This window comes from Columba livia, chromosome W, assembly GCF_036013475.1.
Source record: "Columba livia isolate bColLiv1 breed racing homer chromosome W, bColLiv1.pat.W.v2, whole genome shotgun sequence".
Classification (NCBI taxonomy): Eukaryota; Metazoa; Chordata; class Aves; order Columbiformes; family Columbidae; genus Columba; species Columba livia.
The window spans coordinates 19281187-19425365 of record NC_088641.1 but is presented as its reverse complement, the minus strand read 5'-3'; the positions used below and the strand labels follow the sequence as shown (position 1 = coordinate 19425365).

General features: G+C 43.6%; 2 protein-coding genes across 4 annotated transcripts; one reads left to right on the top strand and one right to left on the bottom strand.

Moving 5' to 3' along the window:
- Positions 1 to 40908: 40908 nt before the first annotated feature.
- LOC135577177 (protein ARK2N-like) lies at positions 40909 to 120413 on the bottom strand. Of its 3 annotated transcripts, none has more exons than XM_065045014.1 (5): positions 120248 to 120413; positions 86237 to 87050; positions 63657 to 63839; positions 60837 to 60963; positions 40909 to 43967 (listed from the first exon to the last, which is right to left on the bottom strand). In XM_065045014.1, exons 2-5 carry the CDS (start codon positions 86955 to 86957, stop codon positions 43778 to 43780), a joined length of 1221 nt encoding a protein of 406 aa, XP_064901086.1. In that variant the 5' UTR covers positions 86958 to 87050; positions 120248 to 120413; the 3' UTR covers positions 40909 to 43777. The 3 variants fall into 3 exon arrangements, with proteins under 3 accessions (XP_064901086.1, XP_064901084.1, XP_064901085.1); XM_065045012.1 differs by lacking the exon at positions 120248 to 120413 and adding an exon at positions 93479 to 93543; XM_065045013.1 differs by lacking the exon at positions 40909 to 43967 and adding an exon at positions 47369 to 47423 and having other exon boundaries at positions 120248 to 120412.
- Positions 120414 to 123699: 3286 nt separating this feature from the next.
- Positions 123700 to 130817, top strand: LOC135577176 (protein NYNRIN-like). Its single transcript, XM_065045011.1, has one exon. It carries the CDS (start codon positions 125432 to 125434, stop codon positions 128654 to 128656), a length of 3225 nt encoding a protein of 1074 aa, XP_064901083.1. The 5' UTR covers positions 123700 to 125431; the 3' UTR covers positions 128657 to 130817.
- Positions 130818 to 144179: the final 13362 nt, after the last annotated feature.

Genomic DNA, 144179 nt, shown 5'->3' with positions numbered 1-144179 from the left:
TAAGGACCCAAAAGGGTATAGGTGGGCATTTGGTATAGCAGCTGTGGACACTGAGAATATTGAACAGCTGTCTGCTCTGCCTGGTCTCTCAGACGACCCTTCTGTTGCAAGACTGCTGATGGTTGACGATCAGCAGGTGCCAGTTGCTACCACGACGGTGCATCGTCAATAATATCGCACCAATCGAGACTCTTTGATTCCTATCCAGAAGTTGATCCGTCAATGGGAAAGCCAGGGTGTGATCAGTAAGACTCGCTCACCTTTTAACAGCCCATTTGGCCAGTGCCTAAGTCTAGTGACGAGTGGAGACTAACTGTAGACTATGGTGGCCTGAATGAAGTTACGCCACCACTGAGTGCTGCTGTGCCTGACATGCTAGAACTGCAATTTGATCTGGTGTCAAAGGCAGCCAAGTGGTATGCTACAATTGACATTGCTAATGCGTTTTTCTCTATTCCTTTAGCAGCAGAGTGTAGACCACGGTTTGCTTTCACCTGGAGGGGCATCCAGTACACGTGGAATCGCTTGCCCCAGGGGTGGAAACACAGTCCTACCATCTGCCATGGACTGATCCAGACCACGCTGGAACAAGGTAAAGCTCCAGAACACTTGCAATACATTGATGACATCATCGTATGGGACGACACAGCGAAAGAAGTCTTCGAGAAAGGTGAGAGAATAATTCAGATTCTTTTGGATGCTGGTGTTGCCATAAAACGAAGCAAGGTCAAGGGACCTGCATGAGAGATCCGGTTTTTAGGAATAAAATGGCAAGATGGCCGTCGTCAGTTCCCAATGGACGTGATCAACAAAATTGCAGCAATATCTCCACCTACTAATAAAAAGGAGGCACAGACTTTCTTGGGTGTTGTAGGTTTTTGGAGAATGCATATTCCTGACTACAGCCCGATCGTGAGCCCTCTCTATCGAGTGACTCGTAAAAAGAACCAATTTGAGTGGGGCCCAGAACAACAACAAGCCTTTGAACAAATTAAGTGTGAGATAGCTCATGCAGTGGCCCTTGGGCCGGTTCGGACTGGACTAGATGTTAAAAAATGTGCTCTACGCTGCAGCCAGAGATAATGGCCCTACCTGGAGCCTCTGGAAGAAAGCATCAGGAGAAACTCGAGGTCATCCCTTAGGTTTATGGTCTGTTAAAAACTACACTAAAGGCAATGGGTGGTGGAACCTTCAAAAACTGGGATTCACATTTAGCAAAAGCCACTTGGTTGGTCAACACTAGAGGATCAACCAATCGAGCCGGGCCTGCCCAATCAGAAATTCTACGGACTGTAGGAGGAGATAAAGTCCCTGTAGTACACATGAAAAATATGTTAGGAAAGGCAGTCTGGGTTACTCCTGCCTCAGGCAAAGGCAAGCCCATTCGTGGGCTTGTTTTTGCCCAAGGACCTGGCAGCACTTGGTGGGTTATGCTGAAGGATGGAGAAGTTCGGTGTGTACCTCACAGGGATTTGATTTTAGGTGAGAATATTCAATACTTAACTGCATGATGTCAATTGCTACATGATGCTATATGCCATACAACAGTGTTCAGTAAGTGTCTTTCAGATCAAGACAGTGATGATGAAACCCGAGCTAGCTTCTTCGAGTGGCACCTGACAACTTCTTCAATGTCTTTAACCCACAAACTGTGGGCATGAGATGCACTAGATATAACATTTTTCCTGCCCTGGGAAACTGTTGTGATAAATGAAGCTTAAAGTCATTAACTAAATGAACTTAATGAACTTTTCAAAAGGATGGCACATGGACTAAGAGAATGATGAATTACATCTGTGTGTGTATATATATGGTAGTAGTAATTAACTAGAATGTATTGATAAGGCCTAAGCATTTTGTGAATGGTATGGAATAAGGGGTGGAATGTCCTGGTTTTGTTTAAAACAAGACCAATTTCTCTTTTAGTGAATTTTCCTTTCAGCTAAGTTCTTCTTAGTAACTGCACTTTTCTGAATTTGGCTGCATGTTTTTGCAGACAGGACCTGATAATGGAAGCAATGGTATACAGAAGAGACCCAGGTTTAGACTAATTGCTATGACAGTCAAGGTTGCTGATAAAAATGCATGTCCCATAAGTGAGAGGGATGTACTTGCAAGGAGGGGCGAACAGAACAGGTGACCAAAATTGACCAACTAAGTATTCCATCCCATCCACGTCATCGTCAGCTATGGCCGGCATCTGAAGAGGATGCTGCCTGTCATCCCTGCGATCCGAGGCCTGGTTCCAGACCCTGCATCCAGTTCCGGTTTGCTGTAGAGTCCAGCCCAGGACTTCCGGGTGCCTGCCCTGCAGCCGCTAGAGCAGTGCCGGCTCCCCTGCTGAGCTGTGCCAGGAAATTCAAGATTGATTTTGTATGTTTTGTATTATTTTCTCTGTTTTATTAGTAGCATTTTCTAATTGAGCATTTTTAACTTTTTCCAAATTGCAAGTTTCTCTCTCTTTTCCTCCTATTGCCTTTTCTTGGTGGGGAAGGGGTTGACTGAGAGCATCTGCCATGGTTTATTGTCACCCTGTAGTGACAGATTTGTATATTTTGCATTATTTTCTCTCATTACTAGTATGTAAATAATGTAAAGCTTTTTTAACTTTCCTCCTTTTCCCTTTCTCTAGTTAGTGGTGGGGGGGGAGTGGGGGGATGCGTGTGTGGTTAATAGATAGTATCTGCCACACTTTATTGCTGTCTTGCAATAAATGGTGACATGCCCACACTATCTGTACAGTTTCCTGCCTGGGAAACTGGGTCCTGCACACCTTCCTTCTTCCTTTCCTCAAAAAAGATACGGTGAAGGGACAACGCAGCTCTGTTCCTTGTCCCTTCATACCCCTTTTCTGCCTCCAAACATGCACCAGGTGGCAGACTAGTTTTGGAAAGAGCTTGTCTGTGTAATAATGTTTTAACTTGCTTTTATTCCACCAAATTATCCCTCCACACTATATGAAAATGCCAGTCTTGGTCAACTTCGTCATAATAACTTAAGGCAAGGAGAGATCATAGACTAAAGATGAAGAGTAACAAAAAAAATTCCCATTGAGAACAACAGCTGAAGCACAGCTGGACAGCTTTCTATCTGAGCTTGAGAGAAACCTCTGTCTTCCTTACCCTCATCTACTTCGGGGGTTTGAACTCTCATCTTGAAATAAAGACAATATTCATAAAGATCCAATTTTTAATCTAATGGGCCTGTCAAATGAGATTAGCCATTGAAAAGGTGACAATATTTTTTCAGCTACTGATTCATTAAATAAACTGGAAGTTAATTAAATGGTTAATATAAGTGAATATTTAGAATGGAAACAAGAACCCACATAATTATTTTGTTTATGTATTAGCATAGCCACACTATGCCCTTAAAATCTGAATTCCTAACAATAGTTCCTGATGTATATAAATTTGCTATCATCTCAATATTTGCTATTTTAATACTACATATGTTTAGCCTGTTAATGATTGATATCAAATCACAAGCTTAATCTTAATACCTATCGAGTTGGTAATGTTCTAAAGAAAAACACATTCTGATATCACTGTGACCAGCAGAACAGAAAAAACTAGTGCAATGTTTGCTACATTTTGGACATCAGTCATGGATGGATAATTACAGAAGTGGAAGTCAGCAGGTTTTTTTCTTTATTAATTTTGGAAATACAGATATTCTTTCAGTCAGCTGATCGGAGCCAGCCCAGCGAGAGCCAGAGCCGGCGGGGTTCAGCCGACCACGAGGTTCAGCCGAGATGAGGAAGCTCAGAGGGAAACGTACAGGGATAGCATGATTCCCGACCGGTCCCAATCCCCGCAGCCCCGGCAGCCCATTGCGAGAGAGCGGCTGACGTGGCGGGGGGCGTTCCCACGGTGACGGTGACCACACCCCCTCCCCTTGCCTTGAAAAAGCCTTTGGGACTAGTTGCTGCCCACCAGGTGCAGGGAGGAGCAACCAGCTTGTGTAGCGGGTGAGTCCCACCCACACTGTGCTGCAGCAGCGGGTGTGGTAGCTTGTGCAGCAGGGTGCAGAGAGCACTTGCTGCTTGTCAGCCCCTCTAACTTATTGCCAGCATCCCAGAGTGCTGACGACCATGGTCGCCTCCAGGAGGAGAGCTTGTCTCAAACAGACTGTGGCAATGCAGACTGAGGTTCTGTCCCGAACGGTGGCTGTTCAGGTCTCCGGCTGCAGGGAGTGCCAGAGCCTGCTGCTGCCAGGGGAGGGAGGCCAGCTCTCCACCTGTGTGAGGTGTGAGCAGGTGCAAGACCTGCTCGACATGGTTGTGAAACTTAAGGAGGAGGTTGAGATGCTGAGGACCATCAGGGAGTGTGAAAGGGAGATCGACTGGTGGAGTAACACCCTGACGTGCCAGTCGGAAAGGTCCCAGGGAGGTACCCCCCAAAAGGAGATGGACCTCCTGCCCTCTCGGACAGAGGCGGAAGTCCTGAGACGGCCCCACCCTTGTTGCTGTCGGGCAGAGGTAGGGGACCTAAAAGACGACGAGGGTTGGAAGCGTATTCCGGTTCGGCGTCACAGGCAGCACCCCTCCCTGCCTCCTATGTCTCCCCACGTGCCCCTCCGTAATAGATTTGAGGCCCTGGATCTTGAAGAAGAGGTAGTTGAGGAGGTGGTGCCAAGCCTGCCTACAAGATCACATAGGAAGAGGCGGTTGACTTTGCAACTCAAGACTGCCTCTGATAAGAAAGAAAGAAGGGTGATTGTGTCACGGAGGCACCCTGTAGGTTAATTTAAGGGACAACAGGGTCCAAAACAACTTTTATTAGACCGGTGAGGAACAGGGTTTTAACACTCCAAAAGTGACTTAAATAAAGGTTCGGATATCAGCTGAGGAAAAATATTTAAGGGACAGCAACTAATACAACAGGCGGTCCACAGTGTGCATGCACGTGGCTTCACTCAAAACAATGCTGGAGCCGTCCCCGAGTCCCGGAGAAGTACACACTTGCCTAAACACAGTGCGGGATTATTTTTAAAGGGATACACGTACTCGTAGTGAGTACGGAAAGTGTACACTCGCGATTCCGCGAGGGTAAATTTATAATACACTCGCAATCCTGCGAGGGTTAATTTACTTACACGTGCAAGTGTGCACGGAATCCTACACGTGCTTATGTGGAAGCACGGGAGGAAAATACACTCGCGATTGTGCGAGGGGCTCTAGGCGGCCACTCGCGATTGTGCGAGGAAATAATTTATACAAGTGCTCGTATTGGGCACGGAAAGTTACGCGTGCAAGTGTGCACGGAAGGAAAATACACTCGCGACTGTGCGAGGAAATAATTTAAAGTACACGTGCATATGTGCACGGAAGGAAAATACACTTGCGACTGTGCGAGGAAATAATTTAAAGTACGCGTACAAATGTGCACGGAAGGAAAATACACCCGCGATTCTGCGAGGGTAAATTTACACGTGCTCATATGGAGCGCGGAAAGTTATACATGCATATGTGCAAGAAAAGTATAAATATACTCGCAATCCTGCGAGAAGTTTTACTCACATCCGTGGCGGCGAGGCAAGCGGAGTCCCCATCCCCAGGAGGGGGGCTCTAGGTGGCAGCATCTTGCTCGTGCTCCGAGAGACCCGCGACAATGGGCGGAGTCTCGATGAGAGTCCCGTTTTTATACTGGCTGATCAGATCTGACTGTAGGCATTCTAGAAGCTTCTCTGCACCCCCACACTGTCTGTGGGTGCCCCTGAAGACTCCAAACATCCCCCACACTGGTTGCAGGCGCCCAGCGGCTCAGTGTGCCTTGGCACTCCCTTCTCCTAATGGCCCTGGCCAGGGTGCTCTGGGGCCAAACAAAAGAAGCTGTTAGCCGCAAGTAGCAGAGAAAGAGAGGACATGTGCCCACTCCTCCATACTGAAGGAGGGAGGGGGAGAGAGGGGGGGTTTGCATTCTGCCACAGATTGTAATAGGAAATTCCCTTCTGAAAGGAACAGAGGGCCCAATATGCAGAGCTGACCCTCATCTTAAGGAAGTTTGCAGTCTACCTGGAGCCCGGATCAAGGATATCGCTAGAGAGCTCCCCAAACTGGTGCACCCAACAGACTGCTACCCGCTGCTGGTCTTCCAGACAGATGGGGAGGAAGCTGCTTCCCGTAGTCTGAGGGGAATGAAGAACGATTTCAAGGTCTTGGGAAGGATGGTGAAAGACTCAGGGGCTCAAGTGATCTTCTCTTCACTCCTTCCATCTTCAAGTGACAATGTGGGACGGAATAGGAAAATTCAGTCTCTAAATGGTTGGCTCCAAGACTGGTGCTACAGGCAGGGCTTTGGATTTTTTGATAATGGTTGGTTTTATAAGACACCAGTCCGGACAGTGTCACGCGGGAAAGGTTTATCTCGCAGGGGCAAAAGGATGCTGGGGCAGGAATTAGCTGGGCTCATTTGGAGAGCTTTAAACTAGGCTCAAAGGGGGATGGGGTTGTAGCTGGATTTGTCCCAGTGGGGCAGCATTCTAAAACTGATGAGGACCGGGTGGCCTCCTATGCCCCTAGGGAGAAATTGGTGTGCTCTGCTTGCTCCCTGAAATGCCTGTACACCAATGCGCGCAGCATGGGGAATAAGCAGGAGGAGTTAAAATCCTATGTTCGGTCGGGAGATTATGATCTGGTGGCAATTGCGGAAACATGGTGGGACAGTTCACATGACTGGAATGTGGTCATGGATGGCTATGCCCTTATCAGGAAAGACAGGCCAGCCAGGTGTGGTGGTGGAGTTGCTCTCTATGTGAGAGAGCAACTGCAGTGTACTAAATTCTGCCCAGGAGCGGATGACGAGCGAGATGAGAATGTATGGGTCAGGATCAAGGGGCAGGCTGGCAGGGGTGACACTGTTGTGGGTGTCTATTACAGGCCACCAGATCAGGGTGAGGAAGTTGATGAGGCCTTCTATGGGCAGCTGAGAGTTGCCTCACATTCACAGACCCTGGTTGTTGTGGGTGATTTTAACTTCCCTGATGTTTGCTGGAAGGACCATTCAGCCAGCCAGCCACAGTCCAGGAGGTTCCTCCAGTGCATTGATGATAACTTCCTCATGCAGATGGTGGAGGAGCTGACTAGGAGAGGTGCACTGCTGGATCTCATCCTCACTAACAAGGAGGGTCTGGTCAAAGCAGTAAAGGTTGAGGGCTGCCTGGGTTGCAGTGACCACGAGATGGTGGAGTTCAGCATCTTGTGTGGCAGGAACAGAATAGCAAGCAGAATTGCAACCCTGGACTTTAGCAGGGCTAACTTGGGCTTTTTCAAGCAATTGCTGGGGGAAAACCCATGGGCAAGACTGCTTGAAGGAAAAGGGGCCCAAGATAGCTGGATTGCATTCAGAGATTGTTTCTTCCATGCTCAGGATCAGAGCATCCCCACACGTAGGAAGTCAAGGAAGGGAGCCAGGAGGCCTGTGTGGTTGAATAAGGATCTGTTGGGTATGCTCAAGCAGAAGAGGAGAGTTTACAGTTCACGGAAGCAGGGGCTTGCCACTTGGGAAGAATATAAGGCTGCTGTTAGAGGATATAGGAAGGCAGCTAGGATAGCCAAGGCCTCCTTAGAATTACAGCTGGCGAGAGGGGTCAAGGACAGCAAAAAGAACTTTTTCAAATACATTGCAGATAAAACTAATACCAGAGGCAATGTAGGCCCACTGATGAACGGGGTGGGTGCCCTGGTGGCAGAAGATACAGAGAAGGCAGAATTACTGAATGCCTTCTTTGTCTCTGTCTACTCTGCCGGAGGCTGTCCTGGGGAGCCCTGTACCCCTGAGACCCCGGATAAAGCCAGGTCAATGGAGGAGTTTACTTTAGTCAATGAGGACTGGGTTAGGGAGCAAATAAATAGTCTTGACATCCATAAATCCATGGGTCCAGATGGGATGCATCCGCGGGTGCTGAGGGAGCTGGCTGAAGTCATTGCTGGACCGCTCTCCATCATCTTTGCCAAGTCTTGGGAAACGGGAGAGGTGCCCGAGGATTGGAGGAAAGCAAATGTCACTCCAGTCTTCAAAAAGGGCAAGAAGGAGGACCCAGGTAATTATAGACCAGTCAGCCTCACCTCTGTCCCTGGGAAAGTAATGGAACAGCTTATCCTTGGTGCCATCTCAAGGCATATCAAGGATAAGAGGGTTATTAGGGGCAGTCAGCATGGCTTTACCAAGGGTAAGTCATGCTTGACCAACCTCATAGCCTTTTATGAGAATGTAACAAGGTGGATGGATGATGGCAGAGCGGTGGATGTGGTCTACCTTGACTGCAGTAAAGCCTTTGACACAGTCTCCCACAGCATCCTCACAGCTAAGTTGAGGAGGTATGGTCTAGACAACAGAGCAGAGAGGTGGGTTGCACACTGGCTTAAGGAGAGAAGCCAGAGAGTGGTAGTGAATGGTGCCGAGTCTAGTTGAAGGCCAGTATCTAGTGGAGTGCCTCAGGGGTCAGTACTAGGGCCAATATTATTCAATATATTCATTAACAATTTGGAAAAGGGTATTGAGTGTACTATCAGCAAGTTTGGTGATGACACTAAGCTGGGAGGAGTGCTGACACACCAGAAGGCTGTGCTGCCATCCAGCGGGACCTGGACAGGCTGGAGAGTTGGGCGGGGAATAACCTGATGAAATTTAACAAGGGAAAGTGTAGAGTCCTGCATCTGGGCAGGAACAACCCCAGGTTCCAGAATAGGTTGGGAAATTACATATTAGAGAGCAGTGTAGGGGAAAGGGACCTGGGGGTCCTGGTGGACAACAGGATGACCATGAGCCAGCACTGTGCCCTTGTGGCCAGGAAGGCCAATGGCATCCTGGGGTGTATTACAAGGGGAGTGGTTAGTAGATCGAGAGAGGTCTCCTTCCCCTCTACTCTGCCCTGGTGAGACCACATCTGGAATATTGTGTCCAGTTCTGGGCCCCTCAGTTCAAGAAGGACAGGGAACTGCTGGAGAGGGTCCAGCGTAGGGCAACGAAGATGATTAAGGGAGTGGAGCACCTCCCTTATGAAGAAAGGCTGAGGGAGCTGGGTCTCTTTAGTCTGGAGAAGAGGAGACTGAGGGGTGACCTTATTAATGTTTATAAATATATAAAGGGTGAGTGCCATGAGGATGGAGCCAGGCTCTTCTCGGTGGCAAACAATGATAGGACAAGGGGTAATGGGATCAAGCTGGAACACAAGAGGTTCCACTTAAATTTGAGAAGAAACTTCTTCTCAGTAAGGGTGACAGAGCACTGGAACAGGCTGCCCAGGGAGGTTGTGGAGTCTCCTTCTCTAGAGACATTCAAAACCCGCCTGGACATGTTCCTGTGCGACCTCACCTAGGCGTTCCTGCTCCAGCAGGGGGATTGGACTAGATGATCTTTTGAGGTCCCTTCCAATCCCAAACATACTGTGATACTGTGTTACTGTGATAAAAAATATTACAAGTGGGAAAAGCAAGAAAAAGGAATTGATACCTGTTTTGTTCCTGAACTCCAACAATCTCTACTTCACTATCAGAAGAGGCAATATTGATTTCTTCATTGGTCTGGGCATTAATAGAAGAGGTTTTGTCACTTGCAAGGAAGCCTGGATCCAAATGACCTATAGATGGGGAAAATGTAAATACAGTCAATGTTTAACAGCTTACACAACTCAGAAATCAGCTGAAAAAGGAATTTCCCAAGCTAACAAAAAAAGACTGAAACACTGAGATTGGAAAATCTCATTAGATCGAGTTATTCAACTTTCAGGTTCATCATCTGATACAGGACAATCACTGGGTTTATCCAATCTCGATAGCTCTAGTGATGGTGTTATCACACAAATGTGAATGAAGTCTCACTATTGCATCATGAACACTTGATGTAATTAGGCTTTCCAGTTGTTATTTTACAACAATGCTAAGAGTTAGACTGTGCCTAAACCTCTGAAAAAAAGAAACAAGACAATCTATTGTCAACAAATCAAACTCAGTGATACTGTGGCAATCAAAGCCTATAGGCTGGACAGAAACATCGCACACACCAAAGAAAAATAATTTATTCTCTTTAAAAAAAAATAGGGGAAGGTGGTCAGTGACAAAAAAAAAAAACAACAACAACAACAAACCCATCAGTTTCTGGTCACACATCTGCTCTAACATTATTACAAATACTTGAAAAAAAAATCTGTTCTCCATAAGTTCCATCTACAGCAGTGTTGTTTTATTACAGTACCTCAATGCTATCTACTTCATCAGTCTGTCAAACAACAAGTCCTCTCTAAATACTCATGAATATAGCAGGTTTTGTCTTTTCTGCCAAGTACTGCTAAGAAGGTTCTTCACCACAATGAGTGAAGCTGTATTGTGACATGGTATATAATACTTGCATGGAAAACACAAGCCAGTCAGAATTATTATTTGTTTTACAGAAAATAAATAACTTTTTAAAATCAATTTAAGTAACATTTTTCAATAAAGAGGTAATTTCTACTTTTTTCTTTAAAAAATTAATACTTCTACTATCTCTCTTTAGCAGTAACCTGGGGGATGCTAGGCAGCCCTGAAGCAGATGAAACTACCTAATTCTTGGAAACTGCTTACTCAGCTGTATTACACAGGGGAAGAATCATTTATCAAGCAGGAAATTTGAGATTAGTTCAACATATTATGTATATCTAGTTTGACTGGACACCTCTTCAAAGATGAGAGGAGGAGGATGCAATAATGATCCACAGAATTTCAAAGGTGTGCAAAAAAGCAGAACTGATTATATCCCCAGATAGATCAAGAGAATGCAGAGAGAAATTAAACTTAAAAGGTCTAGGGAAACCCTCTAATGACTGCTTAAAGTACTTGGAAAAGATGCAAGCAAATTGAGGGGCAATATCTGATCAGGGTTAGCAAGGGAAGGAAACCTGTGTGCTGCTATGTACCCAAAGGAGGAGTTTCCTCCTCACAAGACAAAAAAAGATTTGTCTTCTGAACTTAAATTAATAGCCCAGGTAGAGTTTTCCTAATGTTACAGTTCAGCCGAACATTTCTTGGCAAATATCACTGACTGCCAGAAAGTCCCAAAATGGGTCACGGATATTTCTTTAATAGAAGTGGCTGGGCACATTGTGAAACATGAAATGGAAGTGCTCAGAGGCTTTGATTCATGTGCTGGTGATGCAAACCAGAAGCTTTAAGTGATCGCCACCTCAGTGATTCGCATTGTCCCGTTCCTGAACGTCACTGCTGCTACAGCACAGGTAGCAGAACAGCAACATGATCCTTGGGCATTGATTCACACAAGCTGGTATGGATATCAACTTGCCTTAATATGACATAATAATGCATTAATGACATACCACCATTCTGCACCCTTTGCTAGACAGGCTAATGTCTGGCAGAGGGGCAAAGCAAACCACCTCTTAAATAGCCCCCAAATGAATCCCCAGAAGTATAAATGAGAGCCCCAAAAGAGCTTTCCTATGTTACTATAGCTTTAAGTTGAGACAACAAAAAGGTAATTAACAGTAGAGAAACCATGATTAACAGAGTAAATATTGCAACAATAGCTGAGTATAAATCAGGATGACAGCATTCAGCCTCTGGCCATACAAATTTAATGCCTAATAATATGCCTATGTTGTTAATTTATTTGCACAAACATTAGGATGACACCCAAAGGAGATGTTTTGCTTGCCCTACAGCATCAGGGCTTGCAAAACAGCCCCAAATATTTGCCTGTGCACAAAGATGTGATAGTGTGTGCTAATAAGATTTTTCACTTAGGTAAAGCTTATGTTGTTATTTTCCCATGGGAGCACATCATTTAATGTCCGTTAAACTAGATACTGGCCTGAAAATTAAATTTGGGAATGAGACGAAATATTTGAAAATTCTGCTTTGCAAATATGCAATCCTAGACATGGTAAGAAAAGGCCAGTATTGACAAAGTTGCCATCAGAAGTGTACCAAGGCTGCAGGGCACTGGTGTATGCAGGAAGAAAAAGAAAATTAGTGAAAAAAAGACATTGCTTTGTCAATTTTTATCAGTTGTAGTTGGAATACATGTCAGACCTTTTTAATAAACACCTATACTGTTTTATTGCCAGAATCCACACAAGGAGCTTTAAAAAAATAAATATAATAAATATGGTCAGATCCCAATGGATGTGATCAACAAAACTGCAGCAATGTCTCCACCTACTAATAAAAAGGAGGCACAGACTTTCTTGGGTGTTTTAGGTTTTTGGAGAATGCATATTCCTGACTACAGCCAGATTGAGAGCCCTCTCTATCAAGTGACTCGTAAAAGAACCAGTTTGTTTGGGGCCCGGAACAACAACAAGCCTTTGAACAAATTAAGCGTGAGATAACTCACGCGGTGGCCCTTGGACCAGTTCGGACTGGACTGGATGTTAAAAATGTGCTCTACACCGCAGCCAGAGACAATGGCCCTACCTGGAGCCTTTGGTAGAAAGCACCAGGAGAAACCCGAGGTCGACCCTCAGGTTTTTGGAGTCGAGGATGCAAAGGATCTGAGGCCAACTATACTCCAACTGAAAAAGAGATACTAGCAGCATATGAAGGTTCCATTTGTGAAACTGAGTTTTGATTTTTATTTTCAATCTACGTCTTTGTAAATTGCACTAGCTGGTTTTCTTAACAGCACAGCTTTTGACATGCCTAAATGTAAATTGATGCAGAACCTGCAAGTCTTTAACATCAGGTCACAGACCATACTTGTATTTGGTCTAATCCTACATTCTTGCAAAGTTTTTGTTGATGGTTCTGGGAAGTCTCATAAAGCTGTAGTGGTCTGGCATGAAGATAACAATTGGCATCATTCTGTAAGAATTATTGAAGGTTCAACCCAATTAGCAGAACTTGGCGCAGCTTTACATTACTTAGAGCTTTTTAAGGAGGAACCTCTAAATTTGATTTGTGATTCTCAGTACATAGTCAAAGTCCAATGCATGCATCTGATTCTGAACTGTTTTTTTTTTTTTTTTTAAAACAAAAAGGGTGGACAAGTAGGGAAAACACCACAAACCCAATTGTCGATAGCATTGTATGTGATGAATCACTTATATCTAAGTGGTGCAGCCCAAATTTGCCCTGTGATGAAACACTTTCCAAGTATGACCCAAAAGCATGCTAAATCAGAAAGAACCTACATTAGTTATGGTCAAATCACTAGTCAATGGTCAATGGAAAAGGCCACATCAATTGATAACCTGGGGAAAAGGTTATGCTTGTGTCATTACAGGCTGAGCATTCAAGTGGATTCAATAAAGATTCAACGGATGCAGATGGACAGGAGGGAGATAAGTTGTGAGGACTGTTTCAGATGTAAACCATGGATCCTAATTCAGTGTTATAGATGCTCACAGACCTGGTGGTCTAGAAGCCTATTAGCAAGCAGGTGGTGTACCTTCTGTGGAGAATGGCAATTTCAGCAAACAGCAGGAGAGTCAAAAGCGTGATATTACACTTAGATAGTCAATACAAAAATGAGGTAAAATTATGAGACATTCCTACCATAGTATCTACTGCACTCCTTCTCCCTAGTCTAGCAGCTGGTAAAGCTTTAGGAGACATATCAAAGTGAAGCTATTGGTCTTTTAAACAGGCTAATCTAACTTCTGAGGTACTGTCCTGGTTTTGTTAAAAACAAGTTTCTCTTTTAGTGATTTTGCCTGACAGCTAAAGGTTTCATATTAGCTGCATTTTCCTGGAGAACCAGATACATGTTTTGGTAAACCTAGCAATGGAATGCAAACTTATTGATAAGCACGGATGGACATCTCATGAGAGGGGCAACGAGAAACCGGTGACCAAGAAACTGGCCAACTGTGTATAACATTCCATTCACGTGAATACTTCATACAGAAGTAGGAGATCATGAGGATCTCGTCCCTTTTTCCCTTTCCTTTTTCCTTTCTGCTTATGGCCGACATTAGGAGAGGACCTTGCTAGTCGTCCCTGTGAACTGAGGCCTAGTGAGAGACTGAATCCAGCTCTGGTTGGCTGCAGAGTCCAATCCAGGACTTCAGGTGCCGGCTCTGCAGTTGCTGAGACTTTCAAGATTGGTTTTGTATATTTTGTATTATTTTCTCTATTCTTATTAGTAGCATTAGTAAAACATTGTTAATTTTTCCAACTCTCTTCTCTCTGTCCTTTTTTCCCTCCCAATCGCCTGTCCTTAGTGGGAAGGGGGGAGAGGGAGGGGCAAAAGGGGGAAGTGGTGGGGAGAGGGGATTAACAATACATCTGCCAGGGTTTTATTGTCACCCCTCAATCTAAACCCTCAACAGATACTAACTCAATTAATAGTAGATGTTGGTGGTATTAGGCATATTACACTTCAAAATCATGTTGCTACAGATTTTTGTTGTTATCGTAAGGACATGGTTGTGATGAATGTTGTATTAACTTGTTTAATCATTCTGGATCTATTCATAGTACTTTAGAGAAACTAAAACAGCACATTAATAAGATTGTCATAGTAGAATTAAGGTTTGACAAATGGTTTAAAAGCTTGGAAATAGGTGGGGAGTTGTTTGACCTTATTATGTAAGGCTTAGCTACATTATATGTAACTGTAATCATTGTTGTTAATCATATGTTGTATGCTGCAGTGTATTTCAAAGATGATTCTGCACGTTGTAAACAAGGCCTGGCTTGTTCAAAAACAAAAAGGGGGAATTGTGGGAGATTTGAGGGATTTTCTTGAGATTGTTGTGTGGATGGGTTTCTATTAGATGAAGATTTATTATTGAACTAGCCAGGCCCAAAGGAATTTCAAGGCCACCTCGAAAACTGAAAACAGGACCTGCTGTGGGAGTGAGGCAGTTCTACAATAACAGGGCCTCAACATGACGTCAATCAACAGACCTATTAGCAGTGAGACTCGGGCGCGTGGACAGCTCGTGAACATAGACAATATCCAATCCGCTAATGCATGCTCGGAGCATGGATGTGTGATCAGGAAATAACTGCATATATAAGGAGGCTTGTTTCTGTAATAAATGGCACCACTTGAATTCATATTGGATTGTGTGGAGTCCATGAGATTTTGCCCTCGCATATTGTGTATACTCTTTCCCAGACAAGGGAATCGACGAATTTGAGTCACATCTCCCCCCACCCGTACCTCTGGTTTAGATGTGAAAAACGCCTACTCCTAATATCTGAAATATTGGTTCATACAGGTGGTGAATGGAACCTGTCCTCTCTGAGTGCTTTGATTTCCAGTAACAGTTTTTCCAACTGGTCATTGGATTTTTCGGACAGGTTTTCCACAGCCAAGACACAGGCCCATAGAGAGGTTGTGAGGCTGTCCTCAAAGTCCCAAAGTTGGTTAGCCACATCATTCACATTTGTACACCTTTACTTGTCCACCTCGTTCCTGCCAACAACCTAGCATATGCCAGTGGTGCGCTTTGTATGAACTTCTGCCATGTGGGTCATTTACAATTGATTTTATCTACATCTGTCCCCTCTTGACTGTTTGGGCCAAAAGAAATTACCTCCCACACAGCTAATTCTCTCAGGTACTGGATGCCTGTCTCCATAGTGTTCCACTTCCCTGGATGACATACAACATCTTCCTTGAAGGGATTCCTTGCCTTCATGGCTGTCAGGATTTGACTGCAGAGGCTGCAGGATTCTCTATGTCTTGCAATTGCCCTATCAATGGCCACATGCCTCCACAAAGATCCCACCTGCCTGACTTCCTCACCCTCTGCTTCCAGACCACTGACCCAATTATTCCAGCATCGGAGCAGCCAGGTTACTGAAATTAAGAAGTAAACTTAACAGCAGAGTCAATTATATAGTTAAGCAGACATTCTTTGTTTGATCAGTGCTGGGGAACACTGAGGATCATCCTCCATAAGTGCTCCAAAGACTAGATGCTCTTGCATTGGTTATATTCACACAAGTATTACATATTAATTACAATTTTTGGAAACTGTTAACATTCAATACATTTATACTAAGAAATAATTGATGAAGTTAGTTATAATTGATTCATTTCTTACTTACGATACATCTGTTAATTATTAGTTAAATATAATCTGAGCACTCTACTTCTCAACAATGTATTACTTAATCTTCTGTTCCTCTTGTCATGCAGAAGGATCAAAAACTTGAAAAATATCCCCTTGTTTTGCAGGTGGTTAGAAAGCATTTATCATGTCAATTGGTTAATGATGGATACATCTTTTATAACTTAATCACAGGATACATTAATTTAGCAGCTTTTTCTCTTCCTCAATGAGGAACTGTCATGGTTTTGTTAAAAACAAGACAAGTTTATCTTTTAGTGATTTTTTTCTTACAGCTAAGCCCTTCTTAGTAACTTCACTTTTCTGAAGTTGGATACATGTTTTGGTAGACATAGCAATGGAATGCAAGGTCTCTGATAAGGATGTGCGTCCCGTAAGTGAGAGGGGCAAGGAGAAGCGAACTGAACAGGTGACTAAAAGTTACCAACTAAGTATTCCATCTCATTCACGTGATACTTCATATAAAAGTGGGAGATCATGAGGGTCTCCTTCCTTTTTCTCTTCTTCGACTATGGCCAACATCTGGGAAGGACCCTGCCTGCCATCCCTGCAAATCTGAGGCCTAGTGACAGACCTTGCATCCTTGAATCCAGTTCTGGTTTGCTGCAGAGTCCAACCCAGCACTTCCGGGTGCCTGATCTGCTGCTGCCAGAGCAGCTGGTGCTGAGTTGCTGGGAATTCAAGATTGGTTTTGTATATTTTGTATTATTTTCTCTCTTTTATTAGTAGCATTAGTAAAACATTTTTAATTCTTTCCAACTTGCAAGTCCTCTCTCTTTTTGCCTCTCTTTGCTCTCCTATCACCTTTCCTTAGTGGGGAGAGGGGGGGCTGAGGGGGGGGGAAAGGGGAGGGGATTAAAAAAGCATCTGCCACGGTTTATTGTTGCCCTGCAATCAAACCTTGACAGGAATATAATTATTTATACAAAGTGAAGCTATGCCATCTAACATTCCTAGAAGATGAGATAGGGGTGTTTAATTTATGACTTCTTTGTGTCAAAGGAGAGAGTTAAATTTTTTTAAATCCCAAAGTGTGAGATCAATGCTTGCGTCACAACCCCTTTTAGAATGTCTAATTGCACTGAAGCTGTAAAACTGGAGGCAGAAATGCAAATGGAACTCAAACATTACAAAACCAACTATGTCACCTTTAAAACTCGAATCTACCAGGACTTGGTTTCCAGGCCATTGCTAGGCAAATTTTGCCCTGCTATACTTCGATTTATATTTAAACAGTGAACAGAAAGCATTTGAAATGATTATATAGACAATGTAAGATTAGAAGTGTTCCACAAAACTTTTAACATTTGTAGGGAAAAGATCTTTTCTGAGCCAAGATGGCTCTCAGGAAGAAACAAATTATAGCTCTGCACTTGACTTGCTTTCTGTGGATTACCATTCAAGTACACACACTTAGGTATAATAATCTGCAATGTAATATACTAATTTATTTAGCAGAAAACAAAATGTGACCTCTTCAATTTAATGAAGACAGGTCTGGAAAACTTCCCATAAATGCATATTTTCTTGTAGACAAATATGAGGATAATACAGTACCTAGCTAATCAAGTACCTTAATAACACAAAGCTCTTGGCTTTTAAATCATTCCTACTGCTTTTCTAGCAGTAGCTGCCAACACCACTCTTTAGCAGATAATAAAAAATTGTTAGCCACGGAAAATTTTGGACATGATGCATGCAATCAACATCTCCTAAAGCAGGTAGTTTCTGAACACATGTACCTGTCGCATTCATGGAAATTACTCTCACCAGAAGGTTAGGAGATGCTTCTGGTTTTGACAGCCTTTGGAAAGCTGTCTAGCAGAAGGCTGTTAGAGTGGGCAAGAAGAAATTAAAGGATTCCAGATGTTTGAGAAATGCTTGGTTTGGTGGAGCAGATTGACTATAATATTGTTCACAGTTCTAACACAAGGAAAGTCTAAACAAGGCAACCATGTCAAGTACTCGCATTTTGTGCAGTCAGCTTCAGATTGACTTTCAAAGAATAATTATCAGAAAGTAGCTGACAATAGGAAAGAGAGTTAAATGAACAGGAAAAGTTTGATTTAGAGCAATATTAGGGTGTGAGAATTTTTTTTCCAGTTCTTAGAAAAAATCTAACAGCTGTGTCATGATAACATTGGATTTTGTGCAATATTTTAATAAGATTCACACAGCATAGGGAATAGTATTTCATGGATGTTGATAAGTACCAGGCATCTTTCCAAAAGTTTGAAACAGTATTTCAGATAATCATCACAAAGTGCATATGCTTGCCCAAATGTATGTGAAATTTTACCAACCCTTTCCTTCTCGCCCTGCTAGATTAGTTAGAGATACTCCTTTCCTTCTTTCTCTTTGAAATCTTGTAGGAGAAAGGCTCTTCTCCCCAGACAGAGCTTTGAATTCAAACTGGTTTTGGAAGAAAATTCACTTAGAAAACCATAACAAAAGTAAACTCAACCTGCTTGGTAGCCAAAACTCCAAATCAAAACATCTTTCCCTATTAGAAAACATTCAAATGATCTGAACCTTAAATGTTATGGTGAGCTTCTTACTCCTGTAAACCTAGAAATCTAGAAACCTATAAACTCCCAAAAACTAGAGCCAAACATCCTGACTGAGCTTCATAGTTCAAATCTGCATAAATATCTTGTTTTGAGATTTATAGCCTGTTCTTCTCTGATTAAAAAAAATATGTATCTTAAGTGTTCTGAATTTTCTGCAATGTATTGGGAGAAGTTTCGGATCAATTTCTGACTCTACACAAATCACTCTTTTGCCTCTTCACAATTATTAAAATCCCAATAGAGCATGACAAATTGGATCAGCTGTTTGACAGGTAATCATCTCATTGCTGATCACCCACTGGTGTTTGAAAAGCATCTGTCTGAAATTCAGCCATTTCTTTTATCATATGTAGCACACCAGAATATTATGAGAGACAAACTGCTGCCAAAAAGGTGGGAGATGCCAGAGTTTTAATGAGAAACATATCAAGTGTCAGTTCCTCATGAAAAAGCCTGAAGGACAAAGGAATCCAGGAAGGCTGGTCTCTTTTCAAGAAGGTAATCGTAGAGATGCAGGAGAAGGCTGTCCCTGTGTGCCGGAAGGTGAGCCAGCAGGGAAGAAGGCCGGCCTGGATGAACAGAGAGCTTTGGCTAGCGAGGCACAGAAATTACATAACCTTGTGAGGTTATAAAGAAGGTATATTTTACTCAGCACTGGACACACGGGGGATAACTCCGCCTAAGACGTGTGTAAATTTCTAGTAGCTGTGAGCTTGGTTAAATACTGTAAAGTATTACATATTGATGAAAGTTCCAGGAACGCCGATACACATTCATAACCTGCCCCCGAGAAGGCAGTTCTTATTACAATGAGTTCCAGGAGATCATTTCCATGGTCTCCACCTCCGGCCCCTCCTGGTTGCGCCTGCACAATGATCATGGGCCGGGACCTTCTTTGCTGTACACTTTTATCTGGCCTGGTGTGCTGACTTGGCTAGGACTCAAACTGATGAGCTGATTAGAACTGGCATATCTCCCTCCTGTCCTGTGCCCAAGATTCTGTTATCTAGTCCACCCAAGGATGCAGCTAGGGTTTTTTTACCTTTGCAAGGCCTGTGAAGTCATCAGCGAACTCCTGTTTCTCATACAATAAGTTACACAAAACTCTAAGCTAGGCAATTCTATGTGGATTAAGGGTTAGCTCTCTACGTGTTAGCTCCTTAGTTCTTTAAGTGTTAGTTCTTAAATGTTAGTTAGTTAGTTTCCTGTATCACTGGAATTTCACAGAATCACAGAATGTTAGGGATTGGAAGGGACCTCAAAAGATCATCTAGCCCAATCCCCCTCCCAGAGCATGAATACCTAGATGAGGTTACACAGGAAGGCGTCCAGGGGGGTTTTGAATGTCTCCAGAGAAGGAGACTCCACAACCCCCCTGGGCAGCCTGTTCCAGTGTTCTGTTACCCTTACTGAGAAGAAGTTTCTTGTCAAATCTAAATGGAACCTCCTGTGTTCCATTTTGTATCCATTGCCCCTTGTCTTATCATTGGTTGTCACCGAGAAGAACCTGGCTCCATCCTCGTGACACTCACCCTTTACACATTTGTAAACATTAATGAGGTCACCCCTCAGTCTCCTCTTCTCCAAGCTAAAGAGACCCAGCTCCCTCAGCCTTTCCTTGTAAGGGAGATGCTCCACTCCCTTAATCATCTTTGTGGCTCTGCGCTGGACTCTCTCCAGCAGTTCCCTGTCCTTCTTGAACTGAGAGGCCCAGAACTGGACACAATATTCCAGATGCGGTCTCATCAGGGCAGAGTAGAGGAGGAGGAGAACTTCTCTTGACCTACTAACCACACCCCTTCTAATACACCCCAGGATGCCATTGGCCTTCCTGGGCACAAGGGCACAGTGCTGGCTCATGGTCATCCTGTTGTCCACCAGGACCCCCAGGTCTCTTCCCCCTACACTGCTTTCTAATAGGTCGTTCCCCAACTTATACTAGAACCTGGAGGTGTTCCTGCCCAAATGTAAGAATTTAGGAATAAAAAGAGAATTTAGAACCTTTGGAAGGAGGGGGGGGCTACTCAAGAGGAAGACAAGAATGCCGTGTAGTTATGCAGGGAGAAAATCAGAAGGGCCAAAGCCCAACTAGAGATGAGCCTAGCTACTGCTGTAAAAGGGAACAAAAAATGCTTCTATAAATACATCAACATTAGGAGGGCTAAGGAGAATCTCCATCCTCTCGTAGATACGGGGTAAAACATAGTGACAGAGGATGAGGGAAAGGCTGAGGTACTAAATGCCTTCTTCACCTCACTCTTTAATGGTCAGAACAGAAGTACTTAAGGTACCCATCCCCCTGAGCCAGAAGACATCGATGGGGAGCAGTACGAAGCCCAAATAATCCAAGGGGAAATGGTTAGTGACTTGCTATACCACTTGGACACCCACAAGTCTATGGGCCCAGATGGGATCCACTCGAGGGTGCTGAGTGAGCTGGCGGAGGTGATCACTGAGCCACTTTCCATTATCTATCAGCAATCTTGGCTGACTGGGGAGGTCCCAGTTTACTGGAATTTGGCTACTGTGACACCCATCTACAAGAAGGGCTGGGAGGACGATCCTGGGAACTACAGACCTGTCAGTCTAACCTTGATGCTGGAGAAGATCATGGAGCAGATAATCTTGAGTAACATCACACAGCACATACAAGAGAATCATATCATCAGGCCCAGTGAACATGGGTTTATGAAAGGCAGATCCTGTTTGAGCAACCTGATCTCCTTCTATGATAAGGTGACCCAACTAGTAGATGAGGGAAAGGCTGTGGATGTTGTGTACTTAGACTTTAGTAAGGCCTTTGACAGTGTATCCCACACTGTATCCTGGAGAAGCTGGCAGTTCATGGTCTGGATGGGTGCACTCTGCGATGGAAAACGAACTGGCTGGAGGGCCTGGCCCAAAGAGTTGTGGTGAATGGAGCCAAATCCAGTTGGCAGCCGGTCAAGAGTGGTGTTCCCCAGGGCTCAGTACTGGGGCCAGTTCTGTTTAATATCTTTATCAATGATGTGGATGAGGGGATTGAGTGCACCCTTAGTAACTTTGCAGATAACACCAAATTGGGTGGGAGTGTTGATCTGCTGGAGGGTAGGATGGCCATACAGAGGGATCTGGACTGGCTGGATCATTGGGCTGAGGCCAATTGTATGAGGTTCAATGAGGCCAAGTGCTGAGTCCTGCACTTGGGTCATAACAACTCCAGGCAGTGCTACAGGCTCAGGGAAGAGTGGCTGCAAAGCTGCCTGACAGAAAAAGATCTGGGGAGTGTTGATTGGCAGCCGGCTGAATACGAGCCAGAAGTGTGCCCAGGTGGCCGAAAAGGCCAAGAGCATCCTGGCTTATTTCAGGAATAGTGTGGCCAGAAGGACTTGGGAAATTATTGTGCCACTGTGCTCAGCACTGGTGAGGCCGCACCTTGAATACTGTGTTCACTTTTGGGCCTCTCATCATAAGAAGGACATTGAGGTACTAGAGAGAGTGCAGAAGAAGTCATGAAGCTGGTGAGGGGCCTGGAGCACAAGTCTTATGAGGAGTGGTTGAGGGTATTGGGGCTGTTTAGACTGAAGAAAAGGAGGCTGAGGGGAGACCTTATTGCTGTCTACAGCTACCTGAAAGGAGGTTGTAGCATGGAGGGTGTTGGTCTCTTCTCCCAAGTAGCAAGTGATAGGACAAGAGGAAATGGCCTCAAGTTGCACCAGAGGAAGTTTAGGTTGGCAATTAGGAAAAAATTCTTCATGGAAAGGGTTGTCAGGCATTGGAACAGGCTGCCCAGGGCAGTGTTAGAGTCATCATCCCTGGAGGTGTTTAAAAGGTGTTCAGATGAGGGGGAGTGAGCAAGGGGCTATCATGGTTTTGATTCCTAATTGGCGTTAAACCATGTCAGTCTTTTTTGGTGCCCAGTGTGTGGCACTAGAGGCTAAATTCAGCACTAGAGAATGGCTAAAATTTGGAGATTTTGCTGTTTTTAGTGCAGCGACTAGAATTCAATTTTTTTGAAAATATGTCAACTCATAAGGTTGAGATAATCACAGCTCAGTGTGCTTTGGGTGTCATCTGGCAGTGTTAAAGAAGATTGCATTTATTATATTGGTTTAAAAATGCTGTAGCAAATGTTGCATCATCTGCTTTCTAAGTCATGTTCTGTGGGATGTTATTTGTTCTGGGCATATTTTACCAATATTTTTGTGTCATCTATCACCTCTGGAAATTGGTCTATAGTGATGGTTTTTCTGTGTGTTTTAGTACTGGTCTACTTCATCATACTTCAGCTGATGGTGAATTTATATTCATTATTGTTGCACCTTGAGAGCCCTCCAGTAGAAATTAAAGAGAAATGTGCCTATGTTTTTTTTTCAGTTGGATAAGCCAATTTATAGAAAAGCTAAGTAACAATACCTTTCCTTTTTCGTTAGGACAGATTATGGATTTTTTTGAGAATTTTGAAAATCGTACCCTGTTGGTATTGTCAGGTTTGCTGAATGTGTGTCAGCTCTTGCTAGTGATAGGATTACTGAGGGAGATAAGGCTAATTAGGAGGACCTCAGCTACTCCAACTCCTGAGAAAGATCCTGCATCCATTGGAGCCTCAGCAACACACACTGCAGCTGCTGTAGCTCCCAAGGCAGTTGCTGCAGTTACTCTACTCCCCACACTGGGCAAGGCAGCCACTGCAGCCACGGCAATGGGCAAGGAAGCTACTCCGCCCCCAATAACAGTCACCCGACAACGGGGACTGCAAATACCCCAATTCCGGTGACAGCCACTCAAATCCCTGTGACATGCACTGTGACTAACCAGACTCTGGCAATAAGTCAAGTAGATGATGAGCCTGCGTCAGCATCACTTGCCCCTATAAAGAGAGTCACAAAAAAGACTACTTGCTCAATGGACGTTATCATCATTCCAAAGGGGAGAGCAAGAGATAAGTATTTGAATATTTTCTCAAAGTCAAGACAAGGACATTGTAACATGGCTGCTCCAATGCTTGGATAATGGAACCAGTGGTCTGGAAGTAGAGGGTAAGAAAGCCAGGCAGCTAGGATCTCTGTTGAGGGATGGAGCTATTGACAAGGCAATTGCAAGAGATAAAGAATCCTGCAGCATCTACAGTCAAATCCTGACAGCCATGAAGGCAAGGAATCCCTTCAAGGAAGATGTTGTATGTCATCCAGGGAAGTGGAACACTATGGAGACAGGCATCCAGTACCTGAGAGAATTAGCTGTGTGGGAGGTAATTTCTTTTGGCCCAAACAGTCAAGAGGGGACAGATGTAGATAAAATCAATTGTAAACGACCCACATGGCAGAAGTTCATACAAAGCGCACCACTGGCATATGCTAGGTTGTTGGCAGGAACGAGGTGGACAAGTAAAGGTATACAAAACGTGAATGATGTGGCTAACCAACTTTGGGACTGTGTCTGTGTCTTGGCTGTGGAAAAACTGAAAAATCCAATGACCAGTTGGTTGTCGCAGTTGAGAGGGACAAACAACATAGACCAAGTTCTTCCAGGATGAAAGTAGTAGATGCCATTTATTGCCACAAGTGCATTTTTATACAGTTTTACCAATTCATGTGTCTCTTTGCTATTGGTTACAAGTTACAGCAGTAACATCTCATTGGCTATTTTTGCTATCGTCGATGGTACTCTTCTACTCCCTTCTCTCTCACGGGTACACCTTAATATCTTCGGATACTCCTTTACTCCCATCTTTCTCACGGGTAGGCCTTCATATCTTCAAGGCTAATTTCTGTTCCCATGCCCTCTGTCAGGGAATCCACGGACCCACCGTAGTCCCCCACAATTCACCCTTTTAGGTTTTGTGCTAAAAAAATTGCCTTCATTGTCCGCTGCAGGGCCCTTTGCAGCAGAGAAATCATGCATGGCAACATTAGTAACACAACCACAACAATCACCAAAACAATCAGTCCCGTTTTCACTACTAATAACAAACACCCTGAAAGCCCCCAACCACTAAACAATTTATTTAACGAATCCCATCCATCACCAACTTGCAACTTTTGTACTCCCTCTTTCAGTAATTGTATACTTTTATGAATTGATTCAGAATGATCTGACAAGTTCATACAGCACATACCATCAAAATCTTCACATCCATGTCCTTGAGCTAATAACAAAAAGTCTGTTGTGGCTCTATTCTGCAGTGTAGCAATTCTTATAGAATCTACATCTAACAAAAGCCCACTTAAAGCCTTAGAAGTTCTGTTAGTTTGCTTATCTAGCCAGCATCCTAATTTTTCTAACGTATTTAAAGCTTTAGCTGTGCCAACACCAGGTACAAGACATCCTAAAACTCCTAACCCTGATCCCAAAGATGTACATTATCATCACATTTTGACTCATATATATGCAAAAAGTGTTTTTCCCGTCTTGCCCTTCTATGATTATTGTCATAGATACATTGAGTGTTATGAGAGCTAATCATCCCAAACTACATGGTCCTCCAACAGCATTAGATGGAATTCCTGGTCAGGATCTATTACCACAGATCAAGAATACACAAGTCCTGCATCTGGGCAGGAACAACCCCAGGTTCCAGTATAGGTTGGGAAATTACATATTAGAGAGCAGTGTAGGGGAAAGGGACCTGGGGGTCCTGGTGGACAACAGGATGACCATGAGCCAGCACTGTGCCCTTGTGGCCAGGAAGGCCAATGGCATCCTGGGGTGTATTACAAGGGGGATGGCTAGTAGATCGAGAGAGGTCCTCCTTCCCCTCTACTCCGCCCTGGTGAGACCACATCTGGAATATTGTGTCCAGTTCTGGGCCCCTCAGTTCAAGAAGGACAGGGAACTGCTAGAGAGGGTCCAGCGTAGGGCAACGAAGATGATTAAGGGAGTGGAGCACCTCCCTTATGAAGAAAGGCTGAGGGAGCTGGGTCTCTAGTTTGGAGAAGAGGAGACTAAGTGGGGACCTCATTAATGTTTATAAATATATAAAGGGTGAGTGCCCTGAGGATGGAGCCAGGCTCTTCTCGGTGGCGAACAATGATAGGACAAGGGGTAATGGGATCAAGCTGGAACACAAGAGGTTCCGCTTAAATTTGAGAAAAAACTTCTTCTCAGTAAGGGTGACAGAGCACTGGAACAGGTTGCCCAGGGAGGTTGTGGAGTCTCCTTCTCTGGAGACATTCAAAACCTGCCTGGACATGTTCCTGTGCGACCTCACCTAGGTGTTCCTGCTCCAGCAGGGGGATTGGACTAGATGATCTTTTGAGGTCACTTCCAATCCCAAACATACTGTGATACTGTGATACTGTTATATTTATACAATTTGGTCACATATATATTCATTACAATTCTTGACAATCATTAGCATATTCCACACCTATTCTAACATAAACTGTCTATCTAAGCAATGCTAAGTAACATTCACATGTTTATCAGTTATTCCTAAGTTACCTGTTTTAAAAAAATATGTCATAAATCTTTGTCAATTTTAAGAATAGAGTTTGGTTACTAAGTACAAGGATTTTATGGTTACAAGGTTGGTTGCTACCTTAATGTTCTCCTAAACTTGGTAAGAACCCTGGATACAGCATCCCAGATACAGCATCCTAGATACAGCATCCTAGATACAGCTAACAAAAATTAATTCAACTATAACAGTGACGTGTTGCGTTTCTCTCGGGCTGATGTTGCAGAAGGGTGTCTTCTCCTAATAGCTGTGGCTCAGGCCCATGTATGTGACAAGTAGGATCTGCCCTCCCTCTTGGACAGTTTGTCACACAGTTTCTCCACAGCTGCAACGCAGGCTTGTAAGGGAGAAGAAAGAGTGTCTTCATACTGCTGCAATGTCTGCTACTTCATCCACAGTTGATCGATTGTCTTTTGAAAGGGTGAGTAATCCTAAAGTGCGGGCATAAGACAGTGGTGTGCTCTGCACAAACTTCCACATTATACCTCAGGTACGTGGCACTTCATCAGGATCTATAATTGTCTGTGGGTCACTGTAAATTATCTCTTGCACAGCCAGTTCTCTCAGATACCTAATACCCCTCTCCATAGTAGTCCATTTGGTTGGATGGCATATATCATCTTTTAAAGGGTACCTGATTTTTACTGCTGACAAAATTGTCCTCCAGAGTTTGACTTTGTTTCTTCTTTGCAATTGCCTTATCAATGCCACCATCTCTGGCCAGGGATCCCAATTGACTGGCTTCACTGCCATGTAAATCTAAACTATTAGCCCCATTATCCCAGCATCAAATGAGCCAAGTGACAATTGGCTCACCTTTGACGGCTAGTCTTGTTTCACAGTCCTCAGCTCCTTCAGAGATAAGGAGCATTCTATTAGGCTCATCCTTTAATGGTCGCTTTGTTTTAGAAGGGCCCTCTGGTTGCTTTGCTGTAGAAGGGCCCTCTTCTTCCTCCTCTGATTCTTCTTCATCGTCGCCTTGTTCTATTACAGAAACAACCTCTCCTTGCTCTTTTGTAGAAGGACCCTCTGCTTCCTCTCCCTGCTCTTCTTCATCTTCCTTCACAATGGATTCCAATTGTGCTTTCTTTTGCTTCCTCGTTTTTGGGGCAACTAATACTGCTGAAGTCTGAATGGCCACATTACATGTTGTGGAGGTTTGAGTGGATGCAGAAAATGACGTTGCAGTTGTAGTGACTGCTGTATCCAAGTTAGGAACTGGAGTTGCTGCAGAGTCTGTCGAGGCGGGTGCAGTAGCTCTCACAGATGTTTCAGTGACTGCAGTGCTTGTAGCTTTAAGAGCGGCAACTCCTACTGCAGAAGTTAGAATCACTACTATCCTCCTAAACAGTTTTATCACCAGCAAAGACTGACACACATTCCAGAGACCAAATAATACCAACAAGCTTCGCTCAAAGGTCCAGGGATATTCAAAATTCGCAAAAGCATCTGTAATTTGCTCTAATGACACAGGCAGAGAATAGTTAAATAGCTCTCCTAAAATCTCACTCCTGAAACTGAGAAAACAAAAGTCACAGGTCTCCTTAATTTCTTTTGCTTTTACCGAAGAATTAAAAAAATGCATACTCCCGAAGTATGATCACAATGAGTAGAAATGCATCATTGACTTCACTAAAATCACATAAATCAGTGATACACAACCCAGGACCAAAGCTATTATAACAAGTTTATCCCTATTTCCAAAAGTAATGTTCTGCACAAAAACATTAACAAGAAGAATCAACCCCAAAAAAGGCATTATTAAATCCAAATAGATTTGCAACAACATTCTTTAAAATTAAAATTGTTTTTGCCACACTCCCCCCACACTGCCAGCTGCTGTCCTGCTGGGGAACTCCCTTAATACCCACTTAGCTTTGTCCATCCTGTGCATCTGGCAGGTTTAAGTGTTTGGCAGCCTCCTAATGTATATGTGCAATGTATTTGTTCACCTGGATTATTACATTGGGTTTGTAGTAGGATTTATTTTGTGGTTTTCTTCCTGATCTGAATTAAAACAGGGCAACCTGGATCTGTTTAACTCTTTCCCTCCCAGCCCCACAGCCTGAGGGAAGATACCAGGGCTGGAAGTGTGGGATGCAGGCAGTGGGGCTATGTCATCCTCTGATGTCAGAGCTGTGACATCCATCCAAAAGGGCTCTTTTGTGTGAGATTTCACACTGCTACTGTGCAGAACTCCCCTCAAATGGGAGCAGGAAAAGGCCCAGGTGCCCACTTCTTTTGAGTGCTCATTCAATTCCATCCCAGTTTGGAGTTTTCCCTCCTGTTTGCCTCCATCATTGTCTCCCACTGTGCCAACTCCAGGAGGGCTTTTGGCAGATAAAGGCTGGTCCTTGTCTTCTACTGTCACCGTGCTGCTCTGAGCAATGCCCACACCACAGCTCGGCCAGACCTGGATCTGCATCACTCAGTATTTGCTGATAGGACACGTTGTCCCACCAGCACAAATATTTCCAAGGAAGGCGTAAACTTGGGGTTTTTTTTCCATGTGTATGTTGTAATTAAATGCTTCCCATGCCCCATTTGTGGTGTAGCGTGGAAAAATTACTGCTTTCTGCTATCTACTTCTACCAGTGGCAAGACATTGTTTCCAGCAGCAAGGTGCAGTGTGCTTGAGCTCACTGTATTAAACACATCCTACAAAAGGACACTTCTTTAAGTGCTAAAAAAAGCCTGGAAGGTGTAATGTAGCCAAACCCACACATGAATCAACCAAGGAGAGATTTCTACCTTGCTTCCACTTGCCCATCCCCACTGTGATGGCTGCAGGACAGGCTCCAGGGGACTCGTAGGACATGCATGGACTCTGCAAAGCACCCTGATATTCCCTCAGACTGCCACTGGCCCCGGGCCAGGCACTGCAGCCCTGCTTCCAGATCCAGTTGCCTTCAGCAGCTGCTTTTGTGGCTCCCAGCCCCTTCACAGCAGTTGTCACAAGTATTTCACGGGTGTATGGGGATATAGCGGAAGATTTGGCAAGGAGATTAGTTAGGTGACTTGCACCTGTCTGTAGAAAAAACACATACATCACACTAATTGTTTTACTGACCTTGTGTGCTTGATGAGTAGAACCTCTGTGTTAGATAACATAGGCCTGTGAGAAACTCTAGAGACCTTATCACTATGTCTTAGATTCCTGCTTTGTTGTGAGAAAGAACAGGAGGCTGTGCCTGCCTAAAGCCTTGAAATACAGGCGAGCTCAGCAGGCCCAGTGATCTTCCAGCAGGGCTGAACTGACCAGTGCCTGCGTGCCCGCTGGTGTCACCTCTGCCTGGGAGCTTAGGTGTGGCTTCGGAGATTCCCCAGTAGAGAGGTAACTAAAATAAAACTTGCTCTTTGCAATGCATCTGGCTCTTCTTGCGACATGCCTGCGTATGTGAACACAACAGGGCTTAGTCCTTGCTGCTGTTGCTTTTCATCTGTGCATGCTCCTTCCCCTAGAACACCAAATCCATTGCTGGGGTTTTGCATGTCACACAGATACCATGAGCACAGGCTGATGTTAAAATTAGACCTTGGCTTCCTCCTGCCCACATGGCTGGTTCCTGTTGGTGTCCCCCCATGCAGTTTTTGGGGTCCCAGCACCCCCAGTTTGGGGTATCCTCCTGCTTTTGTCCTCCTGAGTTCATTTAAGAGGGACTGTAATTTATTGTGGCAAATGGGGACAGGGTGTTGTGATGCCCCCATTTATGTCTCATCATTTTGCTAAAACTGAATTATTTTGCTTCAAGTAATTTAATTCTTCATTTGCATGGGTATGGCAGTCTACAAAATAAAGTAATTTTTCTGGCACATGATAGTTGCAAAATGGGAGCTGGCAATGTTTCACTCCTAAGAATTTGGACTGATTAAATGCTTTCTTTGAATTAAACATTTAAGCGCACATCCTCAACGTCAACCCTGTGCCTCCCTATGGAGAGGGCAGAGATTGGGCTTTATGATATTTCACATCAAACTATTTCAAGAAGAATAGCCCCAAATTCATCATTTATCCTCCATCCTGCCCATATTTTTGAGGAGCAGACATTTTGGTGTGTTTTCCTTGGCGGTCCCTCGATGCTCACCCCATCCCAGCATCCCCCCAGCTCCCTACAGCATTTGCTTTGGGATGCAAAGGCAGCCGGTGTGAGAGTTGGGTACAAAAGGAAAGCCCTCTCCTGGCAACATTCCCAGCAGCAGCCATGCTGCAAAACCCCACAGTTTCTGTCACTAATCAAGGATGTTGCAATATTTTATGAAATCCGCTCCTTGCTCTCAAGGTGGCTTTGCACTAACCAAAAATAAGGCAAGGTCGATGACTCCTCTCTGCATTTCCAGGTCCCAGGCTTGATATACAGAGAAATGACCCTCCATCGGACTCATCGGTGGTTAATTACCTCAAAATCACAGCTCGGTAATTTAATTTCAACATTATGTCCAGATGATTTGATTTCTTTTGCTCTTCCCTGGGCCTGTTTCCCTGCTGTGAGACAGATACTGGCTGCGTGGGCAGGGTCTGGCCAAGGCAACAGAGTCCAGCATGGTCAGGAAAAAATTTGGTGTTTTCACACCCACAAACCTTTTTGCCTGTTTTAGGGGGAACTTCCCCCATTCTGAGGGATGAAGAGGAGGTTGCAATGGCAGCCAAGAGCCCATATCCTCTGACTTTGGTGCCATCTAGTCCCTTCCCACAGGCTGCTTCCAGCCCAGGCTTTCTGAGCTAAAATGTTGGTGGTCAAATTGCATTAAAAATCATTACTATTACCTCCTTTGCAAACTGGGTGTTGCTAAGAGCCCTCACCTTCACACACATGCCTCTCCAGCCTTTCCGTAGGGCTGGCAGAGGGTCAGGCTGAGCCTGGAGCACCCGGAATTAAAGGGATTCCTCCCTTGGTGTTCCGACCTGAGATATCATTTTCACTGGCCTGCGCTATCACTCCTTACACTCATAAAAAACATACTTTTGTATAACCTGTCCAAGGCCCTTTATGTTTGACTAATTGCTGTGATTTAATCATGTTAATATTATTTGTCCAGATGGTCATGTTAGCATTGATCTTCCTTTATCATCCAGGTGGCTGGAGCCGTACGTCCTGCCATTCCCACACCTGGGGCATGGGGAAGGAGAGGATGTGGGTATAAAGCTAATTTTGAAGCATTTTTGAGAACTTTTCTGAGCATTTTAGAGTTTTGCTGTACTCCTGCACAAGCTGGAAGTACTGGTCCAGGGCAAGATCTTACACTGGCCATTGAAGGATGGGAGAGCTCAGCATCACCCCTCCAAAAACTTGGCCCATAGCTTGCAGTGGTGCTGCTTACCAGGGTATAAGGCATTATAAGAACCCTTTTTTGGCTGGCAGGGAGCTCAGACCATCCTGGAAAGCATTCTCCCTGCTTTGTGCCATGCCCAGGTGGGACTGCTTCAGAATTTGCCCTAATTCTTCCTTTAACAAGTACCTGGAAGAAGGAGAGATTGTGCGAGGAGCCAGTGGTTCTGCAGCTCCAACTGGGATGGGGTTTTTAGTGTACTGAGACTATGTTTTAGCAGCTTCCCAGCCACAGAAAAGGTACTTGCATACTCTCAGGAGGTGTGGAGGACAGTCAGGTGTGCACCAGGGGCTCATCCTCCTTTTGCAATGGAGATGAACTAAACAGTATTTTCAACTCGCCAAGTCTTGTCCAAGACATGTGTCACGGAGGCAACCCACAGGTCAATTTAAGGGACAACAAGGTCCAAAACCAACTTTTATTAGACCGGCGAGGAACAGGGTTTAGCACTCCAAAAGTAACTTAAATACAGGTTCGGATATCAGTTGAGGAAGATTATTTGAGGGGCAGCCACTGATATAACCAACAGGCGGTCCACAATGTGCATGCACGTGGCTTCACCCAAAACAATGCCGGAGCCATCCCCGAGTCCCGGAGGAGTACACACTTGCCTAAACACGGTGCGGGATTATGTTTAAAGAGATACACGTACTCGTAGTGAGTACGGAAAGTGTGCACTCGCGATTCCGCAAGAGTAAATTTATAATACGCTCGCAGTCCTGCGAGAGTTATTTTACACGTGCAAATGTGCACGGAATCCTACACGTGCTTATGTGGAAGCACGGGAGGAAAATACACTCGCGATTGTGCGAGGGGCTCTCGGCGGCCACTCACGATTGTGCGAGGGGCTCTCGGCGGCCACTCGCAATTGTGCGAGGAAATAAAGTACTTGTGCAAATGTGCACGGAAAGAAAATACACCCGCGATTCTGCGAGGATTAATTTTACACGCGCTCATATGGAGCACGGAAAGTTATACGTGCATATGTGCACGAAAGTATAAATATACTCGCAATCCTGCGAGAAGTTTTACTTACACACGTGGCGGCAAGGCACTCGGAGTCCCCATCCCGGGGAGGGGGGCTCTCGGCGGCAGCATCTTGCTCGTGCTCCGAGAGACCCGCGGCAAATCGGCGGAGTCTCGACGAGAGTCCCGTTTTTATACTGGCTGATCAGATCTGACTGTAGGCACTCTAGAAGCTTTTCTGCACCCCCACACTGTCTGTGGGTGCCCCTGAAGCCTCCAAACATCCCCCACACTGGGCGCGGCTCAGTGTGCCTTGGCACTCCCTTCTTCTAATGTCCCAGGAGCCAGGGTGCTCTGGGCCAAACAAAAGAAGCTGTTAGCCTCAAGCAGCAGAGGAAGAGGGAGATGTGCCATACTGAAGGAGGGAGGGGGGTTGCAATCTGCCACACATGCTGTGAGCTGCCTTTTGAAGTTATCCCTCTTTTCATTAGGATTTACTCACTGTGTTTTGTCTTTTGCTTTGGGTGTCTTAAACCTCCAACCTGCTCTTCACCTTCCCACTGTTGATTTCTAATAGCGTGAGTATGCCCTGGGTTACCCCAAAAGCCACTTGCCTCCCACCTCTGCATGGGACAGTGGTCTTCAAACCTGGGGGGAAGCCATGGGGGAAACCCATCCTGACTGATGACAATAAGATGGAAAAAATAAAACCCAACTGAATGAAGAACAATATTGAGACCAGTTTTATATCTCCCTGCAGCATCAGGGAGATGGACCCTTAATCACGTCCAATGCACCATATGTCAGGGTCTGAAGTGGTGGTATGGGCTTGGTTGCACAAGAGGAGTCCAAGGGCTGTATTGGGGTTGTCTGATGCTCGTCATCAAGAATACATCTACAACACATCCACGGCAAATGAGTACATCAGCACAGGTAAACACCCAGTCTTCAGTTATTCAAGGGAACACATCTGCTTACTCACTCCAGCCTAAGTAATGCATGATCATTTCAGCAGCTTCACGCCTCCCCTGGAGCCAACAGACATCAAAAAGCCACAAGACTGTGTTAGGTGTTAAGGGATGGGTTGAATGTCTGGTTATTTAGTACATTCTGAGGTTGTCAAAGCAAACCTTTGCCTGGCCCTGAGTACCTGGGGAAGGTTGTACCGTATATACACTGCTTCCCCTACATGCTCCTGGCTCCCATGTCTGGCTTTTTCCAGGCAAGATATGGTTTGTGGACACATAGAGACTCGATTTTTTGGGCCACTCAATAGTGACTAGATTTTTCATTGTTTCAAGGTTTGTTTGTTTTTGTTTTTTTTTTAATGAGAAGTATTTGGGAGGCTTGTCAGCCAAAGCACGGAAATGGGGGCATTTCTACAAGCTGGTGCTCCCATGTCTGATTGACCGCCAGGATTTTGTCCAGATTATTTCCATCTCTTACCTGTTCAGAGCTGAAAATGGTTCTCTGAAGAGCTCTGGTCCTTCCACAGACCAAGGGTGAGCTCCTGTCACTGCCTGTCCAACCTAATGTTCAGCATGGGATTGGAAACATGACACTAACAATCCAAGAAAAGACCCTGGTACACATAAAGAACAATCAAAACCAAAAATGATTTGACAAAATACCCAAACCAGCAGGTTTTCCTCCTTGGGATGCATCTCATAGGCAGGGCAGTCTCCCACCTTCGCTGAGAAAAATCAGAGACCATCCTCACCAGGGATATGTTTACAAGCTGAGGTTTTGGCTGCATTGCTCCACCATGCTGGATATGACCCTTCTGTCCAGGACTTGGGGGCCTTCTCCAAAAGCAAGAAGCAAAGCTGGAGGAGTAGTCACCCACCAGCTGCCATCGATGATGTCCCATTCCCATGGGTCCCATCCTTGTTAGTACTCCGCACTGTGAGGATGCCTCCATCGTTCCCCAATCTCATGCAACAGATATGGGAATCTGTGCTGGGTCGGCTGAGATAGGGTTAATTTCTACAGGTAGCTGGGGGGATGACACAGCCAGGACAGTTGACCCAAAACTAACCAAAGGGGCATTCAATATCATATGAGGTCATGCTCAGTTATAAAGGGGGCTGGCCAAATCTCTCTCTCTCTCTCCTGGCCAGGAGCAGGGCAGTCCAGGATGCTCTCAGTTCTCTCTGGACCATGTGGTTTGGTGATTTTTTGTTTCAGGCATGAGCTGCTGTCCGGGATGGAGGGGAAGTTTTGGTATGGGCTGTGGTCGGGAGTCCACTTGTTGCTTCAGAGGAGGCAAGCTTCAGCAGCTGGATTGCCATGTGGTGAGGTTGCACTGTGTATCTATCACTTTGTATATTCTTTCATTGTTGTTGTTGTTACTGTTTGTTTTTTCTTTGCTGTTCCGTTAAACTGTTCTTATTCCAACCCATGAGTTTTGCCTTCTGTTTCCCGATTCTCCTCCCCATCCCACCAGAGGTGGGGTGAGCGAGCAGCATGTGGTTTTAGCTGCCGCCTGGGGGGGACAGGGGCTAAACTATGACAGTCCTTTTTGGCAAGCTAGGCAGGAGAAACAAAGGGTTGGCATAACAACAGAGCTGACCAGAGCATGTTAAAATACATATTTACTATATTAGTTAAGTAGTCACTGGTCACAATGTTGCTTTGTTCGTCTACATGACCTATGTATTTCCTGCAGGGGAAGGATGAGCAAGTGGCCCAGCACATCTGGGAAAAGGATTAGGTTTGACATATTGCTGTCCTGTGTAGTATCAACTTATGAGATGGTTATTTCTTGTTTTGCATGTTTATGTTGGTACTTTTATAGAATATTGTTGTCATTTCCATACGTCGGGCGCCATCTTTCAGAATTGATTAGTAATCACACCCAGTCTATGGGGAATATGGAGGAGTGGGGAATTTTTCCCTGCTTTTCCACCTCTCTTTTCTCCTCTGGCCTAGGTACAACAGTTTTTGAGAATTTTGAACATCCTGGGGAAATTCAAGCTAGCATGCTCTTATTGCTGTGTCTCCTTTATGTGTCTCAGGTCATATACAGGGTTACAAAAGGATTTGTTAAGAATATCACCCATAGATTTGCCCTGAGGTTGGATGATCATGGGTGGCATGGCATGTGGGAGAACATGGGCAGGTATCTAGAGAATTTTTCACCTCTAATTGTTTGGAGTTTCACTCATGAACAACTAAAGGATCGTGATTAAGTGACAGAATATTTTAAAGGAAAATGCTGTGACTATTCCAAAGAAGCACAACTTACTGGACTGTGCTGGGCCCTGGCCAGCATCTACCAAACACTGCACAATACCATGCAGCACCTCCAGGGGGAAGAGAGGGATAACAGACTGACAGGCACTGTGGCTACTCCCACCCTCGTGCCAAACACTGCAGCTGCTCAAATCCCAGCGATAGGCACTGTGACTACTCACACCAAGGCAACAGGTGCTGCATCTGAATCAGAGAAACAACCCATGTCTGTATCAGTTGCTCCCATACAGAAAAAGAAATAAGCAAAAAAAATTGGTTTGCTTAGAGAAGGAGGATGATGACTCAGTGTCATCACAAGAACAGGAGGAGGAGGCGGAACCAGAGATAATCACCCATTCCCTATCCCCAGGTGAGCTGTGAGATATGCAAAAAGATTTCAGCCACCTGTGGCAATGAGGAACAATGCACACCAGGACGCAGAGAAAGATGCACATAGAGGCAGAGATCATGTTCAGGAAGAAGTACAGAGCCGGGCAGAGCAGAGAGCTGAGCCAAGCTGAGACCCTCTTTATTGGCCATTGACAATTTATGGGTTTTACAGATATGGGCCTGGACTAAGAGGTTAAAGAAGATTTTTTTTCAATAATTGTTATGGCAAACACACCACGCTCATGTTGTGTTTGTTTCAATCACATTCCCACTCATTCACAGACCAGGCTCAATGATATTCACACACCACATGTGCTTGGGGGCGGTTATCCGGCCCAAGATACCATTCTCACGAGTCTGGGCTATCACTCTTTACGGGTTTCGATTTCAAGACCCGGAAGCCCCCGGCAGCCCTTGCGAGAGCAGCTGACGTGGCGTGGGCATTACCACGGTGATGGTGGGAGATTTAAAAGCAGTTGTAACTCAACACTGGCACTCAGTTCCTGAGATCAGCTGATTGGAGCCAGCTCAGTTGGTGCCGACTGAGCGAAATCTCGAGGTACAGAGAAGCCTTTTTTTTTTTTTTCCTCTGATTCCGGCAGTTTTGATCTCGAGACCTGGAAGCCCCCGGCAGCCCTTGTGAGAACAGCTGACGTGGTGTGGGCGTTACCACAGTGACGGCAATCACACCCCCGCCCCTCGCCTTGAAAAAGCCTCCGAGAGGGCAGTGATACATCGCTGTTCACCAGGTACTGGGAGGGGCAGCCAGTTTGTGTTGCGGGTAGAGTACCAGCCACACTGTGCTGCAGCAGCAGGTTGTGGTAGCTCGTGTAGTAGGGCGCAGAGGTTGTCACTTTTTGCTTGTTAGACCCTCTCACCTATTGCCATTGTCCCAGACTGCTGCTGACCATGGTCTTCTCCAGAAAGAGAGCTTGTCTCAAAAAGACTGTAGCAACTCAGACCGATGGCCTGCCCCGAACCGTGGCTGTTCAGGTTTCCAGCTGCAGGGAGTGCCAGAACCTGCTGCTGCTGGGAGAGGACGGCCAGCATTCCACCTGTGTGAGGTGTGAGCAGGTGCAAGATCTGCTCATCACAAAACTTAAGGAGGAGGTTGAGACACTGAGGGCCATCAGGGAGTGTGAAAAGGAGATAGACTGGTGGAGTAACTCCCTGGCGTGCCACACAGAGAGGCCCCAGGGGGATACGCCCCAAAAGACGATGAACCCCCTGCCCTGTCGGGCAGAGGGGGAAGACCTGAGACAGCTCCTGCCCTGTCGCTGTCGGGCAGAGGTAGGGGACCAAAAAGATGATGAGGGTTGGAAGCGAGTTCCAGTTCAGTTTGAGGCCCTGGATAGTGAAGAGGAGGTAGGTGAGGATGTGGTGCAAGGCCTGCCTACAAGGTCACATAGAAAGGGGCAGTTGACTCCATACCTCAAGACTGTCTCTGATAAGAAAGAAAGAAGGGTAATTGTAGTAGGCAATTCCCTTCTGAGAGGGACAAAGGGCCCAATATGCAGAGTTGACCCTCATCGTAGAGAAGTTTGTAGTCTACCCAAAGCCTGGATCAGGGATATCACCAGGGCCCTCCCCAACCTGGTGCACCCAACAGGCTACTACCTGCTACTGATCTTCCAGACAGGTGGGGAGGAAGCTGCATCCCATAGTCTGAGGGGAATGAAGAAAGACTTGAAGGCCTTGGGACGGTTGGTGAAAGCGTCTGGGTTGCAAGTAATTTTCTCTTCCCTGCTTCCATTTTTGGGTGATGACGTGGGATGGAATAGAAGGATCCAGTCTATAAATGCTTGGCTATGAGACTGGTGCTACAGGCAGGGCTTTGGGTTCTTTGATAACGGCTGGTTTTATAAGACACCAGTCCAGACAGTGATACATGGGAAAGGTATATCTCACGGGGCAAAAGGATGCTGGGACAGGAATTAGCAGGGCTCATTTGGAGAGCTTTAAACTAGATTTGGAAGGGGATGAGGTTTTAGCCGGGTTTGCACCAGTGGGCCAGCACTCTAGAACTGATGAAGACCGGTAGGCCTCCCATACCCCTAGGATGAAATCTGTGTACTCAGCTCGCTCCCTGAAATGCCTGTACACCAATGCGTGCAGCATGGGGAATAAGCAGGAGGAGTTAGAAACCTGTGTTTGGTCAGGAGATTATGATCTGGTGGCAGTTATAGAGACATGGTGGGACAGCTCACATGACTGGAATGTGGTCATGGATGACTATGTCCTTCTCAGGAAAGACAGGCCAGCCAGGCGTGGTGGTGGAGTTTCTCTTTACGTGAGAGAGCAACTACAATGTACTAAATTCTGCCCAGGAGTGGATGAGGAGCGAGTTGAGAGTCTGTGGGTGAGAATTAATGGGTAGGCTGGCATGGGTGACACGGTTGTGGGTGTCTATTACAGGCCACCAGATCAGGGTGAGGAAGTTGATGTGGCCTTCTACAGGCAGCTGAGAGCAGCCTCACAGTCACAGGCCCTGGTTATCGTAGGGGATTTTAATTACCCTGATGTTTGCTGGAAGGACTACTCAGCCAGCCAGCCACAGTCTAGGAGGTTCCTCCAGTGGCTTGACGATAACTTTCTGATGCAAAGGGTGGAGGAGACGACTACAAGAGGTGCACTGGTGGACCTCATCCTCACTAACAAGGAGAGTCTGGTTGAAGCGGTAAAGGTTGAGGGCTGCCTTGGTTGCAGAGGCCATGAAATGGTGGAGTTCAGGATCTCATGTGACAGGAACAGAATAGCAAGCAGAATTGTAACCCTAGACTTCAGCAGGGCAAACTTCGGCCTTTTCAGGCAATTGCTAGGGGAAATCCCATGGGCAAGGCTGCTTGAAGGTAAAGGGGCCCAAGATAGTTGGTTAGTGTTCAGGGGCTGCTTCTACCAGGCACAAGATCAGAGCATCCTGAAACGTAGGAAGTCAAGGAAGGGAGCCAGGAGACCTGCGTGGTTAAACAGGGAACTGCTGGGCAAGCTCAAGTGGAAGAGGAGAGTTTACAGATCATGGAAGGAGGGCCTCTTTAGAATTAAACCTGGTGAGGGGGGTCAAGGGTGACCTCATTAATGTTTATAAATATGAAAGGGTGAGTGTCAGGAGGATGGAGCCAGGCTCTTCTCGGTGACAACCAATGGTAGGACAAGGGGTAATGGGTTCAAACTGGAACATAAGAGGTTCCACTTAAATTTGAGAAGAAACTTCTTCTCAGTGAGGGTAGCAGAACATTGGAACAGGCTGCCCAGGAGGGTTGTGGAGTCTCCTGCTCTGGAGACATTCAAACCCGCCTGGATGCCTTCCTGTGTAACCTCATCTGGGTGTTCCTGCTCTGGCAGGGGGATTGGACTAGATAATCTTTCGAGGTCCCTTCCAATCCCTAACATTCTGTGATTCTGTGATTGTTTGAAACTGCATCCCTGTGATGCTCTGGAGAGAAAGCACAGCAACTGACATTCACAGACAATGACCCTAAAAAGGATAGGGAAAAACAAGTAGTTTCTCAGCAAATGGAGGTGTTGCACTCAACTAAGGACAGCATTTACAGATTCTCCTGAGAACTGGGGAACTAATTTGCTTAGTAAAACCCTTTCAGTTCCCATTTTAAGGTAGACAAACTACAATTTCAGTCACAAAATTAATCTGCATTGCAATGATTTCACCAGGGAAAGCAACAGAAAATCTAACCTGTTTGGTAGCTTTTGTCAGTTCTTATATTGCCCCAGAAATGACAATTCCCGCAAAGCCAAGTGGCTCCTACATAAAAGCAAAGCAGCCCGAGCCACAAGGGATGTGCTGAGTGCCACAAGAAAAAATTTAAGCTTTCCATTCAGTGTATCCTGCAGTCAAAAGACTCTGGGTATCTCTTGTTGATAGAGATACATCAGCTCTCCTGTTCCCACATCTGCATCAAACTCCAAAGCACTGTAATCCCTCAGCTGGTAACATACTTGAAATAAAATCAGTCTCTGGTGTCCACCTCCACAACCACCACCAGACCCAGTATTTGTATTTTCAAGTTTCACAAAAGCCAAGAACTCAGTGGAGCTGAAAAGCCAACTCACTTCACTCTTGTTATCCATCTTGACATTTAAAATACATGGATAAATGGCTCTCCTTATTTGCACCACTGAGAGCCTTCTCACATGATAAGAACATCAGAATTAAAGCAAAATCTCTTATTTAGCTGGAAACATAATGGATTTTATTATTATTATTATTCCTATTTCCATATTGGCTATGAGAAGACTGGCAGGCAGTGAGACCTTAAGTTTAGCACAATGCAGTTATACTTACCATCCTTCTCTTTATTTGCGGCTGTAAATTACCCCTTATAATTTGGAGGTTCTCCACCATTCAGCCTGGCACCACCTCTCATGGTCTGTGAGGACCTCCCCAGTGCTTCATAGCTGGTCTACACATCCATTTCAAATGGCAGTAGATCTGAGCTTGACAGCACTACCTGGTTCCATGTGAAAATCCAAGTGCAATATTGGTCTCTTAGTCAAACAGTCTCACTGACTAGCAGAAGACAGCTGTGAGGATGGGACAAGGGGATGCAAAGAAATACCAGTATGAAGGTTACTCAGGCACCTGAAGGACTGCAATGTGTAGGGAGATGGAGGCTGCACAGAAACCACATCCCTCAAAGGGATTCTGCAGAGCACGATGGACAGCGGCCACTCATTACTGCTACCTGTGCATCCCCTACATCCCCCACTTGTGGTACAGGGAGAAGTGGTGGTCCTGCCCTGGTCTGGGAGATAAAAGCAAGCTTTTGCAGTCAGGAAATCACATTTACATTCTGGATGTTCAAAATTAAATGCATTACAACAGTGCTGAAATTGGGCAGTTGTAACACATTCCCAGAGCTTAAGGATTTGTTTTGGAGATGTAACAAAGAGCAGCGTATTGAATGGAAGTGGGGAAAAAAAAAAATCCCAAACAAGTTGTTATTGTTTAAATAATACACTCTATTTTATTTTGTCTTAAAATAGTTTAACCTTTATGCTACAGACTTGTTTCAAAAAACAGAAGGTCTCATCTTGCACCAAAAATATATATATTTATATTCCACTCTGGTTTATTATTATTTTTTCTCCAAAGACCATTAAATACTAGATGGAAAATGAGAACTAAATAACAAGGGTTGAGAAGAATCAAATTTTTTAACTAGTCACGTTTTAAACATTTTTATTCTAAGCAATGATTTGTCTTCACTAAAAAAGATTCGAATTTGATGCTTCAGCAATTCAGGAACTGCTAAACCATGAAGGGCTTGAGCTAATGCACACTGAAGTCAATGGAAAGCCCCACATCAACTCCAGTGGGTTCTGGATCAGGCCCCAAGTCCATTGGTTCTTAGCTATACAACAGCTAGCATTTCTCTTTCCTGCTGAAAAGAGCAAAACTGTCCAGGTACATTTTGCTCTCTTAAAAACCAAACCAAACCAACCAAACAAAAAAACACACAAACAAACCACACACAAACCACCACAATAACAACAAAACAAAACAAACAAACCCCAAACAAACAAAAACAAACAACAAAAAAACCCCCAACAAACCAAATAACAAACCAAAACCACACTTTCTAGCTATCCAGTGATTGCAGTTTTCAGATCACTACCCTTTCAAATTTGTTAGAAATAAGAGAAAATATGTAGTGTTTTAAATAAAACCTGCATCAGACTACAATACATGAATTGTTTAAACAAACACAGTGCATAACTAAAGGAAGTTTGGTTGAGACACAGTAATTTTTATATATACATGGATGTCACATCATATACAAACTGAAAAACAAGAATTAGTTTGCATTTTTCATGGAAGGACTACAAATGGGTCCCTGCAGCTTTCTTCAAAACTGATCTTTAAAAGAGTTTGTGAAACAGGAAAAAGCAGCCACACTAAATCACTGTTCCAAAGTTACCTTTACAGCATATGTGGTAGCCCACTAAAATGACAGCTGAGTTGCATGATTAAAATACGAGGAGAAAAGACTGACAGCCACTACTGATATAGTGCCCCAATAGGACAGGGCTTTTCCCTACTGCAATGCAAATCGGTTCCATCCACATGCCGCTTCCTCCCTCTCACCCCCCAGAGAAAGTAATCAGTCACTAGAAGCACCCCATACATTTTTCTGGCCATGCAATACACTTATGTTCAATGTTTTAGAAAGCTTGAAATTGGAATATCAATACCTTACCAAGTTGTTCTTTAAACTGTAGTCATAACCGTTCTGCTTATTAAAGAAAAAGCTGTTTGTTACTAACTTTACCACCACTACTGTTTTTTTTTCCTTTAAATTATGTGACAACATTGTTCATTTTATATTTTCTTTTTCCCCATAGATAAAATTATTGGAAGCCAAATAAATTTAGAAACCAGCCAACGCAAAAAGAAAATAGAACTTCCCATGGCCTGACTGCTCCCTGTTCAGCCTTAAATAGCAAAAAATCTGATGATAGAGCTATACAAAATTCCCACTAGAAACATTTTGAATACGAAGGAAATTTTAATTGCACAATACACATTTAAAGTTAATATCATCTTGTGAAGGACTGATCTTTGGTTTTTGCCTTGAGAAAAGCTCAAAATGACAGATTTTTCTATACACAGATTTTCCATATGCACTACAGAAACTACAGCCTGCTAAAGTACATAGATCCACTGATTTCGGTAAATATTCTGGTAGAAAGTGTTTCCCAGATCATACCTTAAAAAGCAATTGCAGAAATAGGATAAGAAACATGACCTAAAGCCAGGAAAGTTGTGCAGATCTAGTTAAAAAAAACAAACATCAACCAACCAAACAAAAAAAAACCAAAAAAAACCCCACAAACAAACACAAAACCACCAACAAAACAAAACACAATCTTAGGCCGTGATCCTGCAACATCTTTTAGGACAGAGTTTTAAGCACTTGAATGGCCTCGCAAATTTCAGCAAACTGTCTGAGCTTTTGTTATTGTTGTTGCTGGTTGTTTTTTGAAATGGTCAATGAAGCAAATAAGCAACAGTAGAAATTAGGACTATGAGCAAAATGTTTTGCTTCTCTCCTGCTCCAAGAAAGACTTGGAAGACTTTAAAAAGGAGAGGGATGCTGGGCCTTTTTATTATTTTTCATTTTCTTGTGCTTTTGCAATAATCGATTGCTAGTAAGTCAGTCACTCATATTACTATTTCAAGCTGTAACAAGCTGTGGGAAACGATCAGTGAAACACAGTAATCAAGTAGACAGAAGACTCAGCACTGAAAAGAGTGTAAACTATAAATTCTATGGAAAATAAAAATCCTTTAATTAAAAGCTGTTCAGTGCATATGTTATGGGCCATTTGTATTTAAGACAGTCCCTCCTGCTGGTAACATAACCACATCAGCTTGGCTATAAATACTCTTGGCCCAAGTTCCACTGAAATCAGTGAGGACACAGCATTTCTCAAAATCACTGATGCTCACACAGCAAAACAGTAGTTTCTACTAACAAAATCAATATATTGATAAATTAAAAATGTTCTGAAGTCAGAGGTCGGAAAGGGTTTGCACACAGTTATTTCTTCAGATTAACACAGACACAAGTTAGTAACTGTAGATGTGTTTTAAGTTTGGTGCTTTTGGGTTTTAATTCTGGGAGGAATCCTCCTTTGAGAGGGCAAAACCACTTTAAATGATATCGAAATTATACCACATTCTTATGGAAATGAAAAACTTAATGAGTTTGAATTTTGTAATGCCGAGAACAGGGCTTCTGAAGCTGAAGCTTTAACAATGCGCCACAAAGGGGAGCAGGGGTGGAGACAGAAACACAGTGACGCTGCATTACAGTAGATATTTACGTCTGGTATCCTCATCCAAAGTGAGGTCTACTACTTCTGGGGGTGAAGACCAATTCTGCTGCGGAGTCACAGTTGTCCACGATTGTGTTTGCTGAGTGTTAATGTACTGTGAGCCTGAGCCATGCTTCCAAGAAGACACACTTTGAATCACACCTCCCCTGGGATGCACACACCTGTAGCAAGGGAAAAAATACAAGGGATTAAAGCTACTGTTGGATTCAGGCACAAGGTTCTTAGCTGCAGTGGTTTATCACTTAAGCATCTTGTTAACATGTCCCTCACCAAAATGTCTTAATGGATTTTCCATTTGTAGAGTCCATGACATCTTAAATACTCAGTAACATAGCTAAGACTAAACTTAAATTTAAACTTGGGGGTGGTGGTGGGGTTTAAATTATTTTTAAGAACTGAATTCTGCCACTGGGTGTAAAATGTGTGCATTTTTATGCACATATACATATATGCATGGATCCCAAGGATCTTGAAGAAGTCTGCCCCATCATGTGTAATAAATACCATGTATTATTCAGAAGCACAGTTTCCTGCTAGCAGTTTTACCCACTGGAATTTTAAAAAGAGAAAAAAAATAAGTGAGGCTTGATGAGACAAAGATAAAAGCTTTCTTTCTATATGAAATCAAAACCATGTTAAAATAAGGACATAATGATACTTTCATTACAATCATTACAAGAGATCTTGTAATTACATTATTACAGCCATTACCCTTGAATTCTCTTTGGTCTTCTTAACTAAAAATTACAAACATGCTGGGAATGGAGAAGAGGAGACTGAGGGGTGACCTCATTAATGTTTACAGATATGTAAAGGGTGAGTGTCACGAGGATGGAGCCAGGCTCTTCTCAGTGACAACCAATGATAGGACAAGGGGTAATGGGTACAAACTGGAACACAAAAGGTTCCACTTAAATTTGAGAAGAAACTTCTTCTCAGTGAGGGTGACAGACACTGGAACTGGCTGCCCAGGGAGGTTGTGGAGTCTCCTTCTCTGGAGACATTCAAAACCCGCCTGGATACCTTCCTGTGTAACCTCATCTGGGTGTTCCTGCTCCGGCAGGGGGATTGGACTAGATGATCTTTCGAGGTCCCTTCCAACCCCTGACATTCTGTGATTCTGTGAAATGCTCACTGACAACAGTATAGCCCCACTTCAGCAAAACATTTAAGCTTCCAGTGATTGTAGTCAATGAGACTAAATCATGTATTTAAAGACAAGCACACACTCAAGTGCCTTGCTGAAGTGAGGTACATATCTACTTATTTGCACAGTATTTTTACCTATTATATTCATGATAGATAGGTGCTGATTTAAGTACAAGCTAAAAATAATTCGAAAAAAACAAAAAACAAAAAAAAAAACAACCAGCCAAACAAACAAAACAAAACCAAAACCAAACCAAACCAAACCAAACCAAAACAAAAAAAAAACAAAAAAACAAAATGAAAGACTAATTTTGTTACATGATGAAGTGATGACAGGAATTTACTGGAGTCTTTAGGATGGTCACTCCATTACTAGTTGTAAATTTTAAACAAGTGCTAGGAAAACTTTTCACCTAGAGCTGCAAAAAAATATTTTGCTCTTGTAAGCACTGGTAGTGGTTGCAGCTGTTCCTGGCTGCATACATATGCAGGAGATATTTAGCTGCTGGGGTAACCTTTTCCTGTTTCTTTATAAAGGCACATGTACTGTATTTCAGGAACCCAGGCTTTCTGCACTGGTCAAATATCCCTGGCATTTACATTTTATTTGTTTTAATTTAAGGTAGTGCCATTTATTTTCTCCAGAACTAAGGTTATGCTCATCTCTCTTGGTTCTGGTTAGAGACAGAGTTTCATGAAATAGAATGAAAAACCTCATTCTCTGAGCTCTAACTTTGCTGAATATAAATGTCTCATTTCCTTCTTAGATATGCTATTTAGTTTTAGATGTGATGTTCAGAATGACTTTTTAATTACTTCTTCAGGATTAAAAATACATACTTAAAGTAGGTATCTACAAATAATTAGTAATAAGAGACTGGAACTCTAACAGATGTAGGGTGTGTTGTTTGGGGTTTTTTTTGGTGTTTTGTTATTTTGTTTTTTTTTTTTTTAAAGCTTCCTTTTAAAAGAAATATTTTTAAGCATAACTGACAAGAAAAGCTCGTAGCTAAAGCTAACTAAATACAACGTTTGGTCTCAGGTACTATGGTCCATTGTTCTGATACAGAACAATCCTCAATGCCTAGGCAAAGATAATACTAAATTTTCTGCCTGAAGATGACAAAAAGCAAGACATAAATTATCTCATAGAAATGACACCTTGCAAAAATATAAGTGTTTATCCTCAAACAAGTCACACAAGCAGCCAACAGCAAGACGTTCAATCAAACATTAGTTTAGGGAACACGCTTTCCAATCTGTAGCTAAGATATCAAGTAAAGGCAATCAAAAAAGGAGGGACAAAAAATAAAAATAGGAAAAAACAGAGGAAGACTGTTTTATACACATGCATGATAAAAAAAAATAATCTGACAAAAATTAAACAAACTGAAAAACTGTCACAGTTTAACACTAGCTAGCAATCAAAACCATGATAGCTGCTCACCCACTCCCCACCCCCAAGTAGGGGAGAGAGTCGAAAGGGAAGGGAGAAACTCATGGACTGAGATAAACACAGTTTAATAAAATAACAAAATAATACTAATACTACTATTAGTACTATATATATATAAAATAAAAATAAAATATAAAATAAGCTATACTCAATGCAATTCCTCATGAACTCCATCTGCACCGAGCAGCCAGTCCTGGGAAGAGAGCACCCTGGTCTTAAACAGCCGATCCCAAAGAGAGAGAGTGAAAAGGCCAAAAAGGCAGAAAGCCCCAGAGGTTCACTGTAAAACGTTGAACTAAAAGAACTCCTGAATGGAACTCAACTGGAATGGAACAGAACCAGAACAAGTCTCATGAGACAGAAAACCTAACTCCCATTAAACACGAAGCATGATGCTAATTCTCATTGATCAGCCTGGATGTCAGTCAAGGTCTGTCCCATCCATGCCTCCATTCCCAGCTGCCTCACACCTGCAGATAGAAAGCCCAGAAAGACCTTGGTCTCTCAGACAACAGCTAAGATAACAGTACATTTTTACATTCTCTTCATTCCAACTCAAAATCACTGGAAAGTTACTTGAAGAAAAACATTAATTTTATTGCAGGGTGCTATCTTTTTATTCTCAAACTAAATCTAAACAATGACTGTGCTAGCTACAAAAAAAGAAGAGTTTCTAACTTAACAGAGAAAATTATTTCAGTCAAACCAGGACAAAAATGTGACTTGGTGTCCTAAGTAGATACCAAGTAATATTCCAGTGATGAGAAACAACACCAATTCACTAGCAATCTGAAAAACTACAGATGATAGACAAACTTAGGGTATCACAACTCACACCAGTCCAACAACAACAAGGAATATGGAACACAATAAAAATCCATGCGAGCAAAAGAACTGAATCCAAACACCATGCTAACTAAGCATGCAAAAAATACTGATCAAAAACCTGAACCTTTTCCAAATGACAACCCTCTCAGAAGCCCATCAGTACTTCATAACTGCAAGCCTAGACCTGCAAAAGAAATAAAATTCTAAATAGGATTTGAACAATTGAAATGTGTGAGTATTCAATGGAGCCAGTAAGAACTAGTCTTTGGGAGATGGTATGTGGGAGATTTGAGGGATTTTCTTGAGGTTGTTGTGTGGATGGGTTTCTATTAGATGGAGATTATTGAACTAGCCAGGCCCAAAGGAATTTCAAGGCTGCTTCAAAAAGCTGAAAACAGGACCTCCTCTGGGAGTGAGGAAGTTCTAGAATAACAGGGCCTCAACATGACGTCAAACAACAGACCTATTAGCAGTGAGACTCGGGCGTGTGGACAACTCGTGAACATGGACAATATCCAATTAGCTAATGCATGCTTGGAGCATGGACGCATGATCAGGAAATAACTGCATATATAAGGAGGCTTGTTTCTGTAATAAATGGCTTCGCTTGAATTCATATTGAATTGTGTGGAGTCCATGAGTTTTCGCCCTTGCAATGGTAGATGGTCACATGAACGAAGGAAAGCACAAAAGTGTGCTTTATTTCTCTCTTCTCTGAAATTATATCGGTCCGCATCTACTAAAACTGATTTTAAACAGCAACTCTGCATTTACTGAACGTATTCATTCTTGTACATGGTAAATACCACTGAGGTAAGCAACAAGGAAAGCTTTTGAACAGGGGATCTCAAGCAGAAGAGTTGTGTGTACATAGTGCTAGACAGCTTTACATGAACTAGTACTGGAGAACAAGTCCACACTGCTTATCATTAGGACAAAGATCCTCCAAGCCCTTGGTCTGCTGGATAAACAGCCTGGAGAGCTACTTCCTAAGGAATTAGTATCTTCCAAAAGAGTTAGCCATGCAAGGACTTTCAGTATTCTAAAAGTGAAAACTAAAACTCTCTTCCTTAAGCACCTTAAAATTTCCTTTTTTTTCCTCATTTAGTAACACTGGATTGTGCCCTATACTGGTTTTGGTTAAAACAAGACCAATTCTCTGTTAGTTAATTTTCCTTTCAGCTAGATTCTTCTAAGTAACTGCATTTTTCTGAAGTTTGCTACATGTTTTTTGGACAGCATTTGCTCCAGAGCTGATAATGCCCAATGTTTACAGTTTTACTGAGCTAATGATAAGCAGAAAAGGCCCAGGTTTACATTTTACTGCTATATAAGCCAAGGCCACTGATAAACTTAATGTGTCCCATAAGTGAGGGGGTCATACTTGCAGGGAGGGGCAGACAGAACAGGTGACCCAAACTGACCAATGAGGTATCCCATGCCATCCATGTCATACACAGTTTAAAGCTGGGAGATCACAAGGGTCTCGTGCTCTTCATTCATGGCCAGTGTCTGAAGAGGACCCTGCCTGTTCTCCTACCTGCAATCCTGATCCCAGTTACAGTCCATGCATCCCTGAATCCAGTTCCTGTCTACTGCTGAGTCCAGTCCAGGACTTCCTGGTGCCCCCTGCGGCAGGCAGCTTGCAACAGCTGCTGTGCTACTCCCAGAAATTCAATACTGGTTTTTGTCCTGGAGAGCATCTGCCACAGTGTATTGTCACCCTGCAGTAAATGGTGACAGACTGATTGGCGCCCAACGTGGGGTTCAAAAGTGTTAAAATTTGGCACTAAAAAGGGGTAAAATTTGGAGATTTAGGTGTTCTTACAGCTGTGATGTACTTTCAATTTTCTTGGCACAGTGTCAACTCATAGGGTTGGGATATTCACAGGTCTGTGTGCTTTGGACATTATCTAGTAGTATTAAAGTAGATTGAATTACATTGGTTTAAAGATGCTGTGGCATAAGTCGTATCAGTTACTCTCTACAGTGTGTTCTGCCGTACCTTACTTGTGCTGGGCGTATTTCACTAATAGGTTCATGCATTTTATTACATCTGGAAACTGGATGATGGTGATGATTTTACTGTGTGGTTTGGCACTGGTTTATTTTATTATACTCCAGCTGATAATGAATTTACACTCATTACTGTTGTATCTAGAGAAACCTCTAGTAGAGATTAAAGATAAATACATCTGTGTGTTTTCCAATTGGACGAGCCAATCTATAAAAAAGCTAACTAACGATACATTTCCTTTCACGTTAGGACAGATTACAGATGTTTGAATATCCTTGGAGCTTTGACCGTACTTTGTTGGTATTGTTAGGTTTGCTGAATGTGTGTCAGTTCGTGCTAGTGATAAGAGAGATGAGGTTAAATAGAATTGCGTCTTTTTTGACTCCTGAGACTTGCGTTGCATCTGCTCCAGTCTTGGCAACAAGCATGGTTGGCCGCTCCAAACGGAGCAAGGCAGCAAAGGCTATGGCTACAGCCCCCATAGCTACCGCTACCACCCCTCCCCCCGATGGCTGCTTCTTCAGCCTCAGTAACTGCCAAGGCAGCTCCAGCTCCCACACAGAGCGAAGCTGCCAAGGTCGCTCCCTCCCCGACTGCAGACACTGTTGCCTCAAAGACTCCGTCTCCAAAGACTGACAGGGCAGCTACTGTACTCCCCCACACTGGGCACTACTGCTGCTGCTACATGCACAACAGTCACTGTATTATGCCAATGCCAGTGACAGTCATTTAGACTCTGGAAATAAATCCAGAGATGGTGAGCTCATATCAGCATCAATTGCCAGTTGTAAGAATCACAAGAAGGACTGCTTGTGCTGCAGATGATAGCCAAGGGGCATCATCATCAACACAAGGAGGAGAGGAAGTGACCACCCGATCCTTTTATCCAAGTGAGCTGAGAGATATGCGACTTTAGTCTTCCTGAAGGCAAGAATGTTGTAGCCTGGCTGCTCCTGGGATAACGGAGCTGAAAGTATGGAACTAGAAGGTGGGGAAGCCAGGCAGTTGAGGTCTCTGTCAAGGGATTCCACCATTGACAGGGCAATTCAAGAGAGAACAACTCCACCACTCTATGGAGTCGACTCCTGACAGCTATGAAGGCAAGGTTTCCCTTCAAGGAAGATGTTATATGTAATCCAGGGAAATGAAATACTATGGAGAGGTGTCTAGTTCCTGAGAGAATTAGCTGTGTGGGAGATCATCTATTTGGACCAAACAGCCAATAGGGGACAGACCCAGATAAAATCCTTTGTACATGACCTATGAGGCACAGGTTTGTATAAAGCGCACCACGTGCATATGCTAAGTCATTGGCATCAATGATCTGGACAGCTTCAGGTGAACAAAACATTTCTGATGTGTTTAAGCAGTTTCAGGACTTTGAGGACAGCCTTGCTGGCTCTCTACGGGCTTGTGTCTCGACTGTGGAGAAACTGTGTGAAAAATCTGACAATCGGTTCAAAAAGCTGTTGCAAGAAATCAAAGCACCCTGAGAAGAAAGGTTCCATTCACGACCTGTACAAACCTATGTTTCAGCTATTAGGAGAAGGCGTTTCCAATCTCAAGAGAGAGGACAGAGGCAGCCCACAAAAAGAGGCACATTGTGGTTCTTCCTAAGTGAGCAGGGAGAAAACATGAAAAAGTGGCATGGAAGACCTACCTCAGAACTTCAGGAACGAGTACGTGAGATAAAAGGAAAAACTCCTAGGAAGGTGGCTGCTCCAGTTTACAAAAGGAGCAGAAGAGATTCTGATGCTCTTGAAGGAACCTCTAATTCACACCCAGAGACTGTGCAAAACAGAAATTAGAGGTGCCCTGCCTCCAACCAGGAGGAGGAAAGGGATAACAGAGTTTATTGGACTGTACAAATACGATGGCCTGGTACAACACACCCCCAGGAGTACAAAGCTTTAGTGGACACTGGTGCTCAGTGCACAATAATTCCTTCTAATTATAAAGGAACGCAATCCATCAATTTAGTTGGAGTGACTGGGGGATCCCAGGAACTGACTGTTGTAGAGGCTGAAATGAGCCTAACTGGAAAAAACTGGCAAAAGCAACCCATTGTGACTGGCCCAGATGCTCCGTGCATCCTTGGCATAGACTACCTCAAGAGAGGGTATTTTAAGGACCCAAAAGGGTATAGGTGGGCATTTGGTATAGCAGCTGTGGACACTGAGAATATTGAACAGCTGTCTGCTCTGCCTGGTCTCTCAGACGACCCTTCTGTTGCAAGACTGCTGATGGTTGACGATCAGCAGGTGCCAGTTGCTACCACGACGGTGCATCGTCAATAATATCGCACCAATCGAGACTCTTTGATTCCTATCCAGAAGTTGATCCGTCAATGGGAAAGCCAGGGTGTGATCAGTAAGACTCGCTCACCTTTTAACAGCCCATTTGGCCAGTGCCTAAGTCTAGTGACGAGTGGAGACTAACTGTAGACTATGGTGGCCTGAATGAAGTTACGCCACCACTGAGTGCTGCTGTGCCTGACATGCTAGAACTGCAATTTGATCTGGTGTCAAAGGCAGCCAAGTGGTATGCTACAATTGACATTGCTAATGCGTTTTTCTCTATTCCTTTAGCAGCAGAGTGTAGACCACGGTTTGCTTTCACCTGGAGGGGCATCCAGTACACGTGGAATCGCTTGCCCCAGGGGTGGAAACACAGTCCTACCATCTGCCATGGACTGATCCAGACCACGCTGGAACAAGGTAAAGCTCCAGAACACTTGCAATACATTGATGACATCATCGTATGGGACGACACAGCGAAAGAAGTCTTCGAGAAAGGTGAGAGAATAATTCAGATTCTTTTGGATGCTGGTGTTGCCATAAAACGAAGCAAGGTCAAGGGACCTGCATGAGAGATCCGGTTTTTAGGAATAAAATGGCAAGATGGCCGTCGTCAGTTCCCAATGGACGTGATCAACAAAATTGCAGCAATATCTCCACCTACTAATAAAAAGGAGGCACAGACTTTCTTGGGTGTTGTAGGTTTTTGGAGAATGCATATTCCTGACTACAGCCCGATCGTGAGCCCTCTCTATCGAGTGACTCGTAAAAAGAACCAATTTGAGTGGGGCCCAGAACAACAACAAGCCTTTGAACAAATTAAGTGTGAGATAGCTCATGCAGTGGCCCTTGGGCCGGTTCGGACTGGACTAGATGTTAAAAAATGTGCTCTACGCTGCAGCCAGAGATAATGGCCCTACCTGGAGCCTCTGGAAGAAAGCATCAGGAGAAACTCGAGGTCATCCCTTAGGTTTATGGTCTGTTAAAAACTACACTAAAGGCAATGGGTGGTGGAACCTTCAAAAACTGGGATTCACATTTAGCAAAAGCCACTTGGTTGGTCAACACTAGAGGATCAACCAATCGAGCCGGGCCTGCCCAATCAGAAATTCTACGGACTGTAGGAGGAGATAAAGTCCCTGTAGTACACATGAAAAATATGTTAGGAAAGGCAGTCTGGGTTACTCCTGCCTCAGGCAAAGGCAAGCCCATTCGTGGGCTTGTTTTTGCCCAAGGACCTGGCAGCACTTGGTGGGTTATGCTGAAGGATGGAGAAGTTCGGTGTGTACCTCACAGGGATTTGATTTTAGGTGAGAATATTCAATACTTAACTGCATGATGTCAATTGCTACATGATGCTATATGCCATACAACAGTGTTCAGTAAGTGTCTTTCAGATCAAGACAGTGATGATGAAACCCGAGCTAGCTTCTTCGAGTGGCACCTGACAACTTCTTCAATGTCTTTAACCCACAAACCGTGGGCATGAGATGCACTAGATATAACATTTTTCCTGCCCTGGGAAACTGTTGTGATAAATGAAGCTTAAAGTCATTAACTAAATGAACTTAATGAACTTTTCAAAAGGATGGCACATGGACTAAGAGAATGATGAATTACATCTGTGTGTGTATATATATGGTAGTAGTAATTAACTAGAATGTATTGATAAGGCCTAAGCATTTTGTGAATGGTATGGAATAAGGGGTGGAATGTCCTGGTTTTGTTTAAAACAAGACCAATTTCTCTTTTAGTGAATTTTCCTTTCAGCTAAGTTCTTCTTAGTAACTGCACTTTTCTGAATTTGGCTGCATGTTTTTGCAGACAGGACCTGATAATGGAAGCAATGGTATACAGAAGAGACCCAGGTTTAGACTAATTGCTATGACAGTCAAGGTTGCTGATAAAAATGCATGTCCCATAAGTGAGAGGGATGTACTTGCAAGGAGGGGCGAACAGAACAGGTGACCAAAATTGACCAACTAAGTATTCCATCCCATCCACGTCATCGTCAGCTATGGCCGGCATCTGAAGAGGATGCTGCCTGTCATCCCTGCGATCCGAGGCCTGGTTCCAGACCCTGCATCCAGTTCCGGTTTGCTGTAGAGTCCAGCCCAGGACTTCCAGGTGCCTGCCCTGCAGCCGCTAGAGCAGTGCCGGCTCCCCTGCTGAGCTGTGCCAGGAAATTCAAGATTGATTTTGTATGTTTTGTATTATTTTCTCTGTTTTATTAGTAGCATTTTCTAATTGAGCATTTTTAACTTTTTCCAAATTGCAAGTTTCTCTCTCTTTTCCTCCTATTGCCTTTTCTTGGTGGGGAAGGGGTTGACTGAGAGCATCTGCCATGGTTTATTGTCACCCTGTAGTGACAGATTTGTATATTTTGCATTATTTTCTCTCATTACTAGTATGTAAATAATGTAAAGCTTTTTTAACTTTCCTCCTTTTCCCTTTCTCTAGTTAGTGGTGGGGGGGGAGTGGGGGGATGCGTGTGTGGTTAATAGATAGTATCTGCCACACTTTATTGCTGTCTTGCAATAAATGGTGACATGCCCACACTATCTGTACAGTTTCCTGCCTGGGAAACTGGGTCCTGCACACCTTCCTTCTTCCTTTCCTCAAAAAAGATACGGTGAAGGGACAACGCAGCTCTGTTCCTTGTCCCTTCATACCCCTTTTCTGCCTCCAAACATGCACCAGGTGGCAGACTAGTTTTGGAAAGAGCTTGTCTGTGTAATAATGTTTTAACTTGCTTTTATTCCACCAAATTATCCCTCCACACTATATGAAAATGCCAGTCTTGGTCAACTTCGTCATAATAACTTAAGGCAAGGAGAGATCATAGACTAAAGATGAAGAGTAACAAAAAAAATTCCCATTGAGAACAACAGCTGAAGCACAGCTGGACAGCTTTCTATCTGAGCTTGAGAGAAACCTCTGTCTTCCTTACCCTCATCTACTTCGGGGGTTTGAACTCTCATCTTGAAATAAAGACAATATTCATAAAGATCCAATTTTTAATCTAATGGGCCTGTCAAATGAGATTAGCCATTGAAAAGGTGACAATATTTTTTCAGCTACTGATTCATTAAATAAACTGGAAGTTAATTAAATGGTTAATATAAGTGAATATTTAGAATGGAAACAAGAACCCACATAATTATTTTGTTTATGTATTAGCATAGCCACACTATGCCCTTAAAATCTGAATTCCTAACAATAGTTCCTGATGTATATAAATTTGCTATCATCTCAATATTTGCTATTTTAATACTACATATGTTTAGCCTGTTAATGATTGATATCAAATCACAAGCTTAATCTTAATACCTATCGAGTTGGTAATGTTCTAAAGAAAAACACATTCTGATATCACTGTGACCAGCAGAACAGAAAAAACTAGTGCAATGTTTGCTACATTTTGGACATCAGTCATGGATGGATAATTACAGAAGTGGAAGTCAGCAGGTTTTTTTCTTTATTAATTTTGGAAATACAGATATTCTTTCAGTCAGCTGATCGGAGCCAGCCCAGCGAGAGCCAGAGCCGGCGGGGTTCAGCCGACCACGAGGTTCAGCCGAGATGAGGAAGCTCAGAGGGAAACGTACAGGGATAGCATGATTCCCGACCGGTCCCAATCCCCGCAGCCCCGGCAGCCCATTGCGAGAGAGTGGCTGACGTGGCGGGGGGCGTTCCCACGGTGACGGTGACCACACCCCCTCCCCTTGCCTTGAAAAAGCCTTTGGGACTAGTTGCTGCCCACCAGGTGCAGGGAGGAGCAACCAGCTTGTGTAGCGGGTGAGTCCCACCCACACTGTGCTGCAGCAGCGGGTGTGGTAGCTTGTGCAGCAGGGTGCAGAGAGCACTTGCTGCTTGTCAGCCCCTCTAACTTATTGCCAGCATCCCAGAGTGCTGACGACCATGGTCGCCTCCAGGAGGAGAGCTTGTCTCAAACAGACTGTGGCAATGCAGACTGAGGTTCTGTCCCGAACGGTGGCTGTTCAGGTCTCCGGCTGCAGGGAGTGCCAGAGCCTGCTGCTGCCAGGGGAGGGAGGCCAGCTCTCCACCTGTGTGAGGTGTGAGCAGGTGCAAGACCTGCTCGACATGGTTGTGAAACTTAAGGAGGAGGTTGAGATGCTGAGGACCATCAGGGAGTGTGAAAGGGAGATCGACTGGTGGAGTAACACCCTGACGTGCCAGTCGGAAAGGTCCCAGGGAGGTACCCCCCAAAAGGAGATGGACCTCCTGCCCTCTCGGACAGAGGCGGAAGTCCTGAGACGGCCCCACCCTTGTTGCTGTCGGGCAGAGGTAGGGGACCTAAAAGACGACGAGGGTTGGAAGCGTATTCCGGTTCGGCGTCACAGGCAGCACCCCTCCCTGCCTCCTATGTCTCCCCACGTGCCCCTCCGTAATAGATTTGAGGCCCTGGATCTTGAAGAAGAGGTAGTTGAGGAGGTGGTGCCAAGCCTGCCTACAAGATCACATAGGAAGAGGCGGTTGACTTTGCAACTCAAGACTGCCTCTGATAAGAAAGAAAGAAGGGTGATTGTGTCACGGAGGCACCCTGTAGGTTAATTTAAGGGACAACAGGGTCCAAAACAACTTTTATTAGACCGGTGAGGAACAGGGTTTTAACACTCCAAAAGTGACTTAAATAAAGGTTCGGATATCAGCTGAGGAAAAATATTTAAGGGACAGCAACTAATACAACAGGCGGTCCACAGTGTGCATGCACGTGGCTTCACTCAAAACAATGCTGGAGCCGTCCCCGAGTCCCGGAGAAGTACACACTTGCCTAAACACAGTGCGGGATTATTTTTAAAGGGATACACGTACTCGTAGTGAGTACGGAAAGTGTACACTCGCGATTCCGCGAGGGTAAATTTATAATACACTCGCAATCCTGCGAGGGTTAATTTACTTACACGTGCAAGTGTGCACGGAATCCTACACGTGCTTATGTGGAAGCACGGGAGGAAAATACACTCGCGATTGTGCGAGGGGCTCTAGGCGGCCACTCGCGATTGTGCGAGGAAATAATTTATACAAGTGCTCGTATTGGGCACGGAAAGTTACGCGTGCAAGTGTGCACGGAAGGAAAATACACTCGCGACTGTGCGAGGAAATAATTTAAAGTACACGTGCATATGTGCACGGAAGGAAAATACACTTGCGACTGTGCGAGGAAATAATTTAAAGTACGCGTACAAATGTGCACGGAAGGAAAATACACCCGCGATTCTGCGAGGGTAAATTTACACGTGCTCATATGGAGCGCGGAAAGTTATACATGCATATGTGCAAGAAAAGTATAAATATACTCGCAATCCTGCGAGAAGTTTTACTCACATCCGTGGCGGCGAGGCAAGCGGAGTCCCCATCCCCAGGAGGGGGGCTCTAGGTGGCAGCATCTTGCTCGTGCTCCGAGAGACCCGCGACAATGGGCGGAGTCTCGATGAGAGTCCCGTTTTTATACTGGCTGATCAGATCTGACTGTAGGCATTCTAGAAGCTTCTCTGCACCCCCACACTGTCTGTGGGTGCCCCTGAAGACTCCAAACATCCCCCACACTGGTTGCAGGCGCCCAGCGGCTCAGTGTGCCTTGGCACTCCCTTCTCCTAATGGCCCTGGCCAGGGTGCTCTGGGGCCAAACAAAAGAAGCTGTTAGCCGCAAGTAGCAGAGAAAGAGAGGACATGTGCCCACTCCTCCATACTGAAGGAGGGAGGGGGAGAGAGGGGGGGTTTGCATTCTGCCACAGATTGTAATAGGAAATTCCCTTCTGAAAGGAACAGAGGGCCCAATATGCAGAGCTGACCCTCATCTTAAGGAAGTTTGCAGTCTACCTGGAGCCCGGATCAAGGATATCGCTAGAGAGCTCCCCAAACTGGTGCACCCAACAGACTGCTACCCGCTGCTGGTCTTCCAGACAGATGGGGAGGAAGCTGCTTCCCGTAGTCTGAGGGGAATGAAGAACGATTTCAAGGTCTTGGGAAGGATGGTGAAAGACTCAGGGGCTCAAGTGATCTTCTCTTCACTCCTTCCATCTTCAAGTGACAATGTGGGACGGAATAGGAAAATTCAGTCTCTAAATGGTTGGCTCCAAGACTGGTGCTACAGGCAGGGCTTTGGATTTTTTGATAATGGTTGGTTTTATAAGACACCAGTCCGGACAGTGTCACGCGGGAAAGGTTTATCTCGCAGGGGCAAAAGGATGCTGGGGCAGGAATTAGCTGGGCTCATTTGGAGAGCTTTAAACTAGGCTCAAAGGGGGATGGGGTTGTAGCTGGATTTGTCCCAGTGGGGCAGCATTCTAAAACTGATGAGGACCGGGTGGCCTCCTATGCCCCTAGGGAGAAATTGGTGTGCTCTGCTTGCTCCCTGAAATGCCTGTACACCAATGCGCGCAGCATGGGGAATAAGCAGGAGGAGTTAAAATCCTATGTTCGGTCGGGAGATTATGATCTGGTGGCAATTGCGGAAACATGGTGGGACAGTTCACATGACTGGAATGTGGTCATGGATGGCTATGCCCTTATCAGGAAAGACAGGCCAGCCAGGTGTGGTGGTGGAGTTGCTCTCTATGTGAGAGAGCAACTGCAGTGTACTAAATTCTGCCCAGGAGCGGATGACGAGCGAGATGAGAATGTATGGGTCAGGATCAAGGGGCAGGCTGGCAGGGGTGACACTGTTGTGGGTGTCTATTACAGGCCACCAGATCAGGGTGAGGAAGTTGATGAGGCCTTCTATGGGCAGCTGAGAGTTGCCTCACATTCACAGACCCTGGTTGTTGTGGGTGATTTTAACTTCCCTGATGTTTGCTGGAAGGACCATTCAGCCAGCCAGCCACAGTCCAGGAGGTTCCTCCAGTGCATTGATGATAACTTCCTCATGCAGATGGTGGAGGAGCTGACTAGGAGAGGTGCACTGCTGGATCTCATCCTCACTAACAAGGAGGGTCTGGTCAAAGCAGTAAAGGTTGAGGGCTGCCTGGGTTGCAGTGACCACGAGATGGTGGAGTTCAGCATCTTGTGTGGCAGGAACAGAATAGCAAGCAGAATTGCAACCCTGGACTTTAGCAGGGCTAACTTGGGCTTTTTCAAGCAATTGCTGGGGGAAAACCCATGGGCAAGACTGCTTGAAGGAAAAGGGGCCCAAGATAGCTGGATTGCATTCAGAGATTGTTTCTTCCATGCTCAGGATCAGAGCATCCCCACACGTAGGAAGTCAAGGAAGGGAGCCAGGAGGCCTGTGTGGTTGAATAAGGATCTGTTGGGTATGCTCAAGCAGAAGAGGAGAGTTTACAGTTCACGGAAGCAGGGGCTTGCCACTTGGGAAGAATATAAGGCTGCTGTTAGAGGATATAGGAAGGCAGCTAGGATAGCCAAGGCCTCCTTAGAATTACAGCTGGCGAGAGGGGTCAAGGACAGCAAAAAGAACTTTTTCAAATACATTGCAGATAAAACTAATACCAGAGGCAATGTAGGCCCACTGATGAACGGGGTGGGTGCCCTGGTGGCAGAAGATACAGAGAAGGCAGAATTACTGAATGCCTTCTTTGTCTCTGTCTACTCTGCCGGAGGCTGTCCTGGGGAGCCCTGTACCCCTGAGACCCCGGATAAAGCCAGGTCAATGGAGGAGTTTACTTTAGTCAATGAGGACTGGGTTAGGGAGCAAATAAATAGTCTTGACATCCATAAATCCATGGGTCCAGATGGGATGCATCCGCGGGTGCTGAGGGAGCTGGCTGAAGTCATTGCTGGACCGCTCTCCATCATCTTTGCCAAGTCTTGGGAAACGGGAGAGGTGCCCGAGGATTGGAGGAAAGCAAATGTCACTCCAGTCTTCAAAAAGGGCAAGAAGGAGGACCCAGGTAATTATAGACCAGTCAGCCTCACCTCTGTCCCTGGGAAAGTAATGGAACAGCTTATCCTTGGTGCCATCTCAAGGCATATCAAGGATAAGAGGGTTATTAGGGGCAGTCAGCATGGCTTTACCAAGGGTAAGTCATGCTTGACCAACCTCATAGCCTTTTATGAGAATGTAACAAGGTGGATGGATGATGGCAGAGCGGTGGATGTGGTCTACCTTGACTGCAGTAAAGCCTTTGACACAGTCTCCCACAGCATCCTCACAGCTAAGTTGAGGAGGTATGGTCTAGACAACAGAGCAGAGAGGTGGGTTGCACACTGGCTTAAGGAGAGAAGCCAGAGAGTGGTAGTGAATGGTGCCGAGTCTAGTTGAAGGCCAGTATCTAGTGGAGTGCCTCAGGGGTCAGTACTAGGGCCAATATTATTCAATATATTCATTAACAATTTGGAAAAGGGTATTGAGTGTACTATCAGCAAGTTTGGTGATGACACTAAGCTGGGAGGAGTGCTGACACACCAGAAGGCTGTGCTGCCATCCAGCGGGACCTGGACAGGCTGGAGAGTTGGGCGGGGAATAACCTGATGAAATTTAACAAGGGAAAGTGTAGAGTCCTGCATCTGGGCAGGAACAACCCCAGGTTCCAGAATAGGTTGGGAAATTACATATTAGAGAGCAGTGTAGGGGAAAGGGACCTGGGGGTCCTGGTGGACAACAGGATGACCATGAGCCAGCACTGTGCCCTTGTGGCCAGGAAGGCCAATGGCATCCTGGGGTGTATTACAAGGGGAGTGGTTAGTAGATCGAGAGAGGTCTCCTTCCCCTCTACTCTGCCCTGGTGAGACCACATCTGGAATATTGTGTCCAGTTCTGGGCCCCTCAGTTCAAGAAGGACAGGGAACTGCTGGAGAGGGTCCAGCGTAGGGCAACGAAGATGATTAAGGGAGTGGAGCACCTCCCTTATGAAGAAAGGCTGAGGGAGCTGGGTCTCTTTAGTTTGGAGAAGAGGAGACTGAGGGGTGACCTTATTAATGTGTATAAATATATAAAGGGTGAGTGCCATGAGGATGGAGCCAGGCTCTTCTCGGTGGCAAACAATGATAGGACAAGGGGTAATGGGATCAAGCTGGAACACAAGAGGTTCCACTTAAATTTGAGAAGAAACTTCTTCTCAGTAAGGGTGACAGAGCACTGGAACAGGCTGCCCAGGGAGGTTGTGGAGTCTCCTTCTCTAGAGACATTCAAAACCCGCCTGGACATGTTCCTGTGCGACCTCACCTAGGCGTTCCTGCTCCAGCAGGGGGATTGGACTAGATGATCTTTTGAGGTCCCTTCCAATCCCAAACATACTGTGATACTGTGTTACTGTGATAAAAAATATTACAAGTGGGAAAAGCAAGAAAAAGGAATTGATACCTGTTTTGTTCCTGAACTCCAACAATCTCTACTTCACTATCAGAAGAGGCAATATTGATTTCTTCATTGGTCTGGGCATTAATAGAAGAGGTTTTGTCACTTGCAAGGAAGCCTGGATCCAAATGACCTATAGATGGGGAAAATGTAAATACAGTCAATGTTTAACAGCTTACACAACTCAGAAATCAGCTGAAAAAGGAATTTCCCAAGCTAACAAAAAAAGACTGAAACACTGAGATTGGAAAATCTCATTAGATCGAGTTATTCAACTTTCAGGTTCATCATCTGATACAGGACAATCACTGGGTTTATCCAATCTCGATAGCTCTAGTGATGGTGTTATCACACAAATGTGAATGAAGTCTCACTATTGCATCATGAACACTTGATGTAATTAGGCTTTCCAGTTGTTATTTTACAACAATGCTAAGAGTTAGACTGTGCCTAAACCTCTGAAAAAAAGAAACAAGACAATCTATTGTCAACAAATCAAACTCAGTGATACTGTGGCAATCAAAGCCTATAGGCTGGACAGAAACATCGCACACACCAAAGAAAAATAATTTATTCTCTTTAAAAAAAAATAGGGGAAGGTGGTCAGTGACAAAAAAAAAAAACAACAACAACAACAAACCCATCAGTTTCTGGTCACACATCTGCTCTAACATTATTACAAATACTTGAAAAAAAAATCTGTTCTCCATAAGTTCCATCTACAGCAGTGTTGTTTTATTACAGTACCTCAATGCTATCTACTTCATCAGTCTGTCAAACAACAAGTCCTCTCTAAATACTCATGAATATAGCAGGTTTTGTCTTTTCTGCCAAGTACTGCTAAGAAGGTTCTTCACCACAATGAGTGAAGCTGTATTGTGACATGGTATATAATACTTGCATGGAAAACACAAGCCAGTCAGAATTATTATTTGTTTTACAGAAAATAAATAACTTTTTAAAATCAATTTAAGTAACATTTTTCAATAAAGAGGTAATTTCTACTTTTTTCTTTAAAAAATTAATACTTCTACTATCTCTCTTTAGCAGTAACCTGGGGGATGCTAGGCAGCCCTGAAGCAGATGAAACTACCTAATTCTTGGAAACTGCTTACTCAGCTGTATTACACAGGGGAAGAATCATTTATCAAGCAGGAAATTTGAGATTAGTTCAACATATTATGTATATCTAGTTTGACTGGACACCTCTTCAAAGATGAGAGGAGGAGGATGCAATAATGATCCACAGAATTTCAAAGGTGTGCAAAAAAGCAGAACTGATTATATCCCCAGATAGATCAAGAGAATGCAGAGAGAAATTAAACTTAAAAGGTCTAGGGAAACCCTCTAATGACTGCTTAAAGTACTTGGAAAAGATGCAAGCAAATTGAGGGGCAATATCTGATCAGGGTTAGCAAGGGAAGGAAACCTGTGTGCTGCTATGTACCCAAAGGAGGAGTTTCCTCCTCACAAGACAAAAAAAGATTTGTCTTCTGAACTTAAATTAATAGCCCAGGTAGAGTTTTCCTAATGTTACAGTTCAGCCGAACATTTCTTGGCAAATATCACTGACTGCCAGAAAGTCCCAAAATGGGTCACGGATATTTCTTTAATAGAAGTGGCTGGGCACATTGTGAAACATGAAATGGAAGTGCTCAGAGGCTTTGATTCATGTGCTGGTGATGCAAACCAGAAGCTTTAAGTGATCGCCACCTCAGTGATTCGCATTGTCCCGTTCCTGAACGTCACTGCTGCTACAGCACAGGTAGCAGAACAGCAACATGATCCTTGGGCATTGATTCACACAAGCTGGTATGGATATCAACTTGCCTTAATATGACATAATAATGCATTAATGACATACCACCATTCTGCACCCTTTGCTAGACAGGCTAATGTCTGGCAGAGGGGCAAAGCAAACCACCTCTTAAATAGCCCCCAAATGAATCCCCAGAAGTATAAATGAGAGCCCCAAAAGAGCTTTCCTATGTTACTATAGCTTTAAGTTGAGACAACAAAAAGGTAATTAACAGTAGAGAAACCATGATTAACAGAGTAAATATTGCAACAATAGCTGAGTATAAATCAGGATGACAGCATTCAGCCTCTGGCCATACAAATTTAATGCCTAATAATATGCCTATGTTGTTAATTTATTTGCACAAACATTAGGATGACACCCAAAGGAGATGTTTTGCTTGCCCTACAGCATCAGGGCTTGCAAAACAGCCCCAAATATTTGCCTGTGCACAAAGATATGATAGTGTGTGCTAATAAGATTTTTCACTTAGGTAAAGCTTATGTTGTTATTTTCCCATGGGAGCACATCATTTAATGTCCGTTAAACTAGATACTGGCCTGAAAATTAAATTTGGGAATGAGACGAAATATTTGAAAATTCTGCTTTGCAAATATGCAATCCTAGACATGGTAAGAAAAGGCCAGTATTGACAAAGTTGCCATCAGAAGTGTACCAAGGCTGCAGGGCTCTGGTGTATGCAGGAAGAAAAAGAAAATTAGTGAAAAAAAGACATTGCAGGAATCTTTGTCAATTTTTATCAGTTGTAGTTGGAATACATGTCAGACCTTTTTAATAAACACCTATACTGTTTTATTGCCAGAATCCACACAAGGAGCTTTAAAAAAATAAATATAATAAATAATATAATATTAAAAATATTAAAATATAATAGTTACAAATTTAAATTAAAAATAAATATAATTTTTTAAAATAAATATAAATTACAAAAATACTAAAAGCAAGAAAGGGAGAGAAACCAACTGAGATGCTGGAACAAGCATCAGAGGAAGATAATTTAAACAAACCTGTATCAGCACTCAGTTCATCTAGCAGCCCTCTTGTTCTCCAGGTAGAGCCCGAGTCTTGATTTCCTAAAGAATTATTGTGCTCTTGAACTACTGCAGCTGCCAACAGATTGTCCACATTTACCACTTCTGGGTCTGAATTTGTGTCTGATATATCATAATGAGTTATAATTGGAGGTCCACCTGCAAAAGGAGAGAGAAAAGCAATGTAGATTAGAAGTTGGTATAATGTGAAAGACACCTTTGAAAGTACAAATAATTTCTTTAAGGATTAATGCAATCTCCTACAGGAAGCTCTTAAAGAACTATAAGTTATATGAATTATTAAGCTTCAGTTAATGAACATAGTCTGAGATTACAGACACTTTAACCTTTGCAAATACAGAAAACACAAATGTAAAAACCCCCACTTTTATCAACATATCAGTTGTGTATTATCTTTTATATTAACACATAAACATGTCCATATCTGACATTACATTTACAATCTTAAAAGGATAAAACCTTCAGTTTAAAATAAAAAAAAATAAGTTCCAGGACATTAAATTTGGCAAGACGAGACATTTAACTATAAAATTTTACAAAACTCAAGTGAAAGTTTACATTAATTCAGGGTTGATTGAATAAAACTAACTTTCTGATATAACTGATACAGTGATAATAAATTTAACATTAAGCAACTTTCTTTACATACCATTTACCTGTCAAGGACAGGGAAATTTTTCAAAATGGCAATGTTTTTTGTTTTTATCTTTTTTTAAGATCAAAAATAACAAGAAACAAAACTATAATGTACAGTGATAAATATGCTTTTAATTCAATATCATTACCATATGAATCTTTGGCCATCAAAGTGAAGGGGAAAAGAGGGAGAGAAAATTGCTTACATGATTCTGAAATCTATTATTGAGGAATAACAAAAAGCTATTTTTGGTCTATTTTGTTAGGACAGACTATTTTATTTGTGAGGAATTAAAATCACTTATAATTACAAAGCATGCTAAAAACAGAAGAGCCTCAGAAAAAAAAAAGTCAAATTCAAGACAAAGATTAATGTGGAAGAAGAGAGAAAGGATAAATATTGTAATTCTGAAAGGATGCACATTTTAACTCAAATGCCTCATCTCAGCTACAGCTTATCAACTCAGAGTGGATGTAAGTGGTAGGAGTTCTCACTCCCCAAATGGCAGAATCAAAACTTTCTTTGGACCAAGACTTCATCCACAAAAATGAGTATGAAAAAGGTTATGCCAAAGCTCAGCTGTTTTGCTACTGCGATTCTTTAACTCCAAGGAAGTTCTGGCAGTTGAGTGTTAAGCAGGAGTCTTTTGTTATGGATATGATATATAGAGGGTATAATTTGTATGGGATAATATAAAATAATCATAAACTAATAATGTGTTTAGGAAGACAGGACCTTCAGAATTACAAAATGAGTAAAGAAATCTTTAAAAGTCACAGAGTGAAACTGAAAGACTTTTCAGGAAAGACTGATTTCTTTTAGGAGTGTTAAGCGGCTGTTGAAAACAGAAAGAACATGATGAACTAAAAGTTTCAAATTTAGTTCTCTGAAAAGCTGTTTCTACTGATGATTTTAGAGGAGAATTTTTGCTTGTTTTGGTTTGGCTTTTTTTTTTTGGTAACTTGGTCATTGAAACCCACTATTTTAAGAAATGCCTATTTTGTGATTAGCAACACACTTCATTAAAGAGTGACCATATTGCTTAAGTCATACTAAAGAACAGTTTTGCAACAAGGTATAAAGAAATTCACAAAATATTTCTGATCAGACCTGCCTTCAAAACAACACTTTCATAAAACAGTGCTATATTACAAACTTAAAAGAGACCCAACAAAAATAAATGGGTAGTATTAATGTATTAAAGATCAAACTGTTCACAACATGAAACACTGATGATTATGACTGTAAAAGAAGTCCCGATAATTAACTGAAAGGCAATCTTTGTCTTTTTAAAAGACAATTACAAAATAATGGAATACCAAGTTCAAAATTGAGCTGGCTGATGTTCAGTGAATTATTTGTGAAAGTCAATGATTAAATTACATGCAGAAGTTACAACTGTACTGAATCATGAAAGGCATGTTTTCTTTCAGTCTTATCAGAGTTCAGCATGAACATATATAATGTGATCTATAAAAATAAATAGTCAAGTGCAGAAGATACGAGGGTCAAGTACAATATTGACTATTTGACCATCTTTTCAATAGGTTATATAAAGTTTCAGGAGCTATGTACTGTTCCTTCAGGTCTCTGTTTCTCTCACTTCTTACTAAGATCTCCAAAAGCAAAAGTGAAATTTGATTTTAGATAGATGTGCCTACACAAGTAAAATTTAATTTGGACAAAAGGTACCAATAGTCTCAAGTCAAAATTGTACCACTCCTACATGTATAATCATGCAAAAAATGTATAATAAATGTATATACATGCAGAGTGATATTCTCATCACCTACCCATAGAAATAACTTGTGTGAAAGTCTTCATCAGTAGGAAATACAAGCATACGCTTGTTAGCTGTAGCTCCACTCTTGTATCTTCCACACTTCCAAACAGCACACCTCATAACTTAGCTTAAATTTAGCATACATCAAACAGACAAAAATATTTTAAATATAATTTACATACTGTAATGACATTTCTCAGTGTAATAGCCAACAATTTAACAATCTGGAAAAAACAAGCTGCCTATTTACAAAGCAATCACAGCAGAGATGTATTTTTGCTTTTCTCAGCCTTGATTTTCAGGGTCAAATTTGAAAATGAAATGTCCCTGACAGCAGGGTTATCCATACCTATCACCAGTAGATGACCAACGAGGCCAAAATAATGGCCATGACACTGCAACAAATCCTAGAATTCCCAACATGTATAAAAGAAGGAATAAGCAATAAACACCTACATGTGTTTAAAAATAAACTAACCAATAAATAAGTTGTAAACAAGTACAACTAGATGAAAATTGCAGCGAAGACATATAAAAAAAATCCTCTAAAAATCCTCCATTCCCAGAAATCGATTTCCTTTTTAAGTGCTACAAAGATTGGACAGGAGGGGTTAAATTTGGAAATAAATAATACTTTCCTGGCCAGCTACATGATCATCCGATAACGTGATGCAAAATGAATGCATGGTACTAAGAAATAAGGACAACTAGCTTTGGCTAAGAAATAAGAAATGAAAAAATGTTTTCAGGTTGAAAAGGTAAAAGGATTAACTACAACCACAGTCATAACTTTTATCTGCTTTTGTTTAGAATGGAGCCACTCCTTGTAATAACTGACTGTAACAGGATTTCAACAGATAGAAAAACAGACACCAAAACAAGCCATGCCAGAATCAAACTTTAATCTAGCACAATTAAGAGGTTCCCTGGTCAGTACTTTAAACAATCTGTTTAAGAAAACAATCACATCTTTTGAGAAGCCAAGGTATCTTGTAGACATACATTTCCCCAGTGATAAGCTTTAATTCATTTCTAAAGCAATAAATGCTTGAAAAATACAAGACTGAAAGTTAATGACTACTAACAGCAAAATACAACTGTTGACATTTAATGTTAACAGGAGGAGGGAAAGACTGATCTTTTATTTATTTTTGTAAAGAATTCAGAGGCAGAGGTCATCATGAGGACACCATTTCCAAGTGTCCAATTCTCCCTTAATTTACAGAGCTCATAAAAACTAATTCCACTCAGGACAACTGAATTGGAAGCTACATGCACAAAAATCCAGGTCTACATATATCGACTTTCATTTTAAGCTTGCAACACAGAAAATTCAATAATTTTTTATCTGCTAGCCACTCCCATGCTTTTCATAGAGCCACATCTAAACATTCAGCAGTCTAAACTGTGTTGCAAGATCCACGCTCCTATTATCCCTTAATTCATTATAATGGTAGCACAAGCAAAAAGAGGAAATCATCATCAACGATTTGGACAAGGGAATAGAGTGTACTATCAGCAAGTTTGCTGATGACACAAAGCTGGGAGCTGACACGCCAGAAGGCTGTGCTGCCATCCAGAGACCTGGACAGGCTGGAGAGTTGGGCAGGGAAAAATTTAATGAAATATAACAAGGGCAAGTGCAGAGTCTTGCATCTGGGTAGGAACAACCCCAGGTTCCAGTATAATTTGGGGAATGACCTATTAGAGAGCAGTGTAGAGGAAAGGGACCTGGGGGTCCTGGTGGACAGCAGGATGGTGGGACCACATCTGGAATATTGTGTCCAGTTCTGGGCCCCTCAGTTCCAGAAGGACAGGGAGAGTCCAGCGCAGGGCAACAAAGATGATTAAGGGAGTGGAGCATCTCCCTTATGAGGAAAGGCTGAGGGAGCTGGGGCTCTGGAGCTTGGAGAAGACTGAGGGGTGGCCTTATTAATGATTATAAATATATAAAGGGTGAGTGCCATGAGGATGGAGCCAGGCTCTTCTCAGTATCAACCAATGGTAGGACAAGGGGTAATGGGTTCAAACTGGAACACAAGAGGTTCCACTTAAATTTGAGAAGAAACTTCTTCTCAGTGAGGGTGACAGACACTGGAACAGGCTGCCCAGGGGGGTTGTGGAGTCTCCTTCCCCACAGACATTCAAACCTGCCTGGACACCTTCCTGTGTAACCTCATCTAGGTATTCCTGTTCCAGCAGGGGGATTGGACTACATGATCTTTCGAGGTCCCTTCCAATCCCTAACATTCTGTGATTCTGTGAACTGTAAAATTTCAGCTGTAGGTTAAAAGCAGTGATCCTATAAGCACTGTACCTTTGTGCTGAAACAGCTGTACAGCAGTACTTTATCATAGGAAAGAAAATATATTAGTTAGCAGAACCTGAATGGAGAATTTAGTCCTTTAAGTCATTATTTCTCTTTAGCTTTCTTAAATTTAGGCATGTAGCGCCAAGCTCATCACCTAAACTCCCTCCCACTGTAGCCAGAGAGAGGAACTTCAGGGTTATGTAATCTCAGCCTGAAAATTGCAGCCTGGAGCATCATCATGTCCCCTCCTTCCCCAGTAAACAGAAAGAGCTTAGAGAACCACCTTAGACAAGGCACCTAAATTTTACACTGCCCAAGTTCAGCAAGATGAATTCCAGCCTTAGGGATGGGATTTAAACTTCAATATAAGTAGTGGAAAAATAATGAAATCTCCAGGACTATGCTGATTGAAACAATTTCAAAATTAAAAGCCTGGTGGTCTGAATCACCCTCTGGAATCATCTGTGTCTTTGCAATGCGGAGATGTGGAGCCTTATTTAGGTGTGAATATCACCCTAAGCTTTAAAACACACAGAACAGGTACAATAATAATAGCAATAACAATTACAGCACTTTATTCTTACAAAAAGCTTTCCATTAGTGGATCTCAAAGAACTCCGAGGTGGTTATTAACCTCCTTTTACTTATGGGGGAAACTGAGGCAAGCAGAGATTTGTAGCTTGCTCAAGGCTAACAAGTAGAGGAGCTCAGCTTTGCTGTAAACAACACTCCCCTCAAATTACTGAGCTATTTTTAACTGGTAAATTATTGAGGCATTTAAAAATAGTGTTTAGGAATCCTTTTCTGAAACATGCAAAAGTTAAAAGGTGACGCACAGAGGCACTGAGGTACTCACAAGCCCAAAGAGACAGGGCTTCTTTCAGCCTCACCTCTGCAACTTCACTATGAATACAAGCACTGCTTTATCTCAATCTCAGTACTCTAAATTAAATTGCATTTATTTTTATATAACGAAAGAGAATACTGAAACATTTTAAAAGAACAGAAGACCTAAGAACATCCTCATTTATATTTGACACACATTTAAGAGATAACTCCATTTACCTTCAATATTAAACAAAACATAGAATGGACTTAATACCTATAAAAAAATTAAGATCAGATAATCATTACAGTAATCAAATTAATCAAATTTGTGTGCCAGAAACTAGAGGATTGATCTTAAGTGATTTGCCAAAATAGTTTTACAGTAGACACATCAGTAACTTTGATCTGAAAAGAAAGGCTTCATATACTAGACTACAGGCTGAAGTGACAGTCTTTTTATTTTAGATAAACAATACAAACCTGATATTATTTAAAGCATGATCCAGAGCTGTGGTTTCATAAAGGATGTACAGTTCAAATGGCATAAAGTAGCTGAACCCTAAAACAATGCCTAAATGGGGTGGGGGCAGAAGATCTGTGCTTTACCTTGTTTATCAACATGAAATGCTTAATTGCTATTTATATTTATTAATTCCGGGTTACAGTAGTTACATTTCAAAATTTACAGGGTTAGGCAAAGAATACATTGTAAATACAATAAAAAACAATAGTAGTGTAAATCATAAAGTGAACAAAAAGTTATCAAATACACATTCCTCACATTTTCCTTCATTTCACACAGTAAAGCTTTTGTTGTGTGTTTTTTTTTGTTTGTTTGTTTGACCATAATAATATAATAATAAAAAACCCCACCATGGTCAAATGAGTATCTGTTCTCAGACTAGATCATTTTAAAATATCATATCAAAAGAGATCTCAAAAATTCAAGTCCTGCTGATCAATATTCATTCTTTCAGGATTTTTGATGACTAGATGATAAATGTCTTGGATTTGTTTTACCAAATTATATATAAACACATAATAAAGTCATTTTCATTGTGTGTTAAGCAAAGGCACATGAAACATGGCTGTGTATTGAAAATATCAGGAAGTGGCATGCACTTTATATCTTATGATAGGATTTATTTTCACTGATGCTACCTAATGATTCATTAATTATGGAAGCAGATATATTAGCCAGATCTCTTCCCCAGTTTTACTTGCAAAAGTGTATTAGGAGGATTTTGGAAACCATCACATGCTACACTTACATAGTTATGGCAGTTTAAAAACTCAAAAAACCAAAACCAAACATACGAAACCTCCACCAAAACAAACACACACTACAAAAATTCCCTATGTAAATACAACTTACATTAGGAAAAGGCAGGCAAACATGCACCCCGTACACAACCCCCCCTCCAGAAAACATCACATTTTTGCAAGTACAAACTGCATCTTCCCATGAAAGGACTGATACCACTTTGATACAAAACTTTTCATGGTCCAGACTAACCCCCTGCTCAATCAGTCTGCAAGATTTAACAGAGAACTTGAAATCGCTTTTAACTTAATAAACCTGTTTTCCATGTGCCTTCATTTTGCTTATCTAACACTATGAAACTAATAAAATTTGTGAGAAAGACCAATTTTTAGCTTCATGTTTTGCAAGGGGCTGTCCATGTCTATCAATCAGCCTGAATATTTTAGCTTTTACAGTACAAATTACACAGTGCATTTGTTTTAATGCTTCCAAATGTAACTGCAGTCGTCACAGTGCAGATCCTGATTATATTAAAAAGATCTACTCAACTCACCTGATTTACACACACTCATCAGGCAAAAACTCCCCTTAAAGTCAGCTGAAGGATTCTCTGACCAAAATCTGCAGAGTAAGTTCAATTTCTAATGGGGTGAAATAATAGCCCCATTGAAATTAGTAGAAATTTTCTGCTGGTTTTAATGGGGCTAGAATTTAATTTCTTAATGTCCTTGAAATATTACTTTTATAAAAAGAGATTTACAGTACGTGAATACAGGAAGAGACAAAAATATATTAAATAGAAAAAAATCAGTGATAATAAATATGTTTCAATTTGTAAAAGAACTGCCAAATATAATCCCTTTTCATTGAAGTTAAGATTGATCCTCCAGTCTTAACTCTAGCAGCTCAGATAAAATAACCTAACAATCCTGCAAAAACACTAAGACACTGTGAACTTAAAAAAGATATGTATATTTCTGCCTGAATGTTTCCTAATACTGTTACAAATAACACCAAAGATCAGCATATCTGAAAGGTTTAATTTTTTTTTTCTTTTTTTCCCCTGCTCATTTATTTTTTTTCAATAGCAACACTAAATAAAGTTTCACTGCCTTTACTTGAATTTGGTTTATGTTGTATATTACCTTATTTTTTTTTCTAAATAAAACCTGAAAAATCATGCTTTATTAGAAACATGTAAAAGCAAAACCTCAAACCCTCAGATAAAATGACGTGTGAAGGGTAGAATTTCCTATAGACCTTCCTTACCAAACTCCACTCAAGGAAGGGAAGCAGCACACATGCCTAGGGAAGAAGCTGCAGCCAAGACTGCAAAACCACTGCACACTTAAAGCCCCTAGACTTCAAAGGACTCCTATATAGGGTCCAATTCTAGGAGCAGATCCTTTAATTTTTTATTTACTGAATTGTCAATTTGACATTTAATGACATTTAAATTAAGTCATATAAAGACTTATTTCTCTTGCACTTGCACAAAAAATGCTAACACAGTATCAGGTGAAACACAGCTAATTAATCCTGACTCTGCAATTACACAGGTGTTCAATTATTCCCATGCAAATAGCTGCCACATTGAAAACATAATTCAATATTAAAAACGGCAATATAGAAACTTAAATAGGCCAGTTGGGTTTAAATTTGCAGTCTTCACTGGAATTACATCAGTCTACACCAGCTGATCTGATTCTTTCAAAACCAGAAGTAAAAGTCTTTAAAGAAACTAGAATGTTTCTTTATTCTGAAGTATAAAACCTAGGCCAATTAGAGAAACTCTAAATTATCATCTGTGATTCTCCATGCCTGTGCAAAACTACTGATTTCTCCTCTACATGTTAAATTTGGTGGGTCTGAAGTAATTTGTTGAGATGTGAGCATAAACATACATTCAAAACATAACTATGGGGTGGAAAGTAGAAGAGTTTTCTTCTGATAATCTTAAAATAGTCTTAAATAATGCCAGACTGCTTTAATAAAATACAGAATGGATGAGAATAAAATTTATGGTAAAATTTCAGCTGAAGAAATTTTAACTACCCAAAAGTTTCGAGTCAAAGCCCTTTGAAAATAAGAGCTTATAATAGAAATCACAATGAACAACTGCAGCCATATAATATAGCAAAAATATTTCCAGTTGAAAAAAACCAAAACAAACCAAACAAAAATACACCAACCTGAAATTATGTATTAGGAATGTTTTCTTGAAGAGATGCCAAAGGCTGTCAAGCATACATTTAAAATACAGACCCATCAATAGTAACGCTCTCTTAAGGTTAGTTTCTTCATTGCTCTGCATCTTTCAAATTCACAATACAAAGCAAGAAGAGATGCTCCTGTTTAATTGCATAGCCTGCCAAATCCCTAATCAGGTAGGTTATGCTACAACTGAACAACAGAAAGGTGGGGTTCCCCTCAGCTCCTAGAAGTAGAAACATACTTCTTCACATGGAAAACAAGCTAATGGACCAGATATTCAACCGTATAAATCAACCCACACTTTTCATTTCAAAGGAGATGATTTATGACAGCTGAAGATCTGTCTCCAGGTTTGAGGCAAGTGAAAAGAGCAATCAAACAAAACAATATTTACCATTTACAAAACCACTTACAGCCATTGGTCTCACACAGGTGTTCTTAACACTAGGTAGTTTTTGAAAGGAAATTAAGTTAAAATTATATCTAATATGAACTATTCCCTCAGTCTTCTGGGTGCCTTGGAATAATTTTATCCTAGAAAGAGTACAGCTTTAAAGTCTGTATGCTCAACTGCTATAATCCTCTGCTTGTTCTTTCACATTCATAGCTACTTGAAAAAAAACAAACAAAAAAAACCAAACCAAACCAACAAACAAACCCACAAACACACAATTAGCATAAATGTATAAATATGTTTGAAAGTTTTTAACTTTTGCCTATAAAAATCAATTTTTATCTATTAATACACTGAATGATTTCAATATCTTTTTTAAACAGATTACCTAATGAAGACATTACAGGTTGGCAGAAATTTCACTGGCTAAATCCCTAAACAAAGTTATTATCCATTTATGAGGTCAATACATAAAAGTCTGTTTCAGTCTGAGAGAAGTTTGGTTGATCTCCTTACACAATTTGTTTTGAAATACTTAATTGTTCCATATATATTATTTTATAAAAAAGGTTAAGGGCATGCTTACAGACATACTAAATTAAGTTACTTCTACACATTAAAATAAACCAGTTACTACAAAAAGCTGCTTCTGCATGCATGGGAAGATTCATAAAACTGTCATGCTTTAAAATATGCTGCTCTTAGTCATAAAGGTGTGTATATATATCTCAAATCTATGAACATCAGAAGGATCCAATTTTTTTTAATATAATCAGCAAATCATCTTCCCTGAAGGATCTTGAATTTTAAACAAATGAGGACAAGTTTATTAAATTGCAATCAAACATAAAATAACTCATTTAACTTTTACCTATAGCCAAGTTAAAAATGCACACAAATTCAGATGAGGGAGTTTTCTTACAAGTTCATATCAAAATCTTTGTATCGAAATTATGCATGAAGGTGATCTGCAAAGAATTTATTCCAGTACTTAAAAATTATCTCCTGCATAGTCTTTCAGTTACTTTGAGAATAACACAGCTCTTTAACCTCAGATTTTTTAAATGAAGGCATCACATATTAAAAAAAAAAAGTCAGTCTGGGCCAGGAATAATGTTAAAACACCAGTGTTAGTATAATACCAATAACAAAAAGCATTTCTTGAGTTCCTGTTACAGGTTTGATCCAAACCCCCATACAAATTGATGGAAAAACTCCCACTCACTTCAGGGAGGAGAGAGAGAAAAAAAAGAAAAGGGAAATAAAAAAAACCAAACCAAATCAAACAAAATCACAACACACCACAACCAAAAAAAAACAGACCTACAGAAGATACAGTGGTTACTTCCAGCAGGAAGAAAATGAATTACACTAAAATAATTAGAAAACAAAGTTACTGTGGTTTAAAAAGCAAAATAACAGAGTCAAAGGAGATCTTTAGTGTTCTCTTAAACTATATCTATGCAAAGACTTTCAATTTCCATTATTAGAATTTCAATTTAATTTGCATTAGAAACTTGTAGCAAGTTCTAACTGATGATAAATATACATTTTTGGTAGCTATGGAGAAGTTGCTTCACATGAAAAAAGGCCTTAATGGAGAAGTGAACAAAAAAAAATCCCTGTATATAGTGATAATAGTAAGAATTAAATAGAGATTTCCAATATATAGTTTAAATTAATCCTACTTTAAACATCACCATTTCAAGCCTGCCTATTCAGGATAGCTATCAGTATAAAAAAAATCCACACAATAGCAAGTTACTGTATTATTTAAATGAAACTATTGTTCTGGCATTACCCATTACAAGTAAATCATACTTTCAGTGGCATTCATACATGATTCAGAAGCTCTTGCTGTCTGACCGAGACCAGCAGCCCATACCTTCAGACCACCACAGTGTTTACTAATCTGACTGTCAAGCCTTCCTTTAAACTCCTGTGCCAAGGTTCAATCCATCCACCGACAGCTGCTTATCTTAGGACTGACACAACTATTTTTATTCCAGCATGAAGGATGCAGTTTGATTGTAAATACAGAAGGAAGCAGCAGTATTTTATGTGCACAGGTCATGCATGCACACGTAATTGGGTGTGATTCATCTCACCTAACTTTAGCCAAAAATTATCTATTCTAAACTGCTTCTAAGGGAGGTTTAGGCAACTAACAGAAGAGACACTGCCAGGAGATATCTTCTGTAGGTGCTTATTTCTTCCCATTGACTCAGAAAGATATCCATAGAACAGCAAACTAGACACCTAAAAGAGGAGATGCCAAACACACATATATATATACATGTGCATATTTGTGCACACAATACAAGACAGCTGCTTCCATAAATATACCATGTGCGACACAGCAGTCTGGACAGAAAATGAGCTACTAAATGGGAGACAAAAAAAAAAACAACCAACCCACAAACAAACAAAAAAAATACAACCGAAAAAAACCAAACCAACCAAAAAAAAAAACAAACAGTTGTGCACATTTGTTATATATAGCTAAATCTTTAGGGTAAGCTTATTTATTACTTCTGCCTAAAAAGGAAGAAGAAAAAAACCTAATATGTGACACATTCAAGCTACAAAACTTAGGAGTAAACAGATAGTTAAGGAAATGTTATGGGTCTGTAGCTAATCTGGTTCTCTAGGGTACTTTACATATTTAAATATAAAACGTATTTCTTTATATAATTTTTTTAACATGCAAAAAGAGCATTGGGATGAATACTCTGAATGCTCCTATTGTAACAAACATAGCTGTACTGATCTTGGGGTATCTAAACAAGGATTCTAAGTTATATTTTCCCAAGTTTGGTGATGAAAGCTTAGGGTGATTCCCCCTCATACCTTTAAAGGTGTTTACACATGTGTTCTGGCATATGCATGTAGGTATACTGTGGGGTTTTTTTAAACTACATATATTCTCTATAAATTAAAGTGATACCATGGTAATCAACCCCCTCCCCCCCAAAAAAAACAAACAAACAGAAACAAACAAACAAACAAAAATAAAACAAACACACACAAAACAAACAAACAAACAACAACAAAAAAACACAAATAAAAACCCCCAAAACAAAACCAAAATTAACAACAAAAAACCTCACAAAACAAAAAAATGCACATATAAAAAGAGAAAAGCAAACCTTGTTTTTAGCATAATCCAAAGTAACATCAAGATTGCAAAGACCGGATTTTTTTAAGTTTATGATTGATTCAGATCAGGATCTGCAATATTCCCATTCTCTGGAAAGATAAGTGGAAAATTGTTATTAAAAGTCACTGGAAACTCTAGCGTAGCATCAACATTTTGATAGCCCATGTAAGAATTAAACGATGGCTGTAGAAGTACTTGGCTATCAGGCATCTTTATGAAAGCCCCTGACTCTGTGGTAGGGAGGATTCTTTGGCCAACTAGTTGAATTTTAGGTTCCCTGGGCTCCGGTTGTTGCTTGCTTTCTTCATCTGTGTCAAGATGGGTTAGCTTTTCTATCCACATGCGGGATTTCTCCTCTGTCTGCCTCTGCATCTCAGCAAAGCAGTTCATGGCCTCTTCCAGGACATTGCCTATGTAGTTCCTATCCCACACGGTGCCCCTGTCAAGCAATCCTGGAATTTCCCTGGTCGCTCCTCCAGATCCCCCAGCACGACTGAAGTCAGCTTTAAAGACATTGAGGCCATTTGATAAGACATCATTAAGTAAGAACATAATATTGTTTAAGGCATGTTAACTCAGGAAAACAAACTTTTCTAATGGCATCCCTTGGATATGACAATGGGGGAGGAATTAGCAAATATTAACAGTATTACCATCAAAAAAAATTACACTCACTGAGATTATAATAGAATTTTTAACTTCAAGATTATTTTTATTCTGGAATTCTCAGACAATTCTGTCACAAAGGTTTTTTTTAATAAACCAAATTAGTCCAATTCCCTTAAAATTTCTGTTTTGAATTCAACTGAAGATGTCAAAAACATTATATAATAACATGCTTAGTTCTGTTAAACTGCGATCCAAAATACTACTGTTTAACTAAATAATTATGTACATTTTACTTAGATACTTGAACCCTTTTATAATGGACTGTTAAACACAGACAAAACTGTACATGAGATAACAGAAATAAAGGCTGACACAGTGATTGCAGCACCTAAATTAGTCAAGCCCACAGCTTACTGATCTTGATCTAATTTTGGGAAAACCACTAAACACCTAAGAGAAAACACAACACATATACACAAACAGACGCTATGCTAATACATGAGGTGAAACCACCCTCTGTTAGGTCTGATGGACACAGCTACATCACAGGGGTAATCCACATGACATGTAGGAGTGATCAACCTCACACCAACTAGAAGTGTGCCCCTCATTGCACGAACCACTGGCTGTGCAGCATTTCTAGCATTACTTCTAGCCAAGGCAGAAAACAGAGCATAGTTGGAAGGAAATTGTTCTTCCTTCTATCCATCAAAAAGATGGTTGAAATGACTGGCTTCAAGATTATCAGGAAGAACTTTAGCAGCAAGGAGAAAAGGTCATCCTCATTATCTTACTCTACATATCAATAAGAAAAGGCAGTGGTAACTATATTTTTAAGTTTAGAGTTCACCGAGGAATCCTCTAGGAATCAATAAAACCCCAAGAAAACAAGACTGTACCTGTTTGAGGAATAACAAACAATGTGTGCATGCCCTCCAAACACACAAATGTTACCTAAGGTAATTTAAATAAGACAAGTATCACATTAAACTACACAAAGCAGCTACAGAACCTGACAATTTAATATGTAAACATGAAACTTGTGAGATCCTCTGGCTTAAGAATAATAGAAAATATCTCAAGAATGAGAGAAATCATTGCACAACTTAAGCAAATATTTACTAATAAAAACATATGACACTAAATATTGGAGATTTTACGGTGTACATTAAATTACAGTATTACTTAAGCAATACATTCTTTTTAGGAGCTATTTAAATGAGATATAGAATCATTTCAGTTGGAAGAGACCCTCAGGATCATAGAGTCCAACCATAACCTAACTTAACCTAACTCTAGCACTAAACCATGTCCCTAAGAACCTGAGTCTGCGACTTGAGGTCTAGAAAGTAACTTCTACAAATGTGCAATTCCGAGAAAAAAAAAAAAAAAAAAAAAAACAAAACCAAAAAACCAACTGAAAGAGACTGTAAATGAAAATGTGCATGTAGAATCATAAAATCATTTTGGTTGGAAGAGACGCTTGGGATCACAGAGTCCAACCATAACCTAAAACTAGCACTAAACCATGTCCCTCAGAACCTTGTCTAAACGCCTTTTAAACACCTCCAGGGATGGTGACTCAACCACTTCTCTGGGCAGCCTGTTCCAATGCCTGACAACCCTTTCCATGAAGAATTTTTTCCTAATATCCAATCTAAACCTCCCCTGGTGCAACTTGAGGCCATTTCTTCTTGTCCTATCGCTTGCTACTTGGGAGAAGAGACCAACACCCTCCGCACTACAACCTCCTTTCAGGTAGATGTAGAGAGTGATAAGGTCTCCCCTCAACCTCCTTTTCTCCAGGCTAAAGAGCCCCAGTTCCCTCACCTGCTCCTCATAAGACTTGTGCTCCAGGCCCCTCACCAGCTTCGTCACCTCCTCTGCATTCTCTCTAGTACTTCAATGACCTTCTTATAATGAGGGGTCCAAAACAGAACACAGTATTCAAGGTGGGGCCTCACCAGTGTCGAGTACAGGGGGACAATCACTTCTCTAGTCCTGCTGGCCACAGTATTTCTGATACAAGCCAGGATGCTGTTGGCCTTCTTGGACACCTGGGCACACTGCTGGCTCATATTCAGCTGGCTGTTGATCGATACCCCCAGATCCCTCTCTGCCAGGCATCTTTCCAGACACTCTTCCCCAAGCCTGTAGCACCGCCTGGGGTTGTTGTGACCCAAGTGCGGGACTCAGCACTTGGCCTTCTTAAACCTCATACAATTGGCCTCAGCCCAATGATCCAGCCTGTCCAGATCCCTCTGTATGGCCTTCCTACCCTCCAGCAGATCAACACTCCCACCCAATTTGGTGTCATCTGCAAACTTACTGAGGGTGCACTCAATCCCCTCGTCCAGATCACTGATAAAGAGATTAAACAGAATTGGCCCCAATGCTGATCCCTGAGGAATACCACTCATGACCAGCCACCAAATGGATTTGGCTCCGTTCACCACAACTCTTTGGGCTCGGCTCTCCAACCAGTTCTTTATCTGTAAGTCACAGAATCACAGTATGTTAGGGATTGGAAGGGACCTCAAAAGATCATCTAGTCCAATCCCCCTGCTGGAGCAGGAACGCCTAGGTAAGGTCGCACAGGAACATGTCCAGGCGGGTTTTGAATGTCTCCAGAGAAGGAGACTCCACAACCCCCCTGGGCAGCCTGTTCCAGTGCTCTGTCACCCTCACTGAGAAGAAGTTTTTTTCTCAAATTTAAGTAGAACCTCGTGTTCCAGCTTGATCCCATTACCCCTTGTCCTATCATTGTTTGCCACCGAGAAGAGCCTGGCTCCATCCTCATGGCACTCACCCTTTATATATTTATAAACATTAATAAGGTCACCCCTCAGTCTCCTCTTCTCCAAACTAAAGAGACCCAGCTCCCTCAGCCTTTCTTCATAAGGGAGGTGCTCCACTCCCTTAATCATCTTCGTTGCCCTACGCTGGACCCTCTCCAGCAGTTCCCTGTCCTCCTTGAACTGAGGGGCCCAGAACTGGACACAATATTCCAGATGGGGTCTCACCAGGGCAGAGTAGAGGGGAAGGAGGACCTCTCTTGATCTACTAACCACCCCCCTTCTAATACACCCCAGGATGCCATTGGCCTTCCTGGCCACAAGGGCACACTGCTGGCTCATGGTCATCCTGTTGTCCACCAGGACCCCCAGGTCCCTTGCCCCTACACTGCTCTCTAATATGTATTTTCCCAACCTATACTGCAACCTGGGGTTGTTCCTGCCCAGATGCAGGACTCTACACTTTCCCTTGTTAAATTTCCTCCGGTTATTCCCCGCCCAACTCTCCAGCCTGTCCAGGTCCTGCTGGATGGCAGCACAGCCTTCTGGCGTGTCAGCCACCCCTCCCAGCTTAGTGTCATCAGCAAACTTGCTGATAGTACACTCTGTTCCCTCGTCTAAATCGTTAATGAATATATTGAATAATATTGGCCCCAGTACTGACCCCTGAGGCACTCCACTAGATACTGGCCTCCAGCTAGACTCCGCACCATTGACTACCACTCTCTGGCTTCTCTCCTTAAGCCAGTTTGCAACCCACCTCACTACTCTATTGTCTAGACCACACCTCCTCAACTTAGCTGTGAGGATGCTGTGGGAGACTGTGTCAAAGGCTTTACTGAAGTCCTTCGGTAACAGCTAAACAAAATGTACAATTATTCTCTTATTTCTGAGCAGTAGAAATGCTACTCATCAGGGGCCAAAAACCTTCTGTTAAAAACCCTACTTTAAGTCTTCTGTCCTATCTGTTTACCTATCAGTCAGACAGGCTGGAAATTCAGTATTTATGTCCTCTGCTCAAAACCAAATTATTTTACAGCAACTAATTTACATCCCTCTGACTGCATTTTAACTAAAAGTAATGAAGTAAAATGGTACCTTTTTCCTAAAATGTGGTTCATTTTGTTTATTCAATGTCTTTCTCCTCCCTGAAAAAGATATTTCTTGTATTCATATACTCCTAGTGTTGAACATCCAATATGATTCTGTTTATTCATCTTTAGTTAGAAATCTTATCCCAAGATCAAGTAACTAAATAGCAGTCTTTCACGGGTTTATGATCAGACATCTTTAAATAATGTTGAGTAAGTTTTAATTGCAATTGAAATAAAAACTACTGATGGTGATATGTGAGACAATTTAGGTAGGATTTTAAAGTTAAGAATGAACTAGCATGGTCAAAGTTCAGAAAACTGTTTTGTAAACTGAATAGACATGTATTGAAATATATATTACCCTGCAATACCATTTTTAAAAGGCATCATTCAAAGTATATCAACAAATTACAGTAGCAGCAAATCAATGCTTCAAATGCTTCCCTTGCAGTTCTTATAACAAGCCTTATTCAATCTTTACTGGTGGCCTTTATTGTTAAAAAAAATCAAGTCTAAAAATGCATTTTTATTATACTAAAAAGCTGGCATTTATCTATTTGGTCCCTTTGCTATCTGTAAACTTATAGAGCTGTAGTTTTTAAGTTACACCAAGTTAATAGGCAAAGAAATTTGCAGTCACAAAAAGGTTAGAATCCAAGAATTTTATCTTATTTTCAAGACAATACCTCATGCAGAAAAGCACCTAAGAAATTCCTCAGTGCTGTCTCTTTATAGGATCTATTAAGTACTATCCAAATAACAACCAAATCCAAATTTATTTAATTTAGGAAGCCTGACAACATAACAATTTAAGAAGATATGCTGCATCTTGGTTCTAATTAGCAATGGTGGATTCCTCCATGTTATTATGCTACCTGACACTTCCAAATTAGTATCTTACTGCAAATCACTCTTAACAGATTTTTTTTCCCCCTGTTCTTATATAATTCTCATTCTGAGTTACTTCAACCAAATTCATCCCTTGCAAGACGCTTCATCCAAGGTCTGTGCATAATTCTTAGGAGGAAGCAACCTGGCTGAGAGTCCCTCATACATACTGTGCCCCACTCTTTGAATTTCTGCATATTAAAAAAATATTTTTTTCTTTTTTTAGCAAAATGAGCTGGAACACTTTTTTCAACATTAATACTGAAACTTTTTTTCAGATTTTTTGAAAGCCTAAAACATGAGTTTCGCTTACTTCAATTCAGATTTTTCCGAGTCGTAGAAAGCACAAGTGGTGAAATGCCAATATTTTCATATTATATTTGAATTTTTAAGAACTCCTTCCTTCTTCCAAATAAAGTGTTTACACAGAAATAAATATTGATTCCCAGACTTGCTCTCATGACAATTTCATTCAGAGTTAATTTGCGTGGTCAAATTTGAAATCGTTTAAAGGAGAAACAGCAGCAGGTCTAGCAGAACTTATTTCATGACTCAAAGATCATCCTCTTATGCCATGAATGCTATCTGGTGTTTAAGAACAATAAAATCCTAAATGCCAAGAGAGAGACTCAGTCATTAAAAGATAAGAAATTGTTCCTCATCTGCAATAATTCAAAAATCATAGCAGTCCCCAAATTAAAGGGCCCAAGATTATGACTGACTGGTCAGGTCAGTGAAAAGATTCTCAGTAGCATCCATGAAGTTTAGATTGAACCTATATTTTCAGGTATAAATTAACACCCTATAATATATTCAGAATAACATACCATATTGTGCTTAGCTCCTACTGAGCTCACGATATTTGTATATAAGTATTACCAGTAAGATCTCAACTCTTTACTCTTCCAATCTTTGTTGAAAAGAAATACAAGCCTTTCAGTATTTTAATCCACGTTACATTTGAGCTCAGCAGAGAGAACTGACTCTATTACACAACTACACAGTTCACAACTTGGCTGCACACACAAAATGAAGCTAATAACACTACAGATGTTCATGGAATTATTATGTATTTCACTGAACATTTTTCTTACCTTACTAATTTAACCAAACATATTTCAGATCCAGTGATGTGGATGGTTTGAAAAAAATAACTGCACTACTAAAATGGAAGGGGTTTAGTTATACAACATGAAAGACTACTGTATTCTCAGATGTAGCACTTTAATTTTCAGACCACACACAAGCGAACTGTCTTCTGTAACACTACATGTGTCAATAGAAGGTTAAGAGCCAGAGCACATATAACCTTTTGTTAGCTTTTAACCCTGGGCAGCATCTAAAAGAATAAACAGCTGTTAGCTCGCTCCATCACCTTTCCTTCCCTGGGTGAAAGGAAGGGAAAAGGAGGAAAGACTTGTATGTTGAAATAGAAACAAATTTAATAGAACAATAATAAGAACGATATAGAACAACACTTAGCGCTGGAACACGAGCTCTTAGCAATGAACGCCAGAGGGTGGACACTGTGAGTTCAGTAAAAACACTGAGATCACAGCAGGAAGTCTCACAGACAACAGCCAAAGAAGGGCCAATCCCAGCAACTTCCTGTTAATGTATGGAGCGTGACGTTCATTGTATGGAATACTTCATTGGTCAACCTGGATGTCAATCTAAGTGCTGTCCTGTCTGTGCCCCCCCCCCCCAATTTGTACCTTCAGCTGGACAGTTGAAAAAGTCCCTGGTTTCTCTTTCAACAGCCAAGATATCAGTGAGTTCTTACATTCTGTTCATACCAAATCCCAAACACTGGAAAGCTAGTGGAAGAATACATTAACTCCGTTCCAGGGTGCTATCTTGTTATTCTCAAACCAACCCCAAAGCAAAAGACCATGCTAGCTACTAAGAAAAGATTCTAAATGCTTGAAAAATTATCTCAACTTCAGACAAACACACCTTTGTACATGAAGGCCACATTAAACTGTTACTAAAAATTTCAGAGCATCTATGTTGGCAAAGCTATTTTCAGACAATAGATATTTGAAAATTAGTCCAAATAATAAGCTACGTTTAGACAGTAACCAACATTACAGCTGAAGTGTCCCAATACAATAAGATTAAGGGGAATACAGCCTACCTGTAAAACTTTTCTGCATCAATGTGCACAGACTTTTTTCAAAAGTAAAGGCAAAAGTTTTTTCATGCTTACATCCTTCTGACAGGTGCACTGTAGTTTCTTGACACTCAAGTTCAAATATCAAGTTAAATCTGAAGTTTTATCTTAGCTTTTGACTGTGTGCAGAGGACACTCATGGCCTGAAATTTCCAGTACTGCTTTTTGATCCCCTGTATTATTTTCCAAGTACGTGTTCATTCCCTAAATTTTGAGGATATTCACAGTGTAATGCTAAGTGCACTAAACTGGCTTTCTATTAAAAAAAAAGTTAAGCACTTTGCCAGTTCCAAGAAGATGGATCACAGATAGCATGTGAACCTACCACTGCGATGGAGAGCTGGGAGTCCTACTCATACTCAGAGCTCCACTGCATGTGTTAAGACCACAATGTTTCATTAACTCACAAGTGGCACAGGATGAATTTTTGGCCAACCTTGTCCTTATCTCCATAGAGAATATTTTTTCTCTTGTACTTGGAGACTGCTTCCCACAAACTGAAGTCGTTTCTATTCAAAGGAAAACCACAATGTGGCAGGTATGCATTGCACCTAATTCCAAAAGGACAGCTCAAAAGTTTTAATGTCTTAAATGTAATTTAGTATCAAGCAGATGATATGTGCTATGAAATAAGAACAAAGGTCATTGTTCCTCAGAATGGTTTCTGCACTCCCACATCTTGCATTGCAGGTAAAATTGGGCCTTGGTGTAATCATCACTAAATCATCAAGTTCTTTCATGCGCTACAATGGGACCTTTTTACTGCAAGCGTATCACATTAAGAGCGAGAGTTCAAATACAAAAGAGCCTAGTGGCACAGAAAAAGTACCCTAGAGTGGTTTCAGTTCTCTGCAATGGAAGTCAGAAATCTAAGGCAGATGTGAAAATACCATGTGGTGACTTCCTGAGTCACAAGGTACTTTTATGACTTAAAAAATCATATAACCTTAGGGATTTCTTTTGTTTGTTTTGTGGTTTTTCAGGGGTGGGGAGGAACCTGTCCCAAAACTCAATGAAATAGTCTTCTTTGACAGGCTTTATTTAAAGCTTTAATTGCCCAGCAAAATGTAAATACAATAAGTAAAAAGGCACAAAACTATGAAGGCTAGAAGTTTGACTAACTACTAACTTGGTAAAAATAATTTTAGATCTCTATTAGAAGTTTACTACATAATAATTATAGGACTATGCCTTTCCCAGACTTTCTAATAAACATTAACTTCCTTTGTGCAACCTGTTTCCTAGCAATATGTGAGAAAAATGCCGATTCCAATGGTGACAGAATCATCCACCATAACTGAGTCAGTTTAAACAGTTTTTTGTAAAACATGCTGCAAATATTTTAAATAATCTAGCAAACATTAGTACAGCAGTTTTCCTTTAAATGTTCTTGCCCTATGTGAGCTGATATTTATCTAAAAAAAATCTTCTAGCACAAGAGACAAAAAGGCATATAACCCAGTAAAAATTGGCAAGCCAAAAAGTTTATTATGTGATTTTATTTTTGATTGCCATACGAAGATTGCCATACGATGATGGTTCTATGGTATAATATGCTGCAAGAATAATTCACACAAAATCCTGTCCACAGCACTTAGGCTAATAAAATAACAAAGACTCAGCAGACAAAAAACTTGAAGAATTATTTCTTTTGCTGATAAAACCATGAGAAGGCCCCTATAATTTGCCGCCTCCAATCTTAACACTGATATGTCAGAAAGTTAAAAAGTTAGAAATTATAGATCCTTATGACATAGGAAAATGGTAACAGTTTTGTCTAAAATGTTGAAAATTTAGGTGTGGATACAGCTTGGGCACCTGCATAAACAAAATAATATTTATGTCCTAAAACAGATGAAAGCTGCAAGAATCTACAATAAAGCTTAGTAGATTTGCCATGCACTGAAACATAGAGCTGAAAGCACAGCATAAGTGCAATAATGAACAGGGCCTTGCTGTGTCAAAGGCAAGAGGTATGCCATGTTATTTCTAACACAGCTGCCAAGTTGTGGTCTTAATACATTAAAGCAAATCCGGACACTTAAGAAAGTATTTATTAGATTATCACCACCTAATTGGATTTGACAGGACTGATAAGAATTCCTACAGGCTTACAAAGAAAAAAAAAAATAAAATTCCAGAATTCAAAGATAGCCCTTCCTCCAATTTATCATTTCTATGATTTGTCGGCATGCAAAAGTGCACTGAAATCTCAGAACATATTTTTAAAATTTGCCTGTGTCTTGTTAATATACTGCAGCCTTCAAATTTACATGGAGCTGCAGTTCTCCTGTTTTTTCCTCAAGTGTCACCCATCTAATTTATCATGACAGCTGAGAAACTATGTCAGATGCATTACGGTTCAGTTTAAAAAACACCCTCTACCTGGTATCTCTGCAATGACTGTCTTGCTGCTCCCTGAAACCTCTTCATCATCTGATGAACTCATGCTTGAGTCACACGTCAGGTCACTATCACTGGTACTGCTGCCCTGTAGCAGGTTGTACTTCTTGCGAGCAGCTGCCTCCCGTTTCTGTCTTAAGAGCCGGATTCTTTCTTTGTGCTTTTGGCTTCGATGACCTTTTACCTTGGTAACTCGACCATTCTGCTTATCACTAGATTGTCGGTTTTTCTTGGCAGCCATTGTTGAAGTTTCACTTTCAGACCTGGATCGCCTGGATTTTCTCCCAACTGCAGCCCCAGACACCACAGAAGGGTATCCCTCTACAGCAGCTTCAGCTTGACAGGGCTCATTCTCTTCTGTGGAAGACAATGTATCTGAGTCAGCCAAATGCCCACTGGAAGAAGGGGAAAGCATGCAATGATTAGAAGAGTCACTTTCGTAAACTTGACTACCCGTTGGCTTATCATTCTCTGTAAATGCTATCTGAGACTCCGAGAAGTCTCGCCTCAGTTCCATCAGTAAGCAAGGCATTGAAGAGAGCACTGCAGAGTCTGCTGCAGTGGGCACACTGTCCTTCTGAGTTTGTGTCTCCAGTTCTATAGGTCCGTCTTCATCAGGAGCAGTCTCTTGCTTTGCAGAAGTCTTTGGTGGAACTTCTGAATCAACAAGTTCTTCTGCTTTTACAACTGTCTCCATCTTCATTTCAGAATACCAAGGTCCTCCTGGTCTCAAAGCATAGAGCACGCAGTCTGGAAGACTGAATGAACTAGATATGGACTTCAGCAATAGAGCAGCCTGCACAAGAACAGAACAGTAAGAATAATTTACACAAATAACTCACTCAATCCTTTTTCTTCAAAACATTACCTAAACAACTCACTGCTTTCAATTACAGATAGCATGTTTCAATATCATGTTGTTTTTCTTCATTTACATTTTCCTAGTGAACTCATCCTGTTACAACAAAATATTCTTCCTTTCACACACCCAGGAAAAACAGTATTGGAATCACATTAAATGTGGTTCACCTCACTAGAATAATCAAAACAGATCAGAAAATAATAAAACTTCCTCAACTCTTACTTTATAAAACTGATATCGCATATTATAAGCAACATATGCTAAACTTCTTTACCTAGAACTTTAAGCATATTTTAATGGAGAATTTTAGCCCTTATGAACAATGTCAGCCTGAAAATTCCCACTTGATAGTCAACTACCTGGACAGACCAACTAGGAGAGGTGCCAACTAGAAGAGGTGCACTGCTGGACCTCATCCTCACTAACAAGGAGGGTCTGGTTGAAGCGGTAAAGGTTGAGGGCTGCCTTGGTTGCAGCGACCATGAGATGGTGGAGTTCAGGATCTCGTGTGGCAGGAACAGAACAGCAAGCAAAATTGCAACCCTGGACTTCAGCAGGGTAAACTTTGGCCTTTTCAGGCCACTGATAGGGGAAATCTCATGGGCAAGGCTGCTTAAAGGTAAAGGGGCCCAAGATAGTTGGTTAGTGTTCAGGGACTGTTTCTACCGGGCACAAGATCAGAGCATCCCAACACGTAGGAAGTCAAGGACGGAAGCCAGGAGACCTGTGTGGTTAAACAGGGAACTGCTGGGTAAGCTCAAGTGGAAGAGGAGAGTTTATAGATCATGGAAGGAGGGGCTGGCCACTTGGGGAGAATATAAGGCTGTTGTCAGAGCATGTAGGGAGGTAAATAGGAAAGCTACGGCCTCCCTAGAATTAAACCTGGCGAGAGGGGTCAAGGACAACAGAAAGACCTTTTTCCAATATGTGGCAGATAAAACTAACACCAGAGGCAATGTAGGCCCACTGATGAACGAGGTGAGTGTCCTGGTGACAGAAGATACAGAGAAGGCAGAGTTACTGAATGCCTTCTTTGTCTCTGTCTACTCTGCCTGAGGCTGTCCTGAAGAGACCTGTACCACTGAGGCCCCAGAGGAAGTCAGGACAATGGAGGAGTTTGCCTCGGTTGATGAGGACTGGGTTAGGGAGCAATTAGGCAATCTGGACATCCATAAATCCATGGGTCTGGATGGGATGCACCCCCATGTGCTGAGGGAGCTAGTTGAGGTCATTGCTGGACCACTCTCCATCATCTTTGCCAAGTCTTGGGAAACGGGAGAGGTGCCCGAGGACTGGAGGAAAGCAAATGTCACTCCAGTCTTCAAAAAGGGCAAGAAGGAGGACCCGGGTAACTATAGACCAGTCAGCCTCACCTCCATCCCTGGAAAACTGATGGAACGACTTATCCTGATTTCAGTCGACTTGGCAGCTTGGGTTCCAGCCAATTCATCATAATGAGCCAAAGGTAAAAAGTTCACTGTGACGAAGCTGAAGGAGCCTTCATCCAAAGACCCTCAAAGACCCCTCCTCAAAATCACCAAGTGCCACTGCGCAGGCGCAACAGGGGAGGGTCAAGGAGGAGACTATGGAAATGGTTATCTGAGACTCATTTTAATAAGAAGCGGGGAAAAGTTATGAATATGTATTCCTGGGGTTATTATGAATGTGTAATACCTTACTGTATTTAAGCACACTTCTTATTGTTTAAAGGTGTGCGTGTTGGGCGGAGCGAATCCCCCGCGCAGCCAGCACTGATTTGCTTATGCTCTAATGAACATGTGTTTAAGGAATACAAGGAATTGGATTAAATGTTGTTTATCCATAGAAAAAGCATAAGTTATTTATTTCAGTAACAAATTAATCCTGATCTTCAGAGCAAGGATTTTCTTTCTATTAAGAACATTTATCTGAAATATCCTGAAAGTAATCACACATTGCATTATCTGCTAATAGCTCCAATTGGCAGATCAGGACAACTGCAATGTAATTTCAAAGTAGTAAAGTCATCTCAGTATTGCAGTATTCATTCAAGAAGGGCTTGTGCCTGTCTCCTGCAAAAATCAAAGCTGGTCCAGCAAGGACAGGCACAAATTTGCCTTGCTATTGTTGTTATTTGGAAATTTTGAAGCAGCAATGAGCACCTTGGACACAGGTTGCAGTTCCAGGAACCCTTAAATCCATCTTGCAGTCCACTGCCTACTTGCTGGGCTAGTTAACACCCATCAAGTTCTTTTGTAATTGAACTTCCCAGAGGAAAGTTGTGCACCTTATCATTGGGCTAGTTGGCTGAATGAGATCAAAGTCAGGGTACAGAAGGAGAGCATCTTACACAACAGATAGCAGCAACAGGCCTGGAGCAAGGGAGAGCATTGGACGATTCACCTGATCTTGCAAAACCACTTCAAAATTGCACAACCTTTGACATCAGGAGGACAGATATTCTCAGCACATAACAGAGTTGTTTTGACAAATTCTGTGTTATGTTCCTTTCCAGTAACAATGCTGCCTACCTAACCAATGCTACAACTGAACAGGCTGTCTTGCCACTTCCACAGCAGAGAAAGGGACTTGCCAGCACCTCCTCATCTCTTACAGCTAAGACGTCAAGTCACTGAACTAGAAGTGGTATGGATTTGTTGGAGGTATACGAGAAAGACAAAGGACATTAATCAACCTTTATAAAATAGTTAACAAGACATGGCCCTGAAAGGAGGAACAGGATGATGCCATAAATTAGCCAAGCAAAGAAACACCAAGAAGCATGAAGAGAACAAGCCAGCTGATATAGCCAAAGTGAGAATCACTTGAACTATGGGTGAACTATCCTAATTAATATAGTAAAAAACCCACCCTCAGGTAGGGAAAGCCCCCTACCACAAAAAGCCCCTTCCTCACAGAACACACACGGTGAAAACAGAGGATGCTCTTGAGTAGAGATGAAGCATTGCAAGAACCAATGGGAACAAGGGTGGCTAAGTATAACTGTAAAAGTACTGATAACATTTATACATACTGAGCAACAGTTAACAGTGCCATAGCCAAGGTGTGCTAGCTTTGTGGAGTTACCACCTAGCACCCATCTCTGCACAGACAGAGATATCTCAACACTGTGTTATTTGGATTTTTGCACACCGGATAAAAGAATCCAGTTTTGGGACAACAGATTTATGACAGTCATTTAACAAAAAGATGAGTTAAGAGATATTAAGCAACTCTACAGTTTGTAAGTATTTTATAATCAGACCATTTTACACATCTTTGCCACAGGAAATAAACAAAACTAACCCTCAGGTGTTTTAAGTTTCAAATACTTTAATTCAATACTAGTGCTGTGTCTTTGCTTTAAGCCAGAATCTTCCTGGCATAGGGCAGTAACATACCCATTTTATGGTCTGGCCAACTGAAGAAGAGAGATTAGGTGACATGCCCAAATTCTACAAAAAGGCTGGAAAGGAGCTGTAAGCCAACCAAACCCTGATCTCAAGTAATTTTCTCATCCACAAGCCAATAATATTATTCATTTGTTGCTTTAATTATTAAGCTAGTAGTATAAAATCTAAATATTGCAACATGAATTTGCAGTAGCTATATTACTGAAAAAATGGTATCAATACACTAAAGGCAAAGTCACATTGCATTCAAATTATGAAAATTTTAGTAAGATAACAACTTCTGTTGGGCTGTTTTGACACCAAACCTTTGATCTTTTTTTGACCAGTAACAAGAGCTGCCAATTGATTTCAGCATCCACCAGGTTGCTAACAATCAGTATCATAGTCTTTACATGTCCAAAGTGCTCCTAATGAAGGAAGCACTCATTACACTGGTCTGTCATGACCTAATTAGGACTCAGTAAACAACGGGTACAGCTTCACTGGAAACAACCCACTACCTTCTCACCAAGAAAACACCTGTGCCACTGAACTGTACAGAAGAGCACAGCTAACTCAAGATATCTAACCTTTGAGTCTGTACCCTTACAAATCCTAATAGTCTCCTCCCTAGTTGACGTTTCCTAAGAAACTACTGCAACAAAACAGTTCAATTCTTGTAGAATGCTGCAGACATATACAAATATCTGTGGACACAGGCAGAGTTAAAGGGACTGTGGCACAGTCTGTTACAGGAGAATGAAGCCTGGTAAAGAAAAAGAACAGCACAGGATTATTTAGAATAAGTTTTTGACAAACAATAAATGAAAAAAATAGTATGACGTGTACACAGGTTGGTTCTACAAATGAAAAAAAGCTACTTCGTGTATTTCAAAAAACAGAACTGACTGGGTCAAAAGCCAGTTACACGTGTGTTATGAATAATGTCTCTAACATGAGTTTTACTATCAGATACTTCCTACAGTATTTACTCCCAGTTGGCAGAGGTGAAGAAATATGACCTCTACTTTAAGAGGATAACAAACAGACCAGGAAACAGACATTTCTTTCCTACAACATAAGACTTTGCATATATCTGACTACAAAAATTAAATAACAGCATGTAAGAGGATACCATGTTATAAGGTATAAAAAGAGGAAAAAAAAAAAAAATAAAGGTAGTTTTCATCAGTACCATGCAGGCACTGACAGGAAAGGAAGAAAAACCAAAACCAAAACACACCACCAAAGCAAAAAAAACTAACTTACCCTTAAATCAAAGCACCATTTACCCCAAAATAATTTGTTGCATTATTATCCTTGATTTAGGAAAAAAAGGCTCAGCTGGCAGAGCTTTCTTAAGAATGAAACTAATGGCTAGCAACATGAAACGTAATCAATATATACAACTTCCCCAGCAAAGGGAGAGAGAGGAAAAAAGAACATGAAGTCTGAAGAAGCCCTTTTTCTTGTCTTTGACATCCCTGGCCAGATTTAATTCCAAGTGGAGTTTGGCCTTTCTCACCCCATCCCTTCATATACTAACACCCACTTTATATTTCTCCCAGGTGGCCTGTCCCTTTTTCCACATTACATAAACATCTTTCTTCCATCTGAGTTTTTGACAGGAGCTCCTTACTCATCCATGCTGGTCTCCTACTTCCTTTACTTGATTTCTTGCTCATAGGGATGCATCGATCTTGAGCTTGGAGGAAGTGATGCTTGAATATTAACCAGCTCTCTTGGACCCCCCTGCCTTCTAGAGCCCTAACCCATGGGATTCTTCCAAGTAGGACCTTGAAGAGGCCAAAGTTCACCCTGCTGAAGTCCACGACTGTAATCCTACTTATTGCCCTTCTTCCTCCACACAGGATCCTGAGCTCCACCATCTCATGGTCACTGCAGCCGAGGCTGCCTCCAACCATGACATCTCCAACTAGTTCTTCTTGGTTGGTTAAGACAAGGTCCAGCAGCACACCTCTCCTCGTTGGCTCCTCCACCATCTGTGTCAATAAGTTGTCATTAATGATCTGCAGGAGCCTCCTGGACTGTGCATGTTAGCTGTGTTGCCCACCCAGCAGATGTCAGGGGGATGACTGAAATCTTCCATAAGAACCAGGGCATGTGATTGTGAGACTACTTCCAGTTGTCTGTAGAAGGCCTCATCAACTTCCTCTTCCTGATCAGGTGGTCTGTAGTAAACACCCATGACAGTGTCACCCTTGCTAGCCTGCCCCTTAATTTTTACCCATACGGACTCAATTCATTCTTCCTCATCCCCTAGGCAGAGTTCAAGACATTCGAGTTGCTCTTGCACATAAAGTGCAACTCCTCCACCTCACCTGGCTGGCCTGTCTTTCCTGAAAAGTACACAGCCCTCCATGACAACATTCCAGTCATGTGAGCTGTCCCAACATGTCTGTGTAATCGCAATGAGATCACAGCCCTGCGACCAGACACAGATCTCCAATTTTTCTTTTTTATTCCCCATGCTACATGCATTGGTGTACAGACACTTCAGGGAAGTACTCAAGCATGTGGGTTTCTCATGAGGGGTGCAGAAGGATCCACCGCAGCCATGTGTACCCTTGAGGTGGTTTGACTTCTAGTTCTCATTCTGGGAGGCAGCTAAGGAATATTTGTCACTGCTCTGGTTGGCCTTGCTTATTCCCCAGTTGGATGTGATGGTGTGAGCATCACCACTTTGGACCCCACTCCCCGAGCTCATCACTGTAAAGCCCTCTTCACCAAGTTGGGCAGCTTACTGCCAAATATATCCTTACCTTTCCAGACAGGTGGATTCCATCCCTCCCTAACAGGTTACAATTGTAAAAGAATGTCCCATTGTCATAAAAGCCAAAACCCTCACAATGTCACTAACCTTGAAGCCAGGCGTTAAGGTGCATTATACGTTTGTTTCTGGCTGCCCCTTTTCCTCCAACTGGTAGAATGGAGAAAAAGATGACTTGGGCACCAGTATTTTTCACTTACCACACCAAGGCTTTATAGTCTCTCTTGACTCTGGTCTTGATTTCAGCTTTCAGTGTCATTTGTGCCTACAAGAAAGAGCAGCAGCGGCTAGTAGTCTGTGCTCTTGACAAGTTGTGGATGCAGTAACACATCTGCAGTGGTTTAATGGCAACACCTCAGCGACTGAGCTGCACTTCACTTTCAGTCCTGAATGAATAATCGATATGTGCCTGAACTGCAGAAAGTCATATCTGCAGAGAAATTACTCTACTGTACAGGCTCTATTCATGCTAATCAGATACGTGAAGAGGGAACACTAACAAGTGGGAACGGGCAACCACAAATTTAAACTCCAACCCTCAGTAGTAACACCAAATAAGTGACAAGGTATCATCAGTAATCTCAGTCTAGCTTAGAGATGTAGTCTGTTATGATAAAGCAAATGGGTTCTTTGATAACGGCTGGTTTTACAAGACACCAGTCCAAACAGTGATACGTAGGAAAGGCTTATCTTGCAGGGGCAAAAGGATGCTGGGACAGGAACTAGCAGGGCTCATTTGGAGAGCTTTAAATTAGACTTGAAGGGAGATGGGGTTGTAGCTGGGCTTGCATCAGTAGCACATCACTCTAGAGTTCATGAGGACTGCGAGGCCTCCCATACACCTGGGGTGAAATCAGTGTGCTCAGCTCGCTCTCTGAAATGCCTGTGCACCAATGTGTGCAGCATGGGGATTAAGCAGGAGGAGTTAGAAACCTGTGTTAGGGCAGGAGATTATGATCTGGTGGCAATTACGGAGACATGGTGGGACAGCACACATGACTGGAATGTGGTCATGGATGACTATGTCCTTCTCAGAAAAGACAGGCCAGCCAGGTGAGGTGGTGGAGTTGCTCTTTACGTGAGAGAGCAACTACAATGTATTGAGTATTGTCCAGGCACGGATGAGGAGTGAGTTGAGAGTCTGTGGGTGAAAATCAAGGGGCAGGCTGGCAAGGGTGATACTATTGTGGGCATCTATTATAGGCCACCAGATCAGGGTGAGGAAGTTGATGAGGCCTTCTACAGACAGCTGAGAGCAGCCTCACAGTCACAGGCCCTGGTTGTGGTGGGGGATTTAACCTCCAGTGCCTTGACGATAACTTTCTGATGCAAATGGTGGAGGAGCCAACTAGAAGAGGTGCACTGCTGGACCTCATCCTCACTAACAAGTGAGGGTCTGGCTGAAGCAATAAAGGTTGAGGGCTGCTTGGTTGCAGTGACCATGAGATGGTGGAGTTCAGGATCTCATGTGGCAGGAAGAGAATAGGAAGCAGAATTGCAACCCTGGACTTCAGCAGGGTAAACTTTGGCCTTTTCAAACAATTGCTAAGGGAAATCCCATGGGCAAGGCTGCTTGAAGGTAAAGGGGCCCAAGATAGTTGGTTAGTGTTCAGGGACTGCTTCTACTAGGCTTAAGATCAGAGCATCCCGACAAGTAGGAAGTCAAGGACGGGAGCCAGGAGACCTGCGTGGTTAAACAGGGAACTGATGGGTATGATCAAGTGGAAGAGGAGAGTTTATAGATCATGGAAGGAGGGGCTGGCCACTTGGGGAGAATATAAAGCTTCTGTGAGAGGGTGAAGGGAGGCAACTAGGAAAACTAAGGCCTCCTTAGAATTAAACCTGGCAAGAGGGGTCAAGGACAACAGGAAGGGCTTTTTCAAACATGTGGCAGAAAAAACTAACACCAGAGGCAATGTAGGCCCACTGATGAATGAGGTGGGTGCCCTGGTGACAGAAGATACAGAGAAGGCAGAGTTACTGAATGCCTTCTTTGTCTACTCTGCCAGAGGCTGTCCTGAGGAGCCCCGTACCCCTGAGGCCTCAGAGGAAGTCAGGACAATGGAGGAGTCTGCCTCGGTTAATGAGGACTGGCTTAGGGAGCAATTAGGCAATCTGGACATCCATAAATCCATGGGTCTGGATGGGATGCACCCCCATGTGCGGAGGGAGCTAGCTGAGGTCATTGCTGGACCGCTCTCCATCATCTTTGCCAAGTCTTGGGAAATGGGAGAGGTGCCCAAGGATTGAAGGAAAGCAAATGTCAGTCCAGTCTTCAAAAAGGGCAAGAAGGAGGACCCGGGTAATTATAGACCGGTCAGCCTCACCTCTGTCCCTGGGAAAGTAATGGAACAGCTTATCCTTGGTGCCATCTCAAGGCATATCAAGGATAAGAGGATCATTAGGGTCAGTCAGCATGGCTCCAAGGGGAAGTCGTGCTTGACCAACCTCATAGCCTTTTATGAAGACATAACGAGGTGGATGGATGATGGCAGATCGGTGGATATGCTCTACCTTGACTTCAGTAAAACATTTGACACAGTATCCCACAGCATCCTCAGAGCTAAACTGAGGGAGTACAGTCTGGACGATCAGGTAGTGAGGTGGACTGCGAACTGGCTGAAGGGAAGAAGCCAGAGAGTCGTGGTCAATGGGGCAGAGTCCAGTTGGAGGCCTCTATCTAGTGGAGTGCCTCAAGGGTCAGTACTGGGGCCTGTATTATTTATTATATTCATCAATGATTTGGACGAGGGAATAGAGTGTACTATCAGCAAGTTTGCTGATGACACCAAACTGGGGGGCGTGGCTGACGTGCCAGAAGGCTGTGCCACCATCCAGCGAGATCTGGACAGGCTGGAGAGTTGGGCAGGGAAAAATTGAATGAAATGAAACAAGGGAAAGTGTAGAGTCTTGCATCTGGGTAGGAACAACCCCAGGTTCCAGTATAAGTTGGGGAATGACCTATTAGAGAGCAGCGTAGGGGAAATGGACCTGGGGGTCCTGGTGGACAGCAGGATGACCATGAGCCAGCACTGGGCCCTTGTGGCCAGGAAGGCCAATGGCATCCTGGGGTGTATTAGAAGGGGGGTGGTCAGTAGGTGAGAGAGGTTCTCCTTCCCCTCTACTCTGCCCTGGTGAGACCACACCTGGAATATTGTGTCCAGTTCTGAGCCCCTCAGTTCAAGAAGGACAGGGAACTGCTGGAGAGAGTCCAGCGTGGGGCAACGAAGATGATAAAGGGAGTGGAGCATCTCCCTTATGAGGAAAGGCTGAGGTGAATTATGTAAAGACTTTTAAGGAGTATCTAATACACCATTCACGTGCTCCTCAAGTGTCTCCCATAGAAGTCCTGGTTGTATGAAAACCTACAGACTGACTTAGTTTCTCTCAAAATTGCCAGGAAAACAGCATCAAATAGTATGGGCTGCAAGGAAGAAGCAGTATCCACCTACATTTTACTTTAAGTTATAATTTAATAAATTGCATTGCTTCAGTGCAAATACAAAATCCAAGCTATTTCTCTGACTGATAACTTACATGTTATTAACCCAAAAGTACCTGAAGCACCTTCAGGGAAATTTTGTTTTGGAGATTTTAAGGAACATTTAAAGAAGAACTGTTGTTCTAAATTCTAACGTAAAAAGATCTAAAACTGGAAATAGAGTTGTAATAAATGGGGTAGCAGGGGGGAAGGGGAGACAATTATGAATAAATTCCTATTTGTGATAAGAATTAAAAGTGTATGAGGAAGGAATATATTAGTGGAAGATTTCCCAGCTTATTTGAGAAAAATCTTTTACAGGCTCTGGGTGTGGAAACACAGTTATTGCCTGGGGGACAGGTGACGAGGAGAAAATTTGAAAGATATTATATTCCCTGAAAGCTTGTGTTGGTTTTGGCTGGGGTAGAGTTAATTTTCTTTATGGTAGCTAGTATGTTTTGGATTTATACTAAAACCAGTGTTGATAATAGATGTTTTTGTTATTGTTGAACAATGCTTGCACAGAGTGGAGGCTTGTTCTGCCTCTCACACTGCTTCACCAGCAAGTGGGCTTGGGGGGGAAGCGACAACCAGTGGCACACTTATCTAAGCTCTTAGACACAGTGTCAATGGGGCAGAGTCCAGTTGGAGGCCTCTATCTAGTGGAGTGCCTCAAGGGTCATTACTGGGGCCTATATTATTCAATATATTCATCAATGATTTGGATGAGGGAATAGAGTGTACTATCAGGAACAGAACAGCAAGCAGAATCGCAACCCTGGACTTCAGTAGGGCCAACTTTGGTCTTTTCAAACAACGGCTAGAGGAAATCCCATGGGCAAGGCTGCTTAAAGGTAAAGGGGCCCAAGATAGTTGGTTAGCATTCAGGGACTGCTTCTACCAAGCTCAAGATCAGAGCATCCCGACATGTAGGAAGTCAAGGAAGGGAGCCAGGAGACCTGCGTGGTTAAACAGGGAACTGCTGGGCAAGCTCAAGTGGAAGAGGAGCATTTACAGATCATGGAAGAAAGGGGCTGGCTGTGGGAACAGCAGTTCCAGCTAAAGGGCCTTGGACAGATTATACAGAAGTATGGTTTTTATGAGTGTCAGAAGTGATAGCCCAGGTCAGTGAGAATGATATCTCAGGTCAGAAAACTGCCCCCATATGTATGAGGTGTGAATGTCCTTGGGCCTGGTCTGTGAATGAGTGGGAACATAACTGAAACAAAGATAACATCAGTGTGGTGTGTTTTTAATAACAATTATTGGAAAAACATCTTATGCACCATCTTAGTCCAGGTCCGTATCTGTAAATCCTATAAATTCTCACTCACTAATAAAGAAGGCCTCAGCCTGGCTCAGCTCTCTGATCTGCCCGACCCTGCACTCCTTCCTGAACAAGATCTCTGTCTGTGCATGAATCTTTGTCTGCATTCCAGTGTGCGTCGTTTCTAATTGCCGCAAATGGTGCCCTGTGCGAGTGTGTGACCCCTGGAGGCTCTTCATCGAGCAGTGTGTTTGGTGGTGACCACACAATCCGATGGGTGAGTAAATTTTATTTGTGGCCACATTAATCCCGAGGGTATAAATAGGGACAAGCAGTCCTCGTTGAACGAGAGAGCTGCGGGATTGGGTTAGTATGGGGCAAGCCGCTTCTCAGGAACATAAATTGTATTTGCAGGTTTTACTGCAGATATTGCGTTTTTCTGGGTATTTTATTTCTGAGAAGCAGGTCGCTTTGCTCCTGGTATGGGTGAGAAGAGAATTGTGCTTGGTTTCCGAGTGAGGGGACGTTTGACAGTAAAATTTGGAAACAGGTCGGGGAATATCTATACGCACAAAAGAATTCAGGTTTTACAGTCCCCGATGGTTTGCATGTAACTTGGAGATTTGTGCAGTCTGCGCTGTCGCAGTTGTGGTCGGCAGAGCAAATAATGCAAGGGCAAACGGGAGGATGGACAGAAAAACACAAATGAGCATGTTGCTAATGATTTGAGTCTTAACAGCACTCATCCTTTTGAGTCAAACTCTGTAGATGTCAAAAAAGAGTCTGTTTTACATCCATCATTAATGCCATCACAGCTGTGTAAAGATAAGGCAGAAATTTGTGAGGATCTGGGTCAGGAGTCTAAAACTCTGCCCTCAGCATCTCCTTTGCCTGATTTTAATGACGCTTATACAGCACCCAGTAACCCCTTCATGACTAAGACAGCGGAACACAAAAGGGTGATGCAAAAATGCCGTGATAAGGCTATGGAGCACGGCGATTTTTCTTTCGCCTTTCCAGTTATTTATAAACCACAAAAACCGCCAGAACATGACAGACTACCTTATGCAATGGTTAAGGAGTTAAAAAGATCTGTGTAAGAGAATGGGTTACACAGTCCTTTTACGGGGATTATTGAAGGTATTGGTGCCACATATGTAATGACTCCATGGGATTGGAAATTGCTTGCTAAAACAATTTTAACACCAATGCAATATTCTGTGTGGCAATTCAATAATAAAGATCTTGTGATTGAACAGGTCTTGGAAAATTTGTCATCAGGAGTAGGGATAAGTCAGGATATGTTGCTAGGAACTGGACAGTATATCACTCCACAGGTGCAGGCTGGGCTTCCACAGCAGGTTTTTGAACAGGCAAATCGTCTTCCTATTACAGCATGGCATCAGGTCCCAGAGGCAGGGCAGCGTGTAAGCTCGTTTGCAACAATAAGACAGGGACCTCAGGAGTCTTAAAGAAACTTGATTGACAGACTGCAAACCTCTATAGCAAGGCAGGTTGAAAATGAAGATGCAGCAAAACGTTTACTGCTTCACCTGGCATTTGACAATGCTAACTCTGAATGCCAGGCTGCTTTGTTGGTGGTGAAAGGTAAAGCCACTGATGTTGCACAATACGTTAAGGTTTGTCAGAATATAGGGACTGAAACACATTGGGCTTCGGTATTAGCAGCCGTGTTGTCTCACCACAGTGTAAATCACACAAATCTTAAGTGCTTTATTTGCAGCAATGAGGGTCATGTCAGTAAACACTGTCCTCAACAGTGCTATATAATACAGCAGTCATAGATGTCTTCTTTATTAAGCTGTTTTCTTTGTAGGTATCTGTTTAAGCATATTACAGTTTAATGAGTCTTTACCTGTTATATGGTACAGTAAGTTCACAGACTGCTAAATCATGAGAATCCGTTGACTCAAAATGTACATTTTCTGATTATACAGAAGACCGTGAGTACTTCAGTTCTTTACTGCATGAATGTGATGATAAGATTTTGTGCTTAACAGCTGCTACTTTTCTTTCTAGCATGCTAGCTTTATTCCAATATCCAGACTCACGCAACTTTGTGATAGGCTGTCTCTCATCTTGGTGTACTAAATTTGTCTCTTTTGTATACGCATTGGATAAAGAATCCTGATTTTGGGATAACAGTTGTATCATCCCAGATGAGACGCTAATAAAAGCCTTGCCCAGTCCACTTTGCTGTGTCGGCGGGGGGAGGCAGGTGCCGATTGGGCTCCAGTGTGCACTGACCTGTTTTGTCAGGGAGACCCAGCAGCACCTCCACCTGGCTGAGCAGTAAGTGGTTCAAAGGTACAATGCAAAAATCAAGATATTGTCTTGAATAAGTGTAACTGTGATCCATCTGCATATTTGAACTTGGTATTTGGTTTTCATATCTGAGCTCAGTATTTTAGTTTGTATATTTATATTTGGTACCAAAACAATTATGTTTGGGGAGATAACTAAAAAATGGGAATCGGTTCCACTACTAAAATACCACCATGCTCCCCCTTAGGATGCATCCTTACACATTAGGGTAATTGCTTATATTGTTATCTAGTAATATTGAGACCAGAAAAGAACTGAGGTTGTTAAACTCTGATTCTCATTGAATTTGTGTTTGTTGGAGGTACGGGAAAGAAAACTAAATGCTATGATGGATGTGCACTTGTAGAAGGTTGTATTTAAAACTTGCTAGAATGTGACATGATTTGAACTGAGGAAAAGTAAAGTAATGAATTGATGGTTAATATGCTGTTTATTGACATCTGTAAAAAACTGCAAAAGGTACATGGGGCAGAGGAAAGTAACTATTGCTCAGCTAATTAGAATTGCATATAGAGTGTATTATGGCTGGAATGAAATGGGAAAATAAAAAGCAAAATAACCCAAGCCTGTACTGTACTGTTTGAAAATAAATTCTAGGTCTAGGTCAAGCTGCTAGATAAACTTAGCTCCCTGGCAGCTCCCACTTCGCACCAGCAATTAAGGCCACCTGCATGGCCTCGCCTGTATCTAAACTGCAGCAAGAAGAGAAAGTAAAAGAAAAAAAAAAAAGAAAAACCTGGCTGCCCGCTTCCAAGGCAGTGAAAGAGGGGTTTTTTCTCACCCCCACTGCAGCGATGTTGTAATACTGAATGGAGCAGCGTCCTGGTTTTATTAAAAACAAGACCAGTTCTCTTTTAGTGATTTTTCTTTCAGCTAAGTTCTTCTAGGTGGCTGTACTTTTCTGAGTTTTAGCCTGCATATTTTTCCTAGGATGCTGTACTCGGTGCTGATAAGAGACTAAGGAAATGCTGAAGAAGCTCATGTTTAGATTTATTACTATGGTAGCCAAGAAAGACTAATAAGTTTACCCACGTTCCATTGAGACAGGGGCGTATTTGAGGAGAGGTGGATGGAACAGGTGACTAGAATTGACCAACAGAAGTATTCCATCCCATAATCGTCATAACCCTACATGAGAGGGCGATCACGAGGGTCAAGCTCTCTTCGACCATGGCTGGCATCTAGAGAGGACCCTGTCTGTCTGCCTGTGATCTATAGGCCTCAGGCCCTGCATCACAGTATCACAGTATGTTTGGGACCGGAAGGGACCTCAGAAGATCATCTAGTCCAATCCCCGTGCTGGAGCAGGAACGCCTAAGTGAATTCGCACAGGAACATGTCCAGGTGGGTTTTGAATGTCTCCAGGGAAGGAGACTCCACAAGCTCCCTGGGCAGCCTGTTCCAGTGCTCCATCACCCTCACTGAGAAGTTGTTTCTTCTCAAATTTAAGTGGAACCTTTTGTGTTCCAGCTTAATCCCACTACCCCTTGTCCTATAATTGTTTGCCACCAAGAAGAGCCTGGCTCCATCCTCGTGGCACTCACCCTTTATATACTTATAGACATTAATAAGGTCCCCCCTTAGTCTCCTCCAAACTGAAGAAACCCAGCTCCCTCAGCCTTTCTTCATAAGGGAGGTGTTCCACTTCCTTAATCATCTTTGTTGCCCCATGCCTCTCCAGCAGTTCCCTGTCCTTCTGGAACTGAGGGGCCCAGAACAGGACACAATATTCCAGATGGGGTCTCACCAGGGCAGAGTAGAGGGGAAGGAGAACCTCTCTCGATCTACTAACCACCCCCCTTGTAATACACCCCAGGATGCCATTGGCCTTCCTGGCCACAAGGGCACAGTGCTGGCTCATGGTCATCCTGTTGTCCACCAGGACCCCCAGGTCCCTTTCCCCTACACTGCTCTCTAATAGGTCATTTCCCAGCATATACTGGAACCTGGGGTTGTTCCTACCCAGATGCAGGACTCTACACTTTCCCTTGTTAAATTTCATCAGGTTATTCCCCGCCCAACTCTCCAGCCTGTCCAGGTCCCGCTGGATGGCAGCACAGCCTTCTGGTGTGTCAGCCACTCCTCCCAGCTTAGTGTCATCAGCAAACTTGCTGACAGTACACTCTATTCCCTCGTCTAAATCATTAATCAATATATTGAATAATATTGGCCCCAGTACCGACCCCTGAGGCACTCCACTAGATACTGGCCTCCAACTAGACTCCGCACCATTGACTACCACTCTCTGGCTTCTCTCCTTAAGCCAGTTTGCAATCCACCTCACTACTCTATTGTCCAGACCACACCTCCTGAGCTTAGCAACTAGGATGCTATGGGAGACTGTGTCAAACGCTTTGCTGAAGTCAAGGTAGACCACATCCACCGCTCTGCCATCATCCATCCACCTTGTTACATTCTCATAAAAGGCTATGAGGTTGGTCAAACATGACTTACCCTTGGTAAAGCCATGCTGACTGCCCCTAATAACCCTCTTATCCTTGATATACCTTGAGATGGCACCAAGGACAAGCTGTTCCATTACTTTCCCAGGGACAGAGGTGAGACTGACCAGTCTATAATTACCCGGGTCCTCCTTCTTGCCCATTTTGAAGACTGGACTGACATTTGCTTTCCTCCAATCCTCGGGCACCTCTCCCGTTTCCCAAGACATGGCAAAGATGATGGAGAGCGGTCTAGCAATGAATTCAGCCAGCTCCCTCAGCACCCGTGGATGCATCCCATCTGGACCCATGGATTTATGGATGTCCAGACTATTTAATTGCTCCCTAACCCAGTCCTCATTGACTACAGAAAACTCCTCCATTGACCTGGCTTCATCCGGGGTCTCAGGGGTACAGGGCTCCCCAGGACTGCCTCGGGCAGAGTAGACAGAGACAAAGAAGGCATTCAGTAATTCTGCCTTCTCTGTATCTTCTGCCACAAGGGCACCCACCCCATTCATCTGTGGGTCTACATTGTCTCTGGTATTAGTTTTATCTGCTATGTATTTGAAAAAGCACTTTTTGCTGTCCTTGACCCCTTTCGCCAGGTTTAATTCTAAGGAGGCCTTGGCTATCCTAGCTGCCTTCCTACATCCTCTAACAGCAGCCTTATATTCTTCCCAAGTGGCCAGCCCCTGCTTCCATGACCTGTAAACTCTCCTCTTCTGCTTGAGCATACCCAACAGATCCCTATTCAACCACGCAGGTCTCCTGGCTCCCTTTCTTGACTTCCTGCGTATGGGGATGCTCTGATCCTGAGCTTGGAAGAAGCAATCTCTGAATGCAATCCAGCTATCTTGGGCCCCTTTTCCTTCAAGCAGTCTTGCCCATGGGATTTCCCCCAGCAATTGCTTGAAAAGGCCAAAGTTAGCCCTGCTCAAGTCCAGGGTTGCAATTCTACTTGCTATTCTGTTCCTGCCACACAAGATGCTGAACTCCACCATCTCGTGGTCACTGCAACCCAGGCAGCCCTCAATCTTTACTGCTTTGACCAGACCCTCCTTGTTAGTGAGGATGAGATTGAGCAGCACTCCTCTCCTGGTCGGCTCCTCCACCATCTGCATGAGGAAGTTATCGTCAATGCACTGGAGGAACCTCCTAGACTGTGGCTGGCCGGCTGAATGGTTCTTCCAGCAAACATCAGGGAAGTTAAAATCACCCACCATAACCAGGGCCTGTGACTGTAAGGCCACTCTCAACTGCCCATAGAAGGCCTCATCAACTTCCTCAGCCTGATCTGGTGGCCTGTAACAGACGCCCACAACAGTGTCACCCCTGCCAGCCTGCCCCTTGATCCTGACCCATACACTCTCAACTCGCTCGTCATCCACTCCTGGGCAGAATTTAGTACACTGCAGTTGCTCCCTCACATAGAGAGCAACTCCACCACCATGTCTGGCTGGCCTCTCTTTCCTGAAAAGGACATAGCCATCCATGACCACATTCCAGTCATGTGAACTGTCCCACCATGTTTCCGTAATTGCCACCAGATCATAATCTCCCAACCGAACACAGGATTCTAACTCCTCCTGCTTATTCCCCATGCTGCGCGCATTGGTGTACGGGCATTTCAGGGAGCGAGCAGAGCACACCAATTTCTCCCTAGGGGCATAGGAGGCCACCTGGTCCTCATCAGTTCTAGAATTCTGCCCCACTGGGACAAGCCCAGCTACAACCCCATCCCCCTTTGAGCCTAGTTTAAAGCTCTCCAAATGAGCCCAGCTAATTCCTGCCCCAGCATCCTTTTGCTCCTGCGAGATAAACCTTTCCCGTGTAACACTGTCCGGACTGGAGTCTTATCAAACCAACCATTATCAAAAAATCCAAAGCCCTGCCTGTAGCACCAGTCTTGGAGCCAACCATTTAGAGACTGAATTTTCCTATTCCATCCCACATCGTCACTTGAAGATCGAAGGAGTGAAGAAAAGATCACTTGAGACCCTGAGTCTTTCACCATCCTTCCCAAGACCTTGAAATCATTCTTCATTCCCCTCAGACTACATGAAGCAGCTTCCTCCCCATCTGTCTGGAAGACCAGCAGCAGGTAGTAGTCTGTCAGGTGCACCAGTTTGGGGACTTCTCTAGCGATATCCTTGATCCAGGCTCCAGGTAGACTACAAACTTCCCTAAGATGAGGGTCAACTTTGGGCACACTGTTCCTTTCAGAAGGTAATTACCTATTACAATTACCCTTCTTTCCTTCTTATTGGTGGCAGTCTTGAGTTGTGGAGTCAACTGCCTCTTCCTAAGTGACCTTGTAGGCAGGTCTGGCACCACCTCCTCACCTACCTCTTCTTCAAGATCCAGGGCCTCAAATCTATTATGTAGGGGCACCTGGGGAAGCAAAGAATGTGGGGAGGGAGGCTGCCCGTGACGCCGAACTGGAACACGCTTCCACCCCTCATCGTCTTTTCGGTCCCCTACCTCTGCCCGACAGTGACGGGGTAGGGGCTGTTTCAGGACTTCCCCCTCTGCCCGAGGGGGCAGGGGGTGCGTCTCCTTTTGGGGGGTACCTCCCTGCGTCCTTTCCGACTGGCACGCCAGGGTGTTACTCCACCAGTCGATTTCCCTTTCGCGCTCCCTGATGGTCCTCAATCTCTTGACCTCCTCCTTAAGTTTCACCACCATGCTGAGCAGGTCTTGCACCTGCTCACACCTCACGCAGGTGGAATGCTGGCCTCCCTCCCCCGGCAGCAGCAGGCTCTGGCACTCCCCGCAGCCGGAGACCTGAACAGACACAGTTCGGGGCAAAACCTCAGTCTGCATTGCCACAGTCTTTTTCAGACAAGTTCTTTTTCTAGAGGCGATCATGGTCGTCAGCAGTGTGACACACTGGTAAAGGTAAGAGAGTCTGACAGGCAATGAGCGATCTCTGTGCCCTGCTGCACAAGCTACCACACCCTCTGCCGCAGCACAGTGTGGGTGGGACTCACCCGCGGCATAAGCTAGTTGCTCTGCCCTGCGCCTACTGGGCATTGACTAGACGCTGCCCTCCCTTAGGCTTTTTCAAGTCAAAGGGAGGGGGTGTGGTCGCTGTCACCGTGGGAACGCCCTCCCGCCACGCCAGCCGCTCTGTCACAGTGGCTGCCGGGGCTTCGGGGATCGGAACACACCGAGAAACAGGCTGTCCCTGCTCTATTCCTACTGAGTTTCCTAATCTCTGCTGAACCCCGTGGTCGGCTGTATCTCACCGGCTCCGGCTCTCGCTGGGCTGGCTCCGATCAGCCGACTGAATGCTAGTATCGAGTTTCAGCCGCTTTTAAACCTCCCGCCGTCGCCCTGCAACCAGGTTCCGGTTTGCTGTGAAGTCCCACCCATGACTTCTGGGGGTCTGGCCTGTACCTGCTGGAGCCTCCAGCTCTGCACACCGAGCTCCGCCGCTGCTGGAGTGATGCCAACTCAGCATTGAACACTTGAGATTGGTTTTGTATATATTCTCTATTTATTAGTAGCATTAGTAAAACCCTTTAAATCTCGCCAACTTTAAGTCTAAGTGTCTCTTCCTTTCCCCTTATCTTTCTTATCATCTTTCTGATCTAAAGGAAAGAGGTGGTGGGAGGTAAAGGGGATAACAGAGAGCGTTTGCCACCGTTTATTGCCGCCTTGCCTTAAACCTTGACATTTAATTGGTGGCCCATATGGGGAGAAAAGGGACCGTACCCAGGAAACGAGACCATACAGAGAGAGTGTACGGGGATGAGATAAGAGAAACCGTGACAGGTTGTATTGGTGCCGTGACTCAGATGTGCATGAGAAATCGTGACAGATTTTATTGCACCGGAGCAGGGATGAGGTTTTGACTGAGATGGGCTATGAGCAGTATCTGACAATTAATGTAAACAGTTTACCGGGCAGCGTAAGTGAGAGACCATTGCGCTTTGATGTGCACAGCCTGTGTTTGAATCCTCTGGTGGGAGGAAACTTTGGGAGACGATAGATCTGTGTGCTTTACGGGTCATAAAGCATACTGTGGTTTGAGTTTGTTTTTGATTTTAAAAGATGTTATTGCAAATCTATTTGGATTTAATAATGCCTTTTTTGGGGTTAATTCTTCTTGCTTATGTTTTTGTGCATAGCATTACTTTTGCAAGTAGAGATAAACTTGTTATAATAGCTGTGGTCCTGGGTTATGTACCACTGATTTACGTGATTTTAGTTAAGTCCATGATGTATTTCTACTCATTGTTATCATACTTTGAGAGTATGCATTTTTGGAATTCTCCAGTAGAAGCAGAAGAAATTCAAGAGACCTGTGCTTTTTGTTTTCTCAGTTTCAGGAGTGAGGTTTTAGGAGAGCTATTTAACTATTCTCTGCCTGTGTCATTAGAGCAAATTACAGATGCTTTTGGCAATTTTGAATATCCTTTGACCTTTGAGCGAAGCTTGTTGTTGGTGTTACTGGGTCTCTGGAATGTGTGTCAGTCTTTGCTGATGATAAAACTGTTTAGGAGGACTATAGCGATTCTAACTCCTGCAGCAGGAGTTGCTGCTTTTAAAGCTACAACGTCCGTGACAGCTAGTGCACCCCCCCTCTGCAGCAGCTTCAGTTCCTGACTTGGATGCAGCAGCCACTACAACTGCAACATCAGTTTCCCCACAACATGTAATGAGGCCACTCAGACTTCAGCAGTATTAGTTGCCCCAACAAAGAGGAAGCAAAAGAAAGCACAACAGGAATCCATTGCGAAGGAAGATGAGGAAGAGGAAGCAGAGGGTCCTTCTACCACAGAGCAGGGAGAGGTTGTTTCTGGAATAGAGCAAGGTGATGACGAAGAAGAATCAGAGGAGGAAAAAGAAGGCCCTTCTACAGCTCCTCCCATAGCCCTTTCTAAACTCCTTCCACCTCTATCCCAGGCTACTAAAACAAAGCGACCAGCAAAGGATGAATTAATAGAACACTCCTTATCTCTGAAGGAGCTAAGGACTGTGAAACAAGACTTTAGCCATCCTGAAGGTGAGCCAATTGTCATTTGGCTCATTCCATGCTGAGACAATGGGGCTAATAGTTTGGACTTAGATGGCAGTGAAGCCAGTCAATTGGGATCCCTGGCCAGAGATGGTGGCATTGATAAGGCAATTGCAAAGAAACAAAGTCAAAGTCTCTGGAGAAGAATTTTGTCAGCAGTAAAAATCAGGTACCCTTTAAAAGATGATATAATATGCCACCCAACCAAATGGACTACTATGGAGAAGGGTATTAGGTATCTGAGAGAACTGGCTGTGCGAGAGATAATTTACAGTGACCCACAGACAATTATAGATCCTGATGAAGTGCCATGTACCCGAGGTATAATGTGGAAGTTTGTGCAGAGAACACCACCGTCTTATGCCCGCACTTTAGGATTACTCACCCTTTCAAAGGACAATCTGTAAACTGTGGGTGAAGTAGCAGACATGTTGTGGCAATATGAGGACACTCTTTCTTCTCCCCTACAAGCCTGTGTCGCAGGTGTGGAGAAACCGTGTGACAAACTGTCCAAGAGGGAGGACGGATCCTACTCGTCACATTCACAGGCCCGAGCCACAGCTATTGGGAAGAGATACCCTTCTGCAGCATCAGCCCGAGAGAAATGCAACATGTCACAAGGTGAATTATGGTCTTTTTTGCATGATCAGGGAGAAGATATGAGTAACTGGCATGGAAAGCCCACTGCTGACCTACAGGAATGAGTACGTGAGCTGAAAAAGAAAGCTCCCAAGAGAAAAGCTGCTTCAGTTTCCAGTGGGAGGCTTTCAAGACAGAGTAGGAGGGATTCTTGTGTCTCCCTACCAGAGAATGAGCAAGGCAGCCAAATGGTATGCCACAATTGACATCGCTAATGCATTTTTCTCTATTCCTTTAGCAGCAGAATACAGGCCACAGATTGCTTTTACCTGGAAGGGTATCCAGTATACCTGGAATCCACTGCCCCGGGGGTGGAAACACAGCCCTACTATCTGCCGTGGACTGATCCAGACTGCACTGGAACAAGGTAAAGCTCCAGAGCACCTGCAATTGGCAGGACATAGCTGCTCGACTAGAGAACCTGACTGTATAAGTATGGCATGTAGATGCCCACGTGCCTAAAAGTCGAGCCACCGAGGAATATCAAAACAACCAGCAAGCAGATCAAGCTGCTAAGATTAAAGTAGCAGAGGTGAATTTGGACTGGCAACATAAAGGTGAACTTTTCCTAGCTCGGTGGGCCCATGATGCTTCAGGGTATCAAGGACAGGATGCAACATATAAATGGGCTCGGGACCGAGGGGTGGACTTAACCATGGACATTATTTTGCAGGTTATCCATGATTGTGAAACATGTGCTGCAATCAAGCAGGCCAAAAGGTTAAAGCCTGTGTGGTATGGGGGGCAGTGGTTGAAATATAAATATGGGGAGGCCTGGCAGATTAACTATATTATACTCCCTAGAACACACCAAGTCAAGCGCTATGTGCTTACAATGGTGGAAGCAACCACGGGATGGCTGGAAACACATCCTGTGTCTCATGCCACTGCCCGGAACACTATTCTGGGCCTTGAAAAGCAAGTCCTGTGGCAACATGGTACTCCAGAAAGAACTGAGTCAGACAATGGGACTCATTTTAAAAATAGTCTCATAACCAACTGGGCCAAAGAACATGGTATTGAATGGATATATCACATCTCCTATTATGCACCAACCTCTGGGAAGACTGAGGGATATAATGGTTTGTTAAAAACTACTCTGAAGGCAATGGGAGGTGGAACCTTTAAAAATTGGGAGAAGAATTTGGCACAAGCCAGCTGATTAGTTAACACCAGGGGATCGATCAGTTGAGCTGGCCCTGCTCTATCAAAGCTTTCACATACAGTAGAAGAGGATAAAGTCCCTGGGGTGCATGGAAGGAACGTGTTAGGAAAAGTTGTCTGGGTTATTCCTGCTTTGGGCAAAGGCAAACCCATTAGTGGGATTGTTTTTGCTCAAGGGCCTGGATGTACTTGGTGGGTGATGCTGAAGGATGCTGAAGTCCAATGTGTACCTCAAGGAGATATGATTCTGGGTGAGAATACTCAGTTTCAAACTGTATGAGGGAAATTGCTGCATGACACTAAGAGTGCTCCATAAGTGTCTTTCAGGTTGATGCAGTGGTGGTGATGAACCCTGAGCCAACCTCATCAAGTGGTGTCCAGTAACTTGCCTGAGACTGACATCTCTGACTTACAATTCCTGGACACGAACTCCATCAGATTGCACATTATCTCTCCTGCCTAGAGAGAGACTGCTGCGATAGAGAGACTTGCACTCATGAACTAGTGATATATATATGTGTGCGTGTCTGTATATACATTTGAAAACAGGCAGAAAGCAGTAGTGATTTGGGTATGACTCAAAAGGTATGGAATGGTAAGGAGGAGGTTGAGATGCTGAGGTCCATCGGGGAGTGCGAAAGGGAGATCGACTGGTGGAGTAACACCCTGATGTGCCAGTCGGAAAGGCCCCAGGGAGGTACCCCCCAAAAGGAGATGGACCTCCTGCCCTCTCGGACAGAGGCGGAAGTCCTCAGACAGCCCCACCCTTGTCGCTGTCGGGCAGAGGTAGGGGACCCAAAAGACGACAAGGGTTGGAAGTGTATTCCAATTCAGCATCACGGGCAGTCCCCCTCCCTGCCTGCTTTGCCTCCCCAGGTGCCCCTCCGTAACAGGTTTGAGGCCCTGGATCTTGAAGAAGAGGTAGGTGAGGAGGTGGTGCCAAGCCTGCCTACAAGATCAAGTAAGAAGAGGCGGTTGACTTCACAACTTAAGACTGCAACTGATAAGAAAGAAAGAAGGGTGACTGTAATAGGTAATTCCCTTCTGAAAGGAACAGTGTGCCCAATGTGCAAAGTTGACCCTAGAAGATCCACCTGGAGAGCCCTCTGGATGGACCTCATCAACAAAAAGAATCACAACTGCAGCTGTAAGAGGAAAAAAAAAAAGAAGAGTGGTAGTAGTCGGCGACTCTCTTCTGAGGGGAACAGAGGGCCCTATATGTCGCCCAGACCCATCCCACAGGGAGGTCTGCTGCCTTCCTGGGGCCAGGGTGAGGGACATTAATAGAAGACTTCCAGAGCTAATTCAACCCTCAGACTACTATCCCCTGTTAGTAGTCCAAGCTGGCAGCGAGGACATCAACAGAAGTATCAAGATAATTAAAAAGGACTTTAAAGCACTGGGTCAGTCAGTTCATGGGACGGGAGCACAAGTGATATTTGCCTCAGTTCCTGTGCTATCTGGGATGGATGAGGAACTAAATAAAGAGAGGAGCAGAAAAGCCCATCTCATCAACAGGTGGCTTAAGGATTGGTGTCACCGTCAAAATTTTGGGTTTTTTGACCATGGGCCAAGCTCCGTGGTACCCAGTCTCCTCAAATCAGATGGGCTTCATCCTTCTAGGGAGAGCAAGAGGACTATAGCCCATAAGTTGGCAGGGCTGATCAGGAGGGCTTTAAACTAGGTTTGAAGGGGGAAGGGATTGAAACTGGGCTCTCCAAAAATCAGCCTACGGATGGAAAGCCCGAATTAAGAGGGAAATCAGCAGCCCACTTGAAGTGCATGTGCACTAATGCACGCAGTATGGGCAACAAACAAGAGGAGCTGTAAGCCATCGTGCAGCAGGAAAGCTATGACATAGTTGCCATCACAGAAACATGGTGGGATGACTCATATGACTGGAGTGCTGCTATGTGTGGCTACAAGCTCTTCAGAAAAGATAGGCAGGGTAGGAGAGGTGGAGGGGTGGCTTTATATGTTAGAGAGTCACTCGACTCTGTTAAACTTGAGGTCAGCAGTGACAAGGTTGAGTGCCTGTGGACCAGAATCAGGGGGAAGTCCAACAAGGCAGACATCCTCGTGGGTGTCTGTTATAGACCACCCAACCAGGACGATGAAGGAGATGAATTATTCTACAAGCAGCTGGCAGATGTCTCAAAATCGACGGCCCTTGTTCTTGTGGGTGACTTTAACCTGCCGGATATCTGCTGGGAGCTCAATACTGCACAGAAGAGGCAGTCTAGGAAGTTCCTAGTGTGTATAGAGGACAATTTCCTTCATCAGCTGGTAAATGAGCCCACCAGGGGCAAGACCCCGCTAGACCTACTGTTTACAAACAGAGAAGGGCTGGTGGGAGATGCAGTGGTTGGAGGCCGCCTGGGGCATAGCAACCATGAAATAATAGAATTTTCAATACTCAGAGATGCAGGGAGAACCATTAACAAAACCTCTACGCTGGACTTCCAGAGGGCAGATTTTTGCCTATTCAGAAGTCTAGTTCAGAGAATACCCTGGGAAACAATGCTTAAAAACAAGGGGGCCCAGGAGGGTTGGACATGCTTCAAGCAGGTGGTTTTGAGTGCACGGGAACAGGCTATACCAGTGTGCCGAAAGGCTAGCCGGCGGGGAAGACAACCGGCTTGGCTAAACAGGGAGATTCTGAATGAAATCAGAAATAAAAAGAGACTTTACCAACTGTGGAAAAAAGGGCTGGCTACTTATGAAGAATTTATGGAAATAGCTAGATCATGCAGAAAAAAGATCAGGGAAACAAAAGTGCAATTTGAAGTTAAATTGGCCAATTCTGTCAGGGATAATAAAAAGTCCTTCTTCAAATATATTAATAACAAAAGGAGGGGCAAGGAAAACCTCCATTCTCTGTTGGACTCTGAAGGAAATATAATTAACAAAGATGAGGAGAAAGCTGAGGTACTTAATACCTACTTTGCCTCAGTTTTTACCAGTAAGACAGGTGGCCCTCAGGACAACTCATCTCTGGAGATGGTTGGCAGAGATAGGAAGCCAAATAGGCCCCTTGTATTCCAGGAGGAAATAGTTGGTGATTTACTGAGCCATCTGGATCCTCACAAGTCTATGGGACCAGATGGGATCCATCCTAGGGTGATGAGGGAGCTAGCAGAAGAACTTGCCAAGCCGCTCTCCATCATCTTCCAACAGTCCTGGCTCACTGGGGAGGTCCCATATGATTGGAAATTGTCCAAAGTTACCCCAGTCCACAAAAAGGGCTGCAGAGCTGACCGTGGCAACTACAGGCCTGTCAGCCTGACCTCGGTGCCTGGCAGGGTTATCGAGCAGATCATCCTGAATGGAATCACACAGCACCTTCAGGATGGACAAGGGATCAGACCCAGCCAGCATGAGTTTAGGAGGGGCAGGTCCGGTCTGACCAACCTCATCTCTTTTTATGATCAGATGACTCACCTGGTGGATGAGGGGAAAGCTGAGGATGTGGTCTATCTGGACTTCAGCAAGGCCTTTGACACTGTCTCCCATAATATACTCCTGCAAAAGCTGGTAGCCCATGGCTTGGACAAGTGTACTCTACGCTGGGGTAAGAACTGGCTGGAGGGCCGGGCCCAGAGTGTGCTGGTGAATGGGGCTGCATCCAGCTGGCGGCCAGTCACTAGTGGTGTTCCCCAAGGGTCAGTGTTGGGTCCAGTCCTGTTTAACATCTTTATTGATGATTTAGATGAGGGGATTGAGACCATCATCAGCAAATTTGCTGATGACACCAAGTTGGGAGGGAGTGTCGACCTGCTGGAAGGCAGGAGGGCTCTGCAGAGGGATCTGGATACACTGGAAAAATGGGCTGATTCCAATGGGATGAAGCTCAATAAGGCCAAGTGCCGGGTGCTGCACTTTGGTCACAACAACCCCCTGCAGCGCTACAGGCTGGGCGCAGAGTGGCTGGAGAGCAGTCAGACAGAAAGGGACCTGGGGGTACTAATTGACAGGAAGCTCAATATGAGCCAACAGTGTGCCCAGGTGGCCAAGAAGGCCAATGGTATCCTGTCCTGTATCAAAAACAGCGTGGTCAGCAGGACAAGGGAAGTGATCCTTCCCCTGTACTCTGCATTGGTGAGGCCACACCTGGAGTATTGTGTTCAGTTCTGGGCCCCTCAGTTCAGGAAAGACATTGAAGTGCTGGAGCGGGTCCAGAGAAGAGCAACACGACTGGTGAAGGGACTTGAACATAAGACCTATGAGGAGAGGCTGAGGGAGCTGGGGTTGTTTAGTCTAGACAAGAGGAGGCTTAGAGGTGACCTCATCACTCTCTAGAACTACCTGAAGGGAAGTTATAGCCAGGTGGGAATTGGTCTCTTCTCCCAGGCAGTTAGCAATAGGACAAGGGGGCATGGGCTTAAACTCTGCCAGGGGAAATTTAGGCTGGATATTAGAAAGAAATTCCTTACAGAGAGAGCGATCAGGCATTGGAATGGCCTGCCCATGGAGGTAGTGGACTCGCCGTCCCTAGAGGTTTTTAAACTGAGATTGGACATGGCACGTAGTGCCATGATCTAGTAAACGGACTAGAGTTGGACCAAGGGTTGGACTCGATTATCTCTGAGGTCTTTTCCAACCCAGCTGATTCTGTGATTCTGTGATCTTAGGGAAGGCAGTTAGAATAGCCAAGGCATCCTTAGAATTACAGCTGGCGAGAGGGGTCAAGAACTTTTTCAAATACATAGCAGATAAAACTAATACCAGAGGCAATGTAGGCCCACTGATGAATGGGGTGGGTGCCCTGATGGCAGAAGATACAGAGAAGGCAGAACTACTGAATGCCTTCTTTGTTTCTGTCTACTCTGCCGGAGGCTGTCCTGGGGAGCCCTGTACCCCTGAGACCCCGGATGAAGCCAGGTCAATGGAGGAGTTTGCTTTAGTTGATGAGGACTGGGTTAGGGAGCAATTAAATAGTCTGGACATCCATAAATCCATGGGTCCAGATGGGATGCATCCGCGGGTGCTGAGGGAGCTGGCTGAAGTCATTGCTAGACCGCTCTCCATCATCTTTGCCAAGTCTTGGGAAACGGGGGAGGTGCCCGAGGATTGGAGGAAAGCAAATGTCACTCCAGTCTTCAAAAAGGGCAAGAAGGAGGACCCAGGTAATTATAGACCAGTCAGCCTCACCTCTGTCCCTGGGAAAGTAATGGAACAGCTTATCCTTGGTGCCATCTCAAGGCATATCAAGGATAAGAGGGTTATTAGGGGCAGTCAGCATGGCTTTACCAAGGGTAAGTCATGTTTGTCCAACCTCATAGCCTTTTATGAGAATGTAACAAGGTGGATGGATGATGGCAGAGCGGTGGATGTGGTCTACCTTGACTTCAGTAAAGCCTTTGAGACAGTCTCCCACAGCATCCTCACAGCTAAGTTGAGGAGGTGTGGTCTAGACAATAGAGTAGTGAGGTGGGTTGCAAACTGGCTTAAGGAGAGAAGCCAGAGAGTGGTAGTCAATGGTGCCGAGTCTAGCTGGAGGCCAGCATCTAGTGGAGTGCCTCAGGGGTCAGTACTGGGGCCAATATTAGTCAATATATTCATTAATGATTTAGACGAGGGAACAGAGTGTACTATCAGCAAGTTTGCTGATGACACTAAGCTGGGAGGAGTGGCTGACACACCAGAAGGCTGTGCTGCCATCCAGCAGGACATGGACAGGCTGGAGAGATGGGCGGGGAATAACTTGATGAAATTTAACAAGGGAAAGTGTAGAGTCTTGCATCTGGGCAGGAACAACCCCAGGTTCCAGTATAGGTTGGGAAATTACATATTAGAGAGCAGTGTAGGGGAAAGGGACCTGGGGGTCCTGGTGGACAACAGGATGACCATGAGCCAGCAGTGTGCCCTTGTGGCCAGGAAGGCCAATGGCATCCTGGGGTGTATTACAAGGGGGGTGGTTAGTAGATCGAGAGAGGTCCTCCTTCCCCTCTACTCCGCCCTGGTGAGACCACATCTGGAATATTGTGTCCAGTTCTGGGCCCCTCAGTTCAAGAAGGACAGGGAACTGCTGGAGAGAGTCCAGCATGGGGCAACAATGATGATTAAGGAAGTGGAGCACCTCCCATATGAAGAAAGGCTGAGGGAGCTGGGTCTCTTTAGTTTGGAAAAGAGGAGACTGAGGGGTGACCTTATTAATGTTTATAAATATATAAAGGGTGAGTGCCACGAGGATGGAGCCAGGCTCTTCATGGTAGCAAACAATGATAGGACAAGGGGTAATGGGATCAAGCTGGAACACAAGAGGTTCCACTTAAATTTGAGAAAAAACTTCTCAGTGAGGGTGACAGAGCACTGGAACAGGCTGCCCAGGGAGGTTGTGGAGTCTCCTTCTCTGGAGACATTCAAAACCCGCCTGGACATGTTCCTGTGCGACCTCACCTAGGTGTTCTTGCTACAGCAGGGGGACTGGACTAGATGATCTTTTGAGGTCCCTTCCAATCCCAAACATACTGTGATACTGTGAATAAGGGGTGGAATGTCCTGGTTTTGTTAAAAACTAGACCAGTTCTCTTTTAGTGTTTTTTTCTTTCAGCTAAGTTCTTCTAGTTGGCTGTACTTTTCTGAGTTTTAGCCTGTATTTTTTTCCTAGAATGCTGTACTTAGTGCTGATAAGAGACCAAGGGAATGCTCAAGAAGCTGATGTTTAGATTCATTACTATGGTAGGCAAGAAAGACTGATAAGTTTTCCCATGTTCTGTTGAGAGAGGGGCATGTTTGATGAGGGGTGGATGGAACAGGTGACTTAAATTGACCAACGGAAGTATTCCATCCCATAATCATCATAACCCCTATATAAGAGGGTGATCACGAGGGTCAAGGTCTCTTCGACCATGGCTGGCATCTAGAGAGGACCCTGTCTGTCTGCCTGTGATCTACAGGCCTCAGGCCCTGCATCCCTGCAACCAGGTTCCGGTTTGCTGTGAAGTCCCACTCATGACTTCTGCAGGCCTGACCTGCACCTGCTGGAGCCGCCAGCTCCACACACCCAGCTCCACCGCTGCTGGAGTGACACCAACTCCACATTGAGCACTTGAGATTGGTTTTGTATATTTTGTATATATATTCTCTATTTATTAGTAGCATTAGTAAAACTCTTTAAAACTCTCCAACTTGAAGTCTAAGTCTCTCTTCCTTTTCCCTTATCTTTCTTATCATCTTTCCAATCTAAAGGAAAGGGGTGGTGGGAGGCAAAGGGGATAACAGAACATCTGCCACTGTTTATTGCCGCCTTGCCTTAAACCGTGACAAGCAGTCTGAGGATGAAATTTAAAGGCATCCCTAGCAGATCCATAGTTCTAATGAAACTGGGAAATTAAACCAAAAAAATTTCAATAGACTTATTCTGTGGTAACTAGTTGTAAAAGACTTCTTAGTAAATTCACCGTGATAGTCTTTGAGATCATGGGAAACAAAGAAAGACCATTTTTTGAAACCAATGGAATGCCAAATTTGGAACAAAGCTTTAACCGATGAATTTTTGTATGTGCCACAAAGCCCTATACCTCTCTTAGGTCAAGATTTATTAAGTAAATTGTAAGCTCAAATAACGTTTTCTGAGAATTCTGTTCAGCTGCCTGTCCCACAAGAAGCTGCATGGATGGTGCAGAACTGCTTGCTGCAAGCAAGCAATCTCCAAACAAATTCTGGACGCTATATTTCCACTAGTATGGGCAGCCAAGGTATCGGTAAAGCCAACACTATACTGATAGAACTCAAACAGGACTTCAGTCCAGTAAGGGAAAACAATATCCAATAAATATGACAACCAAAATGGAGTTAGAGACTTCGATTAACAACTTTATGACAACCTTACAGGCTGACCGCATTCGATTGGATTTGCAGATTTGTCTATTCATAGTTAAAACACAGAAATAACCTGTGGCTATTGTAGGACAGTATGATGAGAATACAAACAGACTGATATACTTGGAATTGATTATTTTTTTTCCCAATTCTTTCCATAAAGCTGTTACTCAGCTTCTAGAATTGATTGTTACTCTGATCAAAAAACACAGAGAGTGGATTCAGGTCTTAATAGGCCATGACCCATCTGTCATATACTTGCCACAACAGATTAAAACTGACAACGGTCCTGGATACACTGCTAGATCCCACGCAATATTTTTTACAGCAATGGGGTGGTTCACATGTCACAGGTATTCCACATTCTCCCACTGGACAGGCTATCATTGACTGAGTGCATTCTACACTGAAACAGATGTTATTAATCAGAAAAGGGGGAATATGATGCCTCAAGAACAGTTAGACAATGCAATATATACTTTAAATTTTTTGAATCATACTATGCCTCCCCCTCTATCCCAGCAGTGGAAAAACACTTCCGTGTTCCAGTCACTATCTCAGAGACCAAAGGTTTTGTATCAAGATCCCCTGCACAACAGTCAATAGCAAGGGCCTGTAGAGTTAATCACCCGGGGAAGGCGGTATGCTTGTGTTCTTCTTCCAACTGTGGCTTCCTGCAAAATATATTAAACCTGACTAAGAGTTGGACAAACACGATGCAGGACCTAATGCCATAGACACAGCGTCTGTCTCTGCAGCAGAGGGCATCAAAGAAACAGAAGAGACCAAAGGATGAGGCGCTAGCATATCAGAATGATACAGATATACATTATTTGGACTGGGGACTAACTGCGGTCTACCTTGACTTCAGTAAGGCATTTGACACAGTCTCCCACAGCATCCTTACAGCTAAACTGAGGGAGTGCGGGCTGTACGATCAGGTAGTGAGGTGGACTGTGAACTGGCTGAAGGGAAGAAGCCAGAGAGTCGTGGTCAATGGGCGGAGTCTAGTTGGAGGCCTGTATCTAGTGGAGTGCCTCAGGGGTCAGTACTGGGGCCTATATTATTCAATATATTCATCAATGATTTAGACGAGGGAATAGAGTGCACTATCAGCAAGTTTGCTGATGACACCAAACTGGGAGGAGGGGCTGACACGCCAGAGGGCTGTGCTGCCATCCAGAGACCTGGACAGGCTGGAGAGTTGGGCAGGGAAAAATTTAATGAAATATAACAAGGGCAAGTGTAGAGTATTGCATCTGGGTAGGAACAACCCCAGGTTCCAGTATAGGTTGGGGAATGACCTATTAGAGAGCAGTGTAGGGGTAAAGGACCTGGGGATCCTGGTGGACAGCAGGATGACCATGAGCCAGCACTGTGCCCTTGTGGCCAGGAAGGCAAATGGCATCCTGGGGTGTATTAGAAGGGGAGTGGGGAGTAGTTAGTAGGTCCAGAGAGGTTCTCCTGCCCCTCTATTCTGCCCTGGTGAGACCACATCGGGAATACTGTGTCCAGTTCTGGCCCTTCAGTTCCAGAAGGACAGGGAACTGCTGGAGAGAGTCCAGCGCAGGGCAACAAAGATGATTAAGGGAGTGGAGCATCTCCCTTATGAGGAAAGGCTGAGGGAGCTGGGTCTCTTTAGCTTGGAGGAGACTGAGGGGTGACCTCATTAATGTTTATAAATATATAAAGGGTGAGCATAACAAGGTTGGAGCCAGGCTGTTCTCGGTGACAACCAATGATAAGACAAGGGGCAATGGATACAAACTGGAACACATGAGGTTCCATTTAAATTTGAGAAGAAACTTGTTCACGGTGAGGGTCACAGAGCACTGGAACAGGGTGCCCAGGGGGTTGTGGAGTCTCCTTCTTTGCAGACATTCAAAACCTGCCTGGATGCCTTCCTGTGTAACCTTATCTGGGTGTTCCTGCTCTGGCAGGGGGACTGGACTAGATGATCTTTCAAGGTCCTTTCCAATCCCTAACATTCTGTGATTTTGTGATAAGTCTACTCAGATTGCCTTTTTTAAAAAAATAAGTAGCACAGTTAAATTTTATATTCTCCTCAGACTGCTGTGTCACTCAAAGTTACATCTGTAACCCATTAGATGCTAGGAGCCCAAGGGGAACTCAGGTTAGAGAAGCAATGAAAAACTTGAAATTTTTTTCCACATAAAATATATATTCCCACATCATCCAAAGTAAAAATAAATAAATAAGTAAAAAAAAAAAAAAAAAAAACAAAAAACCCAGACAACTGTAAAACTGGAGCAGTTACACGCCTTATTTTTCAAAGGTGTTTTCTCCAAACAGCTAATACAATCCCACAACACACTACAGAAGTCCCAGGAAACACCAAGTGGCACAAGTTGCTTCCAGGAGCTGTGACAAAGCTTTTATCTGCTAATTCCTGGCAAGGTCAGGACAAAAAAGCAGCGGCTAGGCTGGACTCCTGCGCTCTAGGCACCATGTGGGGCCGTGATGGAGGTCACCCCCTACCGTGGCAGTGAGCACACACGTCTTCCTAAAACCCCTCGGCCAGCACGGAGGATGCCCGACGCTGGCGGGGCCACCCCTCCAGCCCTGATGAGACCAGGCCCCCGAAGCGCCGCGGAGCCGTGCCCACCAGCCACGGGGGGAAGGGGACATGAGCCCTGCACCCGTTTCTCCGTGGCGCCCTGCCGCCTCCCGCCCGCGCGCAGCGGGGCTAACGGCAACGGGCCCGGCGCCCCCACGGCTGCGAGAAGGCGGGTGAGCCCCAGCCGCGCCGGCCCCACTCACCTGAACGACGAGGGCCCTTCCTGGCCTCTCCCCAAGGAAGCAACAACTGGAGCATGGACAACAACACCACCGCGCTACACCCTCGACACCAGAGAAAACGTTACTGGAAGCCGCGGGGCTCCGCTGAGCGACGTCACTTCCTCCTTCCGCCGGAACAGACAAGCACCGTATAGAGCAACCACTAGCCACCGCTCCCAGCAGCGCCCTCCCGCGGCGCAAAGCTGCGCCAGGGGCGGAGCCTCCCGGTCCCGCCCCTCCCTCTCCTCTCCCCCCACCCTCGCGGCGCCTTGTGAGGACTGGCCTGCACCCCTCACACGCTCCGGGCGTCCCCCCCTGTGACACATACCCCCTTTCTTAACCTAGAGAGCATCCCCCAAAACCCCCGAACAGTCCCAGACCCAGTGAGGCCCCTGTAGGGCGTCGCCTGGCACCTGGCCTCGGCCAGACTCTGGCACATCACAGTATCACAGTATGTTTGGGATTGGAAGGGACCTCAAAAGATCATCTAGTCCAATCCCCCTGCTGGAGCATGAACGCCTAAGTGAGGTCGCACAGGAACATGTCCAGGCGGGTTTTGAATGTCTCCAGAGAAGGAGACTCCACAACCCCCTGGGCAGCCTGCTCCAGTGCTCTGTCACCCTTATTGAGAAGAAGTTTCTTCTCAAATTTAAGTGGAACCTCTTGTGTTCCAGCTTGATCCCATTACCCCTTGTCCTATTGTTATAGTTGAATTGAATTTTGTGGGCTGTGTTTTGATTCTGTAGACCGTATCCAAGATTCTTAGCTTTGATACTGTATCCAGGTTCAGAATGTGCATTCAAGCATGATTTTATATAATTATACCCTATTCTTGAAATTGACATAGATTTATGACATATTCTTTAGAACAGGTAACTTAAACCATACCCTATTCTTAAGATTGATATAGATTTATGATATATTCTTTAAAACAGGTAAAAACAGGTAACTTAGAAATAACTGATAAACATGCGAATGTTACTTAGCATTGCTTAGATAGACAATTTGTGTTAGAATAGGTGTGGGATATGCTAATGGTTGTCAGGAATTGTAATGCATATGTATGTGATCAAATTGTATAAATATGGTGTAGTCTGAATCAGTGGCTGAAGCCAGCTTTGGGTGCGAACCCCTGGTTTCCCAGCGCTGAAATAAAGCACCGCATATAACTGCACCTGTGGTTATGTGTCTTGAATGCTAACACTATCATTGTTTGCCACCGAGAAGAGCCTGGCTCCATCCTCATGGCACTCACCCTTTATATATTTATAAACATTAATAAGGTCACCCCTCAGTCTCCTCTTCTCCAAACTAAAGAGACCCAGCTCCCTCAGCCTTTCTTCATAAGGGAGGTGCTCCACTCCCTTAATCATCTTCGTTGCCCTACGCTGGACCCTCTCCAGCAGTTCCCTGTCCTTCTGGAACTGAGGGGCCCAGAACTGGACACAATATTCCAGATGTGGTCTCACCAGGGCAGAGTAGAGGGGAAGGAGACCTCTCTCCATCTACTAACCACCCCCGTTGTAATACACCCCAGGATGCCATTGGCCTTCCTGGCCACAAGGGCACAGTGCTGGCTCATGGTCATCCTGTTGTCCACCAGGACCCCCAGGTCCCTTTCCCCTACACTGCTCTCTAATATGTAATTTCCCAACCTATTCTGGAACCTGGGGTTGTTCCTGCCCAAATGCAGGACTCTACACTTTCCCTTGTTAAATTTCATCAGGTTATTCCTCGCCCAACTCTCCAGCCTGTCCATGTCCTGCTGGATGGCAGCACAGCCTTCTGGTGTGTCAGCCACTCCTCCCAGCTTAGTGTCATCAGCAAACTTGCTGATAGTACACTCAATTCCCTTGTCTAAATCGTTAATGAATATATTGAATAATATTGGCCCCAGTACCGACCCCTGAGGCACTCCACTAGATACTGGCCTCCAACTAGACTCCGCACCATTGACTACCACTCTCTGGCTTCTCTCCTTAAGCCAGTTTGCAATCCACCTCACTACTCTATTGTCCAGACCACACCTCCTCAACTTAGCAACTAGGATGCTATGGGAGACTGTGTCAAACGCTTTGCTGAAGTCAAGGTAGACCACATCCACCGCTCTGCCATCATCCATCCACCTTGTTACATTCTCATAAAAGGCTATGAGGTTGGTCAAACATGACTTACCCTTGGTAAAGCCATGCTGACTGCCCCTAATAACCCTCTTATCCTTGATATGCCTTGAGATGGCACCAAGGATAAGCTGTTCCATTACTTTCCCAGGGACAGAGGTGAGGCTGACCGGTCTATAATTACCCGGGTCCTCCTTCTTGCCCTTTTTGAAGACTGGAGTGACATTTGCTTTACTCCAATCCTCGGGCACCTCCCCCGTTTCCCAAGACTTGGCAAAGATGATGGAGCCTCCGGCAGAGTAGACAGAAACAAAGAAGGTATTCAGTAGTTCTGCCTTCTCTGTATCTTCTGCCACCAGGGCACCCACACCATTCATCAGTGGGCCTACATTGCCTCTGGTATTAGTTTTATCTGCTATGCATTTGAAAAAGTTCTTTTTGCTGTCTTTGGCTGTCAGGGATTGGCTCAAGGAGCGTGGACATGAGTCCACCGAGCAACTGTACGAGCAGAGCCCATTGTAGTTGACATAAGTAGGCCTTAGTTAGGTTGTCTATTAGGCCATGGGAAAGAGGGGAATGGAAAAGTACTGACTAAGGCAGGGTCCGGATATCCTTGAAGAGATAAGAGTCAGAAGAATGCGGGATGCGCATAGCTAGCTAAACCCAAGTAGGTGGAGTAAGTAAATGTTACCTTTTAGTGCTTAGCCTATTAGATAGAGACAAGTATGCATAATTATGGCATTTGGTATAAATACACGCTATCTCGGGCAATAAATTTGAATCATGCTTTATCACTCACATTGAGTCGGCCTGCATGTTTTCCTCAGCTGCGTACTCACATTTGACCCCTCTCGCCAGCTGTAATTCTAAGGAGGCCTTGGCTATCCTAGCTGCCTTCCTACATCCTCTAACAGCAGCCTTATATTCTTCCCAAGTGGCCAGCCCCTGCTTCCATGACCTGTAAACTCTCCTCTTCTGCTTGAGCATACCCAACAGATCCCTATTCAACCACGCAGGCCTCCTGGCTCCCTTCCTTGACTTCCTACATGTGGGGATGCTCTGATCCTGAGCGTGGAAGAAGCAATCTCTGAATGCAATCCAGCTATCTTGGGCCCCTTTTCCTTCAAGCAGTCTTGCCCATGGGATTTCCCCCAGCAATTGCTTGAAAAGGCCAAAGTTAGCCCTGCTAAAGTCCAGGGTTGCAATTCTACTTGCTATTCTGTTCCTGCCTGAGTATAAATTACCAAATGAAGTACAGTGGCCGCCGGAGGGCACTTTGAACCATGAAATTATTGCTGAACTAATGAGGTTTTGTCAGAGAGAGGGCAAATGGGATGAAGTTCCATACGTTGATCTCTTCTTCTATCTCGAGCGAAAACATGATTGGAGAGAGAGCTGTGGGTTAATGTTGGTGCAAGGTAGCAGCAATAATAAGTGCGTGGGATGCACAACGGAAAAGAAATGCATGACGTGTTTGGCTGTAGAAAACAGCAGTGGTAATGATTCAAAGACGGATTTACTGTGTTTTGATGTTGCGCCTTCTGAGGAAGGGGTACCAATTAGACCCTCCGCGCCTGTCCTTCCCGTCGATAGTGATGACGAATCAAGTGATGAAAGGGGGGCTATAGCCGGTGTAAAAGGAATAACCGTAACTCCAATATCTCACCGAACTAGAAACAGAGAAAAGGAAAAGGAAGCACAAAGGGGGGGAGGTTTATCGAATGTGATAGCACCCCTGCGGCAGGCGGTAGGTGTTGGGGGGGAACCGGTCTATGTAAAAGTTCCATTTTCGCCGGGGGATTTAGTGATCTGGAAGCAGTCAGCTGGTCCTTATAGGGAAAACCCAGATAAGGTTGCAAAAGTGATTAAGATGATAATTAAGACGCAGAATCCTGATTGGGATGATTTACAAGTCATTCTAGATACATTAATGGATTCTACAGAAAAGGATATGGTTATACGGGCTGCAAGGGATAAGGTGAAAGAAGATATCCGGAATGGGAGAGTAGAGGGGAATGTTGATGAGAATTTTCCAAAGGAGGATCCCCGATGGAATTATAATACAGGAGGCGGGTTATGTCATCTCCGGAGGTATCAAGATTGGTTATTGATCGGTGTTCAAACTGCTATGCCGAAGCAAATGAATTGGTCAAAATTGTATAATGTAAGGCAGGAAAGGAATGAGTCTCCCTCAGCCTTTTTAGAAAGATTAAAAGAAGCTGCCAAAAGATATACGGATTTAGACGTAGAAACGGAACAAGCAAAAATTCAGTTGGCTCTAATTTTCTTAGGGCAATCTCAAGATGATATTCGAAAGAAGCTGCAGAAATTAGAGGGTGCACAATTAAGGGATCTGGACGTAATGTTGGAAACAGCTTGGAAAGTTTATAATAATAGAGAAAAAGAACAATCGAGACGCCACCAGCAAAATTTGTTGGCTTTGATCCAGGGACAAGGCAGGGGAATAGGGGTCCGGGGTAGGGGAGCTGGAAATAGTCGAGGAGGTGGTCGGGGACGTGGTTCGTGGAGTGCCCAAGGAACTCCCCTGAGACCCCTCATGAGGCTTGGCATAAATCAATGTGCTTATTGTAAGCAAGAAGGACACTGGAAAAATGAATGCCCGGCTAGGAGCCCTGTGGGTCAGATGTCCAATGCGACGGGAAATGCGGTACAGACTATGGTGTTAGGGGAATACAGTAACAACAGCTGACTATATGAAGGCACGGAAGTGAAAACCCAGAATAAGGAGCCCTTAGTGACAATACAAGTGGGAGACCGGGATGTAAGATTTTTAGTAGATACGGGGGCTACTTACTCTGTATTAAATTCCTTACAGGGGGCAGTGGGTCACAGAGCTACAACAATTGTTGGTGCCACAGGGAAGGAGGAAGTACGGCCATTCCTGCAACCTTTGGATTTGTGTTTTGGAGAAAAGGAGCTAACCCACGAGTTCTTATATGTTCCAGATTGTCCAGTTTCTCTTTTAGGACGAGATTTGCTGACCAAATTAGATGCCACAATAACATTTGAGGATGGAAATTTGGTAATGAAAGTTCCAGAGTCAAAGGTAGGACAAATTTTACTATTAAAGGAAAATCCAATTGTGAAAATACCACAGGCAATAGAGGATGCAGTGATTCCCACGGTATGGGAAACTGATATACCTGGGAAGTCAAAGGCAGCTAAACCTGTGAAAGTAGCGCTGAAGGAAGGTGCTGAACCGGTACGATTAAGACAGTACCCATTGAAATTGGAAGCCAGATTAGGAATAGTATCTTTAATTGAGAAGTTTTTGAAATATGGAATTCTAGAGGAATGTGAATCAGAATATAATACTCCAATTTTTCCAGTAAAGAAACCTGATGGTAGCTATCGACTAGTCCAAGACTTACGAGCAATAAACCAGATCACAAAGGACATACATCCAGTAGTTGCAAATCCGTATACCTTGTTAACATCTGTGAAAGAGAAATATAAATGGTTTACAGTACTTGATTTAAAAGATGCCTTCTTCTGCATACCCCTTGACCAGGAAAGCAAAAAGCTATTCGCTTTCGAATGGGAGAACCCACACAACGGGAGAAAAGCCCAATTAACCTGGACACGCCTTCCACAAGGATTTAAGAATAGTCCAACTATCTTCGGAAATCAACTAGCCAAAGAACTTGAGGAGTGGACTACGAGAGGCTATATCAGAATTCCTCGACAATGGTATTTGTTGCTGCAATATGTGGATGATATTCTGATTGCTGCTGAGACCCAAGAACTTTGCATACAGGTAACAATTGGAATATTGAATCAATTAGGAATGAATGGATATAAAGTGTCAAAAAATAAAGCTCAGATTGCATCCACAACTGTGATCTATCTAGGATGCGAGCTTTCTCAAGGACAGCGAAGACTAGGTATAAACCGTGTACATGCTATCTGTGCGATCTCAGAACCGCGTAACTTACATGAATTAAGATCTTTTCTAGGAATGGCAGGATGGTGCAGGCTCTGGATCATGGACTATGGACTTATTGCCAAACCTTTATACGAGGCACAGAAAAATAAGACCTTGGTGTGGGAAAGACCACAACGAGAAGCTTTTCGGAAATTGAAACAGGCTTTAATGCAAGCGCCTGCTTTGGGCCTACCTGATCTGAGTAAAGACTTCCAGTTATTTGTACATGAACGACAGAGACTTGCTCTAGGGGTATTAACCCAACGGCTGGGATCTTGGAAAAGGCCCGTAGGTTATTTCTCTAAACAACTTGACCCGGTAAGTGCTGGATGGCCGGCGTGCTTGCGGGCGGTGGCTGCTACCGTGATATTAATTCAGGAAGTCCGGAAACTGACTATGGGGAAAAAGATTGAAGTGTTTGTATCCCACATGGTGACTACTGTATTAGAACAAAAGGGGGGCCATTGGCTTTCCCCAAGTAGAATGATGAAATATCAGGCAATTTTAACAGAGCAGGATGATATTATCCTAAAAACAACTAACCTAATGAATCCAGCTGTGTTTTTAAGCGCAGAGACTGAAGAAGAAAATCTGGAACATGATTGTGTGGAGGTCATTGAATATACCCACGCAAGTCGACCTGACCTGAAAGATACCCCGTTGGAGAAGACGGATTGGGAGCTTTTTACTGACGGCAGTAGTTTTGTGGAAAGAGGAGTGCGGTATGCAGGATACGCGATTACTACTGCCAAAACAGTAATTGAAGCTAAATCCCTACCACCAAACACATCAGCACAGAAAGCTGAGTTGATAGCCCTAACTAGGGCATTAGAGCTCAGTGAGGACAAAAGGGTCAATATTTGGACTGACTCAAAATATGCATTCGGGGTTGTTCATGTACATGGAGCTCTTTGGAAAGAGCGTGGACTACTCTCCTCCCAAGGAACAAACATCAAGTACCAAAAAGAAATATTGAACTTGATTAATGCTGTTCAAAAGCCATCACTGGTTGCCATCATGCACTGTAAAGCTCATCAGAGTGGGACATCAACAATTATTGAAGGAAACCGACTTGCTGATCAAACAGCCCGATCAGTGGCACGACGAGTCTGGATGATGGTGGGTCTTGTCTCCCAAAAGGTAAGAGCAATTGATTTATTACCTACACCTTCAGAGGCACCTGAATATTCTACAGAAGATGAGAAATTGGCAAGACTAGTAAAAGCCGTCAAGGACAATTCTGGATGGTATGTAACCACCAACGGACAAATTGTGGTCCCGATCACAATTATGAGAGGGATACTTCAGGCGGAGCACCAGAAGTGTCATTGGGGTGCAGAAGCATTGGTAACTTATCTAAGAAAACAAATTATCTCGGTCCAGATGTTAACAATGGCAAAATCTATCACAGCTAAGTGTGAAATTTGCTTGAGAAATAATCCTTTAGTTCGAAGAAAAGTAGATATGGGAAAAATTAGGACAGGTGTACAACCAGGGGATTGTTGGCAGATAGATTATGTGGAACTCCCCAAAACTCGAGGATTTAGATATCTGCTAGTTGGGGTATGCACCTTTTCAGGATGGCCAGAAGCCTTCCCTTGTCGCACCAACCAGGCACAAGAAACTGTAAAATGGTTACTGAAGGAAATAATTCCTAGATTTGGAGTACCATTGGGAATATCATCTGATAGGGGACCGCATTTTATTGCTCAAGTGGTAAAGGAAGTCAGTAGATGTTTGGGAATTAAATGGGAATTACATACCCCATGGAGACCCCAGTCTAGTGGCCAGGTGGAGAAAATGAATCAGACGTTAAAACGACAACTTAGCAAAATTTGCCAGGAAGCAAAAATTCAGTGGCCCCAGGCCTTACCAATAGCGTTATTGCGAATTAGGATTAAACCTAGGAGTGGAATGTCCGTAAGCCCATACGAAATTCTGTATGGCAGACCATATGAAGCACCTGATCCGAATCCAAGTGTACATGTAAAAGGTAATCAGGATGTGTACAATTATGTGTTGTCTCTCGGCAGGACATTGAATCGACTCAGATCTGTACTAGTGTGGAATCGCCCACTAGCACTTGAGAATCCGGTACATGATATAGAACCTGGAGACACAGTGTATATAAAGACTTGGAGAGAAGATCCTTTAAAAGAACGTTGGGACGGACCTTATCAAGTACTTTTAACTACATTTACCGCAATCAAGGTTGCTGAAATAGACTCCTGGATACATTACACCCGAGTGAAGAAAGTCCCAAAACTGTGGCAATCACGATTAGTGGGTCCAACCACACTTAAAATCACAAAGCAGGATGTCTAACTCTTGTTACCGTTTTGTTTTTGTAGTAGTTTATGTACCCAGACTGTATGCCACACTGATTTGCAAAGTCACTGGAGAACAATTATGTAAAACACGAAGGGCTGTAGGAGATAGTGACGATACTCAAATGCCACAAGTAGTACAGAGTGTACAGAATCAGGCAGAGAATCTGATGATAGGACTAATTCGAGATTTTGCACAAACCCAAAATGTCAGTAGCATCACTGCTTGTCTTCCCATCCCGAAATCAGCCGAAGACCCAGTACAGTGGGGAATAATATCTACGACCTTACCAGAAGTAAATAAGACTGGTAAGATAGTGTGTGAGTCCCATACTAAAATAGAGCAAGTACCAATCGAACAGCAGACAAAAGAGCTTGTTAAGAATGCCATGATAAAGAGAGGTGACTGCTTGAAGTTGCCAGGAGCAACATTTGTAAAGATAGGACGATTTCATAATATTGGGTATTGCACGTATGAAAAGTGGACCACCAAAACAGTATATGAAAAGGTTGAGCGAGCCTATTGGGAATGTAAAGATCAGGATAATCAGAACATAACTGAATCATGGGACAACATGTGGACGTTGAGTATAGTACAGCAATATCAATATAGCGAAGCATTTCCATGGTGTATACGATGGACCAATGTAACAAGAGGAGTAACAGTACCATGGTGGAATTGCTCTCAAGTAATGACCTGCCAGACAGATGTGAAAGAAATACCTCTGTCCATCATTAAAGTTGCAGTAATCGCAGGTTGCATTTGCCAGAAACAATTGGATCCAAAGGAAGCAGTCAAAATAGGCATTGAAGGAGATAAGATAGATTGTAGAGGAACTATAGGTAGTGTGGGACATTTGGTTTGGGCCTTAAGTGATGGAACTTGGACAACACATTTGCCGATAGCAGGACCTGTAAGGGAGGCTACTTTGGGGTTACCAACCCTATGTCCCATTTGGAAGAGGTCACCCCTGAAGAACAGGCAGGAACTCCTACAAGTTAGGCACAAGCGAGAGATAGATGAAGATGATGTGTGGCACGAGCCATCAGGTAGTGTTAAATTTGGCTGGGCATTAGAATCTTTCTTTGCACCAATCGCAGCCTATAGAAACAGAGAAATGATTGACAGATTAATTGGACAGATGGATCGATTGGCAAGGGTAACCAAAAAGGGTTTTCGAGAATTCAATATACAATTGCAAGCTACGACCAAAATGACTTTGCAGAACAGAATGGCACTTGACATAATGTTGCTAAAAGAAAATGGGGTTTGTGGATATTTAAAAGATAGGGTTGATCATTGCTGCATTCATATCCCAAACGTAACCTCTGAAGTGGAAAAAGATATTTCCCAATTAACCCAAACAGAAAAAGAACTGCAAGCGGAAAAACAAGATGTAGAGCAGAGCTGGGTTGGGGCCTTGCTAGGCAAATTGAACCTGAACCTGGGAGGATGGGTACATTCGTTATTGGAGAGTTTATTTTTGCTTGCCATTATAGCTGCTCTTTTCTTTTTGCTCTATGCTTGTATTAAGCATCAAATAAGTCAATCAAAGGCAAGGAACGACCGCATCTTTACTGTCCTTAGCAGATCTACTTTTGACAACCCTCCAGCTTATAAGGAAAATATAATGTAGTGAAAATGCATTGTCTAGGAATAGAAAAGCATTTTCAAAGGGGGGAAATGTTATAGTTGAATTGAATTTTGTGGGCTGTGTTTTGATTCTGTAGACCGTATCCAAGATTCTTAGCTTTGATACTGTATCCAGGTTCAGAATGTGCATTCAAGCATGATTTTATATAATTATACCCTATTCTTGAAATTGACATAGATTTATGACATATTCTTTAGAACAGGTAACTTAAACCATACCCTATTCTTAAGATTGATATAGATTTATGATATATTCTTTAAAACAGGTAAAAACAGGTAACTTAGAAATAACTGATAAACATGCGAATGTTACTTAGCATTGCTTAGATAGACAATTTGTGTTAGAATAGGTGTGGGATATGCTAATGGTTGTCAGGAATTGTAATGCATATGTATGTGATCAAATTGTATAAATATGGTGTAGTCTGAATCAGTGGCTGAAGCCAGCTTTGGGTGCGAACCCCTGGTTTCCCAGCGCTGAAATAAAGCACCGCATATAACTGCACCTGTGGTTATGTGTCTTGAATGCTAACACTATCATTGTTTGCCACCGAGAAGAGCCTGGCTCCATCCTCATGGCACTCACCCTTTATATATTTATAAACATTAATAAGGTCACCCCTCAGTCTCCTCTTCTCCAAACTAAAGAGACCCAGCTCCCTCAGCCTTTCTTCATAAGGGAGGTGCTCCACTCCCTTAATCATCTTCGTTGCCCTACGCTGGACCCTCTCCAGCAGTTCCCTGTCCTTCTGGAACTGAGGGGCCCAGAACTGGACACAATATTCCAGATGTGGTCTCACCAGGGCAGAGTAGAGGGGAAGGAGACCTCTCTCCATCTACTAACCACCCCCGTTGTAATACACCCCAGGATGCCATTGGCCTTCCTGGCCACAAGGGCACAGTGCTGGCTCATGGTCATCCTGTTGTCCACCAGGACCCCCAGGTCCCTTTCCCCTACACTGCTCTCTAATATGTAATTTCCCAACCTATTCTGGAACCTGGGGTTGTTCCTGCCCAAATGCAGGACTCTACACTTTCCCTTGTTAAATTTCATCAGGTTATTCCTCGCCCAACTCTCCAGCCTGTCCATGTCCTGCTGGATGGCAGCACAGCCTTCTGGTGTGTCAGCCACTCCTCCCAGCTTAGTGTCATCAGCAAACTTGCTGATAGTACACTCAATTCCCTTGTCTAAATCGTTAATGAATATATTGAATAATATTGGCCCCAGTACCGACCCCTGAGGCACTCCACTAGATACTGGCCTCCAACTAGACTCCGCACCATTGACTACCACTCTCTGGCTTCTCTCCTTAAGCCAGTTTGCAATCCACCTCACTACTCTATTGTCCAGACCACACCTCCTCAACTTAGCAACTAGGATGCTATGGGAGACTGTGTCAAACGCTTTGCTGAAGTCAAGGTAGACCACATCCACCGCTCTGCCATCATCCATCCACCTTGTTACATTCTCATAAAAGGCTATGAGGTTGGTCAAACATGACTTACCCTTGGTAAAGCCATGCTGACTGCCCCTAATAACCCTCTTATCCTTGATATGCCTTGAGATGGCACCAAGGATAAGCTGTTCCATTACTTTCCCAGGGACAGAGGTGAGGCTGACCGGTCTATAATTACCCGGGTCCTCCTTCTTGCCCTTTTTGAAGACTGGAGTGACATTTGCTTTACTCCAATCCTCGGGCACCTCCCCCGTTTCCCAAGACTTGGCAAAGATGATGGAGCCTCCGGCAGAGTAGACAGAAACAAAGAAGGTATTCAGTAGTTCTGCCTTCTCTGTATCTTCTGCCACCAGGGCACCCACACCATTCATCAGTGGGCCTACATTGCCTCTGGTATTAGTTTTATCTGCTATGCATTTGAAAAAGTTCTTTTTGCTGTCTTTGGCTGTCAGGGATTGGCTCAAGGAGCGTGGACATGAGTCCACCGAGCAACTGTACGAGCAGAGCCCATTGTAGTTGACATAAGTAGGCCTTAGTTAGGTTGTCTATTAGGCCATGGGAAAGAGGGGAATGGAAAAGTACTGACTAAGGCAGGGTCCGGATATCCTTGAAGAGATAAGAGTCAGAAGAATGCGGGATGCGCATAGCTAGCTAAACCCAAGTAGGTGGAGTAAGTAAATGTTACCTTTTAGTGCTTAGCCTATTAGATAGAGACAAGTATGCATAATTATGGCATTTGGTATAAATACACGCTATCTCGGGCAATAAATTTGAATCATGCTTTATCACTCACATTGAGTCGGCCTGCATGTTTTCCTCAGCTGCGTACTCACATTTGACCCCTCTCGCCAGCTGTAATTCTAAGGAGGCCTTGGCTATCCTAGCTGCCTTCCTACATCCTCTAACAGCAGCCTTAGATTCTTCCCAAGTGGCCAGCCCCTGCTTCCATGACCTGTAAACTCTCCTCTTCTGCTTGAGCATACCCAACAGATCCCTATTCAACCACGCAGGCCTCCTGGCTCCCTTCCTTGACTTCCTACATGTGGGGATGCTCTGATCCTGAGCGTGGAAGAAGCAATCTCTGAATGCAATCCAGCTATCTTGGGCCCCTTTTCCTTCAAGCAGTCTTGCCCATGGGATTTCCCCCAGCAATTGCTTGAAAAGGCCAAAGTTAGCCCTGCTAAAGTCCAGGGTTGCAATTCTACTTGCTATTCTGTTCCTGCCACACAAGATGCTGAACTCCACCATCTCGTGGTCACTGCAACCCAGGCAGCCCTCAATCTTTACTGCTTTGACCAGACCCTCCTTGTTAGTGAGGATGAGATCCAGCAGTGCACCTCTCCTAGTCGGCTCCTCCACCATCTGCATGAGGAAGTTATCATCAATGTACTGGAGGAACCTCCTGGACTGTGGCTGGCTGGCTGAATGTTCCTTCCAGCAAACATCAGGGAAGTTAAAATCACCAACAACAACCAGGGCCTGTGACTGTGAGGCCACTCTCACCTGCCCATAGAAGGCCTCATCAACTTCCTCAGCCTGATCTGGTGGCCTGTAACAGACGCCCACAACAGTGTCACCCCTGCCAGCCTGCCCCTTGATCCTGACCCGTACACTCTCAACTCGCTCCTCATCCACTCCTGGGCAGAATTTAGTACATTGTAGTTGCTCTCTCACATAGAGAGCAACTCCACCACCACGCCTGGCTGGCCTGTCTTTCCTGAAAAGGGCATAGCCATCCATGACCACATTCCAGTCATGTGAACTGTCCCACCATGTTTCTGTAATTGCCACCAGATCATAATCTCCCAACCGAACACAGGATTCTAACTCCTCCTGCTTATTCCCCATGCTGCGCGCATTGGTGTACAGGCATTTCAGGGAGCGAACTGAGCACACCAATTTCTCCCTAGGGGCATAGGAGGCCACCCGGTCCTCATCAGTTTTAGAATGCTGCCCCACTGGGACAAGCCCAGCTACAACCCCATTCCCCTTCGAGCCTAGTTGTCGATGTGTCTGTGCCCATGGCAGTGAGGCAAGGAGTAGGTGCGAGCAGCCAACGCCGCGTGAGGGGCAGAGCGGCAAAGCAGCCACCGCCACAGCCAGTTCACACCGGCTGGAGCTGTGAGTCACCACCACAGAGGAAAGCTGAGGTAGCCGATGGCTGGTAAATCAGCCAGGAGGGAGACCTGACTGTGGGCTAATGGCAAACTGCTTGCTTTAGTTTACCAGCAGCGAAACAGAAGTGTGCAAACGAAGCACAGCAGTTGGAGCCGACTCACAGGAGGAAAAGAGCAGAGGAGGAAGCAGAAGGAAACCTGGAAATGAGAAGAAAGAAACGTCTTCCCCCAGCACAGGGGCCAGGTGATGAGGAGGGCGGAGCTCAGGAGAGAAGCAGGCAAAGGCGGCAGGAGCCCAGCACTGCAGACGTCTCCCACCCATCTCTTGGCCAGTCCTCATTCTTCCTCCAACGCTGATCCTGGTGATACTGCCTCTGCACTGAGATCAGAGACCTAGGGGCTAGGTGGGGGAAGCAATTAGGTGTGGGGGGTGTGCAATTAGGGCGACATTATAATGCATACATTAAATGTTCTGATGTTTCTTAATCAGAGTATTTAGCTATGCAGCCCTGGTGTATATATGCTGCACAACTGCACAAAACATTGTAGGTAGTGCTCTGCAATTTGAAAACATGTGGCAGCAATCTTTTCAGTATGGTCCCTAAATCCTGATCAGGGGCCATAAACGCCTGGTAAATTCAAGTGTTAAACATGCATTGTAGAGTAGAGGCACCCTTGGAGGATCCAGCTCCTTCACAGCCACTGTTTGTGGCACATCAGTTATAGGGTTGACAATAGTACAGAAACATGTGTATGCATCTACCCCCATCACCACCCAAATCACGTACATGGACTTGGGAAACAAGAACAGTGTGGCAGAATGCAACCCCCCCCTCTCTCCCCCTCCCTCCTTCAGTATGGAAGGAGTGGGAACATCTCCCTCTTTCTCTGCTACTTGAGGCGAACAGCTTCTTTTGTTTGGCCCCAGAGCACCCTGGCCAGGGCCATTAGGAGAAGGGAGTGCCGAGGCACACTGAGCCACGCCCAGCATGGGGGATGTTTGGAGGCTTCAGGGGCACCCACAGCCAGTGTGGGGGGTGCAGAGAAGCTTCTAGAGTGCCTACAGTCAGATCTGATCAGATAAAAACGGGATTCTCGTCGAGACTCCGCCCTTTGTCGCGGGTCTCTCAGAGCACGAGCAAGATGCTGCCGCCGAGAGCCCCCCTCCCCAGGATGGGGACTCCGCTTGCCTCGCCGCCACGGATGTGAGTAAACTTCTTGCAGGATTGCGAGTATATTTATACTTTTCGTGCACATATGCACGTATAACTTTCCACGCTCCATATGAGCGCGTGTAAAATTAATCCTTGCAGACTCGCGGGTGTATTTTCCTCCCGTGCACATATGCATGTGCAACTTTCCGTGCACATTTGCACGCGTACTTTAAATTATTTCCTCGCACAATCGCGAGTGGCCGCCGAGAGCCCCTCGCACAATCGCGAGTGTATTTTCCTCCCGTGCTTCCACATAAGCACGTGTAGGATTCCGTGCACACTTGCACGTGTAAGTAAATTAACCCTCGCAGGATTGCGAGTGTATTATAAATTTACCCTCACGGAATTGTGAGTGTACACTTCCCGTACTCACTACGAGTACGTGTATCTTTTTAAAAATAATCCCGCACCATGTTTAGGCAAGTGCGTATTTCTCCGGGACTCAGGGACGGCTCCGGCATTGTTTTGGGTGAAGCCACGTGCATGCACACTGTGGACCGCCTGTTGTATTAGTTGCTGCCTCTCAATAATTTTCCTCAACTGATATCCGAACCTGTATTTAAGTCACTTTTGGAGTGCTAAAACCCTGTTTCTCACCGGTTTAATAAATTTGGTTTTGGACCTTGTTGTCCCTTAAATTAACCTACGGGGTGCCTCCGTGAGAAACAGACATCACATACTACCTCAAGAGAATTTATCACACTGAGGAGAAATAAGAATGAGAGACTGAGGTACAAGTAGAGCTATGTATTCAGGAATTAGTGATTCTCTTTTAAAACAGTACTTTGCAAGATATTTCTCACCAAACATATAAAAAATTTCCTTTGCAAGAGCACCAGCCTTGTTGGTACATCCAATATTGGCAATGTCACCATAAGAGGGAACAAGCAGGGCGCTAATAAAATCTGTACTTAAGATAAAACTTGCCCTGTGTGGGGCTGCTGGGAGCTCCAATCCAGAGTCTGCTCTGATTTCCTATGTGTTTTGAGCCATGCCCTCCCACCAACTAAAATCAAACTCGGCAACCTCGCAGGCTACTTCTGGGAAAATAATCCATAAACTGTATTTACAGGGAAGGATGTGCATTGGACGCACAACTCCTGAAAGACACCTGGATGGCATGCTCTTGCACAGGTGTTAGGACATGGCAGTGAGGAACAGACAATGCAGTTTTTGATGGCATACAAAAAAGCATAAAGACGCAAGGGTGATGAGCATCTGCCTTGCATTTCCAAAAAGAGTGATAAATAGTAAGGAACTCAAATATCCACAACTGAAGGAATCAGCAGGCTAGAGGCATTATGAAAGAAAAAAAAAAAAAAAAAGAAATTCTGACTGTCCTAGTTTTGTTTAAAACAAGACCAGTTCTCTTTCAGTGAATTTACCTTTCAGCTAAGTTCTTCTGAGTAACTTTTCTGAATTTGGCTGCATGGTTTTCAGACACTGTTCACTCTGGAGCTGATAAAGGTAGCAATGGTATGCAGAAGAGGCCCAAGTTTAGACTTATTGCTATGGCAGCCAAGGTTACTGATAAATTTTGCACGTCCCGTAAGTGAGAGGGGCGTATTTTCAAGGAGAGGCAGATGGAACAGGTGACCAAAATTGACCAACTAAGTATTCCATCCCATACATCATGGGAGATCATGAGGGTCTTGCTCTCTTCGACCATGGCTGGCATCTGAAGAGGACCCTACCAGGTCTGCCTGCAATCCTAGGCCTAGTTCTAGGCCCTGCATCCCTGAATCCAGTTCCAGTTTACTGGATTTCAAGGTGCCTGCCCTGCAGATGCTGGAGTAATGCTGCGGTGATGAGAAGAAAGCATACAGATGCAGACAGAGATGCACAGACGCAGAGTTCTTTTTGGCAGCGAGAGCAGAGCCAGACAGAGCAGAGCAGAGCTGAGCCAGGCTGAGCCCTCTTTTATTAACAGTTCTCCATTTATAGGTTTACAGATATGGGCCTGGATCAAGAGGTTAGACAGGATTTTTTTTCAAAAAATGTTATTCCAAACACACCACACTCATGTTGTGACTGTTTTCAGTCACGTTCCCATACATATCTCGTGAGCAGCGTTATGACTGTCCTGGTTTTGTTAAAAACAAGACCAGTTTCTCTTTTAGTGAATTTTCCTTTCAGCTAAAGTCTTCTAAGTAACTGCACTTTTCTGAAGTTGGATACATGTTTTGGTAGACATAGAAATGGAAATGCAATGCAAGGTTGCTGATAAGGATGCACATCCCGTAAGTGAGAGGGGCAAGGAGGAATGAACTGAACAGGTGACTAAAGGACTAAAACTGACCAACTAAGTATTCCATCCCATTCACGATATGCCATATAAAAGTGGGAGATCACGAGGGCCTCATCCCTTTTTTCTCCTCTTTGACTATGGCTGACATCTGGGGAGAACCCTGTGAGTTATCCCTGCAAATCTGAGACCTAATGACAGACCTTGCATCCTTGAATCCAGTTCCAATTTGCTGCAGAGTCCAACCTAGGACTTCCGGGTGCTTGCTCTGCTGCTGCTGGAGCAGTGCTGGATTTTGACGGGGAATTCAAGATTTGTTTTGTATATTTTGTATTATATTCTCTATTTTATTAGTAGCATTAGTAAAACATTTTTCACTTTTTCCAACTCTCTCTCTCTTTGTCTCTCTTTGCCCTCCTACTGCCTGTACTTAGTATGGAGGGGGGGTGTCCTGGTTTTGTTAAAAACAAGTATCTCTTTCAGTGAATTTGCCTGTCAGCTAAAGCCTTCATATTAACTGCATTTTCCTGGAGAACCAGACACATGTTTTGGTAAACCTAGCAAATGGAATGCAAACTTATTGATAAGCACGGATGGACATCTCATGAGAGGGGCAACGAGAAACAAGAGACCAAGAAACTGACCAACTGGGTATAACATCCCATTCACGTGAATTCTTCATATAAAAATGGGAGATCACGAGGATCTCGTCCCTTTTTCCTTTTTGCCTTTTCCCTTCTCCTTATGGCCGACATTAGAAGAGGACCTTGCTAGTCGTCCCTGCAAACTGAGGCCTAGTGAGAGACTGAATCCAGCTCCGATTGGCTGCAGAGTCTAATCCAGGACTTCGGGTGCCGGCTCTGCAGTTGCTGAGACTTTCAAGATTGGTTTTGTATATTTTGTATTATTTTCTCTATTCTTATTAGTAGCATTAGTAAAACATCTTTAATTTTTTCCAACTCTCTTCACTCTGTGCTTCTTTTCCTCCCAATCGCCTCTCCTTAGTGAAAAGGGGGGGAAGAGGGAGGGGGAAGTGTGGGAGGGGGAGAGGGGGTTAACAATACATCTGCCAGGGTTTTATTGTCACCCCGCAATCTTAACCCTCGACAGGGGTCTAAGGGGGCTGGAGAGGAGAGGGGGTTAACAAAGCATCTGCCGCGGTTTATTGTCGCCCTGGAATCAAACCTTGACAATGACCCACTCATTCACATGCCCAGGCCCAACATTCACACATCATACATATGGGGATGGTTTTCTGGCCTGAGATGTCCTTCTCACTGGTCTGGGATATCAGTCCTTACACTCATAAAAAACATACTTCTGTATAACCTGTCCAAGGCCCTTTAGCTGGAACCTCACGTCCTGCCATTCCCATATCTTCCCCTTTTTTGTTTTTGAACATTGGGTTCACAGTGAGTGCAGCAAGGACCCTGGCTTTTTTCTCCTTTACATTCTGTATTATTCTCCAGATGATTTGGAGGACTACAAGAAAAAATATTACACAAGCACATCCAATTCCCACAAAAACCCATATATGCAGATTGAGGCCTGAAAACCATGTTTTTGGGTCTAACCACTTTAGGCTATTAGATAATTTTAGCCATTATGTCTTGCAGTGTTAATTCTTGCAAATCATGCAATTGTTTTTGCAGGTCACTGGCTAAATCCTGAACCAGGCCTTGCACATTAGCTGAGAATGTTCTCTGGAGATGTTGTTTCACTTGAGTCCACTCATAAACACTATCATTCCATTTTAACGGTGTTACACTGTCCTGGTTTTGTTAAAAACAAGACCAATTCTTTTTTAGTGAATTTTCCTTTCAGCTAAGTTCTTCTATGTACCTTCTAAGTAACTGCATGTTTTTCAGACACTGTGCTCCAGACTGATAAGAGTGACAGCCAGCATGGGTTTACGAGGTGCAGGTCCGGTCTGACCAACCTCATCTCTTTTTATGATTAGGTGACCCGCCCGGTGGATGAGGGGAAAGCTGTAGACGTGGTCTATCTAGACTTCAGCAAAGCCTTTGACACTGTCTCCCATAATATACTCCTGCAAAAGCTGGTAGCCCATGGCCTGGACAAGTGTACTCTACGCTGGCTTAAGAACTGGCTGGAGGGGTGGGCCCAGAGAGTGCTGGTGAATGGGGCTGCATCTAGCTGGCAGCCAGTCACTAGTGGTGTCCCCCAGGGGTCAGTGTTGGGTCCAGTCCTGTTTAACATCTTTATTGACAATTTAGATGAGGGGATTGAGACCATCATCAGCAAATTTGCTGATGACACCAAGTTGGGAGGGAGTGTCGACCTGCTGGAAGGCAGGAGGTCTCTGCAGAGGGATCTGGATACACTGGAAACATGGGCTGATTCCAATGGGATGAAGTTCAATAAGGCCAAGTGCCGGGTGCTGCACTTTGGTCACAACAACCCCCTGCAGCGCTACAGGCTGGGCGCAGAGTGGCTGGAGAGCAGTCAGACAGAAAGGGACCTGGGGGTACTAATTGACAGGAAGCTCAACATGAGCCATCAGTATGCCCAGGTGGCCAAGAAGGCCAATGGTATCCTGTCCTGTATCAAAAACAGCGTGGTCAGCAGGACAAGGGAAGCGATCTCTGGAGTATTGTGTTCAGTTCTGGGCCCCTCAATTCAGGAAAGATATTGAAGTGCTGGAGCGGGTCCAGAGAAGAGCAACACGACTGGTGAAGGGACTTGAGCACAAGACCTATGGGGAGAGGCTGAGGGAGCTGGGGTTGTTTAGTCTAGAGAAGAGGAGGCTTAGAGGTGACCTCATCACTCTCTAGAACTACCTGAAGGGAAGTTATAGCCAGGTGGGGATTGGTCTCTTCTCCCAGGCAGTTAGCAATAGGACAAGGGGGCATGGGCTTAAACTCTGCCAGGGGAAATTTAGGCTGGATATTAGAAAGAAATTCTTTACAGAGAGAGTGGTCAAGCTTTGGAATGGCCTGCCCAGGGAGGTGGTGGACTTGCCGTCCCTGGAGGTTTTTAAACTGAGATTGGACATGGCACTTAGTGCCATGATCTAGTAAATGGACTGGAGTTGGACCAAGGGTTGGACTCGATGATCTCTGAGGTCTTTTCCAACCCAGTCGATTCTGTGAAGAGGTATAGGGCTTTCTGGCAAATACAAGAATTCATTTGTTAAAACTTTGTTCCAAATTTGGCATTCCATTGGTTTCAAAAAACGGTCTTGCTTTCTCGCTTTCTGTCTCATGACCTCAAGCACAATGAATTTACTAAGAAGTCTCTTACAACTAGTTACTACAGAATAAGTCTATTAAAAGATTTTTGGTTTAATTTCCCAATTTCATTAGAACTACGGATCCGCTGAGGATGCCTTTAAACTTTACCCTCAGACTCCTTCATTCAGTATTACAGTTCTCCAGCAGTAACATCACTGTGGCAGGGGGGAATAAAGCCCCCTTTCACCACTTTAGCAGCAGGCAGACAGCTTTTTCTCTCTCTCTTTCTCTCTTTCTCTCTTTCTCTCTTTCTCTCTTTCTCTCTTTCTCTCATTCTCTCTTTCTTCCTATCTTCCTCTCTTTTTCTTTTCTTCTTGGTGCAGTTTAGATACAGCCAAGTCCACGCAGGTGGTGTAATCGCTGGTCCCAAATGGGAGCTTCCTGGCCCTGGCAGACTCCTCGGTTACAATGAGCTGAATTTATCTTGCAACTTGACACAGGCCTGAAATTTATGTTCAAGCTGTACAGCACAGGCTTGGGATATTTTGCTCTTTTATTTTTCCATTTCATTTTAGCCTGTGGGGTCCTGGTCCAGTTTTGTGGAGTCATTTGTTCTGGGTTGACCGGTATCATCATTGGGGACTCTCGTTTAAATTTGAGTTCCTGATCATACATAATTTGCAAACATGCTGCTTTTTGTACATTTTCAACCAATTGATTGACTGTCCCCACAATAGCAAGAGGATCTCTTCTTTCCAGAGGATTTAGACCTCCTGCCCAATAAGCAGCATTTTGCATTAAAGACCAGGGTACATGGCAGTTGCCAGTCATTAAAAACACTCCTGGTCCCCAATAACCTTCAGCCTCCTTTTCATTTAATAATATCTGATCACCCCCAGTCAGTTAGACTCTCCAAACGTATTCTGTCTCAGTTTCTTTTAAAGTGCAGCTAAAGTCTTTTTTCAACTTAGATAGTTCTGTAACCATGTACAGAACCTCTTTGGTAATAACGTGGGGGCATTTGTCCTCGCCGTTCTCAAACTGAAATTCAGTTTTGATTAAAGGTCATAGAAAACAGGCAGGGACATCCAGTTTGTCCAATCTTAATTTTGCTTCCTCCAGTTCATTATTAGGAAACTCAGTCTCCCTTTTAGGGAGTGGAGGGCTGTCCTCGCCCATGAGGAGCTGTCTCCTTAAAACAGATTTTAAATGAATCATTTGGGTCTTTTTATTTTCCAATTGTTCTTTCAAACTTTGAATTTGGTCTTGCAAAGACGGTAGAATTTGGGATTCTGCTGTGCGCTGTAGATCCCGAGCTTCCACAGCAGCAACTAAGCTAGCACCCAATACAGCACAAATAATTTTTTCCTGGACCAAAATCTTGCATCATTTTGTAAAGTGCTGATTCGGTCCGCCACACTTTGCAAATTATACCAGTTTTTCTGTGCCCAGTCTGCACCTGATACTGAAGGGCAGGCATTATGTTTTTTCAAAAGATTATATAATGCGTCTTTTCCCGTAGGGCAGGTATGCTCATTGTTGTCCATGCTCAATTAGCGGGGTAATCATCCTGGAAAGGCAACACACAAAACCCAAAAATACTACAAAGTATTACCCCTAACTTCCACCGAGAGGTTCACACGTACGAGTAAATGACAAATAAGCATACAAGGGGCAACTGTCTCAGGGAGGCAACACGTAAGTACTACAAAATTTTGCCCCTAACTTCCCTGAGAGGCACACACAGATAAGTAAACTACGGGTTAAAAAGAACAGAAAAAATGTGGTACTCTCACTTCAAGGAATCCTGTCCATGGCACCAATAAAAAATGTTGGGTTCTGGTCCAATTTCAGACTCAGGAAGGTTCAAAAATGATTCCAAGAGTGAGATTAAGACACAAACGAGGTCAGATGCCACTAAAACAATATTATTTTATTTTTATGTCTAAAGACACAGTAAATCTATTTAATTTTCACACCTAAAGCTAGAGCAACAAAGAAAAAGAGGGGGAGAAATTAGGAGGAAAGTTAAGCAAGCATGTGAGAAGATCAGCAAGAGATAGTCACCGCCAGGGATCCAGCCGTCGTCTCCTGTGGGGCAGCTCTCAGGTTTCAGGCCTTGGTAGTGCTGGCAGTTTGCAGTTCTCAGGTTGTGCCAGTAGCAGAGTCCAGGTTCCAGTATCAGAGTCCAGTCTCGGTAGGTGCCAGCAGTGCTCAGGTCTCAGGTCCGCCGGTCCCAGGTGACAGGTTTTGGTCCTGGTGGTGGATGGCCACACTTGCAAGTCATAACTTGGTCATTTTATGGCAGTTGGTGGCGGGCGTTGCCTGAGCACACTGCAGGCCTAGTCGCAGATGTTGGTGGCTGATATCACTGGAACTTCACTTAGGCTTACATAAGCTTCAAGCAGTCTTTGAGTTTTAGCAATTCACGGTGATCATGAATTTTGCACTTCAATTCACTGTATTTAGGCCTTTACAGCGGGCCCAATTAATCAAGCAGCGTGAGCAAGCATTTTTCTGTAACAATCAGGCCTTAAGCATATTATTTTAGCAAGCAAGCTTCGAGACAAATAACTCACAATATCTCAGCCTTCCACACTTATGCCGTGTGTTAAGGACCACCGTCTTTCACACACACTCAAACGATATGCTGAGAGCCATCGTCTCTCACATAGACATAATACACTTTATATGCAATTCCAATTAGCTGAGCAATAGTTACATTCCTCAGCCCCATTTACCTGCTGCAATTTCTTACAGATATCAATAAACACCATATTAAACATCAATCTATTATTTTCATTTTCCTAGATCCAAATCAGTTAATATTATAGCAACTTTTAAATACGACTTCTTCCAAGTTCACATCCATCATAGCATTTAGTTTTCTTTCCCATATGTCCAACTAGCACATAAATTCAATGCGAATCAGAGTTTAACAACTTAAATTCTTTACTGGTTTCAAAATTATTAGACAACAATAAGAGCAAATTAACTTACAGTACTGTACTTCATCCCATTTTTTCCAAAGTTCTGCAGAACAACATTAATTGCAATACAGAACTATAACTCAGAATCCCACATTCAAGCCACAAGTGAATACAATATCACTTCAAACATTCTTTTATCAGAGGATTCCCCCACAAAGTTACTCTAATGTGTAAGGATACATCCTAAGGGGGAGCAAGGTGGTACTTTAGTAGCAGAACCAGTTCCCATTTTGTAGTTAATTCCCCAAACAAAATTCTTTTGGTACCAAATATAAATATGCAAACTAAAATACTGAGCTCAGATATGCAAATCAAATACCAAGTTCAAATATGCAAATGGATCATAGTTACACTTATTCAAGACAATATCTCGATTTTAGCATTGCACCTTTGGGCTGCTTACTGCTCAGGCGGGTAGAGGTGCCGCTGGGTCTCCCTGACAAAATATGTCAATGCACGCTGGAGCCCAATTTGCACCTGCCTCCCTGCTGTTTCCTAGTAAGCTGGACTGGGCAAGGCTTTTATTAGTGTCTCATCTGGGGTGCTACAGCTGTTATCACAAAAACAGGATTCTTTATCCAGTGTGCACACAAAAGAGCCCAATTTAGTACGCCAAGGTGAGACAGTCTATTATAGAGTTGCGCAAGTCT

What these genes read in the sequence shown, in the direction of transcription:
- LOC135577177 (XM_065045014.1), bottom strand. Translation starts at nt 86,957, where the DNA reads ATGAAGATGGAGACAGTTGTAAAAGCAGAAGAACTTGTTGATTCAGAA. An exon ending in TGAACTGAGTGCTGATACAG is followed by an intron (nt 60,964 to 63,656) that starts GTTTGTTTAAAT and finishes CCCCATCTATAG; the next exon opens with GTCATTTGGATCCAGGCTTC. An exon ending in GGAGTTCAGGAACAAAACAG is followed by an intron (nt 43,968 to 60,836) that starts GTATCAATTCCT and finishes CCCTTGCTACAG; the next exon opens with GTGTGTGCATCCCAGGGGAG.
- LOC135577176 (XM_065045011.1), top strand. Translation starts at nt 125,432, where the DNA reads ATGAAAGTTCCAGAGTCAAAGGTAGGACAAATTTTACTATTAAAGGAA.